General features: G+C 39.6%; 1 protein-coding gene across 1 annotated transcript; it reads left to right on the top strand.

Moving 5' to 3' along the window:
* Positions 1-28900: 28900 nt before the first annotated feature.
* baz1b (bromodomain adjacent to zinc finger domain, 1B) lies at positions 28901-106477 on the top strand. Its single transcript, XM_059973101.1, has 18 exons — positions 28901-29249; positions 34816-34932; positions 39675-39819; positions 41062-41266; positions 46555-46676; positions 47110-47307; positions 60277-62213; positions 62927-63054; positions 64765-64882; positions 67211-67309; positions 69039-69216; positions 71442-71615; positions 82230-82377; positions 83505-83652; positions 86516-86643; positions 88755-88909; positions 102805-102911; positions 103747-106477. Exons 1-18 carry the CDS (start codon positions 29134-29136, stop codon positions 104159-104161), a joined length of 4638 nt encoding a protein of 1545 aa, XP_059829084.1. The 5' UTR covers positions 28901-29133; the 3' UTR covers positions 104162-106477.
* The last annotated feature ends 37702 nt before the right edge of the window (positions 106478-144179 follow it).

Raw genomic sequence — 144179 nt, 5'->3', positions numbered from 1 at the left:
AAAATTGCTGGAGAATTTGAAAGTGGGAAGAAGTGGAGTGATATGTGGAAACTTGAATTTTTAAAGCATCATTTAGCAAGCAAATTACATATGGATGGCGTGCAGAAGCTCGGACAAGAAAATCCTTCATTTCCTGCCACAGGCCTGCTACATATGTTTTGTGAGAGTGCAGATGAACAAGAGCGAAACCAATCAAACCTAGATGAGATGAAAGTCCTTATTGCCAGTGTTTGCTAGCTGTTAAAATGAATAAAATGCAGTGCACACATGTCGTCACTGGGCAAAAAATTGTATAGCACAAGATTTTTGCCCACATTGGTCATTACAAATTGAGAAAACAGTGCGTAAGGCTGCAAGAAACTGCAGAAGCATCATGAAAATCAGGCTTCCCTCCATGGATTCTGTCTACAATTCTTGCTGCACCCCAGGCATAGTTCCTCTCCCTTCTAATGCTTGGACGATACAGAAGCCTGAAAGCATGTATGACCATGCTCAAGGACAGCTCCCAATTCTGCTCCTTAAGACTCTTGAACAGCCCCATTGTAAGATTAGGTGGACTTTTGACTTCACAATCTACCTTGTTATGGCTTTACACCTTATTGTCTGCCTGCACTGAACTTTCTCTATAACTATAACAGTGTATTCTGCATTCTGTTAGTTACTGCTTTTCTCTTGTGCTACCTTGATGTACTGGTGTGTAAGGACAGCATGAAATCAGAGGTTTTCACTATAGTTTGGTACATTTGAAAATAATCAATCAATTTACCAACCTATCAGTTACTGAAATGCTAATGAAGAGATCTAACAATTCCAGTCAAATTTGCTGAAGCATTCTAAAATACTTAATTATTTCTATTGACGCTTTTAAGGAGTTAAGCAAAGAAGTTGTTAATAGGTTAAGGGTATACTTGAGTGGGAAAATGTAAAAGGAATTACCATCCTTTGTAGAAGATGTGGGTTGTGAATTCAACCAAAAGAATAGTTGTACCTTTGCAATAAAGGATTGGTGCAGAAGATGAGAAATGTTGCCAGGATAAATTAGATGTGATTAATAGCTTCATGTAATTGAACAGGATTTCTCTGGAGGAGGAATGCCATATGATAGGTAGTCCTAATACATATTTAAAGTTAATTCAGCAGCAAAGAACTATATGGTCATATGCTTAATGCAGTAAGATCATGTCTGTTTTGGAACAATAATAGCAATATATGGAGATTATATTAGAACAAACTGTAATAACTAGAAAGGGGGTGGAAGGGAAGAAAGACAGATGGACATCTGTTGGCAGAGCTCCCAGAATATTAACAATAGTGTTTTGCAATCCATTGTTGCTTCCTTATAGCATTCACTCATTAGTAAGTACTGCAGCTTCTGCTGGAGGTTAAGCTTGTAACAAAATAAAGATTTCTATATAAACTTAAGCTCATCCAAAATATGGATTTCAATATTGTGACTTACTTCATCCCCTTCAGCCATCGCCCATTCTTGCTGACCTGCGTCAACCCCCGAGCCAGAACAATTCAGATTTAAAATCATCGTCCTTTTGTTCAACACTCTGCCCTGCGTGTCACCAGCCTCCTTCAACTTTGCACAAATGCGTTGCAGGGCTGCAAGGAGAGGAATAATGGGACAGATAGGGCTTTTCTTCTGGTAGCTGGTGAGAAGAAGAATTAAAAAAAGATTGGCTTTATTTGTTGCTGGTACAGTACATCAAAACATACAGTGGAATATGTCATTGTGTCAAATCAAACCAGCGAGCCCACAAGTGTTGTCATGTTTCTGACACCAACATAGTATTCCTACAACTCATCAACCTTAATACTATGTCTTTCCGAATGAGGGAGGAAACCAGCACACCCCAAGGAAACCTAGATGGTCACGGGCAGAACATATAAATTCCTTACAACGGTGGGAATCAAACTCTGATCTTACAACTAACCGCTACTCTACAGCATTAATGGTGCTCATCATCGTCCCTCAAGATGGATGATGAGAGTCATAATTATTAAGTTAGTAAACTCTCCAAGAAACTTTCTTCACCAAATTTGAGTTTTAAATTGCTTTCCCTAAAACACTTCATACCAGTATCCTCCTATTAAAATTCTATGTTCCAGTACTTCCTTTGTGGTATGGATCAAATTTTATTTGGGAATTTTTTTTATAAGGTTTGTTTTACTGACGAAGTTGGTACATGGTCAAGTTGTGGCATCTATATAAATGTTATTGTGGAAACAGTAGGTATTGGTTACAGACAATACAAAATCTTGTAAACATGTGCAGCTCACCCAACAATAGCAATGGGATGTGTTTTATTATTGCAAGCCAATAACAGTATCACAGGGGGTAAAAGAGATCGATTTGAAAATCATCAGTGTACATTAGGAAACTGACTCCATGTCTAAGGTAGTAATGCCAAGAGACAAGGTAAGGAAGCTTAAGATGGCTTATTGTTAGATCTGCAGGACTTATTGCTGATAACGTTCTGATTCTTCATCCTGTGCCATGTCGTATGAAGTAGGCAAACACGGTTTCATGACCATGATTGTTCTTGGCAGATTTTCCTGCATAAGTGGTTTGCCATTGCCTTCTTCTGGGCAGTTTCTTTACAATACGGATAACCCCAGTCATTATCAATACTCTTCAGAGACTGTCTGCCTGGCATCAGTGGTCACATAACCAGGACTGAGATATAATTTGAAGCATAAATCAGTGATATGCACCAGCTGCTTGTACAACCATTCACCACCTGCCCCCATGGCTTCACATGACCCTGATCGGGGGCTAAGCAGGAGCTACACCTTGCCCGAGGGTGACTTGCAGGCTAGCGGAGGGAGGGAGTGCCTTTCACCTCCTTTGGTAGAGATGTATCTCCATCCCACCATCTAAATGTTCTGATTACAGTGGGATAATAAATAAAGTGATAATTCATGACAATTCTATTCATGGACACATCATTTACGACATTTTTCCAAGATAGATACCTGATTGGAATGAAGAACCAGGCTGCATGAGAGCTTGGCTCAGATATTGGATTAAGGATATCAATGAGCATTCTTTGCAAGAATCTGATCAGTTACTTTTGGCTCATCATTAATTAGGCAAGGTGAAGGCCATTGCTCTTAACTTCTGTGGGCACTCTGTAATTGAAAGATCTTGAAAATGAATCTCATGTGTGAGTGCTGTTTCAATTGATACTTGCGTACCGGTATTTCCAGTAGGATTCCAGAGATGCTGATGGTGTTAACTACTTGTAAAAGTTCTCAGTGTAGAAGTATAGCCAAATGTGATCTTTTTTACTAAATCCTTTTTGATTCTAGTGTTTATTTTTCAGCAATATTTCATTGAATTTAATTTAGAATTTTTCATTTTCATAACACTTTAAGGTATCAGAAGCTATTTCAATACTTTGTGAGTAGAAAAAGTAAAATATAAATTGAAGCATAAATTGATAAAGGTAGAGACCTATCTGTACCAAAGGTGCATGCATTGTTACCTTAGAATCTGAATATTTTTGGTAAAGGAACTTTTTCCTTTAAAACTTATCTCTTCACACCAGTTTGTCATGAGAAAAAGTTCTTTTATAAAAATACAATTCAGGTATCTTCTTATATTTTGTTTGCAGGTATTGGTATATTGAATATATATGTTTGCAGAATGTAACAAGATAAATTGCACAGCTATCTTATTGGATAAGTGAAATGTAAAGTTAATAAAACAAGAAAACTCCTTAAAAATAAGGAATACGTTCTTTCCATTTGAAGTTCTCTCACTAAAAATAAGTGCTGCATTTATGATTTGTATAATAATAGTGACATGAAAAGGTGTAGTGGGGAGTAATGTTTTAGACTGTAAGGAAGCATATAGTGGTTTGTATTAAAGATATCAATGAACGTTCTTTCTAAAATGTGGTCAGTTATTCTTGGCAGGGTTTGCTACTAGAATACTGACTAATGATTTAGACTTGAGCATGCAAGCCACAATTATCAAATCCGCAGATGATGAAAATCTTGATGGCACAGGGAACTGTGAGACACTTCCAGGAAATACAGACAGGCTGCCAGAATAAGGTTGTAATCTTCAAAGGAAGCTGAGTAGATATGTGAAAGGAAAGAATAATCAGGGTTAAGAAGAGAATGAACTGAATTATTTCTGAAGTGTGAAGCCAATGGGTGAACGAACTCCTATGCTTCAAACATTATGATTCTGCTTTGCCATTAAAATTTGTGCAGTTGCAAACTCAACATGCAGTACAAGGGCTAGTGAAATATTTTCTCAAACTTACAAAAATCCGACACCCACTTTTCCTATGATAGCTTAGTGAATATCTGTATGCCTGGATTATACTCCTTTCACTGCATTAATACTATAATGTTGAGCTTTGCTTTTTCAATATTTTTTTGTAAGAAATCAATAAATATATTGAAAAAAGAAAGGAGCTTTGCAACACACAATATTCCCTTACCTTATTTAGCTTATTCCAATTGCTTTTTCACTGAACAGTGGTTCTGTGAAGGATCCACTCCACCAGACACAATTCCAGTTATTGTAATATTTGGGACACTCCCTGCATTCTCTCTTATTTAACCACAATTTGAAAAATATTTTAATTTTATTGTATGTCATGAGCAAATTTTAAAGGAGTACAAGTGATCAATTAAATTGACAGCAGTTGTTATTCTTTCGGGCTTAAACTGAAGATAATGGTACCGGGTTGTGGGTTAAAGACTATGAGTGGCTAATTCTTTGTAAATTGTTCAGTAGTTTCTTAATACAGGATTTCTACTTCTCAAAAGCAAAGACCATTTAAAATTATTCAGCAGTATCCAGATTAAAATATTGTGGATTCCAGTTAATTGAGCCATTGGTTAATTAGGCAGCTGCTTATTTGGGACAACTCTTAAAGAACAAAAAGTAATTGAAAAATATCCCAATGCAGACTGGGAAACTGTTTCTCTGAACACCTATGCTCTGTCTGCCAGAGAAAGCAGGATCTCCCAGTGGCCACACATTTTAATTCCACGTCCCATTCCCATTCTGATATGTCTATCCATGGCCTCCTCTACTGTCAAGATGAAGCCACACTCAGGTTGGAGGAACAACACCTTATATACTGGCTGGGTAGCCTCCAACCTGATGGCATGAACATTGATTTCTCTAACTTCCGCTAATGACCCTCCTCCACTTCTTACCCCATCCCTTATTTATTTATTATCCTCCCCTTTTTTTCTCTCTCTGCCCCTCTGACAATCACTCCTTGCCTGTTCTCCATCTCACTCTGGTGCTCCCCTTCCCCTTTCTTTCTCCCGAGGCCTCCCGTCTCATGATCCTTTCCCTTCTCCAGCTCTGTATCCTTTTTGCCAATCAACTTTCCAGCTCTTAGCTTCATCCCACCCCCTCCTGTCTTCTCCTATCATTTCGGATTTCCCCCTCCCCCTCCCCCTCCCCTTCCCCCTTTCTCTCTTACTGTCTTTTCTTTCCATTAGTCCTGACAAAGGGTCTCGGCCCGAAACATCGACAGCGCTTCTTCCTATAGATGTTGCCTGGCCTGCTGCGTTCCACCAGCATTTTGTGTGTGTTGCTTGAATTTCCAGCATCTGCAGATTTCCTCGTGTTTGCAAAAAATATCTAGGATTCCCTTCATTTAGTTGAGACACCATGTTGTTTAATTGGGACAGGAGATGGTGGCGGTAGAATTTCTAACTACCATCAGTACTCTCCACTTATGTGGTGTTAGACACTACTCCATGCATAGAATGAATTGTTTTTAAATAGCGTCAGCTACATGCGTTCAAAAGGCAGAGATTTTTTATCACTGATTGTTGGGAGAAATAAGCAGTAAGGCAAATCAGAACTATTTTGCTCATCGCAGTTTCAAGCATTCAGGCTTGGAGATTCGAGAAATGGCCGGGAATGAAATTGAAACAATTTCACTACTTCAGCGAGCTCGGAACTACAAAGAATATGAAGGTATTGACAATCATCTTGAATGTTACAATGAAAAGGAAGATTTGGAAGAGGCTTTCATGTGAAAGCAGATTTGTGGATTTGGTAAGTGGGACAGAAGACACTGATTGTGAGTGAGCACATTAACTATTTATTTACAAACAAATCGTGAGATGCTCAACCAAGCATCTAAGTCAAATAAGTGCTTATCTAAGCCCATTCAATAACACTTCTAACACTTGTTAAGCCCCCTCACCACCCATGAAATTACACAACTATGTATAACACTGAATATTCAACAAACAAGTATTTACCTAAGTGTGTATGTGGGGCTTCATTTCTTCAGCACACTTCCACAATGATCCTTCTGACCTCTTCATGACCCAGTCGGAAGACTTGCACGAAGCCGGTGCTATGCTGCTAAAGCCAGCCAATGGGAGGGAGTTGCACATCCTTCATATGAGCCAATCAACATCTGGCATGGTGGAAACAGCTTTTGACCGGCAGGTAAATGAACTCTTTATGTTACAAATGTAATCATCAAAAGCATTGTATGAAGACAGTCCATTATCTGCACTGGGTGTCTGGCTGATTTCATTCGTTTACAGGCAATCAAAAAAACGCAGCGGCGTACAATTACTCCGTTGATAAATATTAGAAACACATACAGAGTTTTATGCTACTATGGTGCATTGGCGGTGTTCTAATTTGTTCTGTACTTCGTTTAAATACATAATTTTTAAAACTCAGTTTGAGTTTTTATACAGTATCTTTTGAATTACTGTATTTCCATAAAACTTTGGCTCATTAGAGCAGGCACTTATTAGGCCAAAGTGTACTGGTCCTGATGTGGTCCCAACAAACTAGAATCCACTGTACAGTGAATAGAATGCCCAAGCTGCTGTGGTCATTATTGATTCTGTTATGGTTATTATTCTCAAATTAATTTATTAAATATGCTTGCAAGAAAATGAATCTCAGGGTTGTTTACGGTGACATATATTTACTTTGATAATCAGTTTACTTTGAACCTTGAGGTTAGCAATCAGGTGTTCTTTCCTCTGAGAATGAAAATTACAGCTATTTCTGGCTCTCATGCTAATTTGTGCTCTTGAGATTTTAATAGAATGCCAGAAATCTCAAACTGTTACTTCAATATGTTAGTCACATGTAGCATATAATTTATCTAAATATATTTCTTTTAGATTGGCATGAGTTTGCGAAGACTTGGCATGACATCTAAGACTTTGACAAACTTATAGAGATGTGTGATGGAGAGAATATTGACTGGCTGCATCACAGCCAGGTTTGGAAATACAAATGCCCTTGAACAGAAAATTCTACAAAAGCTAGTGGATATGGCCCAGTCCATCATGGGTAAAGCCATCGCCACCATTGAGCACATTTACACACGGAGGTGTCACACGAAAGCAGCGTCCATCATCAGGGACCCCACCACTACCACCACTCAGCACATGCTCTCTTCTCGCTGCTGCAGGAACAAGGTACAGGTGCCTCAGTACTCATACCACCAGGTTCAGGAATAGTTATTACTCCTCACCCATCAAGCTCTTCAACCAAAGGAATAACTTCACTTGCCCCATTATTGAACTGTTCCCACAACCAATGGACTCACTTTCAAGGACTCTTCTTCTCATGTTTTCAATATTTATCGTTTATTGATTTTTTTTTGTATTTTCACAGTTTGTCTTATCCACATGGTTGAATACCCAAGTTGATGCAGTCTTTCATTGATTCTGTTATAGTTATTATTCTATGGATTTATTGAGAGTCCCTGCAAGAAAATGAATCTCAGGGTTGTATATGGTGACACATATATACTTCGATAACAAATTTACTTTGAACTTTTCAGTATTAATTTAAAAGAAATTAAAATTCTAGCTGAATTTTGCATTTAGATTAATACTGAAAAAAATTGAAGTAGGAGTTTAATCCAGTAATCTGCAATCAATGGGTCTTTTTAGTATGGTTTAAAATTAATTTCAAATGAATGATGAAATGTTTCTATTTATTATTTCAATGGCTGACATAATTTCCAATTTTATTTGCTAGTTGTTTCTTGATATTTTTTTAATTTAAAACCCCTCTAAAATTCATGAGGTTGCACCAAGTTCCTTGACAAATATCTTCCATTAAGATCTTTGTGGTATTTCTGGAGGAGACCTTTGTATTTCACAGATAAGACTTAATTGATACTCTGATGTACAGTTATGAGTGGTGGAGCAGTGATAGGTCTCTATCAAAGGAGGTGTAAGGTGCTCCTTCCCTCCACTAGCCTGTAGGTCACCCTTGAGCATGGTGTATCACCTGCTTTGTCCCGCCCCCCACCACCCTGATTAGGGTCATGAGAAACCATGGGAGCAGGTGGTGGATGGTCAAATCCTGGTTATGTGACTACTGATGCCAGGCAGACAATCTCTGATATGTATTGACAATGGCTGGGGTGACAACGGGTGACAATTGACAATGGCTGTTTTCTAAAGATACTGCCCAGAAGGAGGCAATGGCAAACCACTTCTGTCGAGATATTTGCCAAGAACAATCATGGTCACTGATGGAAGACCACATCCACCCACATCATACAACATGGCACATGATGATGATGATGTACAGTACAGTCAACCAGAATAGTAAATCTAGGGAAATTCGAAACCTAAGAGCAATATTTGTAATCTGGTTTATTAGACACAAATATCAATTCAGAAAGACAAGTGGTATATAGCTCTTTAATGCAATAAGTTTGTAGTAAAATAGTACATCTTGATGAGATTATACATGGCTTTTCTGAAGCAAATTCAGACTACTTTGTATTCTTTCAGGCACTACATCCAGAAGGAATATTTTTGCCTTCCAGCAAAGACTCTATAGCTTGATTCCTCTAATGAGGGGTTTTCCTATAGAGCTAGAATAATAAGACAATTACTTAATGGAATTTAGAAGAATGAGAGATGTACTTACTAATACATAAGGTATAAGGTTCTGGTAGGGGTAGATGGAATAGATCCTGAGCGACAGTTTCCTTTAGCTGGAAAATCTAGATTTAAGAATGTAAGACTATAAGTAGGAACAGCAGCAGACTGTTCATCTGCTAAAATCTGCTCCTTCACTGTGTATCATTATGGCTAATCTGATATTCATCAAGTCCACTTCCATCTCCTTTGATTCTCATACAGATTAAAAGTCTATCTCAACCATAAATATTCCCAAGGACTCTGCTCCCATCACTCTGTGGCAAGAAATTCCAAAGACTCTGGGAGAATAAGTTCTTCTTCTCTATCTTATATTGGTGCCCCTCCCCTTGTTCTGTGCTCTCCCATAACAAACTCCTGTTAGCTATCTAGAGTGTTAAGGACTCTGTTCCAATATGATTGGCCCTTATTCTTCAAAAGCTCACTGAGAAGAGTCTCAACTTGTTTAACCTTTTCCTCATAAGATAACCTCTCCACAGTGAAGAGCATCCTAGTGAACATCTTTAAGCTTGTACCTTGGGCTCATATGTTGTGACTTAACCATATGAGGGACACTTTATCAAATGACATCTGGAGGTCCAAACACAATATATCTTCTGATTTCCCTTCATGCATTCTGTTGGAGACTTACTCAAAAAAATTCTAATGGATTCGTCAGACATAATTTCCCCTTCTTAAATTGTGCCACTCTGCATGATAAAGTTTTAAATGTGCTGATATAACTGCATTAATAATTGATTCTAAAGTTGTTATCTTTTTCTACCTCTTTTTGAATAGTGGTGTCACATTGATAGTTTTTCTTTTTTTCCAATATTTTTATTAGTTTCTACATAGAAGAATACAGAGTAGAAGAAAGTGTACATAAAATGTAAGAGAAGTTTTAAAAAAACTATCCGTATTCATATAAGTTCATCAATAGTTATATTGACATATACTAATTTATTACAAAAGAAAAAAGAGTCTAACCCCTACCAAGACTGAAGCTGTTCATTAAGGAGAAAAGAAGGTAAAATACCTTATATAATAAAAATTAATAATAGACAACATCTGAGTTTAAACAGCGAATTGAAGGTTTTGAATTCAGAAAAGGTCCCCACAATGTTTGAAAGTCCTGACAAAATTCAGAAATTGAACAACAAATCTTCTCTAAGTCTAATCATGACATAATGTCACATAACCATTGAGCGTGAGTAGGAGGAAGAACATCTTTCCATTTAAACAAAAGCGTCCTCCTAGCTATAAGAGAGCTAAAGGCCAAAATATGTAAATCAGATGCCTTCAGCTTAATAGTTTTTCAATTCACTGAATTTTAGGAAAACTATGACTCTTGCATCCACTATTCCAATGTCCACTTTTCATTAGAACCCTAGAACGCAAGTTATACATTATTCCATTTAACCCCATTAGTGTGCTCATTACCAGTTCTCTAGTGATGGAGGTGGTACATATTAACTTATGGAAATTCCTATTGTCAGTTTTTATGTTCCTCATTAATTTACCTGCATTATTTTATTTATCCTCTGAAATCAAAATATATCCCAGCTTTCAGGTCTGCCATTAACTCTCTTTTAGTGTTAACCTCTTTCAGAATCTCAAGATAAGACAGCAGTCATTTGGGTTTGCGACAAGATTTTTAGCACAGTGGATTGCAACTATTTGAAATTCTCTTCCATTGGGCAATGTTCATTCATGGACCAAGATCAATAGACCTTTAGGGACATAGAGGCAAGGAATAAACATTGGGCAAGAAGGTGGATTTGAGGCATAGGATTAGCAATGATATTACTTTCTTTTTCAATCTTTTTATTATTATTAATATCAACAAAATAAAATTGATACATAGATAATGGGATTACAAACATACACATTTCAACTGAACATGAAAGAATACATAAGCAATAGTTACAGTATAAATGAGTATTCCTAAATCATGAATGATACAAGTAACAAATAAACAAGTCAAACCTAGATATATCATAATATATATTAAAAAAACAGAAAAAAGAAAAAGAAAAAAAATTATGCAAAAAAACTAAACTAATAATCTAATAACTAATAAGTAAAAAGAGAAAAAGAAAAAAAGGGCTGTTTATAATATCTCACAAAAATACAAAATCATCAGTGTCGTTAACTCCGATCCTCTCAACATATATAAAATCAAAACTGGAAAAACAAATAGGCTTGGAACAGGGAATTAGTTGAAAAGAAGAAATCGATCTGTTCCTTCATAAATTTAATAAAATCCGGATCTTGCGGTAAGGTAGAATCAAATCGCCATTGTCTAGCACTAGAAGCTGTATCCGTAAATTTAATAGGAAGTTTTAATGGAGCATGGTCAGAGATGGCTATAATATCATAATTACAACCAATTACTGAGTCAAAAACAAGAGTCAATAAAAAAATAATCAATTCTTGAGTAGGAATGATAAACATGTGAGAAAAATGAAAACTCTTTGTCCTTAGAATGCTGAAATCTCCAAATATCAAAAATTCCATTATCAGTCAAAAAAGAGTTAATATAAGTGGCCGACTTATTAGGTAAAGTCTGAGTAGATATAGATTTGTCCAACAAAGGATTTAAACAACAATTAAAGTCACCACCCATTATTAACTTATATTCATTTAGATTAAGTAGAGAACTAAATAAGGACTTTAAAAAATCGGGATAATCCACATTTGGAGCATAAACATTAACCATAGCAACCTTTTTGTTAAAAAGTAAGCCAGTAATTAACAAAAATCTACCATTCGGATCTGAAAAGATATCATGTTGGACAAATGCAATAGAAGAGTCAATAAAAATTGAAACTCCCTTTACTTTAGCATTCGAATTCGAATAGTACTGTTGACCCCTCCAAAACCTAAAAAAGCGATAATTATCCTCTTTCCTCACATGAGTTTCTTGTACAAAAATAGTATGAGCATTAAGTCCTTGGAATACTTTGAAAATCTTTTTCCATTTAATTGGATGGTTTAAGCCATTAGTATTCCAAGAGACAAAATTAATGGTCTGAGCCATATTTCTGAAATCAACCCTTTGGTATATAAAGGGTTAACCAAATTATGAACGCATGCACCCGAAAGAGGAAAAAAATAAGAGGCAGACCCAGAAGTGATGACATCACAGACATTTTAGTTGTTTAAAATCAGCCCAAATGAAGAAACTAAAAAAAACTGGTGTAAAGAACATAAGATTTAGGAAAAGACCCCCCACCCAAGAGGAGAAAAGATCTCCCCAGCCAAGAAAAGACTGGGAAAAAGAAGAAATGAAACTAAATCTACCCCCATATCAGCAGAAGGCAACTCTGTATATAAAGGATAAAAAAGATCCACCCAAACTCTAAAGAAATAATAAACACTATACTATAACCAAACCTCTTAATATAACTAGTAGTAAAAATACAAAAAGAATATAATCACTAGTAACTTATAAATCAGGTTAAAACCCAAACAAACAAAAAAAATTTAAACTGTGATAAGAAATGCATTACAGGAAGAAGCTGAGAGAAAAAAAATGGCGAAATCAAAAAAAAGCCAAAAATATTTTAGAGAAGAAACCACCATCTTAGTAAAAAAAAATTCACCTTCGAAGGATTAATAAAAATGACCAAAGCTGAAGTACAGTGACTGAAGTAAGTAAAATAAAAAGATTAGTACATCAAAAAAAACTTTAACTAGAGTATAAAATATAGAGTAAACCTACACCAATAGCCAGAAACAAAATCTGGTTTTGGAAACAAAAACCATCTTGCACGATCAAAATCACTCATTTATTAGAGATGAGAATCCGCAGCAGTAGGGAAGTTCTCATTCAGAAAGCTTCTCGCTTCAGATGTAGAAAGGAAAACACGCCGAGATGCATTGGGAGGCGATATTCTGAGCTTCGCAGGGTATAAGAGCGCAGGTTTTAGATTTTTCTCATAACATTCGGACATCAGAGGTTTAAAAAGAAGCCTTGCCTGCATTACTTCTGGACTAAAATCTTCCACTAATCGAAAATTGAATTCTTGAAATTTGACCATCCCTACACGCCGAGCCACACGAATAATTTGCTCTTTAACATGCACATAATGAAATCGGACAATTACAACTGGTGGTTTAGCTGAAGCACTTGGTGATCAACGCATAATTCTATGAGCGCGATCAAGTAACGGAGGACTGTCTGGGAATACCGAAGGGAACGCATCCTTTAAACGTTGAACAAAGTACTTCGAGGGGTCCCCTTGTTCAATACCTTCCGGGAGACCAAGTATGTGTAAGTTCTGTCTTCTGGACCGATTCTCAAAGTCGACACTCTTGGCTTTAAGTATTTCCATCTGTTTAATCATTGAAAGTAATTTCTGCTCCAGTTTTTCAATTATCAAGTCTCGCTTCTGAGCATCCTCTTGCAAAGTTGCTGCTGGTTAACTACTGAATCCGTCTTATCCATATAATCTTGAAAAGCCTTTATATCTTGTTTGAAAATTTGTTGTTCTTCTTCAAATTTTTCATTTAAAACCTCCAATAATACTTCATAAGTCAATTCAGTGCGCTTAGGATCGGTCTTTTTCTTCTTCCCGTTCCCGTTAGGATCTTTCCCAGGTTCTCGCCCTTTAGATCTAAGAGCCATTTTTGTATTCATTTCTTCAAAATTCACAATAAACTCTTAAAGATAAGTCCAAAAAAGTAGCAAGAATCTTTTGGTGTAGGTAAAAGTAAGTTAAATAAGGGTGATCATAGGTTAAAAAAAGTAAAGGTTATGGAGCGAATCTGAAACAGTGCTCACTCCATGAGCATCTCCTGCTGACTCCCTCAGCAATGATATTACTGATGTCACACAGTAGTAAGTGGAGCATATTCTGTGGTGAACGGCAAGTATTGTGGGTCATAATAATGCCAATGACTGCCACAGAAAGAAGGACAAGCTTACACAAAGCTGGAGATGAAATTGAAAAGCAGGGCCTTATTGCTGCCAATGCCACATTCAATTAGTTCATAAATAAGTGGCAAAAAAGAGAATGCAGAAGGGAGGGATCTAGAGAAAACAGGTCAGAAGCCTGACAATGGTTAACCGTTTTGACTTTAATACAAGGAATCCAGAAAGTAGACTAGTGTGGATATTGAAGATACAGGGCAGGATAATGGGAAAAGATGAAGCTAATGATAGATACCAAGTGCTACAGAATATAGAAAACCCAGAACCATAAAAATATATACAATAAGTAAATATATATGAGCCTGTAAATAGGGCAGCATGATAACATGGCGGTTAGTGCAACGCTTTACTGCACCAGCCAGTGATCAACATCGGAGTTCAATTCCCACCGTTCCCTGGACGGAGTTTGTATGTTCTCCCCACCACCACGTGGGTTTCCTCCCAGAGTACAAAGACGTACGGTTGGGATCAGTACATTGTGGGCATGCTATGTTGGCACTGGCAACACCTGGACACTGCCCAGCCCAATTCTCACTGATCTGATTTGCTGCAAGATGATACATTTCGCCATATGTTTTGATGTACACGTGACAAATAAAGCTAATAGTTCATAATTAATCTTTGAAAAAGGCAAAGATGAAAGATAAGATCAAGAGAAATTCTACGGGTGTTATATAGAATGAAGGGGAATAAAGAAAGGAAGGTGTATTAATGATTAAAATGGTAAACTGAACGTGGAAGCAGAAGATATAATTAGATATAAATTGAAGCTCAAGATTGGGTAGTTTTCAGATGGTACCAAAATTACCTGGCAGTTAGTAAAGAAGAAGGAAGTATAGGCTACAAATGTGTCTATAAACTAGTAGCAAAATACTATAGAAGCTGACATCTGAAGCAAAAGCAGAAAATCATGGATATACAGTACGTAGGAAATTGATGGGCATCCATGGAGAGGCAGTTAATGTTTCACCTTGATGACCTTGTATGAAATATGGAAGTGTTAGGGCAGTATGACCACAGATCCCTGAAAAGTGGCAAGGCAGGAAGAGTGTTAAATAGGGAGGAGGGATTTTATCAGCCAAGTCATAAAATACAGACACAGGAAAGTCTTCATAGAACAGATTAAAAAGTACTAATTAAACCAAAAGAACCTATATTCTTTATATAAGAGGGTTCAAAATCTAGGAACATAGACTCATTTATTAACAAAAGGAATAGAAGGAAGCTGAGAAAAAGATATTTCATCCAAGGCAGTAGTGGGGGTTTAAAGAACATGTATCGTTAGGGAGAAATTTTCCTTCTCCGTAGTCCTATTTCAAATAATGCCTTCGAGTTTTTTGAAAGTTGCTAGGGAGTGCATTTGAGGCCTCAACAAATCTGTGAGGAAAACACTTTTTCCTCCAGTTCTTTTGGAAATTATTTCAAACGATTTATCTTTCAAGGTGTTCAATTAGTGAAGTATTCATATTAAGACATTCGTCATCATTCAGATACTCTTGATAAAATTATGCTGTTGAAGTCAGTCCTTCCCTCCTTGATCCAGATAACATTGACAACCCCATTGCACTGTACAAAGACAAGTCCATGGATGGCACCTGAGTTCTGGGAAACTGTGGATGTTGTATTCTTTTCAAAAAAGGGTATTGCAATCAAAGTAGTAATTGCAGATGTGTCAATTTAACAATGAGTGAACTGCAGTTGATGTAATAACTATGGACCTGATAAAGCACCACATAATAGGTACATTCCTCTGTGAGCAGGAATGCTTTTCTAGGTATGGATGTTAGGTGGTATGTGATAGTTTTCTCCATCTAAGCCAGCCTCTTATAATCCTGAAACAATGCAGCTACTCATGACTTTCTCTTGACTCATGGTGTGTAAGAGAATACGTATCCTTTTTCTTGTGTGGTTGAGCTTGTTCATTAGGTTCACTGTGCAGTACACTACTGTACTCCCTTGACCTAGGAAAGCGTAAGTAACCACTGTCTTGTTACCCTTCTTGGACTTCAATTGCACTGGAATTATGAAGTTTACAATCATGATGCCAGCTCCTGAAAGGCCACCGCAGGGTGCTGCTCACTGCTGTCTCTCATTCTCTCACAGATTCTGTATCCCTTTCATCAGAGTGAATATGAAGTACGCTGGGATACTTGCCATAAATCTGATGTGTTCACACACTCTCAAAACAGATAAAACTCCCTTTTGCTGATGAGACCATTTCCCTTCCATTTATCCAAGTTCAGTTTTAGTTTTACTTCTCACACAGTAGTGGCAAAACAGCTTCCTTGAGTCTGAGAGCTCAGTTATGAATTGGTTTTGTTTATACTTCTGCTTATTGCAGGTGATGGAGCATCCAGTGTATTCCCAAGCACTGGGTGTATAGCAATCTTTACTTGCTTTTCAATAAAATCAACAACATCAACTGAAGAAGTGGGATTAAGCTTTTAGAGCAGTTTACTTACAATAATCAACATATTGGTAGGCACGACCAGCTTACTGCACTTCTTTCATGGCACAGCAACAGCTTCTGAGATGAAGATTGTGGTCTTGAAGAACTTTCATATCTTCAGATTTGATAGGTATCCATGAAAGAGCCTTTTGCATGTAGGAGGATGTAACTTTCTGTTAGCCAAAATGTTCTGTTACATACCCCGTGGGTGTCTTGTGACTGTCACATGATCATGATGTAATTGAGTATCTGGTGAGCATGATGTAATGGTCTTGTGATGGTGGAGTGATTTAATTTCCCGCCAGTGAGAGGTCACGTGACGGCCTGTTTCAACAGGTATAAAAGGGGAAAGCCTTGCTGTGACGCAGGTCAATTCGTTGTTTAATTCATCAGTGACTCCATTATGCTGCGTATTTGTCTCATGACACAGTTTTGTTTTAAAGTGGAGTTTTACTTTCTGCCTTAAGTCTCAAAGGTTATTGCCGGCAGTCTCACCAAACGCTGCCAGTTTAGTCCAGTCAGAGAGTGAAGAATTTACCGAAGTACGGAAAACCCAAAGGATCAAGAAAAGTTGGTGTCGTCATCGGTAATACAGGATTGGCCTTATTGAATCCTCATTCAGTGGGTAGTGGCCTGCATCCGAGATAGCTCCTGTATCGTGGAAGCAGAAAGAGCTGGACGCAGCATTTCGCCAAGGAAAGGTCAGTGCCTTTAAGCCATTTTATTTCCTTCGTTGTAAATCCTTCGGGCAAGCCATATTTCAGCTGGGATCAGCAGTAACATCATGTCGTCGAGGAATTCGTTACTTCAGGAAAGTCTCTCCTAATTGACTGTGTAAATCATTTGGACTTTTGCATTTACCACTTTTAAGAACTGTGTTCACATTTATCGCTTTAAGAAATGTGTTCGCATTTATCGCTTAAAGAACCATTCGAGTTGCCATATAGCAGTTAATTTCCAGTTAAGTTAGTCATTTGTTTACTTTTAATTTTTTTATTGAGCAGTGTTTAATAAATGTTTTATTTGTTTATAAAAAAACTGTCTCAATTCTATATTTATTGTTGCCTTATCATAACAGTTCCTGTTATGATGTCAAGCCTCAGCCTTGACATATCCTTTCTTAGGGTCATCATGCTGGCAATTTGTCAAGATTTCTCAGATGACTCCTAGTGTATAGCTCAAGGAAATAGAAGCAATCACTATGGTTTTCAGTCTTGCCTTCAACACTGTTTCCAAATGCCCCCATGAGTGCATGATACCGCAATAGATCACCATCAAAGATTTGATCTCACTTTTAAGCAAAGATGAAATACCTTGGTGTCCCAATAAGGTTGTTATTTCATCTTGCTTCCTCATAATATCAATAATACTGTTTTGACCTCTATCATCTGAAACAAGAATGTTTCTATGCTGTAAGTGAATTTTCCCCATGAGCCCTTTGAGCTGTTGGATATGACATAGGTTCAGAGTGCCTCATTAGTGTAGGCTGAGATTAAACACCCTGTGTTACCTCTTGGTTTTTGTACATGTATCCCAAACACTCAAGGGACAAATGAATCAACTTTGATATTGAGTGATCTTGTTTTCCCCTGTGCCTTTTCAATATGAGAGTTTGCACCATGGGACTGTCCTGCTGGAGCACTTTTAGCACTCAACACACTTGAAGCCCTTAGCACATTAACTTTGGACACCTGTGTGGCAATTTCTTCCCACAACTTAAGCTGCTTCTTCCTTTTCCATATCTGTTCCTCTTGCTCTTCTAGTGTATGTTTACCCGTCACTAATTGTCGATGAGCCATTAATGCAGCTAAATTAGCCGCTTCTTTAACCTGTGCAGAGGACATCATAGATACAGAAGATTCCAGCAGAGCTTCAGGTGCTCATATATGACACACTGAGGGTCATTTATTACATGCATAGTCAAAACCTGTCTTGAAATTTCAGATACATTGTCTGATGGAAATAGGCATCTGTTAGTTTCGTGAGACCATGGATTTGTGCCTTGGAAGGTTTCCAGGGCGCAGGCCTGGGCAGGGTTGTATGGGAGACCGGCAGTTGTCCATGCTGCAAGCCTTCCCCTCTCCATGCCACCGATGTTGTCCAAGGGAAGGGCTCTAGGACCCAAGCAGCTAGGCACCGGTGTCGTCGCAGAGCAATGTGTTGTTAAGTGCCTTGCTCAAGGACGCAATGTGTTGTTAGGTGCCTTGCTCAAGGACGCAATGTGCTGCCTCAGCTGAGGCTCGAACCAGTGATCTTCAGATCACTAGACTGATGCCTTATCCACTAGTCCATGCGCCGACACTCTGATCCAGTGTCCCCTTCACCATTAGGTCTGATCAAGCAAAGGTGTTGGGAATCTGATTCGGAGGGGCTGAGGCATGCAATAGCAACTGGCAGGAGCGGACTGCCAAGGTGAAACAGAAACTGGGACTGTGGAGTCCCTTGCTCCCTTTCGATAACGGGTAAGAACCTGGTGTGAGGTGCTCTCAGGGCTGCTGTACTTGGCGCAGGTGTGGCTCATCCCCTGATGGAAGGTGAGAGACATATTCATTTGTTGCAGTAACATAATCTTCAATGTAATGTCTAAGTTAACCGTTGTTTCACATGCTCTTTTAATGTACTGCTGTAACTATCGATGCTTGAAAAAGATTCATTCTGTTTCACCTGCCCGTCCTTTGGAAGCAAAGAAATTAGTATTTGATGTTGCTTAGCAACAGCTTCACAGAGATTAGTCAAATCCTTAAAATGAGATTGCACTTGTAAGGCATTTCCCTTATTTTTCATAAGATCCTTAATTAATGGTATTAAACAATTAAATTTGTTCACATTCTATATTCCTTTCAAAGACTTTCAATTCTACTTACCAAAGCTTTGGCAGTAAGTTTAATATCTCTTTTACCTGCCCTAACTTCAGGATCGCTGACATCAGTTCCACGCTTCGAATCACTCATTTTACATTCTTCTTACTTCGCAACTCACAATTAACTCTTTGTTCACCCACAGCATATTCACAAGGTATACTGGCAATATTCCGTACAATAAACAAAGGCAACAAATAAACTGTCCACACATCCACAGCACTTAAACTGGACCAAACAAAAAGCGTTCAATTCTAATGTTGGCAACTGGAAGAATATTTCAGTACTTCACTAAAACAAAGTGACTGATCGAGAGACAAACACCACCCAATAAGAGCAGTGGACCCTAAAGGACAGGCAATTTAAAACTGTGTTCAAAACACAAATACACAGCATGAATCAACAAAAGGGGTGGCAGGTAATCCTAAAGCAATTCCAATTTTGCCAACAGGTCTGAGGCAATCTTTTGCATAAACTTGTGTTAATTTGGTAAAACTATTTTTTGTTGAAAGAATGTAGTGGTTACTTGAAAAACAAATTTAAGCTGCTGACAGACCGAGTGAGGGACTGAACACTGTATATCATGCTCCCAAATAACTGAGCTCCAAGTCAATAAAAGTACGTTTCATCCTTTATTCTGAAACTAGTAAAGACGAGCGATCAGAATTAGTGAAATAAGCAAAATAACAAAACAAGTGTAGCAATAGCGAAGTTAATGATATTAACAATATAAGCAATGTAAGCAATTAGTAGTCAACAAAAAATATCCAAACAAGTCTCTCTCTAACTAATGATACAAAGCTTGAATATGTGACTATACTCATCTACTTCAACCATACCCCAACCCACATGACAAATGAACATAACCCAAAGTTCAAAGTAAATTTTATTATCAAAGTGCATAAATATCACCATATACAACCCTGAGATTCATTTTCCTGTGGGCATACTCAGCAAATCTATAGAATAGTAGCTATAACAGGATCAATGAAAAATCAATCAACAGAGTGCAGAAGACAACAAACTGTGCAAATGCAAATATAAATAAATAGTAATAAATAATGAGAACATGAGATAAAGAGTCCTTAAAGTGAAATCATCGGTTGTAGGAACACTTCAAAGAATGTAGTTATCCCTAATCTATATTCGCTCACTTACTCCTTTTTCCCCACCAAAATAAGTATATATATGTGCATATATGTGTATGTGTGTAATGTGTGTGTATGTATTGTTACGTATTCAGGCAACAATAAATATATGAGTTCGGCAAGGGACTTTTATAACAAACAACACATTTATTAAACACAGAAAACGAACTCCCCAAAAGTAAACAAACACTAACGTAACCGGAAATCAACTGCTGTGCGGCAGCTCAAACAGTTCTTAAAGCGATATTGCAAAAACAGTTCTTTAAAGTGGTATTGCTAAAAGTTCGATATGCTCACAGTCCATTTAAAAGGAGAGACTTTATAAGACGATTTAAATTCTCTTTCACGTCATTTTACTTCGATCCCCGGCGTCGAACATTTCCCAAGAAGAATTTATGAAATGAAATGAAACGAAACGGCTTAAAGGCACTGACCTTTCCTTTATCACACTGTCCTCAATCTTCTGCTATCCCACAGAGATTAACATGAGAACAGTCAACGAATGCCTTTCGGAATAAGGATTAAATAAGGTCAAACCCGTTTCACCGTAGAAATCGATTCTCCTCGATCTTTAACTCCTGAACTCTGATCTTCACTCTCCACTGATTCTCAAACTAGCAGAATTGTAAAGAACCTGCTGGCAATGACCTTTTAAACTTTAGGCATTAGATAAAACTTCATCTTTCAACTAAACTGCGTCATCACATTAAATCACGCAGTGGCATGAAGTCAACTTGGCAAATCCAGCCACGAACTGCCCCTCCTCACAGGGTGGGGTCTTCCTTTCATAATCTAAAAAAAACCTGTCACATGATCTCTACTGGCGGGAAAATGACATCACTCCACCATCACAAGACCATTACCTCAAGTCCAGTATAGCTTCAACCCCAGTCATGTGACAAGGGTACCACTGTCATGTGTCACGAGTATGTAACAGTATGTATGTGTGTTTATATGTGTGTGTGTGTGTGTGTGTGTGTGTGTGTGTGTATATATATATACACACATACATATATACATATATAGGAGTACACAGGGAAATCTTTTCTGTGTAATGGATTTGTTCACTGACTTTTATGAATACTGCAATGGGGGCCCTCAACTCACAAATAGGAGGGGTTATCCCCCACAGCTAGACATTTCCTCTATTTCAACGCAGGGTCATTTACTGGAGACCTCAGCCTTGGAATCACACGTTCGTTGCCATTTTTGTTATTATTAGAGTTTCTTCGTTCAGGGAGTAGATAGATTAAGTTTTATTCTAATTTCAATGATACATTGACAGATAAATACAGATGGTTAAGGACAAGGTAAAATTCATTTCTTTTAATGTAAATGGGCTATTAAATCCAATCAAACGTAAGAAAATTTTATCCAAAATGAAAAAAGAACAAGCCCATGTAGTATATTTACAGGAAACTCATTTAAGTGATAATGAGCATAAAAAACTAAAGAGAATGGGCTTCACTAATCTGTTTTTCTCCTCATATAAATTAGGACATAGGTGAGGAGTTGCTATTCTTATCTCAAGTAAGCTAAATTTTGAAAAAAATATTCAAAATGGGAGATAAAGAAAGCAGATATATTCTGGTAAGGGGGAATATAGATGGCAATTCAGTTACTCTATTGAATATATACGCACCCCCGGGAAGTGATATTGGTTTCTTTCAGAAAATTACTGATATTATGGTAACGGAAACAGAAGGTCTCCTGATATGTGGGAGAGACTTAAATTTACAATTGCAACCAAATTTAGACTCTTCCAATAGAAAAACCTATGAAACAGAAGCTTTACATAAGAAAGTTAATACACTTTTTGTGGATGTTGGTTTAATTGATATATGGAGGGACCTTTTCCCTGACAGAAGGGATTACACTCATTATTTTGCTCCACATTCTGTGTATACAAGAATAGACTATTTCATAACATTTGGAAAAGACAAAGACAAAATAAACACCTGTGGAATTGGGACAATAGATGTAAGTGACCATGCACCTATATATTTATCTGTTCATTTTGACCTACAAGCAAAGAATACTATTTGGAAACTAAATTCAAGTCTACTCAATGATCCGTACTTTAAGGAACAGATTAAAAAAGAAATTGGTCTAGAATTTAATGATAATGGAGAGGTTTTACCTCCCATTTTATGGGAAACTCTGAAGGTGGTCTTAAGAGAGAAAATTATAGTGATATCATATGAGAAAAAAATAAGGAATAAAACATTACAGGAATAACAAAATAGGCTGAAGGAACTAGAGAAAAAACACAAATTGAATTTGGCACAGGATACATCAGGGGAAATTAAAAGAATTAGGAATGAAATAAATAATTTGGCTATGCAAGAGATCAGGAAAAACTTAATGTTTCTGAAACAGAGACATTATGAAAGTGGATCGAAATCTATGAAAATACTGGCGTGGAAACTGAAAAAAAGATAGCAGAAAATACAATTCATAGAATTAGGGACCCAAGAACGAAAATGATAAAAAAATAAGCTAAGTGAAATTCAAGAAGCGTTTGAAGTGTTTTACAAAACGCTATATTCCAAAGTTCCAGGGGGAAGCATAACCCAAATTCACACCTTCTTGAATTCTCTAGAGTTACCCACTTTAAGCGAAGAACAAAATAGAAGGATGACTGCTGACATAACTGAAATTGAATTAAAAGCTGCAATTAGGTTTAAATTAAGCAGGTCACCAGGATCAGATGGGTATACGGCAGAGTGGTACAAAGAATTTAAAAATGAGTTAATTCCTGTTTTACTCCCCACACTGAACTGGGCTCTGAAAATGGCACAAATGCCACCCAGTTGGAAGGAAGCGATAATCTCAGCGATACCGAAAGAAGGCAAGGATAAAATGGAATGCGGGTCATTTAGACCAATATCCATTCTTAATGTAGATTATAGATTATTTCCCTCCATCATGGCCAAACGATTAGAGTAGTTTCTACCCATACTGATACGTAATGATCAGACAGGTTTTATATGACAACGCCAGACTCAAGACAATATACAAAGGACACTTCACATTATGGATCATATACAAAAAAATAAAATCGAAGCAATAGTAATAAGCGTGGATGCTGAAAAAGCATTTGTTTCGGTTAATTGGAATTTTCTTTACGGAGTTTTACATAGATTTGGTTTCCAAGACACAATTATTAAAACTATACAGACACGATATGACAATCCTACTGCTAGGATTAAAATCAATGGATATTTATCAAATAGTCTTACCCTAGAAAGGGGCATGAGACAGGGTTGTGCATGGTCACCACTACTCTAAGCATTATATCTGTAACCATTACCTCAATACATCAGACAAAATGAAGATATCAGGGGAATTACTATTAAAGGGACAGAGCATAAATTGGCTTGTTATGCGGATGACATTTATCTATCTAGGGCAACCAACGTACTCTTTACCTAAATTGATGCAATCCTTTGAACAATATGGTCAATTATCAGGATACAAGATCAACATAGATAAAACCCAATTACTTTCATATTACTATAGCCCACCAAGAGAAATTGAAATTTGATACCCCTGGGCATGGCACACAGAGTCTTTCAAATATCTGGGCATCATTATGCCAAAAGATCTGGCAAAATTATCAGAATGTAATTATCAGCCTTTATATAAAAAAATTAAGGAAGATGTGGCAAGATGGCGCCTGATTCCTTTTTTCAGTCTCAGTTCAAGGATTGAGTCTAATAAAATGAATATACTGCCCAGACTGTTATATCTTGTTCAGACCCTACCAATAGAGATTAATCAAAATCAATTCAATGAATGGAACAAGATGCTATCAAGGTATATTTGGCAGGGTAAAAGGCCTAGAGTTCATCTCAAAACTTTGTAATTAGCAAAGGAAAAGGGGGGTGGGGCTTGCATTCTCTTAGAGATTATTACTTTGCAGCACAGTTGAGAGCTGTGATATGTTGGTGCAACCCATCATATGACGCTCAATGGAAAAACATTGAGGAGCGGGTACTCCCATCCCCATACAAGCAATTTTGGCTGATAACAACCTGCAAACGTACATAAATACTATTGATAACCCATGGGTGAAATTGACTCTTAAAATATGGAAAACTACTATAAAAGAATATAATCTAGAGGGAGATATTGCAATTCTTAAATGGTGTGCATATGACTCTGATTTTACACCAAATAAATTGGATGCTAGATTTAAGGACTGGACAGCTAAAGGAATAACAGTTCTTTGCAACATAATGAAAGAAGGAACAGTTTTGAAATGCTTAAAGAGAAACACTTATTAGAAAAACAAGATTTTTATCGGTATTTACAGATGCGACAATATGTTAATAAGAAGCTTAAAAATGTAACCAGGGCAAATACATGCTTGATAGAGCTCTTTAGAAAAGCATATAATTCAGATAATAGTAATAGAATCAATTCAAGCATGTATAAGGGGTTGTCAAATCTTAAAACACATTCGACTTCATACATTAAAACAAAATGGGAGAAGGAGGGAGGGATAATTTTATCTGAGGAAGAATGGACAACGATATGGAGATATCAATGGAAGTGTACCAATTCACAGAAATGGAGGGAGTTTGGATGGAAAAACTTGATAAGATATTTTAATACACCCTCTCAGAAATCCCATTATGATAGTAACCTCCCTGTTTGCTGGAGAAATTGTGGAAATCAAAATGAAAATCATTATCATATTTTTTGGGACTGCCCTGTTATCAAAAACTATTGGAGGGGGATACACAATGCCCTACAAGGCCTCTTTAAATATGAAATACCCTTGGAGAGTAAGACCATATATTTTGGATATATACCTCAAGAATGGTTGAAAAGTGATAAATATTTAATGAATATCCTGTTGGTGGCTAGTAAAAAGACTCTTACTAGGAAATGGTTATCACAAGAGAGCCCAACTTTAAATACATGGATGGAAATTACAATGGACATTTACAAAATGGAGAAGATAACAGCATCTGTTAATCATAAGCTGGAACAATTTGATTCATACTGGGAAAAATGGTTTAACTACATAATGCCTCATAGGCCTGATTTTACTCTCACAAATCAGTAAATCTGTTGTAAACAAAAGATCACTCCCTACTTGTACATAGTTCTTTCCTTTTGCTTGTTTTTTCTTTCCACTCTTTTCTATAAGGGTATACCCCAGATAAATACTTTGTGGAGATTTTGTGATATATATGATATATATGTACAATGTCTGGAATACATCTTACGGATATGTTTGTTTGATGAACTTCAATAAAAAAATAAATTACAAAAAAAAAGAATGTAGTTATCCCCTTTTATTCAAGAGTTTGATGGTTGGGGGGTAGTGACTATTCTTGAACATGTTCTTATGAGTCTTGAGACTCTTGTACCTTCTTCCTGATGGCAGGAGTGAGAAAAGAACATGACCTGGGTGGTAGGGATCTCTGATGATGATGGATGCTGCTTTTCTATGACAGCGTTTCATGTACATGTGCTCAATGGTTGGGAGCACTTTACCCATAATGTACTGGGCCATATCCATTACCTTTTGTGGGTTTCCGTGCAAAAGCATTGGTGTTTTCATACCAGGTTGTGATGCAGCCAGTCAATATACTCTCCACTACGCATTTATAGAAGTTTGTCAAAGATTTAGATGTCATGCCAAATCTCTGCAGACTGCTATGGAAATAGAGGTGCTACCGTGCTTTCTTTGCCATTGCACTTAAGTGCTGGGTGAAGAAAGATCCTCTTAAATAGTAGCACATAGCACAAAATAAAATGCAAACTGACAGAAAATAGATACATGGCTCCTGCACTGGTGACTGGGCAAATAGATGGTAGATGAAATTTAAAGCAGGAATAATGGGAAGTTTGTAATTTTGTAAGAAGAAAAGGGCAATATCAACAAAAGGGCACTATTAACAAAGAATACAAGAACAGAGATCCAGAAGTAAGTACAGTATGTGAGGCAGGTTGAAAAAAGTTAAGAAGTTTACAGCATCCTGAGTTTTATAAGGCATTTTATTCAAGAACTAGATGAACTAGATAAAACAATATTTTGACCACAATTTGAATATTATGGATGCTATGACTTAGGAAGAATGTTGAAAGCTTTAGAGAGGATACAGAATTATTAAATTACTCCAGGGTGAGATAATTTAGGCACGTGGATGGATTGGAAAATTTATGGTTGTTTTTCTTATAATACCATAGTGTTAGTGAAAATTACTAGGAGAAATAAATTAAAGAAAACATGTTGCCCCGTGTTTTTGGAACACAGAAATGGGAATCATGGTCTTAAAATCAGCGGTAGGCAACATAGAACTGAGGTGAGAAATGTATTCACTCCAAGAGAATTCTCTACCCTGGTGGATTCTGATTAATTGCATTGAGAACTGACATTGATAAAAGATGAATCAAGGTCTAAGGACTTAAGGCAAAAAAAAATTTGTTGTCTCTTGAAACAATGGGATGTGATTACGAAAAGGCAGGACATTTAAAACTGAGGTGTGTATGAATAGAGGATGGGACAACTCCGGAATTCTCTCACTGAAGGGTTGTGGTGGCGGCTGCATTTTAAAGGTTTCAAAGGTACATTTAATGTCAGAAAAATGTATATAATACATCCTGAAATGCTTTTTCTTCGCAACCATCCACAAAAACAGAGGAGTGCTCCAAAGAATGAATGACAGTTAAATGTTGGAACCCCAAAGTCCCCCCCATCTCTCTTCCCTCCCTCGCATAAGCAGCAGCACGCAAGAGCAAAGCAACAGCAAAGACACAGACTTGCAGTTACCCCAAAGACTATGTGTTCACCCGGTATTCGACATACCACAGGCTCTCTCTTTCTCTCTCCCTAATAAGTGAGAAAGAGATGTTTCCATTTCACAGCGCGAGGAGACACAATACCAAACAACTCGCTGGTTAAGAGCCTATTGCGTCGCTTTTCTGAGCTCTATGCCTAAAGATCTCAGGTCTCTGGGCACACAGCCAAAGAGCTCCCAGCTCACACGACACCAACCTTCAATCCGCCCGTCTCCAGAGCCCTGAGATCTGAGGCCTCCAAAGGCAAGCCGAACTCTTAGGCCGTGCCCTTAGCATGTTGGATAATGGCCAGTCATGAAATCCCGAGATGGGTTCCATTCCCGCAAAGAACCGAAGTCAGCATATAACTCCGGGTCAGGGTCTTCAAAAGAACCCTGAAAGGGAAAACTGGAGATGTTAAAGATGGAAATAGAGCTGTTTCCGAAGATGAAAGCAAAGGAGTCACCGTTTAGTGCCATCTTGACTAGGCTCCACCCTTTGAAAGAGATACATAAGATAAAAATATGGCAATGAGGTTAATGAGGAACTGACAGAGAAGAGGAATTGAGACCTGGGGTAGATCAGCCATAGTAAAACTGAATGACAAGATAGATATGAAGGATTGGGTGGCCTATTCTTATATTGCTTTTTGAATTCTAAAGTTCAGCCTCAACTTTGTTGAATGCAGAGTATTCTTGATGTTCCCTGGTGGTTACTGTGAATAGTCTTCATTAAGAGCAGCAAGTCATTTTAAGATTCCAGTGCTTGGAAATATTGCGAGTGATTAGAGATGCCAAACATGGAGCAATCAGGCAATGTGAACTAATGTTTCTTTATTGAATTCTGTATGTTTAATTTGCAAAACTATCTATCCAGTCTCTTGTGCCTGTTTTGTTATGAACAGCATAAACAAAGAGTTGAGCATTAAAGCAGATTTTTTAAGACCACTAAATCCATGCTAATATTCTGCTCTCTACACTACTATCAACTGCCTGATGCTAGAAATACTCATCAAGTCGAGCTATATCTGAGGCGAGAGAAAATATAGCGGTTTCTCAATTTCCAAAAGTCATAGGAGCAGAAACAGCATTCGGCCCATCGAGTCTGCACAGTTTCGGAGCTTTATTTCAGAGAAAAAAACATTCAAGAATAAATCCATTCTTCGGTAGGTCGTCAACAAAAATGTCGTTCTTCTTCAGCTCTAGGCAATGTGTATGTGTCTCATTTTGCACTTCTTACTGTTTTTACCTGGCTCTAAATGAGGCCTAAAGCATCGCTCTGATTCCTGCACCGTTACCTACCTTAAATACCATTGCAACCGCACTTGCTGACATTGATTGATGATTTGCGCAATCAATCAAAATGCAGAACTGGGCCATCAAGCGCAACTACGATTTGATAGATCGACCGGAAAGCCAATCATAATTGAGAATGCCACCATTAAGCCCGCCTCTTAGACGCGTTTGTCCAATCGATCACCCGTCGTTAGGGTTCGCAGCGGCTTTATATTGTGCGTACATAAACAACCTTCCTTTAACAAAATCAAATATTATAATTCATAAAAATGATTATATATTACATCGAATGTAAGGTTTAGACAAGCTAAATTTAAATTGCATCCTTCCTTTCCGTCGCCGCTTACTCGATGGCCGTAACCTTTCACCTTCATCACAAACCCGCGCCTGAACCGAAGCTGCAGGGATGATCGACAGCGGTATTATCCAATTGGAAGGCATATCTTTTTTAAGCTGGTGACGCTATTTTCCAGGTGTCGAATGAAAGCGTGAGGCGGGCGGGTACTTCCGGCAGTGGTGTAGACTGCGCGGCGGCGGGAGGTGAGGAGCTGCCGGTGAGGAGCGGCGCCGCTGTGGAATCCCGCCATTTTTGAACTCTCGAGTTGAAGCGGAGCGACGGGTTCGCCCCTTTGGACCATTCCCGTTACTGCGGTGCGAACGGCGAGATTGGCTAGGCCTCGATCGCCCGGCCCATCTCCTACGGAGCCGGCCAACCGGCCGGCGCCCACATAGGACCATGGCGCCGCTGCTGGGCAGGAAGCCATTCCCGCTGGCGAAGCCGCTTACCGACATAACGTCAGAGGAGACAATCTACGTGATCGAGCACAGCGGCGAGGGGTTCAGGAGCAACGAGTATCCTTAGATTGCGGAGATACCGGATGTCGGTGTTGGGGCAGGGACGGCATCCATCTCCCCAGGGACCCTGTCTGGGCTCGGGGCAGGACCTGATGTTATTCCTGCTGCTGGCCGAGCAAGAGTCAGAGCAGCTGTGGCGACGGCGGCACTGATCGAGTGTCCTGTCATGCTGTCTGTCAGGCATCGCACCCCAGCCCTGATCCGTTTTGTGGCCCTGCTAAGCGACTTCAGACTCTCTTGTTTTTAACTCCACAAGTTCGTCATTGCCGAGAGGCCCAGTTGGGACAGTCTGGGCCTACTCGCCGATGCCTTTTCGCTGGGATCCCAGAGGAGCCTGAATATCAGGCTCCAACCTGGTCTCAGATTCACTCTGAGTGTAATGGAGTTCACGTTCGAACAGATTTTTACAGCGTTCCAAGATTGCTTCATCGTTTTCTTCCATATTGCGAATGTTGCCCTGACAGTTTCTGAGAACAATCCCTATAGTTCCCACATTTTATCTGCCATATTAAAGATTATTATGAATTCGTATAGCTGTAGCTTCGTGCAGAAAGGCTCATGATATTTCAATTTTAAGGAAAAATCAAAGCCCATCGATGCTCAGTAACTGAACAGTTGAGGATTATAATAAAGACTGTAAAACAAAGGGCTGGAAATACTTAACTGCTGAAATATTAACCCCATTGCTGTCTCCACAGAATGTAGCTATGGCGATAAGATTTTTGCTAAGTACTTCCAGCATTTTGTTCTTAATTCACTATCCCAGGATATGGAGGTTTTATATAATTATCACTTACCTTAAGGGATTCTTGCCTGAAATGTTAACTGTTGTGTAACCTTTTGGGTGTCAATGGCCTTGAGGCTTTATGACTGTAGAGCTTTAATGTTGCTATTTTTATTTATAAAAGGAGTTTCAAAGTAGATTTTCAAGAAAGCCGTGAAATATTATTTTCTGTTTGGAGAACTCTCATTTTGATGTGGCAATTTATTTTGAGGTTGGGTGTATAATTGAGGCATCTTAAAATATAAGAGTATGCCTTTCGTTTTTAATTTTGGGCAAGGGGGTTTTAGGAGAATATGTAGAATCGAGTTAAGTTACTTCAAATAGATTTTTAAAATTTTAGATTTTGTAAAAGGCCATCTTTGGATTCCTCAAGTGGTTGCTATGGTTATGCCCACTCTGTTTATGTCTTCTTAGGTTTCAGGCCTATATAGGTTTGTGCAGTGTGCCCAATGGAACACATTGCACTTACCGTGCAGAAGTTCAGCCATTTATGTAACCTGGTAAAACAAAGTATCACAATTGTGAATTTCGGGTTGGAAAAGATTTTTTTGAGAAAGAAAACATTTTATTTCAAGTACAATTAAAATAGGGCCTTCTAGAGATTGTATAACTTGTAATTTTCTGAAGTTTGGATGTCTGTGTTTTTAAAACTATGAACACAGGTTTGTAGATGCATGTTAGGACGGCACTGCAGTTTTGTTTGTGTTTTTCCAGTTCTGGTAAAGGTTGAGAAGATCCGTATTGACTTCTTGTTCATAGCTTTGGTTCCCGTTTCTCATGGCAATTGCACAGTAATGAATACATTTGTAGAGTGGTAGAGGCCTTGTCAACTGAGGAGGAAAATGTTTTAGACATGTTTTGGTGATCTTGTAATTAGTCCCAGCTTGTTTACAATTGATAGTAACTGTGCACAGATTCACTGTAGTTTTGTGGGCTGTTCTGTATTTTATGTTGCTTATATTAACCTAAATGTGGAGTTTCATTCAAACTCTGTAGAGTAGAGGCATCCTGCTAATAGGATGTGTTCCGTACTTCAGTAACTTGATCATTGGATTCTGAGCTCTGGTCTAGGATGCTTTGATGGCATTGCAATTCAGCTAGTTTAATTTAAAATGCTGTAAAATAACTTGCGTTTTGAAAAAAAAGCTATTAGGCCGACATTTAAGAATATTAACTGTAACTGTAACTGTACTAGATAAGATGCAGTGGAATTTTGGGAAATGATCTTTGAGTGTCCTGTTGAATTTGTGACGTTATATAAATTTGACTCTTTATTTCAGTGATAGTTTTAAATGATGGGTTACTCAGCTTTTAAGTACAAGTGGTTTCTGGTTAATTAAGACACATCGGGACCAGTACATTTTGGCCCAATTAGCTGAAGTTTCATGGAAGTTCTTAAAATGGTATCTAATAAAAGACCAACTACCATTTAATTGATTAGTGCAATATGTATTTAAATGAAATACAAAACAAATTATAACATGACCAATATTACTATAGTACTATAAAACTATATTAGTTCTTGATGGAGGAAATCATCCATGTTCTTTTGGCTAAATGAACAAAATCAGCTCAGACACAGTGCAGGTAATAGACTGCCTTCAATACAGTGGTTTCAGTGATTGCATTTGTAACGTGACGGGTTAACTTACTTTCTGGTTGAAAGCCGCCGCCTCCATGCTGGTTGCTGATCTGCCCATTCAAAGGATGCAGCAGCTGTATCCCTTTGGCTTACTTGCATGTCACGGCACTGGCTTCTGTTTCTGAGGTGTATGAGAATAGCATATGCAAGAGCCATGGTCTTTGCTAGGGGTTCCCCTTCAGACTGAGCCCGCAACCAGGGCTGAAGGACCATTACGTCGGTGTACGGCAGAAAGGAGGGCCCGAGCGCACACTTAACTAAGTACCTGTTTGTTGAATGTTCAGTGTTGTAGTTGTGTAATTTGGGGAGACTTAAAGTGCAAGCTTGAGTTAGAAGTGTTATTAAATGTTTTGTCGTAGTTTTGCTTGTTTGACTTAGATGCTTGGTTGAGTGTCTCACTGTTTGTAAGTAAACAGTTAATAAGCTTACTCACTATCACTGTCTTCTGTTCCACTTAACTGTCTGTTAATCTGCTTCTGCATAACATTTGGCATGGTCGGCAGGATTCAGTGAGTGTAACAGGAGTTTAAAATGTTCAGGAGTAAGCAAGTGAGAGAACCTGCCCACCCCCATGAAGAGTGCCAAGTTGTCCCCGGGTGGGCTAGCAACAGTGCCGGGTTCAGCAGTCTCACTAATCTGCTGGCAGACCATGATGTGCTGGAGGATTATAATTAGTTAATGTGCTTGCTCGCAATTAGTAGCTTCTTTCCCACTTCCTGTGTCCGTGAATCTGCTTCCATTAAAGAATCCCCCAAATCTTCATTTTTGTTGTAATGTTCAGGATGATTGTTGAGATCTTCAAATTCTTCATAGTTCCTAGCTTGTTGAAGTAGTGATATCCTTTCATTTTTATTCCTGGCCATTTCTCATATCTCCAAGCCTGAAACCACAGTGAGGAAAGCAGTTCTGAATTGTCTTGTTGCTTATTCCCTACTAGCTATGGAACAAAAATCACTGCGTTTTGAAAACAAACACTAGTAACTGCTGCAATTTAATTAGATTTTGTTCTTCAAGAGTTGTCCCAAATAAGCAGCTACCCCGACGAACCAGAATCCACTGTGTTTGTAACTTTAAATGTTCAATTGGTGATGTCAGTGCACCCCATGCTTTATTGTTGTACTTATTGAAGGTTGGTAAAAGTTAGTACATTGTCATTACTAAGCATCTTTAGCATATTACTAAAGAAAATGTATCTAAAAATCAGTTTTTAATTTTAGTACCTCAGTTATGTTGCAAATAATTTTTACCCACATTTTATGAAACTCATGAAGCTTAATGAAAATTTGGAAGCTTCCAAGCTACAATCAAACTGCATTGTGCTAATCAGGTCTTCTCTCCCTCTCCCATTAGCTCAAATATTTTTGATATTTGGTGATGTATGAAAAACTATTAACTATTACTGTTTAAGTAAATACTTAATATTAATTTTTAAATATTAACTGTAAAGCAAACTCTGGAGTAAATACAATAGTTGTGGAGCAAAGCAACAGAGTAAGCCAAGAATAAACCTAAATTTGTCAGCAAGTCTTGAGATTTCCACATTTGAAAAATGTTATTTTAAAAGTTAAAAGTCACCCAATTTGAATAGCTGAAAGCACACAATTAATTGGAACTATAGCATTTTGTCATTGTTGACCCAAATGTCATTTGTAAATTTTATGTATTTTATTAAATCCCTGCTGTGGCCCTTCAGGTTGTTAGAACATTTCCTGTTTTGTCATGGCATTACCTGCTCGAGTATCACCTTGTGTGAAAAATTTAACTTGGTAACTTTTTATGCTACTAGGTATAACTGGCCATTCTTGAATCAAGTAGTTTTTTGGTGATGTTTTTGCACTTCATTAGCAGTGTTAATACTATAGTCGACAGATGAGACTTTTAAGGGAAAGTTGGGAAAATTTCAAACCATTTCTAGGTGTGTGGTTTCAAGTTATCATGAATTTGTCACCAGTTCCATTGAATTCCCCAGTCTATATTAAGTGGTGCACTTTGGATTTAGTGGGAAGTAAAAGTGAATGGTTGACCTCTGATCCTTAGAGAAGCTTTGGATATTTCATATCTGTAGGAACGTGCCAAGTGGTTTGGTAGCAAAGCAGGAAGTAGGAGCAAAGAAAACTGAGAAAAGTGCATATGCAATATGCAGTGCAAATGTGATGAAAGCAGGATGCTTTACTGTACCATCATGATTCTAGTCTATTTTAGCAATGATGACTCGGGGGTGTTGAAAGCTCAACCTGCTGGTCATTAGGCTGTTTGCCCTGGTAATTTTAATTGCAAAGCAGCCACAGATTATGTCTGGAAGCTTTGGAGAAAAAAAGTTGGCCCTTTTATAAATCATATATCAATGTGTTTAATTGTAGCAGCATTGAAATAATAATTATGTATTTCTTTATATGTTGTCGTCGGAGCTCCTTGATGAACAATTTGTGAATCAACAGCAAATAAGCTTGAATGTATCCGGCTGCGCACTGATAGTTTTCATTAGTTCAAATCACTGTGTAGATGCAATGAGTGCTCTGTTTTGGGGATAACAATGAATTAATGGAATTATGTGGTCAGGTCTCATTGTTGAGTCCTGAAGTCGCCTCATTAAAGCACAGTTTAATGTAAAAATTACTCCAATATAAAAAAAAGTATGTAAAAAAGTACTCCAATATAAAAAGGAAAATCTGAACAGGAATTGCGAGCAAGAGGTTGCCAGTAGTTCGGTTAAGTATAGTCAATTTTTTCTTATTTTACTTCCTGCATAATAATCATCTGAAATACTCTGATGGCTGTCAATGTTAGGAATTTCCAGGAAATGTATCTGCCCCTTGGTTATAGGGGTAGAGCTTTTCAGTACCAGTCATATTTCTGATTGAAATTCACTAATGTCAGTTCCAAATGAGCTCTATCTGCAACCATGCTTTTACAAGTAACTTTCAAGTTGTGAATAGATAAACTGAGGTTAAGTCCCAGCTGCAGTTGGTATGTTCAAAAAGAGTGGGGAAAAATTTTATTTAAAGAGAAATTTGGGGAAAAGAAGCATGTTCAGCTATGTGATACAGTATAAGCGTGAAAGTGCTAATATAACTTGCTTTTCAATGCTTCCACGCACAAGCTAAATTTATTGATTATTTTCCTGAGCTTTTTCTCAGAGAATATGAAACTCGACTGTCTAGATATGCAGAGCGAATCTGGACGTGTAAAAGTACGGGCAGCATTCAGCTCACTCACAAGGAGGCCTGGGAGGAGGAGCAGGAAGTAACTGAACTGTAAGTATATGGCAGATGCTTTCACACAAAATACAATTAATATATTGGGAGAAATCTGACTCCACCTGTTGCTGCAGTAAGTTCTGTTAACCATTGCTAACAATAAGTAGTGGTAACATCCTTTTAAGAGTTGTTGTATTTGATAGATAATGAAAATGGTAGGGAGAAACTTATTTTAATTTAGAGCAGTGTTGCTGCTTGCTGTGTGTAAATTGACTGTGGGGTTTCATATGTTACTGTAATGACTGCACAAACAAAAGTAACCTTTTGTAAGCATTTTGGAGCAATCAGAGGTAATGAAGTTTATTGTAAAAATCCCCCCCCCCCCACACACACACACCCTTTCTATTTTACCTCTTTCTACTCTGCCCCAACCCTTCAATCGACTATATTAATTATATGCACATTTCATCTTTGTGATGTATTGTGGCTAGATGTAATGCTACAAATTCTGATTAATCACAGGATTTGGGAATTGATGAAGATTGATACATACAAAATTATTGATGGTTTATCTTATATCGCTAACGGTTAAACAGACTTGGGATGGAAAGTTTTTAATTTATTATATCCTTCAATACAGTATCATTAGGCTAATCTGGAATAGGAGCTGATTTGTGCCATTTGTGGATTTGAAATGCTGTACAAATACTGAGACACTGGTAATAGTGGCCGCACTGCCTGATGTGACTGGGGGAGAAACTTGAGCCTGTATGCATGCAGGTGGCTTGATATGTTCTTTGTACTTTATTGCAATCATCACATAAATTTATGAAAGTCTCTAATATTGAGTGCAGCTTAGGAACTTTGAAAAGAAGAAACATTCCCTTTGTTGCTCTAAATTAATCTCTTATCTGTATTCTTTGTTTTTTAAATGTAAGTTTGGCATCTTATTTTCACTATGCTATTCCCTCTGTTAATTGGATGCAACTGAATTTAAACTGGTACAAATCATAAAATAATAATGCAAGATGACCATTAGCTTAATTTAGTCCATGCCCTTATCTGTAAAGTACTGCTGTAAGTCCCTCTCCTTTATCCTTCTACTGATCCAATTTCATTTGAAAGCCATGAACTACCGCTCATGTAGGCAGATCATTCTAAATGACCCACACAAAATGCTGGTGGAACACAGCAGGGCAGGCAGCATCTATAAAGAGAAGCGCTGTTGACGTTTCGGACCGAGACCCTTCGTCAGGACTAGGTTAGGACCAGGCAAATACAGTTCTAAATGAACTGTATTTGCTACAGTTATCCATCCTTCACTTTGTAGAATAAGTACACTGCAGACTCTGTCTCCTTACAATAGCAGCCTCTAGCTCATCTTTGGGATCTTGATTATGTTGCCATGCTAACTTGTATATTGCTGTATCCATCTGTACCACCTGTGGTACTCTTTAGATGGCCATTTATTTTGATTTAAATGAAGATTGTCATGATTGATTTTTGATTGGTATTGTCCAAGGTGGAATCAGAGGCAAACTAGTGTGGATACCTTTTATCTTTAAGAAGAAAGATTAGGATGGATGGAGGAGTAGATAAAGTGATCATATTTAAAAATTGATGTAAAATCCGTATTTATGGAAGGAAATAGTTAATTTTGAATTTGATATATTTTTGTAATTTAGCATGGATTCTTGTCATGGAGATGTTGCTTAAAGTGAGTGAATTAATTTAGAAAAATACAATTGAATGTCATTTTTGGGATACTGATTTCTGCTTTGGACGAATAGGATGTAACATTTCAAAATGATCAAGTGGGTTGCAATATAATAAAAATGCTGAAAGCAGAGCTAAGTACTGCTGGAAGATCTCAGCTTGTTGAACAGTGTGGGGGTTGTATGAAGGAAGTGTCTGTGTTTGGGTTGATACTCTGCATTAGAACTGAGTGGAAAAGGGTGATAGCCAGTATAAAGAGGAGGGGGTAAAACAGGGACTAGTAGGTGACAGCTGAATCAAGGAGGGGTGAAGGATGGCAGGCACATGGAGCAGATGGGGAGGTGAGAGTGAAGGTGGGGACAGTTGCTTGAGGGTGAAAAAAGGAAAAACAGAAGTTACCTTTGCTGGAATCTGAAAAGTAAGCAAGGTCATTAAGGAGCAGATGGTGGAGGATATCTAGTAGATGAATGGTAGGTGGAATCAGAGGGAGCAGGATGAAAATGGGTGATTGATTTTGGGGGGGGGGGGGGTGAGGCGGTGGTGAATAGGTATGGGAGGACTGAAAGTAGATTGTAAGAAAGGAGAGAGGAACAGAGGAGGTAAGGATGACCAGAAATTGCATTGGGTTGTTGAATACCCAGGTAGAATATGAATACAGGTGTTTCCCCCCCTTTTTTTTTACAAAGGTAGAGCATTCCTACGAAACCTTTCTTAAGCTGAAATGGCATAAAGCGAAGAACCATTAATTTATATGGGGAAAAAGCGAAAATCCTCTTTGTAGTGTGAAAACAGGTAACTAATGTAGGTCTTTTGTAAAAGCGAAGCGGCGTAAAATGAACATTCGTAAAGCGGGGACACCTGTATCAGAAGAACAGCAATTTCTTTTGGCAGCTTGTTTCATATACAAACCACCATTTGTGTGGAAAAAGTTTCCCCTTGAGACTCTTGGGCCAATTCAAAAATTTTAAATCTGTGCTCTCTAGTTTTAGACTCCCCTACCCAGGGGTTAAAGTTTGGCCATTCTCCTTACTTATGCCCCTCATGATTTTGCATACCTTTGAAAGGTTTATGTAAATCTCAAGTAACATTGCTTTGGGAGATTTGAAAAAAACATTCACATTGCTAGTTTTTAATTCTCATCCCTAGTTATCCTTGTTGTCAATATAGTCAACCGTTCTGGGATATTGGCCCAACATGAGTTGAGAAAGGACAGTATTGTCTAAGTCAGGATGCTGTGTAGTGTGAAGTAATACTTACAGATGATAGTCCCTTGTGCTTATTATCTTTATCCTTGTAGTGGATAGAGATAATATTTTTGGGAGGCGTTACAACGAAAACATTGCTGAGTTTCTGCTGTTCGTTTTACAAATTGTTCATGATGCGCTGGTTAAGGAAAGAGTAGTTATTTAAGATGGTACGTGAAGCACATTGAAGCTAGATGGCTTCCAGTTGTAGACGTCCATGTGATGCCTGAAGGGTCTTTAAAATGGTGGAAAGGCATGGAATGTGAATCACTTAATGTAACATTCATAACTTTTGATCTGCTTTTGTGGCTTTATTATTTATGTGGCTAGTCCATTTCAGAATCTGATTAAGTTTCCCACCACATCCATGCTCCCAAACTCAGACTATTGACAGTGAAAGATTCAAGGTAACGTGTAAATATTGGGGGACATTGCTGGAGACTCTTGTTGAAGATGCTCAGTACTTTGCAATTATGTTCCATTATGTTACTTGCTAATTTATTAGGTCAAATCCAGAATAAAGCTTCACACTAGTGAGAAAGATATTAATAAATTTTACTCGATAGCTTCAACATCTTTTATCAGTATAGTGGTTGATGTAGGTTGCTAGTAATGACCAGGAGTGAATTTAGAGTTTTTGTTAAGATGCAGCTAAGCTGTTTTCCACTTTCCAGTAGTAGAGAACTTGGGGCAGCTGACAAGTGGTATGTTTGGATTTTGAACCATATTTGAAATGACAACTCTGCTTCTCTCAGGCAGCTTGGATGCTGTCTGATCTGAGTATTTCCAGTATTTTTTGTTTTTATTTTAAGATGAGTTATTCCCTCTTCCCTTTTTAGATGAAGGTGTTAGCAAGCACTTTGTTTTTATAGTTTGTATTCACGTTTCTGCCATTATTTGAGAAACATGGAGATGTTTGTTTTTTTTTGCCATTAATTACAATTTCCACTGGTGTTCGTGACTGAATATGGCAACACTGCAGAGCTTTAATAGATTCTTTGAACATGAATTTGGAGCTGTTTATGTAACATTCAATTTCTTCTTTTTGTCAAGTACAGCTCTGCATATTAGCTTCATCATAAGCCCTAACATTTACTTGTGCTTGTTGCTGCTTTTATCATGTTTTTCTACATTGAGTTTAGATTGGTTACTGCCATGAAGCTATAGTATTACAGTGTTGGGACACAGCAGCTCCTGCAAGCAACTGTCTGCTGCAATCTCAGTTTGCCATTTGTTATTTTGAGCCTTGATCAGTCCAATCAATGGTGGTGTTATCTTGCAACATTGTGCTGGTTTTTGCCATCAGGCAATTTGAGGATCTGTCTGCAGTTAATGCAAGGGTCTTACAAGGGTATTAACTTGATACCATAAACCTTTGTGGGATTGAGTTTCATCACTTTGAGCTGTGTGAAAGGAGAATTCTGTGAATGCTGAAAATATAAAATAAATGTAAAATGATGAATGATCCACAAATTTTTCGGGGGGAGGGGAATGGTTAACATTTCAGATTGACACCCTTTCATGGTTGGGTTGGGTTAGCTGAGCTGGATCTGCTTTTGCGTGATCTGTTAAATATATAGAAACAGTTGAAACCTGCAGATGGTTGTTAATTTTTCATTAGAGCTATTCTTCTGATGTATTTCTTGTACATATTGGACTTTAGATTTATTCCATTTTCTACTCATTTAAATTTCTCAAACTTATTACCTGTTTGTACAGTCAAGGCTTTTTAAAACTCAGGCTTTGCCATAATTTTTTTGACCATTAGTTTTTAAATCTTTTTTTTCTTTATTATGTTTAATAGTGACTTTTTAACCTTGCTCTGCTTTGTTGCTGCAGGCTAAAGGAGGAGTATCCAGTATGGTTTGAAAAGCCTGTATTGGAAATGGTTCATCATAGTACCTTGTCCTTGGACAAACTAGTTGACAAAACCTGGATGGAAATCATGACTAAGTTTGCTTTGGGAGAGCGTTGTGAATTCCAGGTTAGTTTTGGAATATGTAGAAACTTGTGTAATGGCCTGGTTCATATTTTTATTGTTACACTGTATGTGTTTCATTTTGACAGTTCTGTAAGAGCAGCTTGTTTGGGTTATTGTTAAAGATGAGAGATGAGGAGAAATGTGTGCCATCCAATTATGATGGTCGAATTAAGGGGAGGTTTCTCTGGTGAGGGACACTAAGGTTGGGTTTGGTGCTTTTGTTCGTCGGGAGATGAAGAGAGAAGACACTGGGGAGAACTGGTTGTAGCATATGATCTGGTGGGAGACCCATTTGTTGGAGGTGGATTGTGAGCACTGTTCAGAAGGTGGTGTGAGCATTTATGCCGACCGAGGGCCCAGCGCGTGGGAGACAGAGAAGTTCAAGATGAGCTCCAACTTGTGCATGTTTAGCTGTTTAATTAGAATGGGCCCATTTTTGTTATTCTTTACTAACCCGTCAGTTAAGATTCATAAATATTCCTTTAATTGTATGCAATGTACTTTTGTTTTGTGGCACTAATTTGTAATGATAGCAAATTACACAGCATCCACACAAACAAAACCAGAGTGTTTTCCTTGAAAAATATTTCTGGAATGGCTTAATGGGTTGTAGCCAGAAATTTTGGCTATAATAATTTTGGAGTTTTTTTGCATTAATTGTTTTCCTGTGCACCATTGAAAATGGTATTTTCATAAAATCGGGTATAACTAAGATTCTTCTATATGTGCTAGAAATCACAATGTGAGCTTTCTTTAAGCAACATCTTTTAGAATGTAAAGCTGTACATTAGCAAAAATAATTATTTCTCAAATCACTTGAAGAGAAATACCAGAACTTGGTAACTCAGAACATTAACATAACTACATGGTCTTTAGGCAAAAAGATACATTTAAAAAAAATTAAAGGTGTGCATGAAGTATTGGTGGAAGTGTTTAATGACTTTCATCTTTGGCTCAAAGGGTGTAATCTTATTTTTCTAAAATAGTTTGGTTGTGTTTGTATTAGGTTGTCACATTTATATAGGTGACAATTTGACTAATGGAAGTTTGCCCATACAAAATTCACAAATCACTACCTATAAATTTGAGATGCAGAATAAAAGTTACTTTTATACAGAATTTACGTGGGTGAAAAAGATAAATAATTTTGTTTCAACTAGAGACTGTTGACAGATGTGCAGATAATGCGGCTTTGTATTACAGAAAATAGTGGCTGCTAAAAATAACTTGCTACTTTCCTATTAGGTTGGGGAAAACAAAATCCTTCCAGTGGTGGTGGTAAAAGTACATCCTCTGGAAGTGAAGCAAGAGTTATCTTCTGAGAAGAAAACTGAAGGGTCGTGCAATTCACCTTCAAGTGACAAGGAGAACTCCAGTCATGTGGCACAAGATAATAACCTTGGTCCAGAAGTCTGCATCAAAGTGGAGAGCAAGAGAGAAGGCAACACCAGTATGCGCAACGTTATTTGTATGGGTGAATGTGCAGGGACATGGAATTGATGTGAATATTCAGCCAATCATTCTGTGTTAATGACTTCTTAATCCTCCTCTCTTCTCCCCCCCCCCCCACTTTACTAATGATTCCACTCAATCTTCATGTTCAAGTTCCTCGCAACTTGCATTTTCCAAGTTATAGCTTAATCTTTGCATTTGTACCTTTTCCCCATGGCAATAAATTATTCTGCCCTACAATATTTTCTTCAAGCATAGAACAGTACAGACCTTTTGGCCCACGGTGTTGTGCCAACCTTTTGACCTACTCTAAGATCAACTAATACACACGAGCACATGCATGCATGTATGTGCACACACACTCCATTTTTCTTTCATTCATCCAACTACAGAACTACAGTTGCAAGATAAAGTTTGTGAACCCCTTGTTTTGGTTTTCTGCATTAATTACTCATGAAATGTGGTGAGATCTTCATCTAAGTTGCAATCATAGACAAACACAATCTTCCTGAACTAATAACACACAAACAGTTGTGCTACTTGTCAATACTGAGTACATCATTTAAACAATCACATTCTAGCTTCAAAAACAGTATTTGAACTTCTGGGGTAATGCCTTCTACTTAACTTTGGAGTCTGGTGTTTCAATCAATGAGATGAGATTGGAGGTGTGGGTTGTAGAAGCGCCTTGCCCTATTTTTTAAAAAAAGACACGCAAAGTCAGGTTACTGACAGAGCCTGCTCTTCTCAAGAAAGACCTGTTTATGTACACCATGCCTCGATCAAAGTAGCTTTCAAAGGATCTTAGAAGAACTGTAGAGATGCTGGAAGCTGGAAAAGATTACAAAAGCATTTCCAAAGACCTGAGTGTTCATCTATAAATGGAGGAAATCTAGTACTATTGAATCCTGCAAAGATCACACCAAAAATACAGCATACAATGCTGAAGGAGGTGAAAAAGAACCCAAGGGTACCAGCAAAAGACGTGTAGAAATCTCTAGAACTTGTTAAAGTCTTGTTTATGTGTCCACTGTAAGAAAAACACTGAACAAGAATGCTGTTCGTGGAAGGACAGCATGGAGGAAACGACTGCTCCCCAAAAAAAACATTGCTGCAAGACTTGGGTTTGTAGAAGACCACTTGGATGTTCCATAATGCTTCCAGGGCAGTGTTCTGTGAACAGATGAGAAAGCAGTTGAACTTTTTGGTAGAAGTGCACCGTGCTACATTTGGAGAAATAAAGGCACTGCACACCAACACAGAAACCTCATCCTAACTGAAGTATGGTGGAAGACACATTGTGGCTTGGGGCTGCTTTGCTGCCTCAAGGCTTGGACTGCTTGCAGTCATTGAGGGAACAAAGAATTGAAAATTGTATCAAGACATTTTTACAGGAGAATGTCAGTGTAGTAGTCTTGTCACCTGAGGCTTAATATAAGTTGGATGATGCAACAAGACAATGATCTGAAAGACAAGAATAAACTAACATTAGAGTGGTTTAAAAAGAAGAAAGTTCTTGTTTTGGAATGACCAAGTCAGAGTCATGACCTGAAGAGGGCTGATCATGCAAGATATTCCAGAAATATTGATGAACTGAAAAAGTTTTGTGTGGTGGAATGGTCTAGAATTTCTCCTTGCTATTGTGCAAGTCCAATCAGCAGCTACAGGAAATGTTTCATGGAAGTTAATGCTGCTGAAGGAGGTTCTGCCAGTTATTAATTGCAAGGATTCACATACTCAGCCTGGGCTGTGAATGATTAAACAATACGTTCAATATAGACACGAAAAGTACAATTGTATGTTATTTAGACAGATGGTGTTTGTCTATTATTGTGACTTAGATGATCAGACCACATTTTATAAATAATTATTGCAAAAAACCAGGTAATTGTAAAGGGTTCACAAACTTTTTCTTACAGCTTTCTCTCTGAAATTTCTTCCTATCATCTTTCAATAACTTTAAAATTATGCCCTTTTGTGTTAGGCATTTCTGCCCTAGGAAAGGTGTCTAACTGTTCACACTATTTTTGCATCTTCTACACCACAAATCCACAAGTTCCATGTTATTTGCATATTTAATCAGCTACCATGTCTTATTACTTGACTGTACTTTCTTTTAACCCTGCCCTCGTTATCTCTTCCAATCCCAAATGAAACTGTATCATTTTCAAACAGCTGTTGCAATCTTTCTCATGTCAAAACATTCAATGATGTTGAGGAGGACCATTGGAGATCTTTGATAATGGGGAAGTTTACTATCAAAATCTCCACCCTTGATGCTGGAGAGGTTGTAATGGGGAACAAAGGAATGACAGGCAAACTGAATAAGTATCTTGCATCATCCTTCACTATAGAAGATACCAGCACCATGTCTGAACTACCTGTGTCAGCGGCAGCAGTGAGTGTAATTGTTATCACTAAGGGGAAGATCCTAGGAAAGCTGAAAAGTCTGAAGGTAGATAAGTCACCTGGACCAGATGGCTTCCAGGGAAAAGCTTGCCTGAGAAATCTTTTGGAATTCCTTGAGGAAATAATAAGCAGGATTGGAAAGGAGAGTCGGTGAGTCAGTGGATGTTGTTTACTTGGATTTTCAGAAGGCCTTTGACAAGGTGCTATAGATGAGGCTGCTAAATGAGATAGGAACCTACATTTTTACAGAAAAAATGTGAGCATGGACAGAGGATTGGCTGAATTGACAGGATGCAAAGCATGGGAATAAAGTGGCCTTTTCTGGTTGGCTGCCTGTGACTAGTGAAGGTTCCATGGAGATTGGTATTGGGTCCACTATTTTTCACATCATATGTTACAGATCTGGGTGATAGAATGGATGGCTTTGTGGTTAACTTTCTGGATCATACCTAAGATAGGTGGAGGGGCAAATAGTGTTGCGGAAGCAATAAGTTTGCGGAAGAACCTGGACAGATGAGGAGAGTGGGCAGAGAAGTGGCAGATGGAATATATTGTAGGGAAATGTATGTTCATGCACTTTGCTGGAAGGAATAAAGACATATGACATTTTGAGAGTGGGAGCAAATTCAGTCATTGGTGGTGCAAAGGGACTTGGTGGGGCGGGGGGTGCAGGTGCAGTGTTCCATAAAGATTAGCTTGGAGGTTGATGAAAGCAAATACATTGTTAGCATTCATTTTGAGAGGACTAGAGTATAAGAATAAGGATGTCATGCTGAGGCTTTATAAAGCATTAATCAGATCGCACTTGGAGTATTGTGAGCAATTTTGGGTGCCTTATCTGAGAAAGGATGTGATGGTATTGGAGAAGGTCCAGAGGAGGCTTCTGAGAATAATCCAGGGAAAGAAAGGGTTAATGGATGCAACGTGTTTGATGGCTCTGGGCATTAACTTAGTGGAGTTTATAAGAATGGGGGAGGTGGTGTCTCATTGAAACCTACCAAATACTGAAAGGCCTAGATAAAGTAGATAGGGAGAGAATGCTTCCAATAGCGGGACAGTCAAGAACAAAGGGCCTCAAAATAGATATGAAGAGGAATTTCTGCAGCCAGAGGATAGCGAATCTGCGGAATTAGTTTCCTCAGATGTCTGTGGAAGCTAAGTCATTGGGTATATTTAAAGTGGAGGTTGATAGGTTCTGGATTAGTAAGGGTATCAATGGTTACAGGGAAAAGGAGAATGGAGTTGAGAGGGGAAATAAATCAGTCCTGATTGAATGGCAGAATAGTCTAATTTTGCTTCTGTATCATTTGGTCTTGTCTTTGGTGCAACAAATTATTGATCCTTAGAATAGTGTACAATTTGATTTCTTTATGAAATGGATACAGAGATATTTCCTGCAATTACATGAAAGACAGTTTTTGTCTTGAAGAGGGGCTGCAGCTCTTTAACTTGAGTAAAATACTGGGGGGGGGGGGGTTGAAATATTTACTCACAAAGGATTCTGTAACCTAGAGGTTATGAAATTAAAATCATAGAAACAGTTGTGATTGGCATAATTTTTGCACAACTGATGAATCTTAGAATGCCCTGGCAGAAAATGTGGGGTAAGAAAGAAGATGGTGTTTTTCTCCCCCTCTAAGAAATACGTGGATAAATATTTCTAAGTTTTAAAATTTTTTAAAAAGTAGAAGGGCAGGGATGGGAAAAAAAATCAAGATTTGCAGAAACTGGATTTATCCCTTCTGATGTAAAATCCAAGGACAAGGAAACTGCTGAACTTGAAAAATAGGCAAAAGTTACCGAAGTCCAATTGTACTTAAGTGGAAGATTGAAAAGTAAGTTGCAGCAAGGAGTAAAATGAGAACATCTTCAATTTTCAAAAGTACTTCTGCGATAACTACTATAGAATGGTGTTTCTGACTGAGGCATTTGATTTGTCAGTTAATGACACCTGGGTGTTATTGTACACCAGTCATTGAAGGTGGGCATACAGGTACAGCAGGCGGTGAAGAAGGCAAATGGTATGTTGGCATTCATAGCAAAAGGATTTGAGTACAGGTGCAGGGAGGTTCTACTGCAGTTGACCAAGGCCTTGGTGAGACCGCACCTAGAATATTGTGTGCAGTTTTGGTCCCCTAATCTGAGGAAAGACATTCTTGCCATAGAGGGAGTACAGAGAAGGCTCACCAGATTGATTCCTGGGATGGTAGGACTTTCATATGAAGAAAGACTGGATTGACTAGGCTTATAATCACTGGAATTTAGAAGATTGAGGGGAGATCTTATTGAAGCATATAAAATTCTAAAGGGATTGGACAGGCTAGATGCAGGAAGATTGCTTCCGATGTTGGGGAAGTCCAGAACGAGGGGTCACAGTTTAAGGATAAAGGGGAAGCCTTTTAGGACCGAGATGAGGAAAAAACTTCTTCACACAGAGAGTGCTGAACCTGTGGAATTCTCTGCCACAGGAAACATTTGAGGCTGGTTCATTGGCTATATTTAAGAGGAAGTTAGATATGGTCTTTGTGGCTAATGGGATCGGGGGTATGGAGAGAAGGCAGGTACAGGGTTCTGAGTTGGAAGATCAGCCATGATCATACTGAATGGCGGTGCAGGCTCGAAGGGCCGAATGGCCTACTCCTGCCCCTATTTTCTATATTTCTAATGGGGCAATTCTACTCGTGTAATGTAATTATTGCATGCTGAACAACATTGTACAATTTTACAAATCTTCCGTGCAATATTTTTAATGCTTTTCTACTGGCTTTCCTTCTTATTGAGTGTGATTTGGTTTTTGCATACGGTAACCAGTCTATTGCTTGTTTGAATTGAAACAGAACAGGCAGCAGTGTAAAGTAAATGTGTTTTGCTGGTCAGGTGACAGAGCTCGTCGATCACCACGGAAGTTACCTACAAGCCTCAAGAAAGAAGAGAAGAAATGGGTTCACCCAAAATTCCTACCCTACAAATATGATGTAAAACTGTTGGAAGAGGATAAAGTAAGAAACAAAACAGACTTCTTAATTGGGTTTCTTTGATCAGCAATTTTCTTTTTTACAACCTGAGAGTTTTCACAGGAAATGTTTCCCCAGCTTAGAGCCAGCTAGACAATTGCAAGAATACATGATATTGGATGATACAGTGCCTTGAAAAAGTGTTTGGCCCCAGAACTATTTTTCTGTCCCATTTTCTAAATTGAAAATGTATTGAAGTTGGATTTTTTTGAGCTAATCGACAAAATATTGTACATCATGTCGAATCAAAAGAAAAATTCTAAAACCTGTCAACAATTCACTCATAATTAAAAACCAAAATTGTGAGGCTGAAAAAATGTTTTCATATCCTTTGTAATTACTACACTAACTTTGCTCAGGTGCAATATATGGCTGTACCAACTCACCCAACATGTTAATGTTCTTTTCATCGCTCTAGATTATAAGTAATGTTCCAACCGAAAGTCTCATCCGCTCGGAGCGGCCGCCAAACAAAGAAATCCTGCGCTATTTCATCAGGCATAACTCGATGCGAATGGGGATGGGTGAAAATGCACCCTGGGTGGTGGAAGACAAACTTGTGGAGAAATATTCTCTACCCAGTAAATTCAGTGACTTCCTGCTGTCTCCATACAAGGTAACAATTTTTATTTCACAAAAATAAAAAAGGGTGAATAAGCAGATCCAAAGTAAATCTCCTTGCTCTTTTAATGAACTAGCTTAGCTGCACTTAAGTACATTTTATCATTTTATCTTAATTGACTTTTCATGTCCATGTAGTATCTGAGTTGTGCTTTGGACTATATAGCTCAAATAAGTTGTGTATTTTCCACCTCTGGACTTCAGCCTGTAAAAATGTAAATGGCAGATGGAGTGAAACCTGAAAAAATGTGAAGTGATTCATTTTGGGAGGTTGAGTTAGAAATCAGAGTAAAGCTTAATGGCAGGATTCTTGGTAGTGTGGATGGGATAAGGGGATCTTGGGCTTCATGTCCATAGATCCCTCAGAGTTGCAGTGCAAGTCGATAGGGTTGTTGGGAAGGCATATGGTGCATTGGCCTTCATTAGTCGGGGGGGGATGTGGGCGGGAGTGGGATTGAGTTAAGACCTGAGAGATTACTGGCTGCGTCTGCCCCTCATTATCCTCATACTTCAACTCCATTCTATCCCCCTCGGTTCAGAACCTCCCCACCTACCCTCTAGAACGCTTCACATGCTGTCTATCTCCTCAACAAATTCCAATTCCCTGGCCCTGACTGCCTCATTTTCACCATGAATGTCCAGTCCCTATACACTTCTTCCTTCCATCAAGAAGGTCTTGAAGCTTTTTGTTTCTTTCTCAACAAAAGAGCCAATCAGTACCCCTTCAATCACCACTCTCCTCTACCTGGGACAACTGGTCCTCAATTTTAACAATTTTTCCTTTGGCTCTGCCCACTTACTCCAGATTCATGGAGTAGCTATTTGTACCTGAGTGGGCCCCAGCTATGCCTCCCTTTTCATTGGCTGTGTAAAATAGTTTGTGTTCCAATCCTTCCCTAGTGGCGCTCCCCAACTCTTTCTGCGCTACATTGACTATTAGTGCTGCTACATGCATGCATACTGAGCTCATCAATTTCATGAACTTGTGCCTCCAACTTCAACCCTGCCCATAAATTCACTTGGTCCGTTTCTGATGCCTCTCTTTCCTTTCTTGATCTCTTTCTGGAGGAGGCTTTCCTTTCCAGGACATCAAAAATGTCCTCCTCCAAAGAACAGGGTTTCCCTTCCTTCACCATTGACACTGTGGTCACCTACGCCTCCATTTCCCAGTCATCTGGCTCACCCCATCTTCCTGCCATCTTAATAGGGATAGAGTTCCTCTTTTCCTCACCTACCACTAAACTCATCTTTAGCTCTCCTCTCCCCATTCTCTGATTTTTGCAGGGATCTGTGATTTCCTTGAACATTTGTCTCTCCCCGCTAATGTCCCTCCTGGCACATATTGTTGCAAGCGACAAAAATGCTACACCTGCCCATTCACCTTGTCCCTCACGCCATTCAGGGCCTCATACAGTCCTTCTAGGTGAGGCAACACTTCAGCTGTAAATCTTTTGGGGCCAGGAGGTGTTCATGATGGGGCCTCCTCTGCATTGGAGACACTAGACATAAATTGAGGGACCGTTTTGTGGAGGATCTGTGCTCTATCCACCAAAAGAGAAATTTCCCAGTGGCCAGCCTATCCGCATTCCCATTCTGGCATGTCAGTCTATGGCCTCCCCTTCTGATATGATGAGGCCACTCTTGGTGGAGGAGCAGCACCTCTAATTTCGTGTAGGTACTCTCCAACCTGATGGTTTGAGCATCGATTTGTCCTTCCAGTAATTTTATTTTTTTCTCTTTTCCTCTGCCCCGTTTCTCTCTGGCCTCTAACCTGTTCTCACCTGCCTGTCACCTCCCAAAGGTGCCCCACCTTCTTCCCTTTCTCCTATAGTCCACTCTCCTTGCATCTCAGATTCCTTCTTCTCCAACACTTTACTTTTCCCAACTTCCTGGTTTACCTATCTGGCTTGTCCTTCTTCAACCTCCCCACTTTTTTATTCTGACATCTTCCCCCTTCCTTCCCTGTCCTGAAAAAGGGTCTTGACCCAAAACATTGACTATTTGTTTATTTCCTCAGACACTGCCTGACCTGCTGAGTACCTACAGCATTGTTTGTGTGTGTTCCTCTGGATTTTTAGCCTCTGAATCATCTTTTGTGTTTATGATTTGCTGCTGGTACTGTGTTTTGTACGTTGACTCCAGAGGAACATTGTTTGGCAATATTCATGTGTATGGTTGAATGACAATTACACTTGAACTTGTATAGAGCAAGCCAACTTATTTTAATTAGTCAGGATATTTTTAAGTACCAGATGTGAGGTGATACTGCAAAAATACTAATGTTATTTTTCATACCGCTATTAAGTATAGGAGTACAGTCCAGTCAATGGGCTTCAAAAGGTACATTTAATGTCGGAGAAGTGTATACAAAATACAACAGCCTGAAATTTTTCTTCGCAAACATCCACAAAAACAGAGCGAATGACAGTTAAATGTTAGAACCCCAAAGCCCCCCCCACAACTCTCCCCTCCCATGTGTAAGCAACAGCAAAGCAACAACCCCCCTCCCCCCCCCAAATCAGCAAAAAAGCATCAGCAGCCCCCACTGGGCACTCAAGCGTGCAGCAAAGCATCAACAGTAATTTGACATACCACAGGCGCTCTCCCTCTCTCTTTCTCCCCCCCCCCTAATAAGAGAGGTGAATAAGAAAAAGAAATGTCTCCGTTTCAGTGAGAGGGGAGACATAATACTATAAACCAGCGAGTTGTTTTGTGTAGTCTGTTGTTTTTCCGAGCTCTCTGCCCAAAGAACTCAGGTCTCTGGGCTCGTAGCCAGCAGCTCACTGTTTCCAATCTTCTGCTATTCCCGCGACACATCAGGTGGCGGCACTGGCCTCAAATCAGCCTGTCTCAAGAGCCATGAAAATCCAGTGCCTGGGTGGTGTGCTAGTCTCCCAGGCCGTGTCCTTGGCATATTGAAAAGCGGTTGGTTGTGAGGCCCTGAGAGCAGGTCCTATTTCTGCAGAGAAACAAAGTCAGTGTTTAACTCCAGGTCTGGGTCTTCAAAAGAACTTTGAAACGGGGGTGGGAAGAGATATCAAAGATAGAAATAGAGCTGTTTCCGAAGATGCAAGCAAAGGAGTCGCCACTAGGTGCTATCTTAAGCTCTGCCCCTTAGGTGTCATACATTTGTTCCTATTATTTTGTCTGAAATGGACATTGTGTTTTTGTCTCAATTGTTCAAGATTTTGCTAAATTTAAGCATGCGTCTTATTCTTTTGTCATTATTGGTTCACCCCAGTTAATTTACTCCAATCGTGAGCATACTAATTTTAGTCTGATTGCAGATGTGTTCATTTTGTTTCATTTGTGTTGCAAATACCTTTCCACATGCTATGCTTAATTCTCTGTGTTGACACCCTTTCCTCTATTGCTCAGCAGTCTGCGCTAGGTCCCTGGAAAATGTATTGGAACTAAAGCAATAGACAATAGCAGTTGTGTGGAATTTTGATCAGTCTGTTTAAAACTGCCAGATATCCTCTAGCAAGGTTGTGTAAAAGTACATTAATTCACAATTTTATATCCCATCATCTGTCATTGTCTATTTTTTTTGTTGTAGGGCTTCTGATATGATTCTTACATGGTGCTACAAGAGTCATAGCAAGGAAACTGGCCTGCTTATTTATGGATTTGAAGTTTTCTTTGTTGAAAGCTTGGGCAGCTTGTTGCACCAAGGGATTAATAGCATAGCTGTCTCTCTTTTGCCTACTCCAGCATGTACAAATGAGTGACCAACAGTAGAAGTTAGTCTCCAATGGAGTATAAAGAGAAGGGTCACTTACTGTATAATTTGTATCAAATGACCTGAACTGTGGTAACCTGTTAAGTTACAAGGCTGTGATTTCCTAAACCAGGAAGCAAGCTGGCACCCAGCAGATAATGAAATATAAAATTTAATTGATTACTTTTATCTCCATGCCCATCAGTAGTAATTGAAAATAAGTTCAGAGTAATTTAAGAATAAATAAGTTGATTTGTTGTGAGAGGCCCCTCTAGGAAAGTGCCTGCGGTGTCTTCCTTTCTAGTCCTGAAGAAGGGTCTTGGCTGGAAACATTGACTGTTTATGAATTACCAAGGATGCTGCCTGACCTGAGTACTTCCAGCATTTTGTGCATGTTGTTCAGAGGCAGACAAGTAGTCCTTGGGCAAGGGGGTGAACGATAATCATGGATAGATGAGAGAATGAGGTTCACATTGCAGTTAGATCAGCTGTGATATGAATGAATGCCCGAGTTGCCTATTCCTGCTAACTTGTGTGTTTGTCTCAGTAAAGTGTTAAGTGGGATATTTGAAACATGATCTTAGTGTTGAGCATATATCTTTTTAATAGTATTTTTCTCTGGCAGAAAAATTGCCACTATCCTCAAATAAGAGCTTGCTGGATGTTTGCTTCAGTGTTTGTATTTGGTCAATACTTGTACTTTTCCCTTTTTAGGAATGGGAGCAAACTGGGCCTAATACATATAACATGATGCTTATTTTCTGTGTTATCTGCTATCTGCATGCTGTAACCATGCATGTTTCTGGATTCATTTATTAAAATATATTTTCAAAACTAAACTCTAGTTTTGAAAAACCTCTATTGGGATTGAGTGGAGAAAAATTTGATTTGATGGAATAATGTGAAATTTGAAATGATTTTGTGTATTGTAATTGTTCTAAGTTAAAATTCATATTCTATCTGAAATTTGTTGCAACAGATGACTATGGAAGCTAGTTAATTGGATGTATTTATGGCAAAGATTGATAGGTTCTTAATAGGTATAGGGATTAAGGGTTACAAGGAAATGGAGACAGAATTGATTTGAAAAAAGTAATTGGCCATGAATGATAGGTTCAACTCAATAGGCCAAATGCCTAAAAATTTTCCTATATCTTGTGGTCTAAAACAAGCTCTCTTGACCAGGGTGTTTTGATTGATATGAAAGTTTTACTTCCTTTTATGCGTTTTCCTTGTTTTATCTGGGCAATTGCATAATTACTGCTAACAAAATATGAAGGTATTGTCTGGTTAAAGGATTTTAATTCCCTCATTTTGTAATTTTAAAAAAAAGCAGCGTGCCACATGTGTGATTGCTTGGCTGTACCCAGGTCTATAGTCTCAGGTGAGATTGTCCCAGTTGTTAAATGGCCAGGAATAAATGAAGCTTCCTCGTTCCTGGTTTTTGTGGTGATGCATGTAACTTTGTTTATATCAGGAAAGAAATGAGAAGAGCAGTCCCAGGTTGCAAGTTAAAGATTTAAATTAGTGTTGTCAGGTTTTTTTCTTATATAATAACACAGATGTTTGAATTTAAAATGTTAGTCTGTATATGCCTGCAGCCTCCTTTGCCTTGCCTATGGAGTGGAGTGCAATGGAATCATGTTATCAGTTAACTTCAGCTGGGTTAGCTGGAGGGCTGATGCTATTGGATGCTTTACTCTGCTAAGAAGAATAAAGATTCCATGCAGAATTGCCTGTTGAAGAAATCTATGAATGTAAATACTGTAGTTTTCAGGCCTCATTCTATTGTGTCATGGGGGGGGGGCGGTTGGGGTAATTAAAGAGTGCAGTGAAAGTTGGCAAGAAAATTAAAATTATATATTTAATTGTGGATTTTTTAAAATGGATTACAAGAAATAAAGTACCTTTATGTAAACACAGATTAAATGTCTGATGTCATTATTAGTGCTTTGGCTTGCCTTAAGCAGTTGTGAATTGAAGTAATGATGTCATCTTCATTACCTTATTTATGTTCCTAGTTCAGCAATTCACTCCCACAGACTAGTATTGCAGTTACTCACCTGACAGTAAAATGTTTTTATTGGTGCATTCATGGGTCCCTTTTCCCTTTCTGTAAGCCTGTCCCCAAATGTCATTAAGAGAATAGGGGTGTTGATTTTATGCTTACTTTTCCTGGCAAAAGTAGGAAATTGGAATATAGACACAACAATAGGGAATGGGCACTTTTTCACAATTGAATAAAACTTTGGTCAATTGGGTAGATTTTTGAATTGGATTTTGAAGTTGCTGGTTTGAATTGGCTCCAAAATGCATGCTGTTCTTTGGTCTGAAGGTTTCCATTGGATTGTTAATCTAAAAATGTATATTTCATTTAGATACATACTGATCAGCTTATAAATGGTTATTTTTATTCTCATGTTTCTAATTTAGCATTCAGAAGTTAATTGCCAAAAGCCAAATGCATTTGATTAATGTCTGTGGTCCTGATGAAGGGTCTCAGTCTGAAATGTCAGCTGTTGACTCTTTTCCATTGATGCTGTCTGGCCTGCTGAGTTCTAACAGCATTTGATGTGTGTTGCTTGAATTTCCAGCATCTGCAGATTTTCTCCTGTTTGTAAGCTATTTATCTTTCCTTTTGGCTTGGATACCAAAACAGCATTTGAGTTTCATGAGAAAATAAAGTGGTAAAATTTCGGGGCAAGTTTGGTAAAGAGCCGAAAGCCACAACTGTATTTTTTTTTAATAATTTTTTATTGCATTTTTAAATGATTACAAAGTATGAAAAAACAATGTATATAACCCATACCCCCTCCCCTTAACCCCTCCCCCCTAACTGCCCCATAGAAAAAAAAAGAAAGAAAGAAAGAAAGAATGCCTGGTGGTTGGAAGATCTCCACATGCTCCATGGAGTTCGTAATAATTTTAATATGTATATTTATTTCTTTCCCCTAATAACCAATTGTTTCATCTTAAAAGCATCTATATATTTAATCCTGTCTTTTGTAAATAAGGGCTCCAAATTTTCAAAAATGTTTCATATTTATCTCAAATTATAAGTAATTTTTTCTAATGGAATACAACCATAGATTTCTTTCTTCCAAGAATCTATACTTAAATGTGTATCCGATTTCCAAGTAACTGCAATAGCTTTTTTGGCTACTGCCAGTGCAATTTTTATAAATTCTTTCTGATACTTATTTAGTTTGAGTTTCGGTTTTATCCCTTCAATATCACCTAGTAAAAATAATATTGGATTATGAGGAAATTGTGTTCCTGTAATTTGTTCCAGTAAAAGTCTTAAATTTGTCCAAAATGGTTGAATTTTAGAGCAAGACCATGTCGAATGTAAAAAAGTACCAGTTTCCTGGTTACATCGGAAACACTGATCCGATAAATTTGGATTAAATTTTTTTATTTTTTGTGGTGTAATATATAATTGATGTAGAAAATTATACTGCACTAATCTTAACCGAACATTTATTGTATTTGTCATACTGTCAAGACATAGTCTTGACCAATTTGTTTCTTCAATTTTAATATTCAAATCACTTTCCCATTTTTGTCTTGACTTATGGACTCCTTGCTTAATTACCTGTCTTTGAATCAAATTATACATGCAAGATATAAATTTTTTGATATTTCCTTTTTGAATTAAAATTTCTATTTCATTAGATTTCGGCAATAACATTGTTTGACCTAATTTTTCTCTTAAATAAGCCCTTAATTGAAAGTAACAAAATAAAGTGTTGTTTGATATTTTATATTTATTCTTTAATTGTTCAAATGACATTAATATACCTCCTTCAAAACAATTCCCTATATATCTAATCCCATTTTGAATCCAATTATATAAAAGTTGATTGTCCATTGTAAAAGGAATAAGTCTATTTTGAATTAAAGATCTCTTTGCTAATAAAGATTTTTTTATCTCATCATCAACATTTATCTTATTCCATAAATCAATCAAATGTTTTAATATAGGAGATTCTTTCTTTTCCCGTATCCATTTAGATTCCCATTTGTATATAAAATCTTCTGGTACATTTTCTCCTATTTTATCTAATTCTATTCTAATCCATGCCGGTTTATCTTTCTCGAAAAAAGATGCAATAAATCTAAGTTGATTTGCTTTATAATAATTCTTAAAATTTGGAAGTTGTAATCCTCCTAGATCAAATTTCCATGTCAATTTTTCCAACGATATTCTGGACATCTTACCTTTCCAGAGGAATTTCCTCAGATATTTATTTAACTCTTGAAAAAACTTCTGGGGTAATTGTATTGGTAATGATTGAAATAAATATTGTAATCTAGGGAATATATTCATTTTTATAGTATTTACTCTACCTACTAATGTTATTGGTAATGCCATCCACCACAACTGTATTTGAATGAATAGTTTTAAGGAGAAAATACTCAGCAGATCAAGCAACATCAGTGGAGAGATACAATTGAAGTTTCTCGTGAGTGGATTACCAGTTTTCCTAGAGTGTTTTTAATTTTTAAGTTCATGAAGTTCTCTTAATGAAAGCAAAGGTGAAGTGGCAGAAGAACCAGCTTGAAATAGCTTGCAGAAAAAAATTCTGGATCATTGGATGATCTTAGAGAGATGCCTTGTGTGATTCAGCCATTTTCTGATGGAAAGCTATACCAGTTGAATGCCACTTGAAAGTGACTTTAGCAATTAAAGGTAAAGGCTATATAAAGGTTAATAAGTAAAATGAGGTAAAGAACATGCTCATTTAAACAAAGTGGAGAATATTCAGTTAGCTTTTATTTTGATGTAATAATATTTTTAGAAAGGTTTGTCTTTTGAAGCAATCAGGAAGGCAGTTCTGTACTAGTTACATAATAAAGTACAAGTTTCAAAGCATATTTTTATTGGTGTAATGTACATCACTACAGTAACTACTTGATGGTCAGTCTTTATTTAAACCTCATTTAAATTGAGGTTTATGTAGCAGATGTATTTAAACCCATCCACTTTCAATTTGATATAGGTTTGTGTTAAGCTTCCTCTTTCCAGGTATAATATTGGGTAAATGCGCCTTTGTGACAAAGTTTTAAATCATCAATGTTTGTTTTGTTTTTGAAGGGTCTGTTCTCAGTGACAAAATATAAAATTATAATAGGTGACTTGGTGCAGTTCTAATTAACTGCATTTTCAGTTGTAGGTTTAGTTTATTAAGTAGCTTTGAAAAGAAGTATTTATGTATTTTGTATGAAAATAAATTTAAAAGCCTAAACTTCTGACTGTAGTGTTAGTGGCAGAGACTAGCACTAATCCGCAGGCTGCTTCGTCTCATGAAGTTCCTTCTGTGAAGTTTTGATGTACCAGTACTGTATGTGTGGACTAGCACTGAAACATGTTTTTGATGTTATACTTATTGCAAATGTGTCATAGCGGCTGGATTTCAAATAGCAATTCAGGCAATTACAGCAAGGAAGAATTGACCTCAGAGTAACTGCAGTTAGGGTATGCAGCTGGACTGAGAAGCACAAGTAGAACCTTTCTTTGATTTATGAGAATGTTGTCAGGACTTGAGGGCCTGAATTATGGGGAGAGCGTAGGTAGGCTAGACTTTATTCCTTGGAATGTAGGAGTGTGTACATTGACCTTGTAGAGGTATAAAATCATGAGGATCATAGATAGGGAAAATGCACACAGTCTCCTTTCTCCGAAAAGGAGAGCCACAAACTTAAGGGCATAAGTTTAAGGTGAGAAGGGAGGGAGCTGGAGGGGCAACTTTGTTCAGAAGGTGGTGAGTATGAGCTACCAGAGGATGTGATTGAGACAGGTATAATAACTCATTTAAAATACATTTGCTCAGTTATGTGGATAGGAGAGATTTAGAGCTGTGGTTCACAAATCTTTGGTCTCTTTGGCTCCCGACCACATCTCCAGCACCCCGTTCTCCCTTTCTGGGCATTACGTAAAAACTGTAAAGAAACTTTGATTTATGGTTCTCAGTGGGGAAAAATAGGAACAGCAAATTCAAAGCAGTAACAAATAATTGCAAAAAAAATCAAATCTATTTAAAGCTACAAATTAAATTAATTACTGTAAAAATTTTCAACAATAAATTTTAGAGTGTTCATAAATAGTCCAAATATTCCCTACTTCATTGTTTTCTCGCCTTTCATTGAGATGGGTGGGTTTGATGTAGTGGTAGTCAGGTTCTCAATATCAGGCTGAATGTCACTCAGGAGTCTCAAATCCACACGATCAGTAATTTGCAGTCTGTCATTGCTTTGAAAGAAGGAGGGTGACTCCACTGAAATTGTGTTTCACTAAATATGATGTCAGAAAAGCAATGAAGAACATGTTGTCCCTTTTTCACAGTGCACAATAGCGCTTAGAGATTGCTTTCTGCAATCAAAAGTTGTTATGGATTTTAGAACCTCTGCTTCGGCTTAGCCATTTATAGCAAGATCAGTTCTTCCTCCATCCTCCTTGTTAATTTCTTATTACAAGTGTTCAGGAATGGATTTATTGCCCAATTTGGAATTTGGGTCAAGAAAATCTTGAAACCTCTCTGACATATATTTATGCAGCTCATCCAGGTGGGCACAGTATACTTGAAGATCATCATCTGGCTTGGAAATTAGAAAAGGTCGTGATGGCCAATGTTGCACTTAAATAGGGCTAACTTGGACAGAAATGTAGGGACACCTGATTTGACTATGATGAAATTCACATCATCTCCTTGGAATTGAAAGAATTTTGCTAAATAGGCAATGTCATGTCCAATATTCTTGAGTTAATTACTAAATGAAGCATTTGAGTGTTCAATGAATTTTATTAGTTTTATTAGTTTATTCTCAGGAAGTTTTCTTTTGACTGTTCATCATCCTCAATGCAAAGCTCTCAAAATAGTCAAATTGAGAGCATGGGACATGATTTTATGTACCACTGTGATAACAGTATTTAATGATTTGAGTTTTTTGCGAGAGGACACTGTCTGAATTACACAGTGAACTGTAAGCATTTTAGGTACAGCTTGTCTCAAGAAATAACCCAGTGGTGACATCCTGTCGTTGGTGGTGTTCCATCTGTTGTACAAGTAAGACTGTTGGTGAGGGGAATGTCCTTCTCTTTGAAAAATTGCTCAACAACCCGAAATATTGACTCTCCCTTCGTACCTGCTTCTAGTTCCCCTTGCAAATAACAACTCTTGAACTCTTGAACATGAAGTGAACATGACTAAGAAACAAAGTTTGGTTGCCTGGTAAAGTTGACCTAATGGATTGCAGAGCAAATTCTCTTGTCCAATGTGTGTTGCACCAATATGTCTTACACATTCTTAGACACTTCATCTATTTGTCTTTGAACAGAGTTGTCGCTGAGTGGAATCATTTTAATAATTTTGTCTGGTGACATATGCAAAACTGTACTCAGATCCTCCTTTACTGTTGGCAGAATCAGTTCTTCTCCAATTGTTTGAGGCTTTCCAGATTTAGCAATAAACAGTGAAATATTGTATGAAGCACAGAAATAATCACTGTTTGTTGTGAAGTGCCGGCAAACAGGTTTTGAAGTGTTTTCCATTTGTTTTGTACCCTAATTCACAGAAATTGCGTCACTGCATGATGAGTATGGGAATCATAATAGCTAACACTGTACTGCGGTAGTGAGTGGCAATAATGCGCAGCCAGGCCTGGAAATACACACTTTCTTCAATCTAGATCTCATGATATGTCAAATACAGAAGTGTCACATTGATTTTCAACGATTACAATGTGCATCGAGCAAAGTCTTAAAAGAATAGTGGGTTAGCAAGAGATGTGATTATGTCTCATTGTAATCAATTATGAGGCACTGAGGATTAAATGCTTGTAATAAGTAATTAATTTCTTATATTAAGCTTGTAATCCCTCAGCTCCCCCCCCACCCCCCCCCAATCTTTATCACCGAAGGGCTTCTTTCTGTGCTGTTTTACTCTAAATCTAATTTTTAATTAGTAATGAGTTCTAAGCTAATGGTACAATATGAGGAAAGTATCCTCGGGTTTCCTTCCTTCTAGTTCTTAAGTGAGCTGTTCACTAATTTATGGATGACAAAAAGTGGGGACAGTAAAATGTCTAAAGTTACAAAAAGATGTACTGGAAAAGTACATCTGGGAAAGTGGATAAACGAAGTGGCAGGTGGAATTTAACTCTGGCTGAGTTGCGAAGGATGTGTTTTGGGAAGTAGACAGGCAGGACGTGTACAGTGAATGGCAGGACTCTGGGCCTTTGTAGGGATGCTAGTACATAATTCCCTTAAGTGATGATGCAAATAGTCAGGATGGTGAAGGTGGGGCTTGACTGATTTACCTTCTGATGTTGGGTCATTGAATACAGGAGTTAGTGTGATATGTGACATTGGTGAGATCACATTTGAAATATTGCATGCATTTCCGGTCACCATGCTGCAGGAAGGATGTGATTAAGTTAGAGTGCAGGAAAGATTCAGAAGCATGTTCCTTCACAAGGAGGGGTCGAGTTGTAAGGAGAAATGGGTTGGATTTTCCCTGGAGTAAAAGAGGCTGAGGGTGACCGTAGAAGTTTATAAAATCATGAGGGGCAGTCTTTTTCCCATGGTTGAAGTATGTAAAAACTACGCAGGTTTTAAGAAGAGATGGCAAAAGTAAACAGGATGTAAGTGGTAAGTCCTTTTGCACAGAAAGTGGTGGGTAGATGGAATGAACTGAAGAAAGTGATGGAGGCAAGTAAAATCAGTTTGGAAGACATTTCGGCAGGGGTTTAGAGATTTGGGCCAAATGCTGACAAATGGGACTAGCTCAAGTGGACACCTAGGTTGGCATGAATGAGTTGGGCCTAGGTGTCTTTTTCCATGCTATATAATTCTATAAGGAAGGGATTCGAAGAATCTTTGGGGTGGGAGTATATGGACATATACAGAGAGGTTAAGCAAATTAGGCCTATGCTGTCTTGTGTTTTGAAGAATTAGAGGTGGTCTCATTAATGTGTTTTTCTTTGAGGTGTTTAAGATGGGGAATAACCATGGAGGACCAAGGTAAGCAGAAATTTCGTTTTGAAGTTTGAAAAGTGGAACAGGCATGAGGTGATGGAAAGCTTATTTTTTGATAGATTGAATTAATTTTTCAGCAGTATCTATCCACTGATTTTAATTAGCTCACTTTATATTGAAGAATTATTTTGCAGGATATTGTGCAAGATTTTGTACCAGTTTCAGATCCTTGCTAAATATTAATGTGCTCTCAACATCTGTTTCAGTACATGATTCATAACCCCGTTGTGAATTTGGGGAAACGAAAAAATTCTGGTTCAACAGAGGGAAAGCCATCAAAAAAACCAAAAGGAAATGGAGATCCAAACAAAGAGACAAGCAAAAAACGGAAAGGTGGAAATAAAGATAAGATTCCTCTTAATCCACCTTTGAGTCCAACATTATGGGGACATGTACATGTAAAAAAGACCATGAATGGTACGGAAATGGAGTATAGTCCTAAAAGATCTCCAGAACAAGAACTGGAAGAAGTAATGAAGATTGTAACTCCGACCAAGCTGAATACCAATTTCCACATTCCCAAAAAGGGTTCAAAAGCTGTCCGGAATTTTAAAAAGTTGCAAACTAAGGATAAAATGAACAAAAAGGAAAAATCAAAGAATAAGAATAAGTTGCTTAATGGGCAGAAATCTCCAGGGAACAGCAAATCTCCAAAAAAAGGTCTGAAAACTCCAAAGACAAAAATGAAGCAGATGACACTGTTTGAAATGACAAAATCAAGTACTAACAAGTCAGGAAAGACACAAAAAGGTGTCGGAGGGGCATCAAGATCTGTGACAAAGCCTCAGAAATATTTGCCACCCTTAGCATTACAATTCCTTAGATATTTCAAAGATAACAAAGGAAAAGAAGAGAAAAAGGGTGCCGTTTCTGCATTTGTTACGCGGGTAGCCAAAGTGCTTTCTGCTGAAGATCGTGCTCGCCTACCAGATGAAGTAAGAGATCTTGTGCAGAAACGTTATGAGATATTGGAACATAAGAGGAAATGGGCATTAATGAGCCTGGAAGAGCGAGCAGATTATCACAAGAAAAAACGTGAAGAGCTGAGGATAAGGCTGAAAGAAAAGGCTAAAGAGCGGAGAGAGAAGGAAATGCAATTAAAATTAGAGAAACAGAAGAGATTTGAAGATCAGACTCTTGCCGGAAAGAGTTTACCTCCATTAAAGCTAGTTGATACACCAGAAGGTCTCCCCAATACACTTTTTGGTGATGTTGCTATGGTAGTTGAGTTTCTCAGCTGTTATGCTGGTCTGTTGATGCCAGATGACCAATATCCAATCACAGCAGTTTCCTTGATGGAAGCACTCACCTCTGAAAAGGGAGGTTTTCTCTATTTGAACAGAGTACTGTTAATCCTCCTTCAAACTTTGCTACAGGATGAAATTGCGGAAGACTATCGAGAACTAGGAATGAAGCTATCAGAAATCCCCCTCACTTTGCACTCTGCTTCAGAGTTGGTTCGGCTCTGCATGCGCAAATCTGATGCGCAGAATGAAAGTGAGGTGTCAGAAACTAATGACGATTGTAAAGACACTGTAGAGTTTGAAGACAATGAAGTTGCAGATGAATTCCTAGATAAGCTTGAAACAGCCGAGTTCTTCGAATTGACCCCGGAAGAGAAAGTGAAGATTCTAACAGCACTTTGCCATCGGATATTGATGACCTATTCAGTTCAGGATCACATGGAGGACTTGCAGCATAAATCTGCAGAACTTTGGAAAGAGAGGCTAGCCATGCAAAAAGAGGAAAATGACCGGAAAAAGGCTGAAAAGCTGAAGAAGAAGCAAATAGAGACAAAAAAGAGAGAGCCAGAAAATAACAAAATGTGTGACAAGAAAAAAGAGAAGAAGGAATTTGATAAGAAACTGGAGGCTGATAAAGGTGGAAATGATCTATTGGTGGATGTCAATGGCAGTGAAGACCTCATTAGTGCCATTAAAAGCAGACGGCAAATGGCAATGCAAGCAAAAAAGGAGAAAGAGGAACGGGAAAAGCAGGAGAAAGAGAGGATGGAAAAAGAAGTGGAAGAAGAAAAGATTCGCAAGCAAAAAGCAGCAGCTGAGAAGGCTTTCCAGGAGGGAATTACGAAGTCCAAACTTGTCCTTCATAGATCACCATTGGGCACAGACCGCAACCACAATAGGTATGTTGTTTCATTTTTCAGAAGAGTAGAATGTATTTTCTAACTTTCCTTAAAACACATTTAAAATTTTATTATTCAGTTTGGCAAAAATGCCTGATCCATTATATTGAGACAAAATTTTAAATCTCTGGTCTCCTGATGGGGTGTTCTAATTGGCTACTTATTTGGACCATATTTTCTTTGGCAGAAGCCAACGTTGGTGATCTGAAAGGGGCTTCTGAAGATTTTGAAGGAAGTGGATAAAGGGAAAGCTTTTGAGTTTTTTATTCTCATGGGGCACGGAACAATCAAAATGATGTGCATTCTCTGATTCTTCATCCACTTTTCAGAACGTTGTCCTTGTGGGGATGAGCATTTCTCACTCTCATCAGTAAAGCAAAAACTAGGTAGACTTTGATGGATTGTTAAACCATCGATGCTGGTAGAAAAATATTGTTCAAAAGATTTTTCTATGCAGTTGTTTTGTACCTAGTGAACGAGATCGTGGATAGATGATGTTTTTGATCAACTTGGAGAAATTTGTTTAAAAATCTCATCTTGTTTCTTCTGGATTGTGTAAATGTTGTGCAGTAGTTTCTTTTGAGATACTGCTTTATATTGTGTTTCACTATGGTGAGATTGTAGGTTTAAAACTAATACTTTAAAAATGAAATTTTGCTTCATTAAAAATTAATGGATGTGTTCCTGCAAGTAACTGTGATAATTTTATGCAGGTACTGGCTATTTTCTGACCTGGTACCTGGACTGTATGTCGAGAAGGGATGGGTCCATGATGGTATTGATTATACCTTTACCCTTCCAGAAGAATATACACAGCACGAAGAAGATCCTGACTCTAAAAGTAAGTCTTGAATCATTGCTATTGCACTATACTTGTTCGTTTATACTGGCAATGTACCAAAATCTTAATGCAAGCATACCCTGTGTTACACAGGGGTTGCATTCTTAGAAAACCATACGTATTGCAATTTTCCACAATGCAAACCCCAAATTTTCCATTGACTGCCTTGCTATAAAATGTATCCTTACAAAATGTTTTTCTCTCCTATTCAGCTACTATATTTGCATTGGTGGTGACCCACCATTGTTATTTAACTGTTGAAGCTAGCATTAGACTCAGGGTTGACAAATTTTGTAGATTAAGAAAGTGGGGTATCGGAGTAATGATAGGATTTGAATGAAGATTGAGGTTTGTCAGAGAAAGGTGCAGCAGTATTGGATGTAGGACAGGTTCAGAGCGGATAACGGATTAAAATACAGTGACCAAGTAGAGTCTCGGCAGAGAGTCAGAAAAATGTCTCACAGATGAAGATTGACACAGCACTGTTCCCTGAGGTGTCAGTTTACATGGACTGGAGAGGGCAAGACAAAGGGAGGAGTGGGCTGAGAGAACCAACCCAGTTGAAACTGTGATGTTGTATCCAAATCTTACTCCCCCACAGTATTGAGTAAAAATAAAAATTGACATTTGCTTTCACATTTTGTTTGTTTTATCTTTCTTTTGCATGAATTTAGTAATAGTGAATTTTATATCCTGCCTCAAAATTTTTGTGTGGTGATTTGTGATTTCCATAAGGAGAATATGTTATCCAAACTATTGTAATTCAGAGTTGCCTGTACTGAATTCATTAGGTCATAGTAAAATAGAGGTCTTAAGTCTTCACATCCTGGTTAGATCAGTGCTAAGTGAACTAGATAAAAATTCCCATGCTGGATGTTTACGTCAAGGAAGGAAGGAGAAATTTCAGTGATTGAGAATTGGATCATGCTTGATTATTCCTACCCTACTCCCTTCAGCCCCTTTGTGCAGGCTACTGAAGGACTTCTAGCATTTGAAACTTTTCATGACATTAATTGGGCCGGAGAGGCAAGATAACAGACCTAGAAATTTGAATTGAACTGATTGTGTGAAAATCTGGGAGATGTACAACTGAGTAATAGTGAAACTACTCATTTCCGACATAGAAAGTATCAAAACCTTCAGCGTCAATCTCCCATTCTGACTGCAGCATTTTTCAGAATATGTAATGGAAACAATGGAACAAGCCTTTTACAGATGGACATTACAGGTCAAGGAACACAATACATTCAGCATTTAACTCTTGGAGTGTTTTAGATTGTATAAATACAACTTTTTTTCAGTTTTTCTTATTCTGTGCTAGAAGGCCAGTGTATGAGCACTGTTCAATTGCAGCCAATTGTTTTTGGAGTTTGGAAGGGAGATTGGAGGAGAGAGGGAAATGGTGTGTGCATGCTTAATACTAATTTCACTTTCGCACGTCAAGGGATAAGTGGTATGAGAAAAGTAAGTCTTCACACTGGTATTTATTTTGTTTTAAATGTGACATAGCCTCAATTTTTTTTTGCTGAGGTACCTGGGATTAAATCAGTTTATGAGCAGTGGCTTCTATGATTTGCAATTAATGTTTGATTTATTAGGTTCAAAGGGAATTATTTTTGGATGGTGTATCTTGTTAGAAAACTGATTGAATTAATACTCTGAAATTAAGATTGTCATTCATCTGATCCTCCGGATATATTTACCTTTTAGGCAATGATGGCGACAGCATTGCTGAGAGCAACTTTAACGACAGTGGCCACCAGGGGTCCTCCTATACAGCAGAAATTTGCATTGAAACCACTGTGCCTAAACAAGGACAGAATCTATGGTACTTTCAGGTTTTTCACATCTGTATTTAGTTGTATCAATTTAATGATGTAGAGAATAGGTAAATTTCAGAATGGTTTAAAATTAGTTTTGATCTTAATTTCAATACCTTTGCTTTAAAGACCATTTGGCCAGTGATGCCTTTGTGACAAGAATGAACTTGGGCTGTGGAATATTAGTTGCTTTGTTTGCCCAGCTGCTGATTGAGGACAGGATTCGGCTTGAAATACGATCTATCCTTGGTTATATAACATCTAAACACAGTGTTGGAGGAAAGGAATATTTTAAATTGCCATTAAGAAATTGATGTGTGTAATTAAAAAAAACTTTGAACTAATTTGTGTTTTTAAGGGTTCAGTTGCTTCTGCAACTGAGTCTGTTTACATCTCTTTAGAATTTATGAAGTCCCTTTTACATTTTGGGGAAACATTGAAAATTTGTTTATTATTGTAGCAAAGCTAGAAGATAACTCTAGACTCCTTCCTTAGGATATGTGGGCACAGAAACCTACCATTTATCTTACTTAACCAGACCTTTGCCAGCATTAATACATCTCTTGAGCTAACCTCTACCTTTAAGTGCATCAAGTCATACAGCATGGAAATAGGACCCTTCAGTCCAACTTGTCTATACCAAGCCAGACTCCTTTCTAAGATGGTCCTATTTGTCTCTCATTTGGCCAATGTGACTAGCTTAGATGGGAAATCTGTCCTATCCATATACCTATTTAAGTCCTACTCCTGACACTTGATTTTTAACTGCTGTTGTTTACTGTAGTGTAGTGGTTATCATGTTTGCTTCCCAATTTGATCCTGGGAGGACCATGATTTCTGTGGCAGAGCAGTACACTATGATGGCACCCATGACCCAGATTCAATTCTACTTCTGTAAGGAGTTCACCCAGTCACTGGAAGAATGCACAAATTTCTTTGCATATTCCGAAGACTTGCGGGTCAGAAAGTTAATTGGTCACAGGTGAATTGGATGGTGACAGCTTGTTGGGCTGGGAGAACCTATTACCATGCTGTATCTTTAAAAATAAATAAATGCTGTTAACATACCTGCCTCAACCTTTTCCTCTGGCTGCTCATTCCATTTACTGATTACTACCTATCAAATCTCTCCCCTCTTACCTTAAACCCTCCTAGTTTTTGATTCTCCAACCTTGGAGGAAAATGAATGTAACCACGTTGACTCTGTGCCCCTCACCCCCAGGACTTTATACAAATCTAAGTTTATTTGTCATTCTTCTACAATGCAGTGGGGGAAGAAACTAACCTGCTCAAGCTGTTTTCATCATCCAATGCCTTGAGCCCCAGCAACATCCTCAAATCCCCTCTACACTCCTTCCAGCTTAATGGTATCCTTTCTATAGCAAAGTGACAAAAACGGAGCACAGTATTCCAGATTCAGCCTCACCAGTGTATTGAGCAACAGCAGCATAACATCTTGCCTTCTATAGTCCGTGCCCTGCCTGATGAGTGCCATTGTTTTAAAAATCTTATTCACTTGTCTACCTGTGATGCCACTTTTAAGGTACCATGAACCTGTACTTTTCAGACCCTCTGGTACAACACTCCCCAGGATTCTAATTTTGACTGAATTCCCTATCCTCATTTGTCTTCCCAAAGTGCAACACCATGCACTTGTCCAAATTAAACCCCTTTTGCCATTCCTCAGTGCCCTTACCCAACTGATCAAGATCCCTCTGTGCATCCCAATAACCATTTTCTCTGTCAACAACACCTCCGACTGTAGTGTCATCTGTAAACTCGTTAAGCTTTCCTTTTACATTCTCGTCCATGTTAGTGCTATAGATAACAAATAGTCATGGGCCTCATGCTGATCTCTGGGGAATCCCTTGCCTGAGTTTAGAGTTTCTCTATTGCTACTTAATTACATTTCTTACCAGTTGTAACCTGCATATTATTTGTCTGATTAATTCATTTTAATTAGCAAATTGAAAATGTTTTGGCATTCAACTGTCTATTTATTTTTTAATCAACTTCTCAATCCTTAACCTAGTTATCTCCTCTCATAGGTAATCCTACAAGAGCCATGCTGTATGATTGCTTGAGGTGCTTTCTTAACGTTTTTTGTTGCAGTTATTTGATTGATAGTTTTGGTTGTCCTGAAGAGAATACATCAATTCTCTAGCTCCCGAGAAGAAAGTTTGTCAGCTTTCTCTTGGGAGTTAGAACATTTCAATCTAATTTCTTTTAAGGTATTTGCCCACAATTTCTGATGTGTGTGTGTGTGTGTGTGTATATGCTTACTTTCCTTCTTTGGAAATATTAGTTAGTGGGAATGTGATTTTTTTTTCCTACAGGTTTGTGTGTGATACCCAGAAGGAACTTGATGAGCTTCTGAATTGCTTCCATCAGCAAGGAGTCAGAGAAAGTGGGCTGAAAGAGCGGCTTCAGAAAAAGTAAGCCCTCTTTTAAAACTGTTATGTAACCTGTTTTGCAATTTTTTTTAAAGTCTCTATTTCCTCTTTATATTTTATGAACTTCATCTTTATTCTTGTGTTCTTTGTGCTGAATGGGCTTTCTGATTGGTCTGAGACTTTAAGTGCTGCTGGTTAGTTAGGTAATAAAGTTCAAATCAGGATGCAGAAACTTTTTGTAATAAACATCGCTGTTAACCTTCCTGAAGAATTCCAGGTCTGTTAAAATACATTTTTGTTCATGATTAGCTTCTTAATTCTTCCCCAAACAATACCTGCTGCCCTTGGTCCATGTCTCATATGCAGTGCTTTTTCTTACTTTGTACACTATCAACATCACTTTAGCCCTCCTAACTGTAAGTGACGATTACTAACTCTGCCCATTCCTGTCTTGTTCATTTTGCAATTTAAGTGACTGGAAAATTTTAGTTCATTTCTCCACCTAGGTTCTCATTTGAATACTTTAAACAATTTTAGCACTTTGATATACAGCACTGTACAGAGACAGAAACCTCCTGTTCTGTGAGGTATAGCATTGTACTCATTTTACTTGCTAGTTTGCCAGTCTGGTTTCCACACGTTGAAAAGCAGATTTATGCTTTAACTTACTGGGATCTTGCTATGGCTACTGAACACTAGGTTGTGATTTGTTGAATTTGAAGGTTTTTGCTTGTGAATGGTATGTGCTTCTGTCCTCAAATAATCTTGTTTTACTAATTGGTCACATTGTTTGCTGCACTACATTATGTGTAGTAAATTTTGTGTAATATTGATCCAGTTCTTTTGAGGTATTTTTGTTTGAATACAAGGTCACCCATAAGCTCTATTCAAATAATTGAATATGACAGAGTGTGAAGCAAAACAACTAAATGAATCTGCACGGTTTAAGTGGGCGGGCTGAATTCCATGGAAGTTTATTCATATCTGATTGAGTTTAGTTGTCTTGCAATATTAAAGGTGGAAGCTCTCTTGTGTTAGAATGATCAATGCAGCATTTTTGTTTTACATCATTTTATTTAGAAGTCTTTTCCAATATTACAAAGAAGCTTAAATAGTCTCTTTTTTTAAAAAAAAAACAAGTAACATTTGTGTATTTCGTATCATAGTATTTCAGTATGGAATCTGGACCTCAGTCATAACTGGTCTATATCAACCAGGATGCCCATCTAAGCTAGTCTCATTTGCCTGTTGTTTGCTCCTGTCCTTCTATACCTTTAACAATGTACCTGCCTAATGTCTTGATATCATAAAACATTTTTAAACTACTGAGTTTTTTTGAAATGAGTCATTGTGATCTGGAGAAGATCTAATATGCTGTCTCTAAGTAATGTGATATATATCATTAACAAGGATTCTTTTTAGGCCTGAATGATATTTGTTAGAGAATACATATTAGTGGACTTCGGAGTCACTAATTAGTAAGGAGGAGCATCCATAATCTGCAAAGGGAAATAGACAAATTAATCATGGGCAATAAACTGTTGGATGCAAAATAAAGTGAGGGGGAAAGGAGGCAATTCAATGAGCATAATGAATAAGGAGTCAAGAAATGAAACCACTTAACATGCAGATGCAATTAAGGTGCAACTAACTCCATGCTCCATCATAGTATGAAGATGGTTGCCTGCTTTGAAAGAGGTGCTGTTTTAGTTTATTGATATAATTGACAAAACATGTTGTAATCTTTAAAAAGTAACTTTTATTTTTATAGATATCATGATATTCTTCATTCACTCCACTATGCCCGGAAACCAAACCTTGGTTTAAAGTCCTGTGACGGCCATCAGGAACTCCTCAACTATCTCCGAACAGACCTCATTGAGGTGGCAACCCGACTGCAGAAAGGAGGGTTGGGTTACATGGACAAATGTGATGAATTTGAGGAGAGGGTAAGTAAACACACGAACACTAGTGTACTCAGCAAGTGGTGTTTGTATGACCAGTAGCTACTGTACATAGATGCTACACAATATTCATGATCAATCATTCAACTGTTTTGACAAAGTAAGCTAGTTATCCATCTAGTTTAATGTTAAAGTAAATGTTTTCTTAGCTTTACCCTTGTTGGTAAAAAGAGATTGGTCTTAACCCAGGAAAATACAGACATTCAGAACCACAGATGTGTATTCCCACTCCTTGTAAAGAGTATTTCTTCTGGCTTGAAATTAACATTTTGCCTTTCTTTTTAAAAGTGAGATTATGAACTCTTCTTAATCTTGTCACTTTTTTTCTTCTCCAACAATGATAACATGGACAAATAGCTCCCTTCTATGTTACTAGTTTCTATAGTATAATCTTAGCCAAGAAGGGTGCCTTCAAAGAGTCTGTACTTGTGGAGCAGTAGTCCTTTTCTCTGTTACATCATTAGTTCTCTTCGTGGTAATAGTTTATTTTCTGCAACCCAAATTGTTCTTGTCCTGAGCTTCCAGTCTGGTATTTATTATCAGTGACAGCTATTCATTTAGCTGATGGCGGCCTTGTACTTGGAGTGTGAAAGTTTTGGACTATTTTGAATTGTTTTTCTTTAGGACTTCACTTCCAAATCAGCCTGATTATGTGGAGGGTAATTCAGTTGTTTGCTTGTTGTGGTGGCCTATGTTAAGTATTTACACTCAACCAGCCATATTATAATGGACATGAACTAATTCATTGTCCAATTTGAGCTAATTTCATTAAAGCAAATGTCATTTATGGGGAAAATCAAGATTGTGGAGTAAGGGTGCGATTGTCAATGGAACAAAGGTGTTCAAGAACAATGTGTATGTTTTTTGTAAAGCATTCTCAGATTAAGTTCATCATTAAGACGAAAGGGTTTTAAGCATGTTATATGCACAGATTGCGGTTAGTTGCCTGATAAATTTGGCTAAATTTTACTCTGAGAAGCACTTCTGATGGCAAAGATTGGACCAGGCTAACTTAATGTAAAGGGGGAAAATCAAAAAAAATTGCAGATTCTCAATCTGAAATAGAAAAGCAGAAAATGCTGGAAACAGTCAGCAGGTTAGGTAGCATCTGTGATCTGGAATGTTAAAGTTAATATCTAGACCCTTTTCTCTATTCCTTTAAGGGTATCTTCATCCTGAAACATTCACTCTTCTCTCTTTCTGGAATTATGTTTTTGTGAATTATATCCCCAAATCATTGGGAATTGGAGCAATATAGTCTTGTTTAGATGTCCAAAACTTGGAAAACACCATCTTTGGCATTGCAAATATACAATTTATCCAACATCAATTGGCCTTCTAACCCACATATTTACACTGCTCAAATCCTTTTTTTTTTGTTTCCCTTCAAACATTTTCTAAGCTGTGGAGAAACAGTGAGATAACTGTCAAAAGTGTAGAATCAACAGAGAAAGTTGGAATTCTTAGTAGATTAGGCAACATCTTTCAAGACTCAAACATGTTAATTTTTTTGATGATATTTGAAAGATCATTGTCCTGAAACAGGGCTCTTTTTCTCTTTGTAGATGCTGCCTCACCTGATTAGTTAACACATTTTGAATTTTTATTTTAGGATTCCAGTACCTGGAATACTTTACATTTGTAGGAATAAGATAAAGCTAGGATCAAATATCCCCATATTGGAGTAATCTACTATACCTGGTGCAGTATTTTTATGAAATTGTTAATAAGAGATGCAGGTAGTGATTAATCAATGTGGAATATTCACTGTTATTGAGCTATGGCTTTTGGGTGTTTAGGGAAGGAAAGGAAAGAAAATGTCTTAAAATGCTGTTGTATGCACAGTAAGGAAGCACATTGTGAACATTTGCAGTTATGACTTATTTCAAAGAGCAACACCATTTAGAACCATTTCTGAAGTTCAATCAGGTGATTGCTGAGAAACTGGGAGCTCGAGTAGGTGGCATCAATTGAGGAGCAGTTATTAAATCAGAACACTTCCTCTTTTTATTTCTAACCTTCGTGCCAATCCACTTGGATAGCAGTTTCAGACTTGCTTTGATTCTCTTTACTCTTAAGTGTGACACATAATGTTTGCCATCAAGTGTTTTTGCGTGGTATGATAGTGAAATTCATGCCGTCTGGGCAAATAGGCAGTTAAGAGCTAAGTTGTGACGAAAATTTCATTGTATTGCTTCCTGGTTTGTTAGGTGCGATCGATGGATGATCTGAAGGATTTGGGAGAGTGCGTAATCACACTTCAGGAGTGTATAATAAAGAAATTTCTCCAAGGATTCATGGCTCCCAAGCAGAAAAAGAAAGCAGGCGAGGAAGTAAAAGTGGAGGAACTGGATGAGGAAAAGAAAATGGCTGAAGAAGCTAAGGTAAGTTGTGCAATTTCACTCTGGAGCACAGTTAATGCAAACATCACCCCACGTATTCTGCTTACTTTAAAGACTGCAGTTGATGATATGCCATATCCAGGGCTCTATTCCACAGGCTTAATTAATAGCTTTGTCTTTTGCTTTCTGAATCCTGTATTTTGAACATCCAAAATACCCTGTATTATCAACTCTATCTCTTCCTTTGAGGCATTCCTTAAAACCTACTTTTTTGGGCAAGCTAAAGAATCCTTTTATACAATATCAATTTTTCTTTGGTTATGCTTTTGCAAAGCTAATTTGGACAGAAAATGGCATTGAAGATGCAAACTAATTTTGGAATTTAGTTTTGAGACTGGGGCATTGATAACAGTCACTATTTATTGCCTATCCTGAATTATCCATAAGAGATTGGTGGTGAGCTTTTGCCATAAAGTGCTCAAGTCCTGTTAAAGGTATATTCTTGGGTAGGAAGTTTCTGGATTTGGACTCAGTAACCAGTGATGCTATTCTGGATAAGGATGGTGCCTGATTGGGAGGGGAGCTTGCACAGTTTGTTTCCTCATGACAGCATTTGGGTTTCATAATAGCTCTGAGAAATGTGGTCAGAATAGCCTGTATGAGAAACAACTGTACATAATATGGATGCTAAACACTGCAGCCAATGTGCACTTGCGGTAGAGGGAATTAATGTTTAGCCTGGTTGATATAGTGCGAAGTTGGTTTGTGCTGGCTGTTGATGAACTTCTTGAGAGCTGTTCGAATTGTGTTTGATGCAGATGGAGAGTATTGTATCATGGGACTGATTTGGCAGAACTGGTCAGGGGTTTGAGAGGTACACTGTTGGCTGTAGAATACCCAGCCTATCATCTGTTCTTGTAGTAGTTTATTAATGTGGTTGGTCCATTTGAGTTGGTTTTAATATAGTCAGCCAGTCCCAATCTTGAAATGCAGATTGAGAGGATGTGTTCGACAGGGTGTTGTTACCAAACTTTAATCAAAGATAAAATTGCATTATATCTAATATTCTTGATCTACCTCATCATCTCACAATGTTCCCATTAGTACTATTTCACCTTCATTTCAAAATGCTTTCTTCATTTTAAGAATAAAAACTTGTTCTTTTGTTCAAAGAGCAATTCAATATGTCATACTCTCCACTAATTTGCTGGAACCCTAATGAAAGTACTAATTTTGTGTTCTGTATTGCTTATTTATTATTATTATGTTTTTTTTTCTTTTCATATTTGGACAGTGTTGTCTTCCACATTAATTTTTTTTGTCTTGTGCAGTTTTTCATTGATTCTATTGTTTCTTTGTATTTAATATGAATGCCTGCAAGACTTTGAATTCAGGGTAGCATATGGTGTATAGTATATGGACTTTGATATAAATTTATTTTGAACTTTGTTCACTTTTGATTTCCTCTAAGGGCAGACAATGTCAATTCCACACATTTCTATTGTATGAGCTGCACTGCAGCATATGGAAATGGCCAGCAGGGGTCAATATTAGTTCAACAAAAGATCATTATTCACTTGTCTCTCTCTCAGGCATTTCTATTCTCATCAGTTATCTCTAAATCCTCAAAACTAATGTAGGTTTTTCTCTCAAATTGTCATACTATCTATTATAAATTGCACATTGTACATTTAGACGGAGACGTAACGCAAAGATTTTTACTCCATGTATATGAAGGATGTAAGTAATAAAGTCAATTCAATGTAGTAAGCGTGTAGGTAAAGTGGATGAGCACTGCTTCGTCTGATTGTGTAGAACCTTTTTGCATTCCTAATGTGTGGACTTCATGCTCTTAATAACAGCCTGAATGCAAATTTTTCACTTTGAGCAGTCATGGGCCAGGGATTCTCAAGAATCAGTGGGGTTGGTGAAATTTTCTGGGCCTGTAAGCATATTCTTGAGTCTTTCCCTCTTTCTGCCTGTTGCCTCCTTCAGCTTGGTGTCTTTTTAAGAGTCTGATGTCAGACATCCAAGTAACTTTGCCTTTGAAGCCAGCTTGATATAATGAGATCCTCACTGCTAGGGGCATTGCCCTTGGGTAAATTTGGAGAGTTTAGTAAAGAGTGGATTGGTAGAATTGTTTCAGTGCCTTGAGGTGCCTGCTATAGCTGGACCAGGAATTAGGAGCCACTGCTTGTCACAGGTGCTTAAGGAAGTCTGGGAAAGTATAGGAATACAACACAATATTCCCTTTATTTTGATTAAGGTCTGTTGGTAAGATTGTCTAATAAATTTTAAGAATGACAGTTCAACCTTGATAATGGGAACATTTAATCAACAATAATTTGGGTCAGAATTGGTAGTCACTTGCATAGGTATGAAATAATCAGAGAAAATATACGTTCATCACAGGTCATTAGTTTTCTGAAGAAGCAGTGAAGAGGTTTGATTAATAAACAGAATACGAACTTCCAAATACTATTTCACAAAGTGCCATATAATAAACTTGTCATCAAGATTAAAGGCTGGAACCAAAGGTGTTTTAGAGAGGATAGAGAATTGGCTAAGTAACAGGATAAAGTTGGAGCTCTGACTTGTTTTCCAAATGTGCAGGTTACACAAATGGTGGAAGCAGTGACCACAGGTGGAATAGATGGGTGTTGAAGGGGTGACAATTGATAATATAACCTCAGTTTTTTTTACTCCATCAATGTTCCTTGATCTGCTGGGCATTTCCTATATTCTCTGATTTCATGCTTGCAGCAACTGCAGTTTTCTGTATCTAATATTTGCACAATATTTTTTATTTCCTCTGTCCTCGTATATCTTCAATTTGCATCTTGTACCAACATCACCTGAAGAACTGCACTTTGACCAGAACCACTACTTGCATCATTTAGTTTCTCTTGGTCTGTTCCCTACCAAATATTTGTTCACTCCAGCCCTCCCCTTCCTTGCAGATTAAAACATGCTTGTCTTCCAACCTTTCATTGCTGCACTTGAAATGCTAATTATTTCTCCACATAGATGTTGTCTGACTTTGTTTTATCTGCTTGTTTCATATTTCCAGCATTTGTTGCTTTTCTCTTTGCTTTGAACCTTGGGAGTTTACATGGATAGCTTGTTGAAAATGGTATGGTAAGCTGAGAAAGTTCTTCAAAAAAAAACAGATTTTGAGCTCTATAAAGGAGTCAGAGTATAAGAGCAGGAAAGTCACAATAAGCCTTTATGGTTGTTCCCATGTTGCAAATGCCAGACTTAAGGACATCTCTATTTGCAACCAAACACCCAAAATGTTGAGTTTAAAAGCATCTGTTCTTGTGAATGACGGAACTAGTTTCTCTCTCTATTTTATGTATTATTCTTAATAGTCAGCTGCTTTTAATGCCATTTATTTGTTTCTTACAAAAATATGTGTTTTATCAAATTTTGCCCATTTCCCAATTTATGGACAAAATCAATGTGTGGACGTTAGTAAAATGAACCTGGTCATTGCCAGGGGTGGCCTGCATCAAACCAGACTGATGTGGGAGGAAAGGAAAAAGACTGGTGTGTCTCCGGTTGAGATTTTCACTGTCCTTAAATTAGGTCACATGACTGGAAGCTGGCAAATGTCGTTTTACTTTTCAAGAGGGCAGCAAAGAAAAGCCTGCAATCTATAGACCTGTGAGCTTAACTTCAGTAGTAGGGAAGTTATTGGAAAATATTCTGAGGGGCAGGATTATTGATCAGAGGTGGCCAGCTGGCTTTGTCAAGGAAAAATCTTGTCTGACCATTCCAGTTGATTTTTGTCTTTGAGGAAATAATGAAGTGTATTGACGAGGATAGTGCAATAGATACAGTCTTCAGTAAAGGTTTTGTCAAAGTGCCACATTGGTTAGGACCCTTGGAATCCAAGGCAAGTTGGCAAATTTGATCCAAAATTGGCTTAGAAATAAGTGACAAGTGGGTAATGGTGGAAGGCTTTGTTTATGATTGGATGCCAAGTATTAGAGGTATTCCACGGGGATCAGTACTGGGACCTTCAGTGTTCCTAATACACCTGAACGATTGGATGTTAATATAAGGAGGCATAATCTTAAGTTTGTGGATGTAAACACTTGGGCAGTAGAGTGTGAATGGTTTGTTAGCATAATGGACTGAAAAAAGCAGATGGAGCTTAATGCTGATTAATGTAAGGTAAATACATCCTGTGAGTACTAATAAGGCTAGGACATTCACTCTCAATAATTAGACCCTAGAGAATATCGAAGACTAGAGGGACCTTCATATGCAAGCTAGATATCCTTGAAGGTGGCAGTGTAGGTAGCTAATACGGTAAGGGGTAAAAGATTTGAGGAGGGCCTTTTGTATCCAGAGTGCACAGAGTGCCTGGAATGCACTGTTGGAGAGAGTGGTGGAAACAGAAGTTACTGACTAGTCAAGCACTTGAATCATCTCAGCATATTTTAGAGGATGGAAGTTGGGACTAGCTACAGGTAGGTGCCCACTTGGTTGATGTGGGTTGAGTGGCCTTTTTCATCCATATAACTGGCTTGACATTCTTTAAGCCATGGTTAGAATATCATGTCTAATAAAGAGATTGGCTAAAGTTATTTTAATTAATATCTTTAAAAATTGTTTTTCAAAGAATGTGGTTTCCCTTCACCACTGATACTGCCCTCACCCACATCTCCTTCATTTCCTCGCCTCATCATCTTACCGTCATAATGGATAGAGTAGCTCTTGTCCACTTCTGCCACCTATGCGCCTTCACATCCGCGCATTATTCTCTGAAACTTCCACCATCTTCAACGGGATCATGCCACCAGACACATCTTTACCTTCTTCCACCACTCCCACTCTCCGCTTTCTGCAGAGATTGCTCCCTCCTTGACTCCCTTGTTCATTCATCCCTCCCTAATAACCACCTTCCTGTCACGTATCCCTGCAGATGTGCCTACCCATTCACCTGTTCCCTCATCTCCATACTTTCTAGGTGAAGTAACAGTTCTCCACAGATTTGCAGGTGTCGTCTACTGTATCTGGCACCCCAGTGCAGCCTACTCTATATTGGTGAACCCCAACATTGATTGTGAGCCTGCTTTGTCAGGCACTTTCGCTTCATCTGCAGAAGGCAGGATTTCCTGGTGGTCAACCATTTTAATTCCAGTCCCCATTCCAATTCCAACATACTGGTCCTTGGCCTACTCTACTGCCACGATGAGGCGATTGTTAGGTTGGAGGAGCGACACCTCCTATTCCATTGAGGTAGTCTCCAACCCAATGGCATGAACGTTGATTTATCTAACTTCCGGTAACTTCTCCCCTCCCACTTCCCTCTTCTTCCATTCTCTACTCTGCCTCCCCTCTTACCACTTCTCTTTCCTCTGACTGACCTTATTCTGGCTTTTTCCCCTTTCATTTCCAGTCCTGATGAAGTGTTTCGGCCTGGAATATCAACTTGTTTATTCATTTCTCTAGGTGCTGCCTGACCTGAGTTCCTCCAGCATTTTGTATGTGTTACTCTGGGTTTCCAGCATGTGCGTAATCTCTTGTTTATTATTTGCTAAGATTATTCTGGGGACGTAGGAGTTTGGTCATGCTGAATAGACTATTGAAGCAGGGATTGTTTTTCCTGGGGCAGAGGAGGTTGCAAGGACATCTGATAAAATAGGTTAACATCATGAAGGATATGGAAAGCTCTTCCAGGAGGAACAGAGAATCAAAACAACCCTTTCTACTGCCCTCCATCACCCCTTCTATATTTACACTCTTGACCAGCTAAGATTAAATAGCATTTGTCAATGTTTTGGATAGTACCAGCAGGATTTTTGTCCTTGAGTCAATCTTTGTATCCCGTTCAAGTTTAATTGTCATTCAACCATACATGAATAGCCATGAACACAGCCAAACAAAAGTGTTACTCTGGGGCCAGAGTGTAAATACAGTACCAACGGTCATACGCAGCACAAGGCACATCTAAGATATCAGTAAGTTAATCACAGGTATATTTGCTCTTTGTTCCTCTTTTCGGCAATGCACTCTTGTTTTCTGTCTTTCCTGGATCTAACGAAAGATCATTGATCTGAAAAATAAAAGTTGTTGATTTGTCTCTCCACAATACTACATGACTTGCAGAGTGTCGCCAGCATTTTCTTTCCTCAGTTCAATAGCATCCTGCATAGAGCCTCAGTAACTACTGACTTGGCAAGAAGCAAGTCCACAAGAAACGTGATCATTGCAACATGGGCATTGACAGTCTGCAATGACTGTCTACGGTCCCTCTGCAGGCACTGATGAATATCTAGGCTCCTGAATGCACCACAGTGGAAGCTGAGGTACCAGCTTGTCCAGTGATAAAAAGGATAGGTTGTAAACTGAATCAAGTTATTTTAAGAATTCTGTTGCATTTTAGAATACAGAGTCATTTCAAAATTACTTTCACTATCTCCCTATCATTTTATCCCCTTCAACTACTAATGCATTGCTAGGTTAATTGGGATAATTTTAGGGTATTTAAAAATTGCTGACTTGATTGGGCACCTTAACCAATTTCCATTTGATTCTTGAAATTCCATCTATAGGTTGAAAGTACCTTTTAAAGTGACTGTTCTTAATGAGTGAGCCTTGTCACTGTAAGCAGGTTGATTGCAAAGGCATTGTCACTCTTATAGAGTCTGCAGTTCACAATCTTCTTACCTTTCCTCTCCCCAAGCCAGGGATTTTAGTGATATGTAATTACCAACTGTTTCAGGACTGAGTTCAAGTAATGCAGGATAGGCCTGGAATTGTCCCTGGGAACTGGTAGTCTGCTATATTTCAGTTAGTGGCAGTCATTTGATGTTGCCAACCTACAATCAAACTCCAGAAAGTTTTGTTTTAATGTACCAGGTATTGTTGGATAATTATTTTATTTGTGGGTAAAATTCGAAGTGATTAATCCACTTGTGTTTGGGTCATTGAACTTCAAAGAACAAATAAAAATTGAGTGTAAAATTGATACTGTTTGGCATTACAAAGCTGTAATCTAATTCTAGCATTATTTAAATCGAGCAAATTTTAATGCCTTCTGGACCCTTCAATTACTTCAGCTTTGTAATTACTTCCATATCTGCATTTTTCAAACAATCAAAGTGCACTTGGGTGCAGCTGCTCACCTGCTGTTGAATGACAAAACAAACTGTTTTGCCTGTTGAATGGTACAGTTCTGTGTGACTGCTCACTGAAATATGAGAAAAATAGGTTCTTAAAATAAGTTGTTGCTTTGTTCAAAATTGGCAATAACAATTTAATTTTGCAAAGGATTACCGTGTTCCAGAGTGAAAATATTTCTCAGTATTGAAGTTAAATTAGATTGCCACTGATTACTTTGTCCATTTACGTTTTGCTTTTATAGTCAATGAGCATAGAAAATATTTGTCTCCTTAGTAACCACATGCTCTGAAGTGTGCACACTTGTGTTTGTATCTGTTAAAATTAAGATCTATTGCATCCATTCTAGTTCATGTTTTCATTGGCTGTCAAAACTTAACTGCTGAATTGTTTTAACCCTTTGGATGTTTAAAGCAAGTTTATCTCTTAAATTGATTTTCTGCACTCTTTTGAATCATTGATTTTTAAATTAAATGTTTATTGATAATTAACAATCAACTATTTGGACTAGATATTTCGGTTTAGTAAACTGGAATAAGCTGAGCCTTGTAGCTTCAATTCAGTTCTGCTAACTGAGCATTTAGCCTAGAAGTAGAAGTACAAAAATTGAACATGTTTGGAATCTAAGGCTTCCTTGATGCCAATTTTGATGGCTTCTGAAAGGATCTGGCAGGTGTGGATTGGGGTGGTTTTTATTCTGGCAAAGGGTTGCTTTGTAAGTGGGAGATCTTCAAAGTGAAATTTTGAGAGTATAGTGTTTGCATGTTCCAGTTAGAATAAAGGGCAAGGCTAACTGGTTTAGGGAACCTTGGTTCTTGCAGGCTGTTGATGCCCTGGTTAAGAAGGAGGAGGTGCGTGGTAAGGTATTTGAGTATAAGGAATGCAAGAGAACACTGAAGAGAGATATCTGGAGAGCTAAAAGAAAACACAAGGATGCTGTGGCAGACAAGGTGAAGGAGAATCCGAAGAGCTTTTACAGGTATATTAAGAGCAAAAGGATAGCAAGGAAGGAAATTTGTCCACTTGTTCAGCATGGTCATTATGTATGGAGCTGAAAGATGGGGGAGAGGTGCCAAAGTATTGGAGGATAGCTATTGTTTAAGAAGGGCTCTGAGAATAAGGTGGGAAATTATACACTAGTGATTGCCTATCAGATCCTTTCTGATGCAATCAAAATTAGCATCAAGGAAGTAATGGATAGTTATTGCAGCATCTTCTAAGTTGTTTAAGTATTTAGATGGACAGGGTCTGATTAGAGATAGTCAACATAGCTTTCTGTGTCTGTTTTGAGGAAGTTGTAAGAAAGTTGATGAAAGCAAGGCAGTTGATTTTGTCTTATCAAGGCTGGTCAAGAAGTTTCAGGATGAAATAGTAAATTGGATTAGACATTAGCTTTGTTGGAGAAGTTACCCGTCGATGTCACAGGGATTGATGATGGATCCCTTGTTGTTTGTCTTCTATTAACGATATGGGTGATAATGTGGTAAACTCAATCAACAAATTTGCAGATGACACCAAAATTGCAGGGGGAATAGTGGACAGTAAGGAAAGTTATCAAACTTGCAGTGGGATCTAGATCAGCTGGAAAAATGGGCTGAAAAATGGCAAATGGAATTTAATGCAGGTAAATGTGAGGTGTTGCACTTTGGGAGGAAAAACCAAGGTAGGACGTGCACAAAGAGCGGTTGGGTGTTGAGTGTCACATCTCAAGTAGAAAGGGTCATAAAAAGAGCTTTTGTTACATTAGCCTGAAAGTATTCAGTGCAAAAGATGGAATGTTATGTTGAAGATCTTTGTGGGGCAATATTTGGAGTATTCTGTACAGTTCTTGTAACCTGTCTACAGGAAAAATATTACTAAGATTGAAACAGTACAGAAAAAAATTTACAAGGATGTTTACAGGGTTTGAGGACTTTAGCTGTAGAGAAAGGTTGAATAGATTAGGAATTTATTCCCTGGTGCGTAGGAATAAGGGGAGATTTGATAGAGGTATACAAAATTGAGGTTATAGATAGGGCAATTGCAAGTAGGCTTTTCCCATTAAGCTTGGGTGGAATTAAACTATAAGTCATAGGATAAGGGTAAAAGATGAAATGTTTGAGGGGGACATGAGGGAGATCTTCACTCAGGGTGGTGCAAGTGTAGAATGAGCTGCAAGCGGAAGTGGTGGATGTGGAGGTTCATTTTCAACCTTTAAGAGAAGTTTGGCCAAGAACATGGATGGGAGTATTGACCAATTAAGTTTGGTAGCATTGGCTACAAAAATGAGATACAGCATTCTGCTTTTTAAGAGTTGAATGATGGTTCATTCTGTTACTTGCTTCAGGTTTTAAATGGAAATAATTTCCAGAAGGAATAAATTTCAGTATCAAATATTTCCTAAAAACATCTATTTTCTGAGGAACTGCATTGTATTAGCATTATAGTAACAAGCTAAGAATTCAGCAGCCAATCTGAATAAAACTGCGTTCTCATTGAGGGTAGAACAAAAATAACGCTATGATGCCATATGTAGTTAATTCAGCTGCTTCATTTCACATTGAGTGAACATGCAGAGTAGCAACTTGAAACAGTGTTTCTAATCTCTGTGGAATGCAAAATGTTTTTCTTAGATTTAATGAAAGCTTTATTTTCAAATACAATGGATTCCAGTTAATTGGACCATTGGTTAATCGGGGCAGCTGTTTAAGAACTAAACTTGTAGAGAAAATAGCCAGCGTTCCCCTCATTTATTTGGGACACTTGCTTAATTAGGGCAAGAGTCCATTACTGAACAGTTTCTAACTAGCGTCAGTTGTATGTGTGTGTTCAAAAAGCAGTGATTTTTTTGTCACTGATAATTGGTGAGAAGTAAGCAGTAAGACAATTCAGAACTGTTGCTCACTGTGGTATCAAGCATTTAGGCTTTGAGATGCTGGAAATGGCTGGGAGAGCAAATGAAACAACACTACTTCAAGTTAAGAACTATATAAAGAATTTGAAGGTACGTACAATCATCTTGAAAGTTAAGGTGAAAGTGAAGATTTGAAGCATGCAATTGTCAAAAATTGTGTGAAGGTAGTCCATTACACTAGGAGTCTGTACTGATTTTGTTCACTTACACTCAAAACAACATGGTGGTATTGATTGGGTCTGTCGAATACTATTAGTAAGCATTCGGCACGGACTGGAAGGGCCAAGATGGCCTGTTTCTGTGCTGTAATATATGGTTATATGTTAAACTAGTATACCCTTTTATAGTACTGTAGAAGTGCTTGTATAGTGTTCTAATTTATTCTGTATTTCAGTTAAATACATAATTAGTTAAAAGGTAGTTTGTCTTTTTTATGCCTTTTTATCTATTTCCATGAAACTTCATCTAATTGAGACAACTGCTTAGTTGGGTCAACATTTACTGGACCCAGTGGGTCCCAGTTGACCAGAATCCACTGTATCCCTGACTGCCTGTACATCTGCTTGCATGCAGACTCTGTTTATAAGAATTCCCTGTTTTGTAATTGCTCTTCACTAACTTGCCTGCAGGTTGCTTCTGCATTGGAGCTATGGAAAGGTGCTATCCGAGAGGCTCAGACCTTCTCTCGCATGCACGTGTTGCTGGGAATGCTGGATGCCTGTATAAAATGGGACATGTCAACTGAAAATGCTCGGTGTAAAGTGTGCCGCAAGAAGGGTAAGTATTATGGTCATTAACAAATGGTGATGATTTGCAAATGGTGAATCTTCAAGTAATGAATAGATATGCTTTGTAAATTATCTTTATATTAAGAAGGGGAAGCTTGGCTTCGTGAACAACTGAAGCTTCTAACATGTGAGTATTGCCTGTATTGTTTTGGTCTCAATGCTGACATTTCTCTTTGCAGGTAAGGAATTTTAAGAGGTTTGTTCAGACTTTGCTGCTAGTAATGTTAGCTCGCCTTCAGAACTTTCTGCAGGTGACTGTCCCTGTTCCTTCTGCTCATGCACACTTCAGGACAACTATTATATTGCCTCCTCCTGTCCTGTTTCACAAAATACTGCTGTAGTATTAAATTCTTTCTGCTGCTTGTTTGATTACTTTATCTCGTTCTCTGTCTTGATGTGCATAATTGGTATCATCCTTGTTTATCTGCCTCCACTCCAAGTTTGGAAAACAGTATCACTGTTTACCACCTTTTAATTACCATAACTGCTGTAGCCACTAGTTTTTCAGGTGATAGTTTATATCATTTAGCCCTCTCCTTGATGTGCCTGTTTTATTATTTCTTCCCTTTTGCCTTTTGTCACTCTTACACCCACTAACCACCCCCACATACAAGTCCTGTCCATTACAAGCAGTCCCTTTTACTTGCACACTTTCTTGCACCACCAGCTCCCCCCTACTGCAACCTCATGTGTATTCATGTATAACCTGTCTTTGCAATGAAAGCTTTGTTCTTGTCTGTACTGTTCCTCAGTTCTGATGAATGGTCCTCAATGTGAAATTAACCCTTTCCTTCTATCCATAGGTGCTGACTGCTGCAGAGTGTTTACGACATTTTCTGGTTTTGTTTTAGATTTTGTAGCATCAGCAAGTTTGCTTTTGGAGAAATAGGACTTTAAGTTTACTTCATAGTGCTCTGCTCTATTGATGGTTCCTTATAATGAATAGCCAAATTATTTCAAAGTAGCCTTTAGGAATGACAAGAAAAAATGAATTATTGAGTATATTTACAAGTTTCAAAAGCTTTGTTCTATTTGGTCTTCTATTTCAGAAAATAAATCTTGCTCTGAAAGATTTGTATGTATGGTCTGTAAAATCAGATTTTTTTTTCTCATCAGGTGAAGATGACAAGCTGATTCTTTGTGATGAATGTAACAAGGCTTTCCACTTGTTCTGTCTGAGGCCAGCCCTTTATGTAATACCAGATGGAGAATGGCTCTGTCCGGCTTGTCAGCCAGCCACAGCCAGGCGTGGCACACGAGATAGGTAACCTTACAGCCAGCTTACTGCAGCATTGTCTATTGTCTTCTCATCCTCTGCAGATTTTTTTTCCACATAAATCCTCGCATAACTGTTGAAATGGATTCCAGCAGGTATAGCAATAGGTTTCATAAAAGTAACAGGCCTACACTTTTCACTGCCTTGATTTGACTTCTTAAATAATCAATATTTGGCAGAATTTTGCCCTGACATTGAATGACTTTCATCTTGGAATCAATTATTAATGTTGTCTGTTCTTTTTTTAAAAAAGGACTTCTGATGTCCATTGTTCTACTCCTCTGTTGACTTTTCCCCCTTCTGACCTTGGTGCAAAGTTGTGAATTGAGTTCCAGAGACCCATATTCAACAAGAAGTTTGAGTTTGCACTTTCTTGAAAACACAGGTATAACACTTTGTGTTGTAGATTGGAATAAAAGGGCAGGAAAGCTATTCCTGTGAAACCTGTGGGTGCAAGAGGGTAGATATGCAAAAATTACTGGTGATAAAGCAGAGTGAACAAATGGTTAAAAAAGCTTATGAGATCTTGTCCTTTATGTAAAATGCAATAGCAAGGAAGTCATAATGAATCTTTGCAAGATGTTGCAATGGCCAGAATTATGTCTAGTTTAGGACATTCCACTTTAGGAAAAAAATTAGAAGACCTTGGAGATGTTCTACCAGCATAATTTTAAATACTTTGCTGCTTTAGTTTATCTGTGAAATGATGTGGTTCTCCTTGTAGCAGTGGAGGCTGTAAGGTGTTCTTTTAGAGGAATTAAAATCATGAAGGGTCTAAATAGATTAGACAAAGAAATTGTTCCAGTTGGCAGAAGATTCAACAAACAAATGTAACCCCCTGGGTCGCCTCAGGCTTGCTCAGCTCGTTCCCGTCTAGGGGGAGCAGCCTTCGGCCCCGCCAAACTGGGTAATCAGCTGGTGTGGATGCTGTGTGATGTCCCCGCCCATCCCAAAAACAGACAGTACACCATATGCGATTAAATGAGTACAATTTATAAAGGTTACTATAAGAGATTAATAACAATACAGTATATATGAAGAAGAAAAAAAATAAAGAAAAGGCACCAAACTTATCAAAGTCCAAACCACTTGGTGCACAACCGTTGGAACTCAATTACTGAAGTCTTCTGGCCACCATTCGATCCCCTCCGAACTCCTCGACTTGCAGCTTAGGACCATCCGAAGTGGTCAACCAAGCACATCCAGCTTCATCTCCTCTCCTCGGAGTACCTCCTGGCCTCGGACCCCCGCTTGGGGTCCGTTCCTCGCCCAATTTACAGCATCGCATCCTCTCTTTCTCACCCCCTCGTGCCGATCTGCCCAAAAGCCCGCCAACAATAGCTTACAGACTCAGAAGAAAGAACACCATTAATCCCAATTGGTTTACAAAGGAATACAATTCTCATTATCACTAAATTTTAACCCAAACAAGCTTCCAGCACTCTCTCGCAACTAAGAAGCCATTTTGATTACATACACAGTAACAAAGAAAAAAGAAGAAACCCCCTTTACACAGATGGCAATGAAAAATAATAAGCAAACGAGCCAGATGTAACATGAAAAGATTTTACTTCGACCTTATGGTTAGGTTGTGTGGTTGAAATAAATTAATTTGTGCAGCTCAAAAGAGCAGTGCTTAAAAGGATAAAAGAAAAATTCAGGATTACAGGCAGAGGAGGTAGAGTAGGACCAGTCAAATTGTTTATGAAGTCTGCACATTAAGTACTTTTTAAAAATCGTACTTTGAGACTTGATAAACAAATCTACCTTTTTGGTTTTGAAAATTACAGTTACAATAATTGAAATGTATAATTTTAGTTCTTCAAGTTTATGGTGATGGTACTCTCGACTATATCCGTTCAGTGATCACAGTACTCTTGCCATTCCCTCTCATGAGCTTACAGGGTTCCTCTTGTTCTCACCTTCCACCTCCTTTGGTTTCCACAATATATGACACCTGCAGTGAGTCCACTGTGTTATATCTTTTCCTCCCTTATGCTGACATTTGGAAATAGAAGTTTTACCCAAGATACGTTTTCAATCCTGTGCAACTGCAGACAGTACAATATCTGTGCCTTTTATATCTTATTTCTTCATCACATCCAGGGCCTGTAGACCGCACTTTGTAGGAACAGTGGTTTGGTACTAGATTAAGATTCCATTGTTTACAAGATGGTCCCTTCAAATGTAGAACAGGAGAATGGTTTGTAGAGCACCTTCAATTAGTCTGCAATCATGACCACATATCTGCAGTTGCCTGTCGCTTTAATTCTACTGCTGCTAATTTGACCCTTCTGTCTTATGTCTCATATCTTCTTCCAAAGAAACTTACATAAATTAAAGTGCACACTTCACTTTTCAACTCGACCTTTTGTAATCCACACTGAGTTCAATAATTTCAGGTAAGTTTTTCTAGTATATTTTGCTTTGGATTTTCAGCATTGACTGAATTTTTATTGTAAATTCAAGAAATTATTCTATTTTTCCTGTTGACTCCTTGCCTTGATTAATGCTCTGCCATTCATTAACTCCTTTTCTGCCCTTTTTCACTTTATACTATCATCCTTTTTATTATTTAATCTCTCTCACATCACACCTTAACATGGGTTAGCTCTTCTTTGCACCCTCTTTTCAGTTTATCTTAAAGTGAATGTACCTCTAACTTTTCCTTGTTCTAATGAGAGATAATCAACCTGGAACTTCAAATCTATTTTCCCTCCATAGATGTTGCTTGTCCTGGTGAATATTTCCAGTGTACTCAGTTTTTGTTTCTCTCAATAGTTTTCTATTTGATAAAGAATGAAAGTCTTAATTTTTTTAATTAAAAAAAAACTGCATTATGTTCTTTCAGAAATTATGCTGAGGAGGAAGATGAAGCCAATGATGAGGAGGAGGAAGAAGAAGAGGAAGAGGAGGAGGAGGAAGAAGAGGAGGAAGAGGAAGATGACTATGAGGAGCGAGAAGGGCCTAGACTCAGATGTAAGATGTCTTTCTAGGGATTAATTTTCCATATTTTACCTGTTTGGAATTTGGAGTAATTTGGATTTGTCTGATGACAACTGCCCAGAATGTTGTCATTTCTCGATAAGTGGTTGCAGAGTTAGCACACACATTGGTCATAATCTTTTGAATTTCCCCGATTTTAGTAAGTTCTCAGCTGATAAAAAAAACTGCAGATGTTGCATTGTATTCAACAAAGAAGCAAGGCAGGAAGTGTTCAGCCAAATTTGGTGGAATCAATTATTAAGTATTGATAAGCAAGCCATTTAGATAATAGTACAGTTGGCAAAATTAGCATGGTTTTTTTTTGGAAATGGTTATGGTGTGGTGTTTTTGACTGTTGGGATTTTGAGGATCAATGAATGGGGTGGATAAATGAGATCCAGTAAATATGATTCAATTGAAGTTTAATTGTCATTCAGCCATACATGAATAGTCACGACGACAGCCAGAGAGACAGGGTTACTCTGGGGTCGAGGTGCAAAACACAGTGGCAACAGTCACGCAGCGTAAAGCATACACAAGTTAGTGGGCACAAATAGTATTACAATTCTGCAATGAGAGTCCAAAACAAACTTCCAGCAATCCAGTCAATAGAGCCAGTCTCCCACTGAGTGAACATATGGGGGTGGGGTGGGGGGTGCTGCAACACTGTTTTCAGCCTGGACACTGTGCAACATCGCCCCCTGGTGTGGAGCAGGCTGGCCCTGACCACTCCTCTCCCCCCCCCCCCCCCCCCCCACCCCGCAACTCCATGACTTGAAGCCCACACATACAGGACAGTAGGATACAATCTCACAAAATATGCATGTGTATAGTCCAGACCACCGTATCAGCCCATTGAAATCTATAGTTGGCCACAATAGAGCTTGTCTTCTGCCAAACGAACACTTTGGGGGAGGGGGCTTGCGAGTGGGAGGTGCCATCCATTGAGTGCCACTGAAATTTGCAGTCGACCACAAGAGAGATTTCCAAAGTACATCATTAAGTGCCACATTCAAGGTTACTGCAGTAGTAAACACACAGCATTGACTGACTAACAGAAATAATCAGTTTCAAAATTGGCACACTGTAGCTAGTTAAGTGGCATAGGGATTGATGTTGACAATCAATTGGTTACAATTTATACTAGTGATTTGTAGAGACAGGTTATTGTAGCGATATTAGTTGATAATACAAAGTTAGATAGGTTGTGACAATGATACGCAAAAGGCTACAGATGATTAAACGAGGTGTTTGGCAGAGGAAGTGAGGACAGCATGAGGTTTGGTAGGAATAATATAAAAGCAGAATCTTGTTCAAATAAGAATACACAGCAATTTGAATATCATTAAAGCTAACCTTGCAAGTCATTGGGATAGCAAACAGAAGTTTGCCTTATTTGCAAAGGGATGGAGTGTAACAGTAGAGGCTACTTTGTAATGGTGAGGGTGCAAATAAAAACAGGAAATAGTGTGTTAGGGCAGCATTTGTTTGGATAGAAAATGAAGTTAACATTTCAGGCTCACCTGTTACAAATGTTTGTGTTTAGGTTAGATTTCAAAAGGTGAATCCATGGTTGCAGTAAGTCATAGTTTTTCTCTGGTATTAACAAGCAATGTATTTTTTTTAATGCACTTCAGAGAGTGTTTACTAGTTGCTCTGAAAGGAACAAACTATTTTAAGAAGAAATGTTAAGCATTTAGACATTAAAAGAGGGAGAGTCTAAATGAGATCAGATGAAGGATCTCAGCCGTAGATGCTGCCTGACCAGTGTTCCTCCAGCATTTTGTGTTTTGTTACTGTGAGAGGAGGAAGGGGTGGCACTCAACAAGTTAGATGCTGAGAGGATGCATTTAAAACCAGTTAAAATTGAGATGAGGGTCTTGAAATCTTTGGAATTCTCTACTTCAAAAAGCTGTGGAGTCTGAATCGTTGAATTTATTCAAGGCAAGTAAATATTTTTGGCTGAAATAGGAGGGGAGGCAAAGCATGATTAACTGAATGACTGTTTAGGCACACGGAGCAATATGGCTGGAATGCCACTTGGAGAGCATGAATGAATGGTTGGTACCAATGTAGTGATCGCATATAAATCTTGCTTGTTGCAGCGAGACTCAGGAGAGCTGCTAAAGGAAAATCAGGGCCTCAGACTCGTCATCAGAGACAGGCCAAACAGCTGGGGAAGAAACGGTCCTCACACGTTCACGGCAGAAACACTCGACACAAGACGTCACCTGTCAATGGAGTGGACATTGATGAGCTGGTGAGTGCCAAGTGCCAGAATTTTGGGCCTGGCAACAAGATAGTTATAATATGAACAGGTGTTTGTCTAAAAATGCTTTAATCTTGTATACTGAAATCCAAACTTGAGATGATAAGATATTCAATTCCTTGGAGACAGACCAACTTGCTTCCAGCCTCTGAAGCGATGTTGAAAATAAAGGTGTGTCAAGGAAAATAACGATGTGTAGATTTTCTGCTTTTGTTTTATTAATTTTTCATTTGTTTGTGTAAAATTTTCATATCTAATGCTTATATGGATGTAAGCATTATTCCATATTCTGTGGTTTTGAAACAGCATGCTATCACTTGGGGAAAATGGGGAAGTCATTTGTCGCGGTAACTGAAATACTGCACAAGCCCCTAAAATATGACTTCATAAATCAGCACTTTCAATTAAGGGGGTTATTGCCGCATTATTCCTAGTAGGGGATGTAATATTGAAACCTAATGTAAGTTCAGCAGAAACATAGCACTGCTTTTAAAGTGCTTCTTTTCTTGCATTAACCAAGCTGTTGTGTTGTGCAAACCAGCAAAGACTCCAGCTGTGCTGATTTTACTGAGAACCAGTAGAGTTGGTCTCAGTTAGCCTGGATTTGGGGGAAGAAATTGTTTTGGATATCCTTATTCAGTCTGCAGTCTCTCTGGGAAGCCTTATGTAAACACAACGTGTGGATAGATGAAGCAGCTGTAGTGACGGCCCAAATCAGACCACGTCCAGTGTAATACAAGCTGCGTGTTTGCCCAAGAGACCCTTTCTGTCATCTGGGCATGGGAGTCTCCATTCTGATGGCAAATTAGATAATGAAAAACCTGACTTAGAGATATCAATATTTCATGGTAATCTACAACATGTTGCCTTTCAATTGTATTGACACTTAATATAACATTTCGGGCCACGATGACTCTTTATTCCTTTCTGTAGATATTATCTCACCTGCTTAGTTCCTCCAGCAACATTCTGTGTGTTACCCTGTGTTAAACAAATTTCTTAATAAATGATCTGCTAATTCAATCAGAGGCAAACTGGCTGCATTGCCCATATTTCGACATGGAGATTTATTTCTTGTTCATCAATCTCATTACTTTAAAGCATCTTAAAGTAGTAAAAAGTGGGAAGCCTGCCAAAGATTGGAGGCTGTGTTATTTTGATGTGATGAATACAAATACTATGACAAGAGCTCTAATATTAAAGTTTGAAATTATTATGTTTGCAAACTGAATGCAAGATCGGGTTTGGAGTGAATGTATTAACCAAAATTATTTCAGGCCATTTCTTATCCCATTAAAGTGGCAATCAAGCTTTGTTATTAAATTAGAGCTTTTTGTTCAGCAACTTTTAGTTTCTACATTGTGTATTATGTTTAAAAGTCAGAAAGAAATCCTTCTAGCGAAGAGATTATTTACAACTCCCAGCATTTAAAATACTAAAATACTTTGCAGCTGGATACCATGAGGACATTCAAGTCTTGGATGTATGAGTTGGGAGCTGGAAGCAAGCTTTGAGAGAAAGGGAAAAGAGAGTACAGGAACAGAGCATAAGGCTGTTATGTAAGATAGAAAGTAACTCGTTTTACATTTGATCTTGGGCAGACATCTGCTTAACATGGTTGAATTAAGCTACCTATGAATTTTAGAACTTTGGTCAATAGTTAAATCTTGGTCTCAATTCACTCATATCCCAGAATGTTAATATCTGGAGAAAAACAATTCAGCAGAATTATCATTCATATTCCTTCCCTTGCCTCACATTTAAAAAAAATCCTTCTGATCCAGGGTCATGAAATTCTTGTTTTTGAGAAATCATTGCTGGCATTCTGGCTATATTGTCGGGTCTTTTCTTCGCCATCTTTGAGTAGGTCAAGCAGGAGACGCCAGGAAATTATTCTGGTCTCGACAAAGGGAATGACAATCATTGGAAGATTTTTGACATCTATCTCGGCAAAGGTGCTCTTGAACCCTTACAGTTTATGGATTATTGAAAGATGATTCATAGGTCATTAAGAAGGTTTAAAATAGGACTAAATTTATCTGTAAGCTGGGGGGTCCAATTAGTATTAGAATCCCAATCATGCAGTTGTATCTCGGGCTGTTTGTACTGCTGACAGTTGTTGCTGGCCTACTGGGGTTAGAGAAAGTTGCAGCACTCATGTCAGCTGTCCTGTTGTACTCCAGCCAAACAGAAGTGGGTTTGTCTTTCATGGGCAGCAATTATCAGGAGACCAAATAAACAGTATCTACGGACCCGACCTGATAATCCATTCTCATTTGTCATACAGTTTCACTAGAGTAGGCCAGTCCAGAGTGTAATAGTGTGTGTGTGTGTACTCGTAAGCAGGCAGCGTAAGAAAAAAATGTTCTAAGAGTTGAATGAGATGTATGGGCTTGTGAAATTTTCATGCTTTTTCTTGAAATGGTGAATATTCCACCATAGTTTAATTGTTTTTATAGAAATTTCTATGCTCTTATCCTGAGACTAAATATTGTTTTGACAGTTTTCTTGCATTATTGAACTATACAATTTTAACAATATTTATTGCCAACATTATAAGGCAGTGGATTGGAAGTGGAGTTGAAATGACCGCAAAGCATAGAGAAATAATTTCAAGAGCAGGAACAAAACAAATTCTTCCAGTGAAAGCAGTTTAATTAATAGAGAAAGTTATACTGTGCACTTGAGTGGAAGATTGTATATCAAATGTATCTACTGAACAATGAGATTGCCAAATAATGGATGAATCTCCCTCTATTACATCAATGTGTACAGTCTTAAAATAATTGAGGTATTTCTAGCTATATGTTTTCCAATTATGCTTGGATTAAAAAAACACACAAAACAAATGGATAGAGTATTTGTTGGCAGTTTGTGGAAATCAGTGTATTTAGCATGAACCCAGGTTTTCTGAATTTTAAAGGATGAAACCAGTAGTTTCCTTGCAGAATTAGTTAAAATCATACCATCTATTGGCATTTGTTTCTTATGGGGTGCAAGTGTTGTTAGCAAAGGCTGGTACTTATTGTCAGGCTGTATTTGTTCTTCTGATGGTGAGACATCTTCTCTAACAACGACATTTAGTATGGTAAACGGCTACTGCCATGGCATTGGGTAAAGAGTTTCAATATTGGCACTTATGATAAAGGAATAATCTGACAATGTTATCACTAGTAGCACAGTACTGTACATAAACCCTGGGCACCCTAGATTTTAATATGGTTTCAGAAGTAAGTATGCTTTTAAAATAAGGCTTTAATATGGTTTCTTTTTTTTTGTATATTCAAGGTTCATTTATTATCAAAGAATGTGTAAATTACACAACCTTCAGATTTGCTTGCTCACAGATAGCCACAAAGCCAGAAACCTGAAAGAACCCAATTAAAGAAAAAATAGTATAAAAGTAAAATGCCAACCCTCCACGCAAGAGGGAAAAATAAAAATCATGCAAACAATTGAAGTGGATAACAGCACTGGAAACCAAAAATTGAGTCCTCAGATCCATCCAAACCCTGGAGCAGCCTGGAGTAGGCCCAAAGCCTTGCTTATCAGTTCATCATAGTAACTTAAAAAACCTACAGCACAATACAGGCCTTTTGGTCCACAAAGCTGTGCTGAACATGTCTTTAACTTAGAAATTACCTAGGGTTACCCACAGCCCTCTTTTTCTTTTTGTTTTGTAATTTATTTTTTTATTGAAGTTCATCATCAAACAAACATTTCCATAAGATGTATTTCAGACATGTACATATACATCATATAATCATATATATCACAAATCTCCACAAAATATTTATCTGGGGTATACACTTATAGAAAAGAGTGGAAAGAAAAAACAAGCAAAAGGAAAGAACTATGTACAAGTAGGGAGTGATCTGTTTTTTTTAACAACAGATTCATTGATTTGTGAGAATAAAATCAGGCCTGTGAGGCATTATGTAGTGAAACCATTTTTCCCAATATGAATCAAATTGTTCCAAATTGGATAAAATACTCTTACGTTTGATTGGATTTAATAGCCCATTGACATTAAAAGAAATGAATTTTACCTTGTCCTTAGCCATCTGTATTTATCTGTCAATGTATCATTGAAATTAGAATAAAACTTAATTGATTTACTCCCTGAACAATTAAGAACCAAGAAATGCAAATAATAACAAAAATGGCAACAAATGTATGATTCCAAGGCTGCGGTCTCTAGTCGATGACCCTGCATTGAGCTAGAGGAAATGTCTAGCTGTGGGGGATAACCCCTCCTACTTGTTAGTTGAGGGCCCCCATTGCAGTATTCATGGACAAGTCAAGTGAACAAATCCATTATACAGAAAAGATTTCCTTGTGTCATATATATATATATATACACACACACATATTCTCATTTTGATGGGGAAAAAGGAGTAAGTGAGCGAATAAAGAATAACAACTAAGTAATATAAAATCCACATTATAATAAATATTTCTCGAGATAGGTATATCGCCGTGTACTTTTGCTTCCGTTTAGCTTCTCAACATTTTTAAAGTTAGCCAAACCTTATGGCTCTTCTGAAGGGGGTGAGGATTGTCTTTAGGAAACTCCCAGTCTCTTCGTGATGTATTTCTCTCGGCCTCCTCCTGTCTCCTGCCTTCTCAATTCTCGCACTATTTCCCAAGCGGAGCAGGATAATTCCTGAGTCAGGCTTTCCTTCGTTTTGGTCACGGTGACGGGCAACCCTCTGGCCTTCATGCCTGTAGTCGCCTCTTCCACTATCTGGTACAATTGTGCCCTGTTGTCATAAAACACTCGAAGTTTAGCAGGGTACAGAGTTTGAAATTTAATCTTTTTTTGCTTCAGTACTCGCTTTACTTCAGAGTATTCTTTGCGTCTCTGCAGGACCGCGGGGGGCGGGGGGAGTAAACTTGGTCGAAATATAGTAATTTATTTTCAGAAAACACTCTCTTCTTACCCCAGGCCCTTTGTATAATCTCCGCCTTGGTGCTGTACCAAAGGAATTTTATTATTATTGAGCGTGGTTTTCTATCCTGGGTAGGTTTTGGGACTAATGCACGGTGGGCTCTTTCAACTTCCAGCTCCATAGCTGAGGGAATATCCAGCGCGTCCCGCAGTAACTTTCCGACAAACTCCGTCATAGCCGAGCCCTCCGCTCCTTCGGGAACGTCGTAGATTCTGATAGTTTCCTGCCATGATCTTCCCTCCAGGTTAGGCAGTTTACCTTTTTGGTGATGTAGTATTTTTATTGTCTTACTCAGTATCCGTTCCACGTTTTGAACACGATCTTCCACCTTCTCAATTCGAGTCTCTGCCACCGTTATTTTTTGATTGACGCTGGCGAGCTCTGACTTAATATCACGGAGCTGCTGCTCTACTTCTTTCTGGACCTCCATTATTTCTTTCAGGATTTCGAAGATATTCGCCGCTTCGCCTGAACGAGGCCCAGCATCCGCCTCGCTAGCAAGCAGTCGGGTTGGAGAGCCGTTCGCTGCACTCTCTTGGATGCAGGCTCCGCAGTGTCGCTTTTTTTTATTTCTGTTCTTTTTCCCCATTCTTGCCCCTCTTTTCAGTTCAAATATTTTTCAAAAAATATTATATTTGATGGGATAACGGGGCTTAATACGTGTTTTCCGGATGAGCTAGTGACTTAAGCTGCCATTCTCGATGATGACGTCACCCTAATATGGTTTCTAGTGCTTTCCTGCCATATATGAAGAATAAACTCTTCTCGGGCTTCCAGCTGTGTACGGGTATCAATTTTAACCCATGTTTCTATGACAAACTTTACCATCTTCATCAGGGATGATGGTTTCAGATGGTATGACCTCCACAGTACTGAGACTGTCTGTGACTACCCGGAGAGATAGAAGCAAAGAAGACAGCCAAAGTCTGCAGAAGAACTGTGGCAATCTTTCGAAGATGCTGCTTTTCTTCTAAAGCTGCATGACACTGTACCTAAGAGAATTGATGCAGTTTTAAAGGCAAAGGGTGGTTACACCAAATATTGATCTGATTCAGTTTTTTTTTACTGTTTATTGCCTTTTATAGTAATTTTTCTGATATTTAGAAATTTTTCATTACTTTGAAAACACCTTTTTTTTACAGATTTTTTACATGTGCCTAAGGCTTTTGCACAGTACTGTATGTTACATGAAGATTAACTTGAGATGGTGGTTCCTTTTTGCCTTGTCCAAAGCACCAAATAAACAGAGTTTCAAAGATGTTGAAAATGTCCTTTTGTAACTGGTGTTTGATGTAGTCAAAATGTACTGGTGGTAAAGGTTATGAATGGTGGTTGGAAGATTAGTGCCAGTAAAGCTTCTGGTCAAAGGTAACGTCAGGAAGTTGAAGATGGTGGAACTCTTATCATTGCTGTTGATTGTTGTGAGGAAATTTATTCTTTCTTTCTTGAAGAATGTCTGTGGCAAGCACTTGTGTGCTATGAGTATTAATTGCCATGTTTCAGTGTTGTCCTGACAGGATATGTAAAAACAAAGTTGAATCATCTGTAGCTTGACAAAGGAGATGGTGGTGGACTTTAGGAAGACTAAACCTGCACAGCTTCCTGTTACTATTGATGGTGAGGACCTACAAGTGCATGGGGGTGCACCTGGATGATAGACTTATGAAGTACTAACATAGAGGTTATGTGCAAGAAGGGTCAGAGTTGCCTCTACTTCCTGAGGAGACTGAGGTCCTTTGGAGTATGCAGGCCTTGCTTTCACAAGTTCTATCAGTCTTGTCACTAGTACAATCTTCTATGCAGTGGTGTGTTGATGTCAACAGCTTCACTGAAAGATGAGAAAGGCTGGCTCTGTTATAGGAGTCACATTGGAGACTGTGGTAGAACAAAGGACCCTGCAGAAAATCCTGGCAATTCTGGATAATGTTTTTCAACCTCTGTGTGCCACCTTGGCTGAACAGAGGAGCACTTCTGGTAACTGAAGAGCACTATATGAGGTTCATTCTTACTCTTGGCTCTGTAGCCGGCGAATGATGACCCCCTTCTGCTAGACTGTTTGAGGAAACGTTTTTAAAAATTCTTTCTTGCTTCCCTTCTAATATTTATATACCTGTGCACTTGTAATGCCACTGTGACACTGTAAGTTCCTTTTGGGATCAATAAAGTATATATCTATTTTCTGATACAATATTAATAGAGCATTGTGCGAACATTAATGAGAACTCATTACTTGGTGTTGAAAGGACTGAAACTAGCTGGCCCAAGACACTGCATTGTGGGTGTTCTTTGGGTGTTCTCAGTGTCTTGGAAACAGACAGATCTCCCAGCAACCACATACTAGTGCAAAGTAAGGTGGTCAACTCCAGCTATGGTGTAGGTTTAATTCCATTGACTTTGGTTTAATGTGGGCTCCAACCTTTGTGGTTGGTGTTGTTTGATGTCTGGAGAAGTCACTCTCCTTGCTCATGAAATTCATCTCTTTCCAGATTTTGGACCAAGGTTGCAATGAGGTCTGGAAGCATGTGGTTGAGGCAAAAGCCAAACTGACCACCAAGATATTGCTGAATGATTACTGCTTGAAAGCCCTGTTCACAACATTTTACCAGCTTTAAGTTCTGATGAATGTCAAATGTGAAGATTCTATTAGGTTCCTTCTTCTGTATAACTATTAGGCTGATGTTTTAAAGGTTATTGGAAACCAAAGAGGAAATATATTGATTCCTAGTCACTATCTATTTATCAAGATCCTGTTACTGAGCCTGTGGGAGATAAGTAAGTGTTAAATGTATTAGATTTTCCATTCCCAGGTACATTATTTAGAACTGTCCAGCCTACTCAGATGCTGAGATTTGTCAGTTTGAATGGTCAACAGGGTGATGCAGTTGCCAGAGGTTGCATGAGGAACATTGTGAATAGTACATTTGACAAATGTATATAAATCTTTTGTAAGTGGAATAACTATTTTTCAAGTGCTAATTTTTTACTTTTCACCGAAGTATTTTCTTTCAAATTCTGTTCACCTTCAATATCTCATGGTTAGTTGCAAAACTTCACTCTGATCTCAATATTTTCTGTAAGAATTAACTTGCACTGTTTTGTGATCAGAGCAATATTCTGTACAATGCATGATGAATATTTAACATACCAGGCTACTTTGCCTGAAAATGTGGTCGATACAGCCCAGTCCATCACAGTTAAAGCCTTTCCCACCATTGAGTACATCTGCAAGGAGTGCTGTCGCAGGAAAGCAGCATCTATCATCAAGGACCCCCACGGTCCAGGCCGTGTTCTCTTCTCGTGGCTGCTATCAGCAGTAAAGTACAGGAACCTTGGGTCCCACATCACCAGATTCAGGAAAGGCTCCGGAGCCAAAGTTCAGAGTAAATTGACTATCAAAGTGCATGACTGTCACCATATACAACCCTGAGATTCATTTTCTTGCAAGCATACTCAATAGATCCATAAACTACTAACCATAACAGAATCAATGAAAGACCATAACAACTTGAATGTTCAACCAGTGTGCAAAAGATGATAAATTGCAAATACAAAATGAAAGGAATGATAATAGGCAGTAAACATCAAGAACATGTGATGATAAGTCCTTCAAAGTGAGTCCGTAGGTTGTGCAAACATTTCAGTGATGGGGCAAGTGAAATTATCCCCAATGGTTCAAGAGCCTGATGGTTGAGAGGTAATAACTGTTCCGAGCCTAGCGATATGAGTTTTGAGGCTCCTTTACCACCTTCCTGATGGCAGCAGCGAGAAGAAAGCATGTTCTGGGTGGTGGGGGTCCTTGATGATTTCCTACAGCCCGTGTTAGACAGTGCTGTATCCATAACTCTGGCCCCAACCAGATTGGATCACTTCACTCATTCTCAACACAGCTGAATTACACAGTCTGTGGACTTGCTTTGAATGACTGTACATGGCCTTACAGCGGTGTCAACAGAGCTTTACCTTGAGGGATTTCTCGCAGGTTGGCAGTGGTTATTTAAAAAGGGAGTTTCAAGAGCATTTGTCCATTGTATGTGGCTTATCAGCGGCTATAACCGGAACACCAGTTGTGAGTTACTTAGCAGGGAAGGTTTCAGGAATAAAAGTGCGATACTACCTGGCGGAGCAGTCGTCAAAGGAGTGATCTGAGGCAGAGTGGTAGGGCTTTGGCGATAACGGGTCGAAGCGAGGTAAGTTACCTGTGAGAAATAGAAACAGGAAGTATGTCTGTGAGACCAGTGTTCTGTACTGGGTGTCAGATGTGGGAAGTTCAGGAGACTCCCAGCCTCCTGGACTGCTACGTCTGTGCCAGGTGTGTCGAGCTGCAGCTCCTTAGGGACCATGTTAGGGAACTGGAAATGCAGCTCGATAACCTTTGTCTGGTCAGGGAAAGTGAGGAGGTGACAGAGAGGAGCTGTAGGCAAGTAGTCACACCAGGGCCTCAGGAGACAGATAAGTGGTTAACAGGAGAGAGAAGAGCAAGAGGCAGATACTAGAAAAGTACCCCTGTTGCTGTCCCTCTTAACAATAAGTACTCCTGTTTGAGTATTGTTTGGGGGTGGAGGGTGGCCAACCTGGGGGAAGTGGCAGTGGCCGTGCCTCTGACACAGACTCTGGCCCTGTGGCTCAGAAGGATAGGAAAAGGAAGAAGGCAGCAGTGATAGGGGACTCTATAGATAGGGGTCAGACAGGTGATTCTGTGGATGCAGGAACGAAACACGGATGGTAGTTTGCCTCCCAGGTGCCAGGATCCGGGATGTTTCTGATTGTGTCTACAATATCCTAAAGTGGGAAGGTGAATAGCCAGAGGTCATGGTGCATATTGATACCAACGACATAGGTAGGAAAAGAGGGGAGGTCCTGAAAACAAGCTACAGGGAGTTAGGAAGGAAGTTGAGAAGCAGGACCTCAAAGGTAGTAATCTCGGGATTACTGCCTGTGCCACGTGACAGTGAGTATAGGAAGAGAGTGAGGCGGAGGATAAATGCGTGGCTGAAGGATTGGAGCAGGAGGCAGGGATTCAGATTTCTCAATCATTGGAACCTCTTTTGGGGCAGGTGCGACCTCTGCAAAAAGGACGGGTTGCACGTGAAAACCAAGGGGGACCAATATCCTGGCAGAGGGGTTTGCTAAGGATATTGGGGAGAGTTTAAACTAGAATTGCTAGGGGGTAGGAACTGAACTGAAGAGACGGAGGAAGGGGCAGTTGGCTTACAAATAGAGAAAGCTTGGAGACAGTGTGAGAGGGAGGATAGACAGGTGATAGAGAAGGGACGTGCTCAGACTGATGGTTTGAGATGTGTCTATTTTAATGCGAGAAGCATCATGAACAAAGCAGATGAGCTTAGAGCGTGGATCAGTACTTGGGAGATATGATGTTGTGGCCATTACAGAAACTTGGATGGCTCAGGGGAAGGGATGGTTACATCGAGTGCCAGGCTTTAGATATTTCAGAAAGAACAAGGAGGGAGACAAAAGAGGTGGGAGTGTTGCACTGCTGATCTGAGATAGTGTGCAGAAGCAGAGCAAGTCATGAGAGGTTGTCTACTAAGTCTCTGTGGGTGGAAGTTAGAAACAGGAAGGGGTCAATAACTCTACCGGGTGTATCTTTTATAGACCACCCAATAGTAACAGGGACATTGGGGAACAGATACGGAGACAGATTCTGGAAAGGTTTAATAATAACAGGGTTGTCGTGGTGGGAGATTTTGATTTCCCAAATATAGATTGGCATCTTCCTAGAGCAAGGGGTTTAGATGGCATGGAGTTTGTTAGGTGTGTTCAGGAAGGATTCCTGACACAATATGTAGATAAGCCTACAAGCGGAGAGGCTGTACTTGATCTGATATTGAGAAGTGCACCTGGTCAGGTGACAGATCTCTCAATGGGAGAGCATTTTAGAGATAGTGACCACAATTCTACCTCCTTTACCATAGCATTGGAGAGAGATAGGAACAGACAAGTTAGGAAAGCATTTAATTGGAATAAGGGGAAATATGAGGCTATCAGGCAGGAACATGGAAGCATAAATTGGGAACAGGTGTTTTTGGGGAAATGGACGAAAGAAATGTGGCAAATGTTCAGGAGATACTAAAGTGGTGTTCTGCATGGGTACGTTCCAATGAGACAGGGAAAGGACGGTAGGGTACAAGAACTGTGGTGTACAAAGGTTGTTGAAAATCTAGTCAAGAAAAGAAAAGCTTACGAAAGGTTCAAAAAACTAGGTAATAATAGAGATCCAGAAGAATATAAGGCTAGCAGGAAGGAGTTTTAAGAATAACATTTGGAGAGCCAGAAGGGGCCATGAGAAGGCCTTAGCAAGCAGGATTAAAGAAAACCTCAAGGCATTCTACAAGTATGTGAAGAGCAAGAGGATAAGATGTGAGAGGAGGACCAATCAAGTGTGACAGTGGAAAAGTGAGTATGGAATCGGAGGAGATCGCAGAGATACTTCATGAATTTTTTTGCTTCAGTATTCACTATGGAGGAGGATTTTGGTGATTGCAGGGATGATTTACAGTTAAGGTAGTGTCCAAAGATTAAATATCCATTTAGGAATTGAATGGCAGAGGGGAAGAAGCTGTTCCTGAATCACTGAGTGTTTGCCTTCAGGCTTCTGTACCTCCTACCTGATGGTAACAGTGAGAAAAGGGCACGCTCTGGGTGCTGGAGGTCCTTAATAATGGACACTACCTTTCTGAGACACCACTCCCTAAAGATGTCCTGTGCACTTTGTAGGCTAGTGCCCAAGATGGAGCTGACTAGATTTACAACCTTCTGCAGCTTCTTTTGATCCTGTGCAGTAGCAACCCCCCCCCCCCCAATTCCAGACAGTGATGCAGCCTGTCAGAATGCTGTCCACAGTTTTTGAGTGTATTTGTTGTCAAGCCAAATATCTTCAGACTGCTAATAAAGTATAGCCACTGTCTTGCCTTTTTTATGACTACACCGATATGTAGGGACCAGGTTACGTTCTCTGAGGCCTTGACACCCAGGAACTTGAAGCTGCTCACTGTCTCCATTTCTGATCCCTCTGAGGACTGGTATGTGTTCCTTCGTCTTATCCTTTTTGAAATCCACAATCAGCTTTTTTGTCTTACTGTTGTTGAGTGCCAGGTTGTTGCTGTGGCACCACTCCACTAGTTGGCATGTCTTACTCCTGTACGCCCTCTCGTCACCACCTACCAACAATGGTTGTATCAGCAAATTTATAGATGGTTTTTTAGCTATGCCTAGCCACACAGTCGTGTATATAAAAGCAGTGGGCTAGGTATAGACCCTGGAGGTGTGCCAGTGTTGATTGTCAGCGAGGAGGATAGGTTTTCACCAATCGGCACAGATTGTGGTCTTCCAGTTAGGAAGTCGGAGATCCAATTGCAGAGGGTGGTACAGGGGCCCAAGTTCTGCAACTTCTCAATCAGGATTGTGGGAGTGATGGTATTAAATGCTGAGCTATGGTCAATGAAGAGCAGCCTGGCATAGGTGTTTGTTTTGTCCAGGTGGTCTAAAGCCTTGTGGAGAACCATGGGATTGCGTCTGCCGTTGACCTATTGTGGCGATAGGCAAATTGCAATGGGTCCAGGTCCTTGCTGAGGCAGGAGTTCAGTCTAGTCATAACCAACCTCGCAAAGCATTTCAACACTGTCGATGTGAGTGCTACTGGGCGATAGTCATTAAGGCAGCCCACATTATTCTTCTTAGGCTCTGGTATAATTGTTGCCTTTTTGAATAATTAAGTCTACATGAATACTTAAGTAATTTTGTTTCTGTGAAGGGAACATTTGGAATAACATAAACTTGTAGAATTAGTTTCCATAAATTATCTTAAGGTAGTTGACTGGCTTTTCTCTCCTGTATTTCATGATGTATAGCTCTGTTCAAAAACTTACAACCAAAGCTTCTAATTCTAGCCATTAATTCATTTGTTTTTTTTAATCCGTGCTCGTTTAAGTAAGTGTTTATGCAGTAGTACTGATTGCAAATGATGACCTGAATATCACGGTTTCCTCTTTGTTTAAGATGCTCCTCTTGATACTTGTTCCCTTGGTGCTTTGAGTTGAGATTACATGGAAATGGTGCACTTTGCAGATGACACATACTCGGCTTGGAGGTAGTAACACCTCGTATCCCGTCTTGGTAGTCTCCAGCCTGGTGGCAACTGTGTATTCCTCTCCATAGATACTGCCTAATCCGCTGAATTCCTCCAGTACTTTGTGTGTTCTTCAAGATTTCCAACATTCGAAGAGTCCCTTGTGTAGTATTACCAATGATTCTTGATGCCATATTTGGTCAAGTGTTGGTTTCATGTTTTTCCCATCTCTCGTTTCAAATTCAGTTGTTTGGTCCATATTTGGACTAAGGTGGGCAGATTATTTGTGAGCAATTGTGGCTTGGTAGCCATGGGAACAATGCCTTCCATCATTTTGCTTGAGAATACATCCATTCGGTTATAATTAACTGATAGGATTTGTTCTGCCTTTTTGTGAGTAGCTTTTATAAGGACTGTTTTCTACATTGTTGGAAAGGTGGCCTTGTAAATCTGTAGCAGTACTTTGGCTCAAAGTGAAGCCAATTTTAAAGTACAAGGTGTTTGTAATACAGACCAGGATGTTACCTGGTCCCAGAGTTTTCCCTTTATTCATTGTTCTCAGCCATTCCTTGGTATATGTTGTGAATTGGGTTGTCTGAAGACTGATGGAGGTTGGGGGAGTTCGGTCCCTACCTTCAGTCACTAATGGCTCTTTGGATGAATGCTAGTAGATATTCTGAAAGGTCATGATTTAAATTGAATGAAATTCACTTGCAAACAATAAATCCTTGGATGACTTGGCAGGAACAAAAGAAGAATTTGAAGTTATTTGCTTTACTTTTTGCTTGGTAGGGGATAACACTATTAAAGAACATGCCTTCCTAATTACTACTTACTTGTGTTGAAAGGTGCAACAAAGAACAAAGTACAGATCACGAAGACTAAACCTGGAGCTGGCAAAGTGTGAAGAAATCCTGAACAAGTTAGTCAGGTCCAGATACAGCTGGCCCTTCAGGTAAGGGAATTAGTTTCAAGGAAGAATAGTAAACAAGTCTTTGTGGGAGGTTGCATTGACTGAGAAATCAAATTAGCAGGACTAGTCTTGAAATTGCTTTTTGAAAAAAATAATACATGAAGGAACCCTAGCAAACCGACCATTTCATATCTGGTATTGTGTACTGAGATGGGATAAAAATTTCTGTAAAGGGATCTCTGAGGAATAGTTATGAAAGTAAGATGGGATTTTATTTCAAGAGTTTTGTGATGAAGTGGTTCTGGGTTTGAATCCGGCTGGCTCCGTGCATGCTTTCTATCTGTGCTGGGTTGAGTGTTGAGCTAGCAACTTGGCCTCCTTTTTTAAAAAACAAGACAAAATTTTTTTTAAAGAAATAACAAGGTTGCCACCTGCAGTGCCACAAGGTGTGGAAAGGAAAAATAACAACAATCCATGAAGTAAGGCCTACCAATAGATAACTTGAGTCTTAAAATGCCCGATAGAAAAATATTAAAACACAAGGTAAAAATATATTATTGCCAGATACATGTGGTTAAGCAGTCAATTGAGTAGTGCTGAGGTCAGCTAATACCTGTGCAAACATATGCTAGCAAGAAACTGCATATTTGGGAGCCACCTCAGGTCGCAGTTATGGTTCAGAAAAGAACACATTTCACTTTGCTTCATGCTGTGCAGTCTAAAGCCGTGGTGGAAGGGTGAGCAGGTTAAATGCACTTTGTATCAACTCCTACAGTTGAAGAGCAGTGTAGTCAGGTGTGGCACTAAAATCACCAGTTACTGGTTTCCCTTTTTTTTATAAAGTTAACAGGTTGTTTTTTTCCCCCTTTTTATTTAGAGAGCCTGTGACAACTGAAGAAGCAGAAGATTATTTTGAAGTTATCTCCAAACCTATGGATTTGCAGACTATGCAGAGCAAGTTTTCATGCAGCAACTACAGATCTGTGGAAGAATTTCTTGAGGATATAAAGTTGGTGTTTAACAATGCAGAATTGTATAATCAGGAAGGAAGCCAGGTTCTCACCTGTGTTGAGAAAACAGAACGATGCTTCATTGAGATATTGCGGAAACACCTTCCCAACTACAACTACAGAAGAGGCAAACCACGAAAAGGCATCCAAAAAAGGACAAGGTTGGTGCAAGTAGAGTTGGAGGATGAGGATGAGGAGGAAGAGATGGAGGAGGACGAGTACGTTGACAGTGATGCAGAATCAAGTGAACATTCCATCCCACCACGCAAACGTCGGAAGTGAATTACAAATAGCCAAGATTTCTAAATAATGATGGATGTAGTAATTATTTTGGAAACTGCAAACATGTTTGTACTTTAAATGTTTACGTTGACTGATTTAAAATACTGGATCAAATACATAACTTCAACCTGACTTGGACACTTTCATAGGAATATAAAAAGGTTGAAACCAAAAGCTCTTATAGAATTTTGTAATCTCTTGTGCAGTTGGGAGGATTTGTGAGGCTGAGGGCTAGGAAGTTCCTTGTTTTATTAAAAATGGTTGTGAAATTAAGTTCATTGATTGTAGCTCTGTAGTTCTCATTACATGAACACCAAACAGAACTTTTGCATTAATATTTTTGTCCTTGTATCAGCTTTCAGCATAAACTCTTCATAATTATTCATCTTTGAAACAGAGATGTCAGTACTGGGAATTAGACCTCAAAGTGGTCAGTCATTGGTTCATACTAAAAATAGTACATTGCTGGAGAAAATTTATACAGGAGTGGCAGCTCCAGCAGATTGAAGGCCAAGACTCTATAACAGGCTGTGCCAGGTGCCACACAATTCATCACCAGCATCTGTTTTATCCAGCTACATTTTAAGTTTGATCATATATTGGAATAGAGTACATTGTAAAAGTATTCAGCCCCTAACCCTTTGTTCACATAAGTGAGTATTACAGTCAGTGAATTGTGTGCTCCTCTTTCACAGTCAAACCCAAAAATACAGGGACAGTTGTAAAGCATGAAAAACTAAAAATTCAAATACTGAAATGTCAGCAGTTCAAAAGTATTCATCCGCCTTTGCTCAGTACTTAGTTGAACCATCTCTCGCAGCTATTATAGCCAGTAGTCTTTTTGGATAAGTCTCTTAGCTTTACAGAATGTGATGGAGCAAGATTTGACCATTCCTCCTTGCAAAATTGCTCAAGGTGTGCCAAGTTAGTTTGGGAGCAACGGGGGGCAGCAACCTTGAGGGTTTGTCAGAGATATTCAATTGAGTTAAAGTCAGGACTCTGACTTGGTCACTCAAGAACATCAATCAGCTTCACTTGAAGGCCCCCCGTGATTGCTCTGGCTGTGTCCTTTGGGTCGTCCTGCTGAAAGACGAACTTTCTCCTCAGTTTAAGCTTTCTGGTAGAGGCTAGCAGGATTTTATTCTAGGATCTCTGTATTCAACAGCATTCATCTTCCCATGAATCCTGACCAGATTTCCAGTCCCTGCTACTGAAAAGCATCCCTATAGCATGATGCTACCACCACCATACTTTACAGTAGGGATGGTGTTACCTGAGTGAGGTGCAGTATTAGATTTACCCCACGTGTACCATTTTGTGTTGAAGCTAAAAATTTCCATTTTAGTTCTATCCGACCACAAGACCTTCTTCCACATCTTTACAATATCCTCTAAGTGACGATTTGCAAAGTCTTTACAAAGATCTGCTTTTTTATATATTTTAGCCATAACTACTTGCTTCCATCTCAAATACCCTTTTTGTCCAAAGCCTTAGAGATTGTGGAAACATGAACTTCATCTCCAGATGCAACCACTAATTTTTGCAGCTCACTGAGTGATTGTTGGCATCACGGTTGCCTCTCTTACAAGTGCCATTCTTCAGTGATTCAGCTTAGAGGGACAGCCTGACCTAGGCAGTGTGGTGGTTGTTTCATATATTTTCCCTTTTTCAAGATAGAGCTCCAAGGTATGTTTAGCATCTTTGAGATGGTCTTGCACCCTTTCCCAGATTTGTGCTTCTCTGTTATCTTTTCCCTGAATTGTCTTGAATGCTCTTTGGCCTTTCTGGTTTGGTTTGTTGAAAATTTACCATATTGTTGAACCTTGGAGAGAGAGGGGATTTTCTTTTGAAAACAGATGATCTTCCAATTTTCTGCATAAATAAATTGGGTAAGTTGGTTAGGTAATACCTGTATATTTCACCTGAGGAAAGCTGGAATAGTAATTACAAAGGGGATGAATACTTTTCAGCCGTACAATTTTGTTTTTAATTTTTAGTAAATCGGTGACAGGTTTTGCAATTTTTTCTTTTGATTTGACATGATGCACAGTGTTTTGTAGATTAGCTCAAAAAATGTATTTTGAATGTAGAAAATGAGACAGTAAAATGGGAAATAGTTGTGGGGGCTGAGTACTTTTTCAAGGTACTGTAAGTGTAAAATAACCCTGTGTTGATCACAGAACAGTATTTTAAATGCAAAGCTGCTTTCTATTCTAACAAAATCCTACTATTTGAGTAGAATCTGTGCCCCTAAAAAGACATTGAAGACTTGAGCTTCTTCTGAACTTCCAACCACCTTTTATGTCATTGAATGACTATGGCCTGGAAACAGCTATTTGCTGATGAACACCCTAAACTGGTGAGGGATGCTTAATTAGGCATCTCCATTTCAAAACTGGAGTGTGATCAGTCCTCACCAACAGAGAGAATTGTTGAATCTGTGATGACAATATTTGTATTTTGGTCATACTCAGAAATCTCTGATGGTCTAACCAAAGGGTGTTTTAATACATTGGGTGTCTAGTTACTGACAACTGGAGATTATGCTTTCAGTACACGCTGCAGATGGTGCAAGCTAACATCACACTGTGATAGAACAAAAATGTTCTATGACATCTAATGCGTGTTGGTTGCCAACAAAGTTGCATTTCACTTGTAGGGTCATCTGGGTCTTGGTGATTGCTGATCAGATGGTTCTCCCGTAATGCAATGGTATTTTTGAAGAATTGTAAAGTACTCCTTTTGTGTGGAGATTTGTACAGTGCATACAGATGTGTAGAACTAACCAGCAGATTAAGATTCTTGCACTCAAGTTGTCAGGAAAGAAAAACCTTGTGGCACAACTTGAACTTGTTTCCATCTGCCTCTTTACCGTAGTTTGTATAAATAACTGATTATTATTTGAGTATTTGTGTGCATCAGGTTCTTCATCTTCCTTTTTACACCACCAGTTTTTTCCCTGAGGAGGAAGCAAAGCACTGATCTAAATTTCTTTTTTATGTTCATTTCCCTGCTTCCCATTTGGCGTTTCTCACCTTTCCTTGTCACAGTTGTGTAGGTAAGTGATGTAGAATAAAACTGTGGAATTTGCATTGTATATTTTCCCAAGTGTCTGTGGTAGTTGTTTGAGGAGGGCTATACTTGTATGAAAAAAACATTTTTGAAATTTTAAATAAAAGCAATTATGTTTAAAACTTTGCAAAAAAATGTTCTTTGTTGATATAACTTCAGAAAGAGTATTCATATTGTTTCTTGTTCTATGTTTTTAATGTTGGTTTGAAATTAGAACTGTTTTCACTGGTTGGAAAGTGTGGATTTTGTTTGGCTTTTCCAAATGCTAAATATCCCAGTCAAGGTGTATAGCAGGATTGGCAGAATAGAGGAAGAAAATGGTAAATACAAATTGGGTGAGTAATTGACATTGAAAAGTGACCTCATATTCCTTGAAAAATGCGATTAAATAGCTATAAGAAATTGTGGAATCAGGAAATATTCAAATAAGTAACTTGAAAGCATATGGAGAAATGCTTTTCTGGAGAGTGAATTGAAAAGCAAGACATTGATAATCTTCATTAAATGTTCATTGAAGTGCAGAGAACAGCCCGTATTAAGGTAATGTAAAGTCCTTGGGAAAGATGCATAAGGTTTACAAATATTTTAGATAGGCAAATTTGATCTGTCAAGGCTGTACTGATTTTATTGAGAAATCCAGTTCTCTACTTCTGCATTTTATCTCAAATATTTATTCAATTCCCTTTTATGGAGTCTATTTACACTACTTTATGAAGTATCATATTTTGAATCCTAGCCACCGGTTGCATGGATTTTAGTCATGTTTATTTACCTAGTGCCATAAAAGCATTTTCTCTGATCATCATGTCTTCTGCCATTTGGAAAGTTTTTATTCATCTTACTTAATCCCTTTGGTTTTAATAAATTCTAGCAAGGCATCTCTAAGGAACTCACCTGCTTCTGTCTATTCATGTAACTGTAATCCCTCATCTTTCGATTGATTCCTGTAAATCTGTTTTTGTTACCTTAATCTCGCGTTCCTGTTGTGTGTACCCAGAATTTGACACAATACACCTGCTGAAGCAAAAACAGTTTTTTGCAGAGTTGGGTATAAATTTCCACTTGCTTTATTCTGACCTGCGATCTTCATAGATTTCAAAGTTCAAAGTAAATTTTATTGAAATGTGTATGTTTGTGTCTGTGTACGTGTAAAGTCAGTCCATAGGTTTTGGGAACAGTTCACTGTTGGAGTGAGACAAGTTATTCTCCCCGGTTCAAGAGCCTGATGACTGAGGAGTAATAGCTGCTCCTGAATTTGGTGGTATAGGTTCTGAAGCTCCTGTGCTGCCTCCTTGATGGTAGCAGCAACAAGAACATGTGGCCTAGACGATGGATTCTGCTTTTCCTGCCGTGGTGCTCCATGTAGATGTGTTAAGTGGTGGAAAAGGCTTTACCCAGGATGGATGGGCTGTATCCACTACTTTTTTTGGGCTTTTCCGTTCAAGGCATTGGTGTTTCCATTCCAGGCTGTGATGCAACCAGTCAATACCAGTCAAAACTTCACAAGTTTGTTGAAGTTTTAGATGACGTCAAGACTTCGCAATGTTGCCGTGCTTTTTCCGTGATAGTGCCGGACCCAGGACAGATCCTCTGAAATGTTAACGCCAACAAATTTAAAGTTGCTGTCCCTCTCCATCTTTGATCCCCTGATGAAGATGGGCTCATACACTTCTGCTTTCCTCTGTAGTCAATATTCAGCTCCTTGGTGTTGCTGGTGAGAGGTTTTGCATAATCCTCCTGGCTAGAGATCTGTTTTTGATCCCATTCAAATTTTTACCACTAGATATCTATCATCTCTCATTCTTCCTGCAAAAAATATTATCTTGCACATTTTTATCTTCAATTTCTTTTGCTGTGTATTTACCTTTTCATGTATTTACCTATTCCTTTACCTATTCATGCTATTTGAAATACGAGGGGTGATTGATAAGTTAGTGGCCTAAGGTTGAAGTAGATGAGTTATTAACTTAAAACTTCCTGTATAATCACTCAGTGTTGAACTGCACGTGCAAGTGAAGAGAACTGTATCTCCTACCTTAGGCCATGAACTTATCAATTACCCCTGCTGTGGACCATTTCTGGAGGTCCAAGATGCTGATTTTTACAAAGAAGGGATCCATATGCTCCACAGCCACTGGACTAAATGTGTAAACGTAGGAGGGGACTACGTTGAAAAATAAATGTGCTAGGTTTTCTAAGATTGATGCCTACCTTAGGCCATGAACTTATCAATCACCCTTCGTACATAAGAAAGAAATGGAAAAAGTAATTTGGCCCTTTAAGCTTTCTATTAATCAACAAAATGGCTGATTTTCTTTATTAGGTCTTTTATTTTTTTAAATGCAAGGAAAGTTGGGAGGGAGAACAAAGCAGAGTCTGTGAAGACAAGGAAAAAGACATGGGGTTTAGTTTATAGTGAAAGTGCTGAGGGGCATTGTAAACAAGAAAAATTCAAGCATCTGAAATTGCAAGGAAAAAATACACCCGTAGATTCTAGAAAAATAAATTGCAAATGTTGGAACTGCTGATTAACTAATGCTGTGGAATTTGGTGCCGTCCATTGTCAAAGGATGAAGGTTAAATTGACAGGAAACTGGTAGCTCATGGCCACCGTGACTGAATAATGTTCTTTTTAAATATATCCTTCATGTAGAGATCTCATCAACAGCAGCAAATGCAATATTCTGAACTGTAAAAAGTGCGATCAAATTGCAGCCTCACCTGGATTGGTTTTGGGACCATGGCAAGCTGGAAGGGAGGAGGTGAAGTGACAAGTGCATGGCAAGGGAACTGGAGGAGTTGGAAGACAACTAAGGCCATGCCAGAGGCAGAAGTCCTTTTTAAATGCAAAAAGGTGGTGAAGAATCTGAAATGTACCAGAAGTGCTGGATGTACTCACCAGCATGTCAGGACCTGACAGTGGACCTGGTTGCTTAAAATTTATGTTGACCAACTGCCTGAAATATTCAGTGTCATCTTAAACCCCTCTCTTCTGTGCTCTGAAGTTTCCACCTGCATCAAGATATCAATTATATTGATCCCCAAGAAGATCAGGATGACCTGCATCGACAATTACCATCTGGTGGCACTTAACACCCACTGTAATGAAGTGCTGAAAGAGTTTGATTATAGCTCAAATCAACTTCTGCCTTAATGATGACCTGGACCCACTGTAACTCACCTATAACTACAATAGGTCTATCGTAGAAGCTATCTTGCTGGTTCTCCACTCTGCTGTGGACCACCTGGAAAATCATTGGGCTGTTGTTTATTTAATCATTCTCAAAGTATCAAATTCCAAGATCTGGGGCTTCTATGCCTTCCTCTGCAATTGGATTCTCAACTTCCTTGCTGGGAAACAACAACACACTGACCAACAACGCAGGTGTACCTTGTAGCTGTGTGCTTAGAACCGAGATCTACTCTCTCTATGCTTACAACTGAGTGGCTAAGCATAGCTCCAACACTACCAGTTTGCCAACAGCAACACTTGTCAGCAGACTCATGGGTGTTGATGAAGCTATATAGAAGAGTGAGGTGGGTCAGCTGGTAGAGTAGTAGTGTCACAACAGCATAGCATCCAATGTGGCAGAAGCAAGGAACTGATCTTGAACTTTAAGGAGGAGAAATCAGGCAAGCAAGCACCAGTCCTGATGGGAGGGTCTGTGGTGGAAAGGGTGAGCAGCTTCAAATTGTTGGGTGAATCTCTCCTGGGCCCAGCATATAGATAAAGGTGGTGCAACTCAAACTTCTGAAAGACTTAAGGTGCTGAAGTGTGTCATTGAAGACTCAAGCAGCCATTCACAGAAGTACTGTGCAAAGCATTTTGGGTGTATGGTGGTCTGATATAGAACTTCCAATACACAGGAATGCAAGAAACTTCAGAGAATGATGGACTTAGCCAGTTCAATCATAGGTGCAGCTCTCCCACCATAGAGGATGTTAATAGGAGGCAATGTCTCAGGACTTCCACCATCTGGGCCAAGTCTTCTTGATGCTAGCAGGAGATACAGGAACCTGAAGACCCATGTCTCAAGGTTAAATGCAGCTACTTCCCCCACTGTCAACCAGGTTCTTGAACCTAACTGAGAAACTGTAATGCTACCTTGGGCTATATATGTATATTTTCACTCAGTATAGCACCAGTGTCATTATGTCTAAGTTGCACTCAGTAGCCACTTTTTTAGGTACACCCACTTGTTAAATCACATATCCAACCAGCCAATCATGTGGCAGAAACTCACTGCATAAAATAATGCAGGCATGACATGACCAAGAGGTTCATTGTTCAGACCAAACATCAGAATGAGGAAGAAATGTGATCTAAGTAATTTTAACCATGGAATAATATTTCATGCCAGAGAAGGTGGTTTGAGTATCTCAGAAACTGCTGATCCCCTGGGATTTCTGTGCACAACCGTCTTTAGAGTTTACAGAGAATGGCGTGAAAACAAAAAAAAACATCCAGTGAGCCACTCTTGTGGGCAAAAATATCTTGTTAATGAGAGAAGTCAGAGGAGAAAGTTCAGACTGATTGAAACTGACAGGAAGGCGACAGTAGCCATTGCATTTCAACAGTAGTGTGCAGAAGAACATCTCTAAATGTATAACACATTGAACCTTGAAGTGGATGGGTTACAGCAACAGAAGACGATGAGCACACACTCAGTGGCCACCTTAGGTACAGGACGTACCTAATGCTGTGGCCACTGAGTGATTGCCTAATTTATGTCTATTTGTCTATGTTAACATGTCTATCACTTTTCTGTGCTGCTGCAACCCCAAAATAAATGTGGCATTTACACCCTGTCTATGTGCCCATGATAGAAATAAACATGAACTTGGAGATGAAGACAGTGATGTGTCTGAGAGAGGTATTACTAATAGATCTGTTGACTGTTTAGATCGATGAGGTGTTGCTGAGCACAACTTTGTTCAGGTGGAAGGAGAATGGCGCAGTTAAAAGTCCTGCTATTACTGTGGTGGGAGCCATTGTTCTAGTGCCTTCGAAATCTAAAACCCTCTTGCACCATCCATCTCTTCATCTGCTTACTTGCCTGCTCTATACACCCATTTTGGTAGAATCGAGCACAAGATCCTGATATTACAATCTTTGTGGACCTGCTGTTTTTTAAAAAATTTTCCGAGTTCCCTAAACTTTGTCTGCAGGATGTTACCATTTTTCCCACCTGCTTAGTGGGTGCCAGTACCTCTGGCTGTTCACCCTCCTCTTTCAGAATGCTGTTCTTCCTTGATCCTGCAATGGGAGACAGCATTATTGTTCGGCGCACACATCTCTCACCAGACGAATGCCTGTCATAATGTTATGCAGCGTTTTCCTTGACCTCTCCGCTTTAGGGAAGTGCAGACCACCTCCTCCACTCTTGCCATACCAGAATCTCTGTTCCTGGTATCCTAGTAACTTCCTTCTCTGTGCTTTGCTACAGTTCCTGAAGTGTGCAGCCCACTGCCTGCTCGGTCTTCCAGTGATATGTAAATATCCTGTCGAAGGGTCTCGACCCAGAATGTCGACTACTTTTTTCCCATAGATGGTGCCTGTCCTGCTGAGTTCCTCTGCCAATTTGTGTGTGTGTGTGTGTGGCTTGGATTTCCAGCATCTGCAGATATTCCTGTGTAAACATTTTGCATCAGTTCCTTGCTTTTGTATTCAATGCTTTACAAATCCAAGAATGCCACGCTTTCTTAAATGACTCACTAATTCATCCTGTAATTGTCCAAATTTGCACTCTGAAACAGTGTCTGTTGCAAAGGTTTAGACTGGAGTCAGGAAGAGATACAACTCAAAAACTCCCTCACTCCCTCTAGATTCGCACAACCACCAAACATCCTTTGTTTTAACACTGATCTGACTTTATTTTATTCTTTCAACTTTCCTGTCACCTTCCTCCAGATTCTGGGATGCAACTGCAATTTAGAGTAGGACCAATTCTATTAGTCGTGTTTCCCCATTCCATTGTACTATTGCAGTATGTTCTCTCACACATCATTTTCTCCACTATCCCCCCTTAAATCAGGCAGTTTACAGTCATTAAACAAACCAGCACCCTTCTGGGATGTGGGAGGAAGCCAGGGATCATGGGGGAAATCTACATTGGGATGGGGGGAATGTGCAGATACTACAAGTGTGGGACCCAAGATCAGCATCAAACTCATACAAAGTAAATTTGATTATCAAAGTACATATATGTCACCATATACAACCCTGAGATTCATTTTCTTCATCAAAACTATAGAGTAACAACCACAATGAAAGACAAACCCGAGTGCAGAAGATGACACACTGCAAATGCAAATATAAATAAATAGCAATATATTACAAGAACATGAAATAACAAGGTAAAGAGTCTTTAAAGTGAGATAATTGGTTGTGGGAACATCTCAATGATGGGGCAAATGAGTGTGGTTTTCCTCTTTTGTTCAAGAGCCTGTCCTTGAACCTGGTGGTGCGAGTCCTGAAGCTCTTGTACCTTCTACCAGACGGTAACAGTGAGAAGAGAGCATGACCTGGGTGGTGAGGATCTCTGATGAACGTTTCATGTAGATATGCTCAATGATTTGGAGGCCTGTGCAAATGTGAATGTTCTATTACAATGACTGAAATGATCTTATCAAAAATTAGAGGCTGCATGCTTTTGGAGCAAGTTACAGGAAACAAGTTAAACACTCGTTTTTGTTCGGATATTGCGCTTCTACGCAAATTGTTGATAATTCGTTCCCTCTCATTGATGATACTCAGCCCGCTGAGTTCCTCCAGCAGACTTTTCAATTTTGTTTAGACCTGCAGCCTCAAGAAAAGAATTGGAGGCACAATCTTGAACCAGCATTTCTCTGGCAAACCAATGTGTAGCTCAGAGTTCTAGAGTAAAATTATTATCAAAGCATATATATGTGTGCCATCTTGCAGATTTATGTATGGTTTTTCATAAAGTTCTATTAAATTGTATTTTTTTTCCCCCTGAAAATGCCTGCAAGAAAATTAATCTCAAAGTATTGTGCAAGGGGGTTGAGGGGGTTTGGGTTTTGCGAGTTTTTTCTTTTTCTTTTCATGCGAGGGGGTAATTGATATTCTTTCAACTACTTCTGTGGTTTATGGCTATCTGGAGGACAAATCTCGGAGTTATATTCTTCATATTTTGATAATAAAATGAACCTTTGAATATGTTACCATGTGCAACTTTGAGGTTTCAGGATAAAAAGGAATACAATACAGTAGTTTACAAAAATCTACGTATAAAGCTACACGATGGCGCTGCAAACAACTCAAAACTATTAGATATACTTCTGAACTACAATCATTTCAATCCACAGCATGCAATTGCCCTTAAAGAAATGTACTTTTGAGCCATCTAAACAAACTAGCAATTTTACGATCTCTTGAAGGATTTGGTGAACTCGACCCTTGAGAACGCAGTTGCAGCCATCACTGATGCTGTGTCAAGGCCCAAGAGTGGAAAATACACCCGTGCTCAGCTCCATTACTCCGCACTGATTAAAGTGACTGACCCGATCAAAGTGTCGAGGCCTGAGAACAGAAAATAAAGTGGCGTTCAGCAGCATCTGCCTGCTTTTGACCCATCTCCTCTTCTCGCTACTGCCATTGGGTGACGGGTGCAGTAGTCTTGGTCCCACTCCACTAGTTTTGGGAGCTGTTTTTCTCTGCAGACATCGGGCTCCTGGACTGGGTTCACTTGCTTCTGCTGAACTAACCTTGCAGCTGTGGACTCACTTTCAGGAACTCTGAAGCTCACTTTCTAATGTATTCCAGGCAGCATTTATGGAAAAGAGTAAACAGTGAACGTTTCTGGCCAAGGGTCTCAGCCCGAAATATCAACTATTTACTCTTTTCCATAGATGCTGCCTGGCCTGCTGAGTTCCTCCAGCATTTTGTGTGAGTTGCTTTGGATTTCCAGCATCTGCAGATTTTCTCCTGTTTGTGTTCTATGTATAATTTGCTTATTTTTTAAAATTATTGTTGCATGATTTGCCCCCTTTTTTTCACATTGGCTACTTGTTGGTCTTTGTTTTGTGTGCTTTTTCATGGAATTCTCTTGTTTCTTTGTTTTGTGGGTGACTGCAAGAAGATGAATCTCAGCAGACAATAGGTGCAGGAGTAGGCCATTCGGCCTTTGAGCCAGCACCACCATTCAATGTGAGCTTGGCTGATCATCCACAATCAGTACCTTGTTCCTGCCTTCTCATATCCCTTGACTCCGCTATCTTTAAGAGCTCTATCTAACTCTTTCTTGAGAGCATCCAAAGAATTGGCCTCCACTGCCTTCTGAGACAGACCATTCCTTAGATCCACAACTCTCTGGGTGAAAAAGTTTTGCCTCAACTCTGTTCTAAATGTCCTACCCTTTATTCTTAAACTGTGGCCTCTGGTTCTGGACTCACCCAACATTGAGAACATGTCCAATCCCTTAATAATCTTATATGAATCTCAAGTTTGTATGTAGTATGCATACTTCGATAATAAATTTGAACTGAAACAAAGACTGATAAACAACATGTGCAAAAGATGACCTGTGCAAATAAAAATAATACTAACAGTGTGAGTCTGTGAGTTGCATCACAGAATCAATTCATACTACTAGTGACAGCTTCAACCTCTCTCTAGCTGTATGAGGTATCCACCTGCTTCAAGCAGGCTTCATTAATCAGGTCCCCAAGAGCATGGTAACTTGCCTCCAAGGCTATCGTCCAGTAGCACTTACTATACGTGCACTGTGATGAGAGGTTGGTCATGAAGCATATCAGACTCCTCTTGAAGAGAGAGCTGGATCCACTCCAATCTGCCTACTGTCACAAAAGGTCAAAGGCAGATGCCATTTAATTGGCCTTTTGCTCAGTTCTGGAGCACCGGGACATTGAAGCTCATGTCAGAATATTCTTCATTGTCCACAACTCAACACTCTCATCCCTTCGAATCTCATCACTAAGCTCCAAGATCTGAGCCACGGTATCTCCCTGTGCAATTGAATCCTTGATTTCCTCACTGGCAGATCCCAGTTAGTGTGGCTTGGCACCAACACCAGCTCCATGCTCACCATCAGCACAAGTGCACCACAAAGCTTAGCCTTAGCGCCCTGTCTATTCGCTTTATACACGATTGTGTGGCTAAGTACAGCTCAATGCCATATATAAGCTTGCTAGCAACACTCCTGTTGCTTGAATCAAAGGTGGTGATGAAGGAGGGAGATTGGAAAACATAGTTGAGTAGTGCCACAACAATAACCTCTCACTCAAAATCAGAGCTGATTATCAACTACAGGAGGAAGAACCTGGAGTCCATGAGCCAGCCCACGCTAGGGGACGAGAGGAGGCCTTAAATTCCTTGGTGTCAATGTGGAGGAATAAGTACCTGACTTGGGAATGAATCCTGAATATAAGCCACCACCCACCTATTGCAAGGCTCTCAGCAGTTTTCACAGACCTGAGGCATGAGATGTGATGTCCACTGAAATACCCACTGTCTGACTGAGAACTGAGATCCATCTCTACCCAAACTGCCGGAGAAGCTCAGCAGGTCAGGCAGCATCTGTGGCTTGTTTATTCATTTCCATAGTTGCTGCATGACCTGCTGAGTTCCTCCAGCATTTTGTGTGTGTGTGTTGCTTGGATTTCCAGCATCTGCAGAATTTCTTGTGCCCCTCTCTACTGGATGTAAAAGACCCTCAAAACAATTCCACTGACAGCTCCCCGTGGCCTTTGCTTTTCAATGTTTCCCACTGAGTTCTCCATGGAAACAAAAATGTATTTATTTTGGGAGAAGATTTTGAGGGTCATTTCCTCCTTTTTGATAAATGTAGTACCTTTCCTGTGTTTTTGTTGTTTCTGGGAAGTATTGGTTCTGTTTTGTGTGGATGTTCCCTGTGGTCTTGAGACTCCCGCTAGTTTGAATAACGCTCCTGAACGTGATTGATAGTGAGTAAAAACAATACTTCAGGGGCTATAACCAAAATAAATAGGAGCTGAAATTTACTAGCATAACAAGTGCCTGGTGCCATGAAGTGTGAAACAGATTGACCTTTTTAAAGGCAGTAAAAATGACATGACCTCATTCTAAGCCAAGATAAATGGGATAATATCTATTTGAAAGGCCTTGTCCTGGCCCTGGATTTGGAAGCAGGACTTCTCACACCTGTGGGCAGCCATAAAGTTATTTGTTAATTGCAGAGCAAACACATGCAGACTGCTCACAGTGTTAGCAACAAAAGGCAGTAATAACTTTGGGGGAAGGGGTAGTGTGTTGTCATTGGGTGAGCACGATGAGATGACATTCACTGAACCTGTTGCAGCGTTCCTTCCAGAGGCCGGAAACTGGCTCCATGCAATGCTGGAACACAAGAGATTGTGCAGATACTGGGAACCTTTTATAACAAACACAAAGTGCTGGAGGAACTCAGCAGGTCAGTAGCATCTATGGAGAGAAGTAAACAGTCCCTGTATTGGGACTGCATGCTGAAAACTGGTTGCTCAGTGCATACTGGGACACTTTGGCAGTGAAGAAGAACGACAGGAGGCTCTGAGCGGAGGAGTTTGTTCACCTGCAACTCTGGCACCTGTTACCACCTCATCGTTCTGCGCTGCCTGCATGAAGAGAAGGCAGTTTTGCCTGAGAATCTCCTCTTGTTGGGGGGTGGGAAGTGGGAGCACTTTGATTATGGAGACACGAGACTAGATGCCTGCATCTGAGGCAACCCACTGAGCGGGATGAACTCAGTGAGTCAGGCAGCATCTATGGAGGGAATTGCAGAGTCGGCATTTCAAATACAGAGAGAAGGTCTCAAAATATTGTCTGTTTCCCTCCGCAGATGCTGCCTGCCCTGCGGAATTCCTCCAGCCTTTTGTGTATCACTCTGAATATGAGTGGGAGTCTTACAGTTCTACAGCTGCTGCCCGGGAAGAGAGGGATTGTCTCACTGATCCCTACAGCATTGGCTATGATTATCCCGACCCAGATTACGGGATCAGGACAATTTTCCTTCCTTTTCCAGTCACTGTGCACAGGCTCTTTGAATGGGATCTCTCAAGGTTCAGTACCGTATTGTATATGAGAGCCCCTTTCTCAAGCTTGGCCAGTGGCAGAGAATGCACAGACATGGGTTTTTACTTGCTGCTAATGTAATTCTGCTAGGCATCACTCTGCCAGTCCCAGATAGGATTGGTACCTCTACCTCAAGCAAAGGTTCCCCTTGCAAAGTCCTTATCGTAAATCATTGATAGCAGAGAGCTGTCAATAATGGAACACAGAAATCCACAGCACATTACAGCCCTTCAGCCCACAATGTTGTGCTGACCATGAAACCTACTCTAGAAACTGCCTAGAATTTCCCTATCGCATAGCCCTCTATTGTTCTAAGCTCCTTGTCCTTATTTTAAGAGGCTCTTAAAAGACACTATTGTATCTGCTTCCACCGCCGCCACTGGCAGTGTATTCCACGCACCCACCACTCTGTGTGAAAATAAATACACATAAAGGAACTTAACCCTTTGCAAAGTGCAGGGCTTCAGCAAGTGCCCTCAGATCAGGCTCTGCCAGTGAAGAGAACTGAGTCAATGTCACTGCTGGATCACTTTGATCAAATGTGGCCAGTTCTGAAACAGGCAGAGAATGTGAACGTGAACTTGGAGAATACCGTATGTTTGTAATGCATTTTTGATGCTAAGCCATCCCCAAGACTAAGACAGAGAAACCTAGTAAGGCCAAAATCAGAAATGAACTGCGTGAAAGTGGTAGCCAGATTGACTGTTTCCAGTTTCCTGGTCCCAACCAGCTCATCTTCACCAGGTATGTATAGTCCCTCTTTACCCACAGCACAGCAGTCAGAAGAGTCTCTGCATCTTTCTTGAAGAGAGGCACAAACAGTTCCCTTCCACCAAGAACTCATTTCCATGTGGAGCAAATTACTCTTCAACTGCACACTCGTTCTCCAGATAAAAGCTGCAGCCATGGGAAGCCACAAAGGCCTAACCCACACCTGATGACGCACATGGTATGGTATTTGTGTCAGAGTTACCACTCCCTCTATTCTTTCCCAACTGCATTGGTGGCACTTCCTGCTTTATACAGAACTTAAAATTCATTACTTTCTTCACTTTGATTCTTCTCTCCCTTGATATATCTGTCTCCCCCTCTCTCTCCCCCCTCTCTCTCCCCCCTCTCTCCCCCTCTCTCCCCCTCTCTCCCCCCTCTCTCCCCCCTCTCTCCCCCCTCTCTCCCCCCTCTCTCCCCCCTCTCTCTCCCCTCTCCCTCTCTCTCCCCTCTCCCCCCTCTCCCCCTCCCTCTCTCTCCCCTTCTCTCCCCCTCCCTCTCTCCCCCCTCCTCTCCCCCTCCCTCTCTCCCCCCTCTCTCCCCCCTCTCTCCCCCCTCTCTCCCCCCTCTCTCCCCCTCTCTCCCCCTCTCTCCCCCTCTCTCCCCCTCTCTCCCCCTCTCCCCCCTCTCACCCTCCCCCTCTCACTCCCACCCTCCCTCCCCCCCTCTCTCCCCCTCTCCCCCTCCCCCCACCCTCACTCTCCCCTCTCCCCACACCCACACCCCTCTCTCCCCTCTCTCCCCACTCACCCCCTCCCCTCTCCCCCTCTCGCCCCCTCTCCCCCCTCCCCCTCCTCCTCCCCCTCTCTCTCCCCCCTCTCCCTCTCTCCCCTTCTCTCCCCTCCCTCCTCTCCCACTCTCTCCCCCGTCTCTCCCCCTCCCCCCTCTCTCTCCCCTCTCTCCCCCCTCCCCCTCTCTCCCCCCTTCTCTCTCCCCCTCTCCCTCCCCCTCTCCCTCTCTCTCCCCTCTCCCCCTCTCCCCTCCCACTCTCTCCCCCTTCTCTCCCCCTCCCTCTCTCCCCCCTCCTCTCCCCCCTCCTCTCCCCCTCCTCTCCCCCTCCTCTCCCCCTCCCTCTCTCCCCCCTCTCTCCCCCCTCTCTCCCCCCTCTCTCCCCCTCTCTCCCCCTCTCTCCCCCTCTCTCCCCCTCTCTCCCCCTCTCTCCCCCCTCTCTCCCCCTCTCTCCCCCTCTCTCCCCCTCTCTCCCCCTCTCTCCCCCTCTCTCTCCCCTCTCTCTCCCCTCTCCCCCCTCTCCCCTCCCTCTCTCCCCCTCCCCCTCTCTCCCCCTCCCCCCTCTCTCCCCCTCTCCCCCCTCCCCTCTCCCTCTCTCTCCCCCTCCCCTCTCTCTCCCCCTCTCTCCCCTCTCTCCCCTCTCTCCCTCTCTCCCTCTCCCCCTCTCCCCCTCTCCCCCTCTCCCCCTCTCCCCCTCTCCCCCTCTCCCCCTCTCCCCCTCTCCCCCTCTCCCCCTCTCCCCCTCTCTCCCTCTCTCCCTCTCCCCCTCTCCCCCTCTCCCCCTCTCCCCCTCTCTCCCTCTCTCCCTCTCCCCCTCTCTCCCTCTCTCCCTCTCTCCCTCTCTCCCTCTCTCCCTCTCTCCCTCTCTCCCTCTCTCCCTCTCTCCCTCTCTCCCTCTCTCCCTCTCTCCCTCTCCCTCTCTCCCTCTCTCCCTCTCTCCCTCTCTCCCTCTCTCCCTCTCTCCCTCTCCCCCTCTCTCCCTCTCTCCCCCCTCTCCCTCTCTCCCCCCACTCCCTCTCTCTCCCCTCTCTCTCCCCCCTCCCCCTCTCTCCCCCCTCTCTCCCCCTCTCTCCCCCCCCCTCTCCCCTCTCTCCCCTCTCTCTCTCCCCTCTCCCTCCCCTCTCTCTCCCCCCCCTTTCAGGAAAAGGCTGACAAAAAACACCTGTAAGAAATGCAGCAAATTCTCCAGCTTCAGGTCACGTGTTCTCCACTCGTCACCGTGGGCTACAGAGGCTCAGTTTCTCCCATTCTTTGAGCCCACAGTTTTTTTACAGATATCTTGATTGTACATCCTCCCACCTGGTTCCCCATTTTGTATTTGCCTATGTCCTGAAATGAGAATTTCCTCTGAACTGTCATTTCTTAAACTGAACCATGGCTTCCGCTCTTCCCTGGTGGATAAAGCCCTTGACCTTATCTCGTCAATTTAGTCATATAGTCACAGAGAAGTACAGCACAGAAACAGGCCCTTTGGCCCATCTAGTCTGTGCTGAACCATTTAATCCACCTAGTCCCATTGACCTGCCCTCCATACCCCTGGCCATAAAATTTCTTGCAACTCTCCTCAATACAGGAAAAGAATATCATTTCCCCTGCCCATTCCCCACCCCCAGTCCTCACTTCCCACTCCACCAGGCTCACATCCCTTCCAACCTCCAAGAAGTTTCCACCACCAGAAGCAACAATCTCCTTCCCTCCCCGTTCAGTACTGATAGGGGCCATTCCCTCTGCCACGTTAACGTGGTAAGTTGTAAACAATCACCACTAATGATGAAGGGACAAGTGAATGCGAGGCTGGTCTGAGGGTCGAGGTGTGCGGGTGTGAGATGGAGTTGGGGTGTAGTCGAGATGCATTCGAGTGGCTGGAGCGAGGTCGAGGCAAGTTTGAGGCGAAGTAGGAGTCAGAGAGAGCAGAATGGAGAAAAGTTGGAGCGGAGTTATTTCGGAGCCCGTCCACCTGAACCGGGAGTGAGGTTGGATTGATCTAAGTGCTGGAATGAATTAGAAAGGTTGAACATGGGGCCTAGGCCCAGATCGCATTGCTGTTGTGGGGCCCAGTGCTTAGAGAATTCAAACGCCAGGCCAGAATGATTGAAGAAGCAGAGGCGAGTGGCAGGACTGGTTCTGCTCCGCAAAGTTTTACCCTGCTCTCCTCAGCGCTGAGGGTGAGGCTGTGCCGTGCCCCGTCTGCTCCGGGCTTAGTGTCCGCGAGCTTCGCAGTGATTTACCTCGGTGTGTGAAGAGCAGAGACTGAGTCTGTGGGTTTACTCCAGGCTTCCTGTTTACCGGCTCAGTTTCGTTCTGAATGCTGATGTTTTATTGTTAGCAAGAATTGTGTTTGTTTTCTCTCTCTCTGCACATTGGGTGTTGGTCTCTTTTTAAAAATTGGGTTCTTTCAGGTATCTTATTTTGTGGCTGCCTGTAAGCAGATGAATGTCAAGGTTGTATAATGTATACATACTTTGACTTAAAGAAAAATGTACTTTGAACTTAGAAATTTTTGAGTTGATACACTTCTATCTCTTAGACCAGAATGTTGTGGGTTGAAGTCCCACTCCAGTGACTTCAGAACAACATCTGGTGTGACATGTTAAATCAAGGGCAACTTGTCCCACCTCAGGAATCATTATATTGCCTTGAAGAAAGCAGGTTAATTTTGAACTATGGAGAATGCAGATGCTGGAACTTGGAGCAAATAACCCACTGGAAGAACCCAGCGGGTCGAGCAGCATCTGTAGAAGTGAAGGAAATGGTGGCATTTTGGTTAAAATCCTGCATCAGGTCCCAAGTTTGTCCAGCAGATTGTTAATTCAGAATCTGTTCCCTGGCTGCTGATGATGTCTCAGGCAACTGACATTATCAAAGTTTGAAGTCTAAAGTAAATTTATTATCAAACTACATACGGTATATGTCACCATATACTACCTTCAGGTTAATTTTCTTGAAAGCATTCACAGTAAAACATAGAAGTACAATTGAATCAATGAAAATTACACACAAAGACTGACGGACACTAATCTGTAAAATAAGACAAGCTGAAAAATAATAATTTACACAGCTTGCTCCCATATGCGGATTCGTCACCACCTCTGATTCGGCTGACAACAGCAAGTGTCATCAGCAAACTTAAATTGGAGCTGTACTTAGCAACACAGTCATATACTATAAGTGTAAAGCATATAGATCAGAGGGCTAAGCACACAGCCTGGTGGTGCAGCTCTACCGATGGAGATTGTGGAGGAGATGTTGTTGCCAATCTGATCTGCAAGTGATAAAAGTGAGGATCCTGTTGCACAAAGGAGACCTAGACTTGAGCATGCTGAAACATCTCTTGCCACAGATCCCACTTGACCTGCTGAGTATTTCAGACTTCCAGCATCTGCAGGTTGGTTTGATTTTCAACCAAGATTATTTGTTCATCGCCACATTATTGTTTGTGAGGTCTCGAAGGTTAGATGCCAAGTTTGCTGTACAACGCTAATGACAATTTCCAAAAAGAATTCCCTGTAAAGTGCTTTGGAACATTTTAAGAGGTGGAGTTCATTCAAGCATTGAATGCATTTGCAGGACATTGAAAATGAATACAAGACCATAAGACATAGGAGCAGAATTAGGCCATTTGGTCCATTGAGTCTTTACCATTCGATTATGGCTCATTTGTTTTCCCTCTCAACCCCATTCTCTTGCCTCCTCCTGTAAGCCTTGACACCCTTTGCAGTCACGGGGAAAACCTGAGCTCCACTCAAACAGTTCCCAAAGGTGAGGCTCGTACCTAGGTGCCCTGTGGTGATGAGTGCTGGGGCTGCTCCTCTTCACACTCATTGTTAAATGATCTGGACAAATCTTACCCACAGGTTCACTGTGCCAATGTTTGGATCTTGGAAAGACCAATGCCAACATGAGAACGTGTACCCATCGGGTGGATGCTTCAGTTACTTTTACACAGAGAGTGGTAAGTGCATGAAACACCCTGGTGGTAGAGCTAGATACATTAGGGTCATTTAAGAAACTTACATAGATTATAGGAAAATGGAGGGTTATGTGAAAGGGAAGGGTTAGATTGATCTTAGAATAGGTTAAAACATCGTGGGCCAGTGGGCCTGTGCTATGTTGCTATATGCTATGTTATGTCTTCTAATACTGTTGGCCAGCAGCTGATCCCTGTCCCCGCTGGAAAGTCCTGTGGTTTAAACTTCTCAAGTTTGTGTTTACGTTCAGGACCTCTGCCTTATTATTTTGGCTTATTTCCCTTCCTCTGCAGTGATGCAAGACTGATAACTTGCTCCCACCCTGGTTTTGTGGGTTCTGCAGAAGTTGCTATGGGAACCAGGCTCTTCCATAGATGAGCAGGGGTGGCTGACTCAGGGGAGGGGGGTGTGGGTGAGAGGTGGCACAGTCCTCATTTGGTGTTTCTACGTGCTCCAGATGCATTGGCTGGAGGTTCTCAGCACCATCCTGAATGCTCGTTTTCCTCAGGTTCCCAGCGGTCAGTGCAGAAGATGTATTTCTTAAAGGAGGTCTTAGCTGCATCATCAAATCTATTCCTCCATCTGCCTGATTAGAGCTGTTGGAACAGTGTGCCTGTTTGGAGAGTCTAGCGCTCGGCATGAATGACACAGCCTGCTCCACGTGGATGCGGACCAGGGCCTCTGTGCTGGAGAGACTGCAGATGCTAGATTCTGGAGTAACAAACAATCTGCAGGTTGTATCAGCATCAAATCCTGATGCGGTGTCTCAACTGGAAATGTCAGTGATTCCTTTCCTCCCACAGATGCTGCTTGACCTGCTGAGCGTTGCAGCAGATTGTTTCCTGTTTTTTTTTCTCCTGGAATAGCTGCTGCTGATGTCTCTAACGCTAACCTGAATTGCTGATCTGCCTTGCACTTCACTTGTTGACCCGCACTACACTTTGACTGTAGCTACAGCACTATATTCTACATTTTATAACACAAACCAGAGAGAGTCTGCCGACACTTGAGATCCAAGCAACACACACAAGATGCTGGTGGAAATCAGCAGGCCAGGCAGCAGTTGACATATTGGGCTGAGACCCTTCATCAGGACTGGCACACACAAAATCTCATCTTTATTTTCAGTCCTGATGAAGGGTCTTGGCCTGAAGTGTTGACTGTTTACTCTTTTCCATAGATGCTGCCTGACCTGCTGAGTTCCTCCAGCATTTTGTATGTGTTGGACGCTCTGCTCTCCACTCTCTCCGCATTAACCCTAACATCAGCATCAAACCTGCAGATAAGGGTGTCACTGTTGTAGTCTGGTGGACTGACCTCTACCCTGCTGAGACCTGGCTGCAATTGTCGGACACTTCCTCTTACTTACCCCTCGAACAGGACCCCACTGGGGGGTGGAGTTTCAAGATGGCGACGTAAGCATCTGCCTTTTAGGCGCTCTTTATTTTTTTAACTATAATCACCCTTTAATTAGATCTTTTCGAACTTAATCATATGAGTTGCTACCTTTGATTGACCCTTTTTTCCTAAAATAATAGTTGATCTAATCTTGTCAAACCTAAAATGGCTACAAGTAAGAAATCGGCTAAGGATCCTGTATCCATCGACGCAATTTCTGGTCTTTTGGACATTAAACTGGATGTTAAATTTGCGGGTATGGAAAGTAAATTGGACAATAAACTGGATGCTAAATTTGCGGCTCTGGAAGGCAGACTAGAAGGTAAATTGGACAGTAAACTGTTAAGTTTGGAAAGGAGGATTACTTCGAAAATATCCGATCTTGAAGGAGTTGTTAAATCGCTTGAAACTAAGTTTCAGTCGCAGGCGTTAGAGGTTCAACAGCATGGAAATAAGATCACGACTCTTGAACAATCAATTTGTGAAAAAGCACGTACAATTGAAGTGTTAGAGAAGAAGATAGAGTCGACTGCTAAAACTTTAGATCAGTACAAGTTTAAAATTACTGATCTTGAAAATCGTTCTCGCAGACAGAATTTGCGCATCATCGGAATTCCCGAAAAAGTTGAGTCCGGTGATTTAACTGAATTTTTCTCTAAATTACTGTGGGAAATTTTCGGTGGTGAAGGTTTGAAAAATGAACCTGTTATTGACTGCGCTCATAGAGTTGCGAGGTTTTCGTCTGTGTCTGATAAACCACGAGCGGTGATTGTTCGCCTTCATTATCCTCGTGAGAAAGAGCTTCTAATTCGATTAGCTCGTAAAAAAGGTATGATCTCCTACAGAAATTATTCATTTCGAATAGTTGAGGACTACTCGTATGAAGTAATGAAAGCCAGGATCGCTTTTAAACCAGTGATGGCAGAGATTCATTCGATTGGATTTAAACAAGCTTTAATGTATCCAGCGAAGCTTAGAATGGTGCTGCCCGACAACAGTCTACACTTTTTTAACACTCCTGAAGAAGCGAAGAAATTTGTTGAAGAATATCGATCCTCTAGTGCAACTTGAACTATGAGTTACATTGAAGATTTTTTTTTGGAGAGAGGATGTCATTTCATTTTAAGTTTTAACCCTGGAAGTTGGGTTATAACTTTTTATTTTGAACTATGGGTCTGGGTCTTTTTTTTTACTACTATTATTATTGCTTATAGATGCTGTTTTAATTTTTATAATATCCTTTTTTATACACGTTTGTATTTTGTAATAATGAATTATTTTTTCAAAATGTCGTTTCTTCTTCCCATAAGTCTTTACTTTTTATAAGCGTTTATTTGCTTGCCTGTATTTAGAAATGGAACAAAGGTTTTGAATTCTTTTTCTTTAGTTTTTTTTTATATATGTTGTAGTGTCTATTAAATCTTTTTTTTTAAAAATTCTATTTTGATAACTTTTTTACTAAATTTTCTTATTAGATTGCTGAATTTATATTCATATTTTGTAATATGGCTTTCTCAAAATGTCGTTTCTTCTTCCCATAAGTCTTGGCTTGTGAAACGTCATCTTTGTATCTGAATATGGAATTTCTTTTTTAAAGGTGTATCACATTTTTAAACTTTAATGTGCATTTTTTTTTTATTAATGATTTTTCTGGTTTTACTATTTTAGTTTTTTTTTGATTTGTCTGATATGGGTGTGTATGTGTATGTGTATATATATATATATGTAGGTATATATATATATATATATTTTTTTTTTTTTTGCAACTCTATATTTTAATTGGGGTGTTATATAGTTTTTTCTTAAAAAATTTTCTTATGGAGCTGCCATCTTGAAATGGGGGTAATATTAGTATTAGTTTATGCGCCTGCCGCTTGGCTTTCTTTCAAAGGGTGGGGGGAGGGGGAGGGATCTTTTTTCATGCTTTTGCTTTTTATTTTTTTGCTTTTAGTTTATGGGCTGACTTTAAATTGTTAATATTGTTGAGGTGTCAGGATCTCCGGTTGCTCCTGAATCAATTTTCCTTCTTCCTAAATTGTGGGTTATGTGTCTTTTTAACCTTTTATGATACACACAATTAATATTGGTATGATGGATAAATCTATTAACTTTATCTCGTGGAATACTAATGGTTTAAATCATCCGATTAAACGTAAAAAAATATTTAAAGTATTCCATAGATTGAACGCTAATATTATTTTTGCACAGGAGACCCACATTAGGAGGGAGGATAATCAACGTTTTTTTAGGTTCTGGAAAGGACAACAATTTCACTCAAATTGTACCGCTAAAATTAGGGGTGTGTCTATTTTTATAGACGCCTCAATTTCGTTTACACATTATGAAATTATTTCTGATCCACAGGGTAGATTTTTGTTGATAACTGGTTCACTTTTTAATCGGAAAGTTGTTTTAGTTAATATTTATGCTCCAAACTTTGATTGTCCTGAATTTTTTAAACGTTTATTTACTTCTCTTCCTAATTTGAATGAATATATGTTGATTATGGGTGGAGACTTTAATTGTTGTTTGAATCCTTCGATGGATAGATCTAAACCTATTCGAACTCTTCCGAATAGATCAGCTTTACTTATTAATTCTTTTATGGTTGATTCTGGAATTACTGAAATATGGCGGTTTTTGAACCCTAAAGATAAAGAATTTTCATTTTTTTCACATGTATATCATAGTTATTCTAGAATTGATTACTTTCTTATTGATCATCGTTTATTAACAGATGTTATTGATTGTAAATACGATTCTATTGCTATTTCGGATCATGCGCCTTTGAAGTTATCTATCAAGATTTCGGATTCTTCTATCAATACTAGATTTTGGAGACTTAATGCTAGGTTTACTTCAAGATCCAGAATTTATTACCTTCATAAAACAACAAATTGACTTATTTTTTTCAACAAACTATAATGAAGAGATTGATAAAGGAATACTTTGGGACTCTTTCAAGGCTTTTATTCGTGGACAAATTATTTCATATTCCGCTGGTAAAAGAAAACAAAGATATTCAGATATAGCTTTATTGGTGGATAAAATTAAAGAAATTGATAAGATTTATTCCGTTACTCCTACCAAAGAACTTTATAAGAAGAGAGTTGAGCTTCAAATGGAACATAGTTTATTATTATCTTCTTCAATTGAGAATCAATTAATTAAGACTAGGGCTCAATTTTATATTCATAGTGATCGAACTGGTAAATTGTTAGCTAATCAATTAAAAGCTATTTCGACTAAGCGACAAATTATTAAAATTCGTAAACAAGACGGTAATTTAACTACTGATTATAAAGAAATCAATAACACTTTTCAAGATTTTTATAAATCTTTATATCAATCAGAATTTGACGGTGACCGGTTTACGATGGATAATTTTTTTAATAATTTGAATATTCCTAAACTGATAGATGAAGATTGTAGCTTGCTTGATGCTCCTATTTCTATGGATGAAATAAGAGAGGCTATCTCATCAATGAATTCAGGGAAAGCTCCTGGTCCTGATGGTTTTATTGTAGAATTTTTAAAAACTTTTTCTTTATTGCTTTCTCCTTGGCTATGTGAAATCTTTAATGATGCGTTTGTTAAGAAGAGACTACCTCAATCGTTTTATGAAGCTACTATCTCTTTAATTCTTAAAAAAGATAAAGATCCTACCTTATGTGCATCTTATCGCCCTATATCATTATTAAATGTAGACTCTAAGATTCTTACAAAAATTTTAGCCATTAGATTAGAAAAGGTATTACCACAGATTATTTCAGAAGATCAAACTGGTTTTATTAGGAATCGATATTCCTTTTTTAATATTAGAAAATTGATTAACATAATTTATACTTCATCACCTACAACCCCAGAATGTGTTATCTCATTAGATGCTGAAAAAGCCTTTGATAGAGTTGAATGGACATATTTATTTAATGCATTGAGAAACTTTAATTTTAGTCCTAATTTTATATCATGGATTAAATTAATATATTATAAACCTGTTGCTTCTGTTCTTACAAATAATTATAGATCCTCTTTTTTTCAATTATCTCGTGGTACGAGACAAGGTTGTCCTTTAAGTCCTTTATTATTTAATATTGCATTAGAACCTTTAGCTATTGCTATTCGTGAGTCTCCTAATGTTTTTGGTATTACCCGTAATGAGAAGTTATACAAATTATCGCTTTATGCTGATGATTTGTTGTTATATATTTCTAATCCTAGTAGGTCTATTCCTGCTATTTTATCCTTGTTGGCTCAATTTGGTAGCTTTTCTGGTTATAAGTTAAACTTAGATAAGAGTGAGTTATTCCCTTTAAACGCGCAAACTTTATTGAGTGATAGGATGCCATTTAAAGTTGTTACTGATAACTTTATCTATTTAGGTATAAAAATCACCAAGAAATATAAAGATTTATTTGGACTGAATTTTTTACCTATGCTTCATCAAATTCAGCAACTTACTACTAGATGGTCTCCCTTATTTTTATCATTAGTTGGTCGGATTAATGCTATTAAAATGATGATTCTACCGAAATTTTTATATTTATTCCAAGCTTTACCAATTTTTATTCCTAAATCTTTTTTTGATAATATTGATTCAAAAATTTCCTCATTTGTGTGGCAAAATAAAAATCCTAGGTTAAGCAAAAGGCAATTACAAAAGTCTAAAAAAGATGGTGGTCTAGCTTTACCTAACTTTAGATTTTATTATTGGGCGAATAATATTCGTAACCTAATGTACTGGAAACTAGATTTGGATTCACCTGTGTGCCCACAGTGGGTAAATTTGGAATGTAGTGAGGTTAAGGGATATTCTATATTTTCCGTTCTTGGTTCTTTTCTTCCTATTGATTTAGCCAAATTCAATAAACAGATATCTAACCCTGTTGTTAAACATACACTACGAATTTGGTTTCAATTTCGCAAATTCTTTAATCTGAAAAACTTTGCTCTGGACAGCCCTATTTTATGTAATTTTTTTTTTAAACCTTCATTGACAGATCAAGCTTTTAGTATATGGAAAAGGAAAGGTATAAAATGTTTTCGTGATCTTTTTTTTGAAGGTACTTTGATGTCTTTTGATCAACTATCCAACAAATTTGAATTACCTAAATCTAATTTTTTTAGATACTTACAAATTAGAAATTTCTTACATAAAATTCTTCCATCTTTTCCTAACTCAACTCCATCGGATTTTTCAGATTTGATTTTTACTTTTAATCCTTGTCAGAAGGGATTAGTAGCTTTTATTTATAACATGATTATGAAGATACAGCCAGAAATATCGGATAGAATTAGACAAGAATGGGAAAAAGAACTTCGATGTAATATATCAACAGATAAATGGGAAAAAATTTTACAAATGGTTAATTCCTCCTCTATTTGTGCTAAACATGCTTTAATACAATTTAAAATTGTACATAGAGCTTATATGTCTAAAGATAAGCTTGCCCGATTTTATTCGCATATTAATCCTCAATGTGACAGATGTCACTTAGAAGTGGCTTCATTGACTCACATGTTTTGGACATGTCCCACTTTACATAACTATTGGAAGGACATTTTTGATGTCATTTCCTCAGTATGGAATATCGATTTACAACCCCATTTTATTACTGCAATTTTCGGTATACCAAATGAAGATGGCAATCAGCTTTCCCCTTCAATCAGACGAATGATTGCCTTTGTAACATTAATTGCCAGAAGGTCTATATTACAAAACTGGAAAGAAGTAAATCCTCCTACTACATTTCAGTGGTTCTCCCAAACTATTTCTTATCTGAGTTTGGAAAAAATCAGAAGCACTATCTTTGATTCTTCAATCAAATTTGAAGAAACCTGGGGACCATTTATTCGACACTTTCATATGAATTAATTTGGCTTATTTCAGATCCTTTTCTCTACTTATACTTGTTCAGGTATGGAGTTCTGGAGTTCTTTTCTTGACACCTTTATATATTTATAAAGTGCTATTATTGCCCATGTTAGTTTTAGTTTAGTATTTTTTTTCAATATATATTTTTTCTCATATATAATTTCAATTTTTTTTTTCTTCTTTTTTCGACGATTATTTTTGTTTTTTTTTCATATATATTTATATAGACTTGATTGATTTATGTACCTTTTGTTGATGGATGTTTTAATAGGATATTATTATCCTATTACTAATGTAATCTCAAGTTTATTGAATCTGTAATCTATTCATTATTTTGTGTTGTTTTTTTTTATATATGAAATTTAATAAAAAGATTGAAAAAGAAAGAACAGGACCCCACTAAGGAGCACCGGGCATTTGTCTCCCACACCATCACCGGTCTTATTAACTCTAGCGATCTCCCGTCCACTGCCACTAACCTCATTATTCCCTCACCCTGCACCTCCCATTTCTACCTCCTACCCAAGTTCCATAAACCTGTCTGTACCTGCTGGTTCCTGCCCCACTGAACTTGTGTTTGCAACCTGCATACCTCAACTCAGTCTTAACCTCCCTGGTTCAGTCCCTTTCTATCTACATCCATGACACTTTACATGATCTTTTCGATGATTTCTAGTTCCCTAGCCCCATCGTCTTATTTTCAATTTGGATCTCTCACCAGGAATGCCTCAAAACTCTCTGTTTCTTTCTGGACACCAGACCCAACCAGCTCCCCTCCAGCACCACTCTCCTCCATCTGGTGGAACTCATCCTAGCTCTCAATAATTTCACCTTTGGCTCCTCCAACTTCCTTTCAACAAAAGGTGATAGCCATGGGCAGCTATGCCTGCCTCTTTGTCGCTTACATGGAACAGTCTCTATTCCAAACCTACACTGGTATCACTCCCCAACTTTTCATATGCTACATCGACGACTGTATCGGTGCTGCTTTCTGCAGAGCTCATTGGCTTCATCAACTTTGCCTCCAATTTCCACCCTGCCCTCAAATTTATCCTATCCATTTCTGACACCTCAATCTCACTGTCTCTGGAGACAGCTTATCTACTGATGTCTGTACTATTTATACCGATGCCTTACCCATTAACTTTCACAGCTACCTGGACTATACCTCTTCCCACCCTGTTAATGGTAAAAATGTCATCCCCTTCTCTCAGTTCCTCCGTCTCCACTGCATCAGCTCTTAGGATGAGGCTTTCCATTCCAGAGCTAAGACAATGTCCTCCTCCTTCAAAGAAAGGGGCTTCCCTTCCTCCTCTATCAATGCTGCGTAGGGTTCCTCTTGTCCTCACCTACCACCCCACCAACCTCTATATCCAGCACGTAATTCTCCACAGCTTCCCGACCACCCCCCACCAACTTTCTGCATTCTGCAGGGATCGCTCCCTACGCGACTCCCTTGTCCATTCATCCCCCCCCCCACCATTGACCTCCCTCCTGGCACTGATCCTTACAAGCGGAACAAGTACCACACCTGCCCCTACACCTCCTCCCTCACTACCACTCAGGGCCCTGAACAGTCCTTCCAGGTGAGACAACACTTCACCTGTGAGTCTGTTGGGGTCACACACTGTGTCTGATGCTCCCAGTGTGGCCTCCTGTATATTAGTGAGACCCGATGCAGATCGGGAGACCGTTTCGCTGAACACCCAAGCTCCGTCCGTCAGCAAATTTTAATTCCACATCCCATTCCCATTTCAACGTGTCAGCCCATGGCCTCCTCCACTGTCAGGATTAGACCACACTCAGGCTGGAGGAACAATACCTTGTATTCCATCTGGGTAGCCTCCAACCTGATGGCATGAACATCGATTTCTCAAACTTCTGGTAATGCCACCCCCCACCCTCCTTCACCATTCCCCATCCCCATTTCCATTTTTCACCTTGTCTCCTAACCTGCCTGTCACCTCCCTCTGGTACTCCTCCCTCCTTTCTTTCTTCCATGGCCCTCTGACCTCGCCTATCAGATTCCCTCTTCTCCAGCCTTGTATCTCTTTCACCAATCAACTTCCCAGCTCCCCTTCCTGGTTTCACATATCACCTTGTGGTTCTTAATTCCCTCCTTACTCCCCCACACCTTTTTACTCTGATTCCACATCTTTTTTCCCACTCCTGATGAAAGGTCTCTGTCTGATACGTTGACTGTACTCTTTACCATGCCCAGCCTGCCGGATTCTACATTCCGTTTTCTTTTCACTACCTCAATCTATTTGTGTATCTTATGATCTACCTGGGTGGTATGCAAGCAAAAGCTTTTCACTGTGTCTGTACGCATAACAATAGAAAAACAATACAAATACCAAATCTATTGCAGATAGCATTGATGTTGGTCTGCTTGACCTGCCAATGAATCTGGGGCCATCACAGTTTTCTCGTCCACTGGTTGCGGTCTTTCCTTCAGATGCCAAGCCTTGACCTATCCATCTCCCTCTCAAAGCCTGTCTTGGCCCAAAACATGAACAGTTTATTCCCCTCCGTAGATGCAAGCCAATTAACACAATCCCATTGTTTCAATGTCTGGCTCTCACATATGCAGTCTCTAAGTCTGTGGAGCAGCCTATCAGCAAAAGAGCTGCAAGCTTCCTGAACTTATTTACATTTACAAGAACTGAAGCCTGGTTCTTGATTGAATTAATATCTGCTGTATTCACCTAGCTCCAGAATGCTCACTAACCCCTTGACCGAACTCTGTCCCAGGAAGCCCAAACTTTAAGGAATATCTGATTAAGTGGAGCAGTTGAAAATATCCTTCACTTCAGATCCCGTCCCCAATTACGAACCGATCATGTTCCTGTGTGTATCTACATCTACACTATCATCCCTGGCTATCTACAACGCTGCGCAGAGGTGGCAATAAAAAGTTCCAGAAAATTGATCACATCCTCCTCACCCCTTCAATCTCTGGTAGTTAAAGCTATCAGTAGTTACTCTGTGGGTAGGGTCAAAGCAAGATAACTGCTTCAGGATCACAGGCAGCAGTTCACATTCCATGCCGTGACAGAAGATTATCAGTGATCTTGAAACTCTTCTTTTTGATTGGTCTGTTGGAGGGTTTGGGTGGTCTTGATTTGAAGAGCTGCAAGGACCTTGCCCAGGTGGCGCCACCTTCTGGACAGTCCTTTTGATTGCAGACCCAGCCATTGAGTTTATGTGTTCACTCCCCACTCAGCTGGAGTGGCTGCCTTCCGACGCTGTGTGCAATTTCTCCTCTCCATTTCGGTCTGCCTTGCCATTGAAATTGTGGAACTTGATGCCTCTGCCTTAACTCGGGTCCCTTCCCATCTATTTGCCCAAATATCTTTCTATTCTGATCTATACAACTATTTCTATCTCCAAGACCATTCTTCACAACAGCCTATCGTTACTGTCATGCTTCAAACTTTATTCCCGGTTGGCCGACACACTCTCTTTCCGCATTGGCATTTCCGTTTACCTTCATCTGTGAGTCTGTGTCCATCAGGAGGGGTCATATGTGAAGCAGCAGGCCGGTGGTTCACCGTTTAGATTCTCTCTAATGGCACCGTTAATGGGTGGACTGCTCCCTTATTCTGCCTATGATGGCGACACAAGGTGAGTCATATGGTTTAATCCGACTCCAGAGTTTCCACTGGCTGCCTCACCAACACAGGTGTCATTTGTCAGAAGACCCGTCTGTTGCCCTAAACACCTGGGAACGAACTCTGCCTTTTTCAGCAGCTCCCTTTCCATGACTTGGTCGCTTGGATGTGGGAGGACCATCTTCTCTCTTTCTGACTCTCTCCAATCAGCAATATGTTGCTGCTGTTTTGCATTGCCCCTCATTGTGTTAACATGGTTACAATGATTCTTCACACACCCATATAATTGTACTAAATTGGCTTTAGTAGTTTCTTCCTGTACATCCAGTTTCTGTTGTTTTATGTTCTGCTGCTCTCTTCGGTGTGTGATTTGCGCACGAATTTCCTTTCTGCCGCTTACTCTCCCCTTTCTTGTGTGCCTTTACTCTGATCGCTCCTACCTCAGCAGGTGGCTGGACTGTTTCTAACACTTCTTGACAGTGTTTGGCCCTATCCTCGGACCTCCTGGTAAAATTCTCACAAATTGTCCGGTCTTCCGCACCGGCTCTGGGCTGCCATCTCTCTGTGGGCCATGTTGTCTGCTTTGTAGGTCACGCATGTTTGCTGTCCCTATCTTGCCTGTGTGGTTTCTCTTTTTGCTGAATCTATGTCTATCCCTAAGACAGCGTCTTCATTGTTTGGGCACATCCAAAAATCCGCAGGAAGCTGCACTTCCTCAAGCCCAGGTACCTGAGGCTGACTTCCCTCTGCCCTCATTGTTTCACCTCCTGCACCGGTAATATAAATCGCCTCTCCAGTCGTGGGCAAGGGTAGGACTTGAGTTAATTTGTGAGTGACAAATGGAGGCTGCTGCCGGCCATTTGTCTGACCTGGATGCTGACCTCACCAGCTCTATAATCTGGTCGGCATTTAAATTGTCAGAGAGGACACTGCAGTGGATTCTGTGGAATTTGGTGAGTGATTCTCACATATTCCTCTTCTTTTTAGAACGCTGCCTCCAATCATGGTTTGAGAGGCCATGGCTGCAACGAATCATCTCCATCTTTCTGCACCTGTTCTGTGCTCCTTTGCTAGGTGCTCTGGTTGCTGGCACACAAAGTAAGTTCTCTGCCTCTTTACAACAGCTACGTCCACTACAGCCAATTTATGACTTCTCCTCCCCATCCGCTGGTCTATCTCCCTGGCCCATGACATCATCATGGAGTAGGTCAACCCCAAATCTAAAGCTTCCTGTGGGATGAACTCAGGACTTTCTTCATCATTTTCAGGAAGTCTGGATCATCCCTCCCTGAATTGTTCAATCCCAAGTATTCCTCGTAGGCTAGTTATTTACACTCTGCATAATCCATGGCTCTCTGATCCACTGACATCATCATTCCTCAGTTACTCTCACCTCTCCCTGATCGCTGCCTCGCTCCCCCCTTAAAGAAATGATAATGTCTCTCCTTTACAGGTGTTCCTGGTGTAGTTGCAGATGTACCAGACTGCACTCCCTGGGCCATACTATCCCTCAGACATTTTGCTCTAACCAGCACATGTAAATCCTTGGGGTGCATCTGGTGGATTTCAATCATTTCTTTGGGCTTGTGCCAAAATTCTGAATTGCCACAAGTGACTTTAATTGAGGTCAGCTCAAACAAAATGTGCAGGATAGTTTTTTGCAGCAAGATTTACTAGGATGTTACCTGGGTTTCAGCACCTAAGTTACAGGGAAAGGCTGAACAAGTTAGGTCTTTATTCTTTGGAGCGTAGAAGGTTGAGGGGGGACTTGATAGAGGTATTTAAGATAATGAGGGGGATAGATCGAGTTGACGTGGATAGGCTTTTTCCATTGAGAGTAGGGGAGATTCAAACAAGAGGACAGGAGTTGAGAGTTAGGGGGCAAAAGTTTAAGGGTAACACGAGTGGGAATTTCTTTACTCAGAGAGTGGTAGCTGTGTGGAACGAGATTCCAGTAGAAGTGGTAGAGGCAGGTTCGGTATTGTCATTTAAAGTAAATTTGGATAGGTATATGGACAGGAAAGGAATGGAGGGTTATGGGCTGAGTGCGGGCCAGTGGGACTAGGTGAGTGTAAATGTCGGCACGGACTAGAAGGGCCGAGATGGCCTGTTTCTGTACTGTAATTGTTATATGGTTATAAAATGCTCTGTTCCTCCCTGGTGAAGGGTTTGTGAATGGCAGTAATCAGTTTTAACGGCCGGCTTGGGTTGTTAGGATTCTCAACCTGACATTGTCTGGCCTAAATCAATATATAAACCCAACAGATACACCTGGGTATAACCCCTCTTTCAAATATCTTCACACTAAGCAAAATATAAATGATGATAAAAACTGAACAACAAATACTTAAAATCACAGAGTGTGCACTCTGCAATCTTCCACTTATGTGCTGCTAAACTCATGATTTCTTTTACATTCCCTTGCATATAAAACTCTAAGTCCTAGGGACTTTCTCAGGGGCACAATTGAGAGCCTCCTGACTGGCTGCATCACTGCCCGGTATGGGAACTGTACTTCCCTCAATCACAGAACTCTGCAGAGAGTGGTGCGGACAGCCCAGCGCATCTGTAGATGTGAACTTCCCACTTTTCAGGACATCCACAAAAACAGGTGTGTAAAAAGGGCCTGAAGGATCATTTGGGGCCCGAGTCACCCTAACCACAAACTGTTCCAGCTGCTACCATCCGGGAAATGGCAATACAGCATAAAAGCCAGGACCATCATGTTCCGGAACAGCTTCTTCCACCAGGCCTTCAGACTGAGTAATTCACGCTGACACAATTGTATTTCTAAGTGATATTGACTTATGTTGTCTATCTTACTGCACATACTATTTATTACAATTTATTATAATTTGCACATTGCTCATTCAGATGGAGACATCACATACTTGAAGAGTAAAAATCTTTATGTTAAGAATGTAAGAAATAAAGTCAATTCAATTCATTTCTTGTTACCAAGGTTTCAAACTTATTCAATAACACACAAACATCTCATAAACACATATGCCCTTATACAGTTCCCTGAGTGACACATCCCTTTGGCGTCTTAAATGGTTAGTAACTACCTTTCACAACTGGTGGCCCTGTTTCACCAAGTTATGTAAAACTGTCTTATACCTGGTCCCTTACACAGACATGCATGCGCACATGCACCACTCTTTTATAATCTACCAATTCATCTATTCACCGCATTATTTGGTTCTTCATTTACCTGAATAGATCTAAGTGCGGGTGCTGTTCTTAGAAAAAAACTGCTCACCCTCTTAAGTTGTTGGCACAGTGGGTCACGGATGTATCCCGGACGAGCCCCCAAATGTTGTGCCTGTGTTTGAAGTCACTGGGGCTGTTGATTTAGAACTCTTTATTCAGCATAGCAAGCAGGCATCATTCTGGAGACACGCTTGGTGGAGTTTCACAAACCCAAAGGTACCTCAAATAGTTACACCCTTAAGATCAAAGGTAACAGCTGGTGATCCAGTACAATTTCAATGGCATTCTTACATCGATACTTTGGGTTCACAAATGGTTCCTTTGAGATACATAGTGGAAGCAAATTGTAATTGATACGACACCTCTGAAGGTCTAAAGGCCTTTGGAAGAAACTAATTAACACAAATATTTTAAAACCTTTTGCCACCCACAATTTATGTTGTCAGGTTTGTCTCTGAGTACACAAATATGATAACTGCTCTAAAACTATTGATTACCTATACATGCGACCATTTTTGATATGCTAAGTGACAACACCTGGCTGATCTGTCAGCTTGAACTCAGGTCACAAAGGTGAAAGTAACTTAGCCGTGTCACCTGGTCTGATGCCAACCAGTTTACACATCACCATCATCAAGGAGCAGATAAGCAGGCAGATTTTAGAATGGTGCACAAAATACAGGGTAGTAGTTATGGGTGATTTCAACTTCCTTCATATTGACTGGCACCTCCTGAGTGTAAGGGGGATAGATGGGGCTGAATTTATCAGGTGTGTTCAAGAAGGATTCCTGATACAGTATGTGGACTGGCTGATGAGAGGAGAGGCTATACTGGATCTAGTTCTGGGTAATGAACCTGGTCTGGTGACAGACCTCTTGGTGGGGAGCATTTTGGTGAGAGTGACCACAGCTCCCTTAGCTTCAGCATAGCTATGGAAAGGGATAAAATCAGATGAAATGGTAAAGTGCTTAACTGGGGAAGGGCTAATTTTGAAGGGATGAGGCAGGAACTAGTGAGAGTAAATTGGAAACAGATGTTCAAAGGGGAAAGCACAGAAGTAATGTGGCAGAAGTTTAAGGACCTCTTGAGCTGGGTTTAGGATAGGTTTGTCCCACTGAGACAAGGAAAAAATGGTAGGAAAAGGGAACCATGGCTGACGAAACATGTGAGGCAACTCATCAAAAGGAAGCATATGTTAGATACAATAAGCAGGAAGTAGGAAGGGCTCATGAGAAATATAGGGTAGCCAGAAAGGAGCTAAAGAAAGGACTTAGGAGAGCTCGAAAGGGGCATGAGAGGGCCTTGGCATGTAGGATTAAGGAGAACCCCAAGGCGTTCTATGCGTATGTGAAGAACAGGAGGATGACAAGAATGAAGGTTAAAGGATAAAGAAGGCAACATATACCTGGAGGCGGAGGAGGTTGGGGAGGTCCTAAATGAATACTTTGCTCAGTATTCACAAGTGAAAAGGATCTTGATCAGGATGAGGTTGAAATAGAGCAGGCCTGTGTGCTGGACAATGTGGAGATTAATGAAGAAGTGCTAGATCTTCTTAAAAACATCAAGATTGATAAATCCCCAGGGCCGGATATGATACACCCCAGGTTGTTGTGGGAATTGAGAGAAGAGATCGCTGGAGCAGTAGCTATGATCTTTGAATCCTCTTTGGTTGCAGGAAAAGTGCCAGAGGACTGGAGAATGGTAAATGTAGTTCCCTTGTTTAAAAAAGGTAATAGGGAGAAACCTGAGAACTATAGACCGGTGAGCCGCAAACAACAGTGGTCTGCAAACTACTAGAAAGGATTCTTAAGGATAGGATCTATGACCATGTGGAGAAGTACAGTCTATTCATGAATAGTCAACATGGCTTTGTGAAGGGAAGATCGAGCCTGATTGAGTTTTTTGAAGAGGTAACAAAAGAAATTGATGAGGGTAGGGCAGTGGATGTGGTCTACATGGACTTTAGCAAGGCATTTGACAAGGTCCCTCATGAGAAACTCATCCAGAAAGTCATGAGGCATGGGATAAGTGGAACCTTGGCTGTTTGGATAAAAAATTGGCTTAAAGGAAGAAAGCAGAGGGTAGTTGTGGAAGGAAAGTATTCTGCCTGGAGGTCAGTGATTAGTGGAGTGCCGCAGGGATCTGTCCTGGGACCCCTGCTATTTGTGATTTTTATAAATGACCTGGACGTAGAGGCAGAAGGATGGGTGAGTAAGTTTGCAGATGACACAAAGATTGGAGGAGTTGTGGATGGAGCTGTAGGTTGTCAAAGATTACAAGAGGATATAGACAGGCTGCAGAGTTGGGCAGAAAAATAGCAGATGGAGTTCAATCCGGACAAGTGTGAGGCAGTTTGGAAGGACAAACCAGAAGACTGAGTACAGGATTAATGGTCAGTTACTTAAGAGTGTGGATGAACAAAGGGACTCGGGTTCAAATCCATACATCCCTCAAGGTCGCTGCACAGGTTGATAGGGTAGTTTAAGAAGGCCTATGGGATGCTAGGCTTCATTAACAGGGGGACTAAGTTCAAGAGTAGAGAGGTCATGTTGCAACTCTACAAATCTCTGGTGAGACCACACTTAGAGTATTGTGTTCAATTCTGGTCACCTCATTACAGGAAGGATGTGGAAGCTATGGAGAGGGTGCAGAGGAGATTTACCAGGATGTTGCCTGGTTTGGAGAACAAGTCATATGAAGCAAGGTTAGCAGAGCTGGGACTTTTCTCTTTGGAGCATAGAAGAATGAGAGGGGACTTGATAGAGGTCTACAAGATTGTAAGAGGCATAGATAGGGTGGATAGTCAGTACCCGTTTCCCAGGGCACCAATAGCAAACACCAGAGGGCATATGTACAAAATTAAGGGAGGGAAGTTTAGGGGAGACATCAGGGGTAAGTTTTTTACACAGAGGGTTGTGAGTGCCTGGAATGACTTGCTAGGAATGGTGATGGAGGCTAAAACATTAGGGGTATTTAAGAGCCTCTTGGACAGGCACATGGATGAAAGAAAAATAGAGGGTTATGGGGTAGTGTGGGTTTAGTACTTTTTTTTAAGTATTATATGGGTCGGCACAACATGGAGGGCTGAAGGGCCTGTGCTGTGCTGTAGTGTTCTATGGTTCTATTATGTGCCATGTCGTATGACGTGGATGGATGATCTTGGTCTTGTCCTCGACCGTCATTGCTCTTGGCAGATCTTTCTTCAGAAGTGGTTTGCCATTGCCACCTTCTGGGCAGTGTCTTTACAAGACGGGTGGCCCCAGCCATTATCAATACTCCTCAGGGATCGCCTGGTATCAGTGGTCAGATAACCAGGACTTGTGATCTGCACTCATATGACCATCCACCACCTGCTCCCAGGCTTCACGTGGCCCTGGTTTGGGGGTGGGGGGGTGTTGCTAAGCAGGTGCTGCACCTTGCCCAAGGGTAGTGGAGGTAGAAGACTTTACACCTCCTTTGGTGGAGGTGAATCTCCACCCCACCACCCAAAATTAACAGAATCCCATTGATTTTCTGTTTGGCTCTTGAGTATGCAACCTCAGTCTGTGGAGCAGCCTGCATTTAAAAAAAACCAGAGGCTAATTGCAAGCTTCCTGAATGTATTTACATTTATAACGTGAACTGAAGCCTGGTTCTTGTCTGAATTAATATCTGCTATATTGTCATAACTCCAGAATACTCCCTAACTGGTGGAACATAGTGCAGGGAACTGTAAGGTCATGCACTTTGGTGGAAGGAATAAAGATGTAGACTATTTTCTATACAGGGAGAAAATTCAAAAATCAGAGGTGCAAAGATTGAGTCAGTGGTGAGGAATTATATTTATATTTAAAGTGGAGGTTGATAGGTTCTTAATTAGTAAGGGTGTTGAAGGTTACAATGAGAAGGCAGGAGAATAGTCCTGATATAATGGAGGAGCAGACTTGATGGGCCAAATGGCCTGATTCTGCTCCTGTGCCTTATGTTCTTATTTAGGCCTCTCACCATCTAGGACATGCCCTCTTCTCATAACTACCATCAGAGAGGAGATACAGGAGCCTGAAAACTCTTGATGGAACCGCTTATTCCTCTGCCTTCTGCCTAACTATTTATTAACAAAAGCCAGTATGTCAACCCAGATCTTAATTTTAGTAATTTCTTTTGTTGCACCATTTCAAAGGTCTTTTAACAGTCCATGAGCATCATATCCAATGGTCTAGCCTTGAGTGTGCTGTTAGTTACAACCACAAAAAGCAGATTTGTAAGACATGATTGCCCTTTCCCTCATCATTGATGTCAGACCAACAGGTCTATGGGATCATAGAATCATAAGGTCATAGTTATACAATGTGAAAAATACCCTTCAGCCCAACTCCTCTATACTGGCCACATATCTACCCAAGATAGTCCATGTTTGGTCCATATCCTTGTAAACCTTTTCTATGCATGATTCTCTGCTTTTGCTCACCTTTTATGAAATAGAGGGATCGTGTTTTTTCCCTTCCAATCTGTGAACTGTCCCTGAATCTAAGTAATTTGATAGCTGAGCACCCATTGTATCCACTATCTTTCATTACCATGGGTGTAGATCATTGGATCCTGACTATTTATTGCCTTTCAGTCTCCTTAATGTTTCTAATTGTATTCTTTATGCATTTGTTTTTGGCTGGCATTCTCTCTGGAGCTGGTTGCTCTCTATTGCCAGGAGGTATTTTACATCTCCTGTTGTGAAGAGAGGCAATGCAATAACACTCAAAATGCCCCAGCTGCTTAGCTTTGATTGATGCCATAAAACATCCATTGCAGGTGCTTCACACAGTGCAAGTGTTGTTCACTGAAAAGAAAGGTTTACATTTCTATAGCACCCTTAACAATCTCCAAGGTGCTTTACATCCTATGAAGTGCTTTTGAAGAGCGAGCATGTTTATTAATGTAGGGAACCTGATAGCCCACTTGCACACAGCAAGATACCACAAACCACAACTTGCCTGTGGCCAGAGCTTTGCTTTACCTTTCACCAGGGACATTAGTTGAGGCGCAAAGGTCAGGAAGTTGCCTGACTCAAATAATGCCTTGGGATCTTGAGCATGTGGCAATACCTGAAGCCCTTCACCGTGCCTGTGATGAAACTGTGGGTCTTGTCTTTATGCTCAGCTGAAGAATCAGAAAAGAAACAGATGCTTTTTGATCATCTCACAAGTCAAGTCACTTTTATTGTCATTTCAATCATATCTGCTAGTACAGTGCACAGTAAAAATGAGACAATGTTTTTCAGGACCATGGTGTTACATGACACAGTACAAAAACTAGACTGAACTACACAGGGAAAAAAACAACTACACTGGACTACAGACCTACCCAGGACTGCATAAAATGCACAAAACAGTGCAGGCATTACAATAAATAGTAAACAAGACAATAGGGCAGTAAGGTGTCAGTCCAGGCTTTGGGTCTTGAGGAGTCTGATAGCTTGGGGGAAGAAACTGTTAGATAGTCTTGTTGTGAGAGCCCGAATGCTTCAGTGCCTTTTCCCAGACGGCAGTGGGGGGGGAGAAGAGTTTGTATGAGGGGTGCGTGGGGTCCTTCATAATGCCGTTTGCTTTGCGGATGCAGCGGGTAGTGTAAATGTCCGTGATGGCAGGAAGAGAGACCCCGATGATCTTCTCAGCTGACCTCACTATCCGCTGCAGGGTCTTGCGATCCGAGACGGTGCAATTTCCGAACCAGGCAGTGATGCAGCTGCTCAGGATGCTCTCAATACAACCCCCGTAGAATGTGATGAGGATGGATCTACATGTATGTTCAAGAGTCTTCAGCCTGAATCTTTAAACTCTACGTTTCTTTCCACAGATACTGTTAAGTATTTGGGAGTGTTTCTGTGTTGTATTTTAATTTTATTAGCATTTTAATTTACAGACACCATGAAGTAGAACAGTCACCGTGGGAAGGAACGGAAACAAGTCGAATTGTTTTCTCCATTGCCCTTTCACTGCCTCACTTCTTGAAGCCTTACTCAGGTCTGCTGAGTGATTCCAGGAATTTTACTGGATTTGTTCCATATTTCCCATCTCTGCAGTATTTGTTTTCAGTAGCATTTATTTGTGGTCAATGGGTGGATGTAGCTGCTAGGGAAGATCTCATGATGACCTAAGACGAGGTGATATGGTGAAAGGTCGCTTACCTCTCACTGGTGACGATGTTCAGGCCAGGACCGACGGTATGTTTTTAAGCCATTTTCAGGGGAACGACTCCTTGGGGAAAAGGAAGTTAGGTCCTCATGGACTTGTGGAAATCCCTGGTGTATGACCAGCGGAGACAAAAGGGACTGTGGGTG

This window comes from Hypanus sabinus, chromosome 6 (genome assembly GCF_030144855.1).
Source record: "Hypanus sabinus isolate sHypSab1 chromosome 6, sHypSab1.hap1, whole genome shotgun sequence".
Lineage (NCBI taxonomy): Eukaryota > Metazoa > Chordata > Chondrichthyes > Myliobatiformes > Dasyatidae > Hypanus > Hypanus sabinus.
This window is presented reverse-complemented; position numbering and strand designations above follow the sequence as displayed.

Coding starts and splice junctions, on each gene's coding strand:
- baz1b (XM_059973101.1), top strand. CDS start 29,134: ATGGCGCCGCTGCTGGGCAGGAAGCCATTCCCGCTGGCGAAGCCGCTT. Junction 34,933..39,674: donor GAGCAGGAAGTAACTGAACT/GTAAGTATATGG, acceptor TTGTTGCTGCAG/GCTAAAGGAGGAGTATCCAG. Junction 67,310..69,038: donor AAAGAGCGGCTTCAGAAAAA/GTAAGCCCTCTT, acceptor TTATTTTTATAG/ATATCATGATATTCTTCATT.